This window comes from Pinus tabuliformis, chromosome 1_2 (genome assembly GCF_031772625.1).
Source record: "Pinus tabuliformis cultivar Carrire ecotype Pingquan chromosome 1_2, CPIR1, whole genome shotgun sequence".
Lineage (NCBI taxonomy): Eukaryota > Viridiplantae > Streptophyta > Pinopsida > Pinales > Pinaceae > Pinus > Pinus tabuliformis.
Window position 1 is genome coordinate 165,231,302 of NC_142298.1, and position 144,179 is coordinate 165,375,480.

The 144,179-nt window shown below is 36.9% G+C and overlaps 2 long non-coding RNA genes across 2 annotated transcripts; both read left to right on the top strand.

Annotated features, from left to right (window-relative positions):
• Positions 1–58,421: 58,421 nt before the first annotated feature.
• LOC149205006 (uncharacterized) lies at positions 58,422–59,317 on the top strand. The gene is made up of 2 exons (XR_016251820.1): positions 58,422–58,823; positions 58,921–59,317. It is a non-coding gene; the product is annotated as an uncharacterized LOC149205006 (long non-coding RNA).
• Positions 59,318–63,125: 3,808 nt separating this feature from the next.
• LOC149205007 (uncharacterized) lies at positions 63,126–98,144 on the top strand. The gene is made up of 3 exons (XR_016251819.1): positions 63,126–63,677; positions 63,775–63,864; positions 97,819–98,144. It is a non-coding gene; the product is annotated as an uncharacterized LOC149205007 (long non-coding RNA).
• The last annotated feature ends 46,035 nt before the right edge of the window (positions 98,145–144,179 follow it).

A 144,179-nucleotide genomic window follows, 5' to 3' on the forward strand; every position in this document is an offset into this window, starting at 1 on the left:
CGATTTGGGTTGAACGCGGGTCGGTAAAAGACACGACGGCTTCATAAGCAATTTCATATGGACTCAAAGGCATAGCATTATCGAAAGAGTCTATTTCAGATTCAGATGGGACAATCCAAGGATCGTCGTAAATAATGGTGTCTGATGTAATCATATGAATTGATGCAAATGAAGGGTCTTCATTGATTGGAGGAAAAGGAAAAGTTCCCAGTAAACCGGAATCTTTAACTAAACCTACGCCAATGTCCCTATAAGGGATTGTCGTTTTACCGACATGCTGGATACTCTCTGAAGAGGCTGGGTCGGATGAAAAGTATGTCAGCTGATCAATTGTCACGATCTTACCATTGTGTGGAAACTTTATTACTCTGAAGACCGATGAAACGACCGCTGTCATAGCATATGACCAACTTCGACCCAAAAGAAGGTTGTAGTCTAGAGGGGCATCAACCACCTCCACATCCAGACTAACGGTTTTACCTTCGACCCCTATAGGCAATTCCTGTAGAATACCAAACGGACGGAACCCACGGCCATCAAAGGCCTTAAGGATGGTCGGGGATTGGTTCAGCGAAGGAGAACCAAGCGATCTCCAACACTGAATCGACATAATACACGTGGAAGCTCCCTCATCAATTACAGTCCGATGAATAGGCCTGTTTTTGACTATCACTGGGATCTGGAAAGCCATTTGATGGGGTAGGCGCGGTGTACTATTTTCTAGATCGAAGATTATCAGATTCGGGTCCTGAACATCAACAGCTCCAATAGCCGACAAAAGTAATTTTCGTTGTGCTGGGCATGATTGCAGCACTTCTAAAGCCGACATTGCTGAGGGTGAAACAGCTAAGTCCTCAACAATGTTGTAATTCTGGGCCGCTCTCGCATGTGGATTGAAAGCAGACCTTCGAAGTACACCCTTGGCGGGCGGTTTGATTACCAAGTCCGGGTTAGGTTTCTCGATCTGTAGTGGATCGGAACCAGGAGTTGAGGTTGATGGATTAGAATGAGAAGATTCTGCTTCCTTACCATCAACAGGAGCCTTACTACCGTAATCTTGCGATCGAGTCGCAATCCTCACATGAGACATCATCAAAATGGGTTCTTCACTGGCAGTCGAGGAAGAACCTATCATTTTACTCTCCTGCTTTGGAAATGGATCCTTCAAAACGGCAGGAGTGGGAGAACCTTTGACTATTTTCACAACCTCGGCCCGATGAGGGCAATCTCTTGTAAAATGATCCTCTTCACAAATAAGACAAGGATATCGAGGTTTGCGCTTTTCGTCATTGGTTTCCGACTTTTCTTTTTTCTCCTTCGGAGCCTTGTCTGCTTTATCCTTCTTCTTACCTTTCTTCTTTCCACCGTTTTTTGATTTGGCCGTAGATGACTCTACAGCGTGAATATCGGCAGAAAGTTCAGGGGAAGACTCTCCTGTCGGGGAATCAGGCAAAGTGATTATAGGAGTAGTAGAATTCTTGGAAGATTTCTTTTTGCTCTTTGTGTTCACCGTACCAATCATACCATCAGCGGCATGAGATCCCGAAGGAGCAGCAGCGATTTGATTCGATTTTGGAAGATCTGGGATCTTCTCGTGTAACGTACCCGACTGAGTGTAAACTAAGTCAAGGTACTGCGCTTGAGCAATGACTTGCTCCTCAGTAACTACTCCGGCCTTAGCTACATCTTCAGTAATCTTCGGTAATAATGATTTAACAAACCATTTAGCTAAGATTTGGTCCGGAATAAAAACTTTCACTAACCTTCTTCGACGTCTCCACTCATGAATGTGATCGGAAATATACGTGGACGTTGATTGTTTTAGTGAAGTTAATAACTCCGTGCCGTTATCGTATCTGACCGGCAACTGAAAGTGAGTTAAGAACGAGGTAGCTAACTGGCTGAAATTGTAAAAAGAGGCCCGTGGTAACTCAATGTACCACTTGGCCGCGAGACCAATGAGTGTACGCTGGAAAAGACGTAAGCGGATCGAATCATCCGAGATAGAATTTGAAGCACACCAGAGGTGGTAAGTCATCACATGATTCGACGGGTCCTCTCCAGACTTACCCTCAAACTTAGGTATATCACTGGGCAACTTATTTGGCATTGCCGGCCAAAACGGAAGATAATTGATTGGATCGTTCGTTAGGCGCGACAAGTCTGGTAAATCCAAAGTTGCGATAAACGGCAATTGCCGGTTCGGATCCCTAAAACTCTGAGTCATTACACCAGCTCCAGGAGGAGGATATCCAGGATAACTTGGAATAGGCATTGCGTTCGGGATATTGTATCCTCCTGGAAAACCAGGATTAACCGGACCGTACTGGGGTTGTTGAGGTTGTTGATAAGTGTACCCAGGATACGGTTGATACTGGTAAACCGGTTGCTGGACAGCTTGCCCATATTGGTACTGTCCCTGGTACGGTTGATAAACAAATTGAGGTTGAGCAGTGACAACCGTACTTATACCAGGCTGACCTACAGGCATCTGAACCGTAGTTTGGATCGTAGCTCCAGACAAAGGTAAAGATGTCTGAGGAGTAGTTGCAGAGACAGTAGAAACAGGAGCTGTCGATACTCCAGAAGTGAGTGCGGTAGACGAAACAGATGTTGCAGTAGTTGCAGCAGTCGTTTGAGATGGAGTGCTAGGCGCAATGGGCCCAGACTGAGTAACTACCAAAGGTACAGAAGTTTGAACATTTGACTGAACTGGTTGCTGGGGTGAACCAGAAACTAAAGGTTGTCCAGCTTGAGATGACAACTGTACATTTGGTTGCAACACCTGTTGACCTTGCGAAGGATCCCACACTACAGTCATTCCGGGGTATTGACCCATTTGACCCATAACAGGTTGAGGATATTGAGATCCATAACCAGATTGAGGATAGGATTGATAGTTGAAAGGTACATTTCCCGTACCTTGAACGTAAGATTGACCTTGGGGTGGTTGATAACCTTGACTCGAGTATTGACCTTGAGGGAGATAGCCTTGAGGTAAATACTGATACTGGGGTTGGCCTTGCACAAATTGATACTGAGGTTGACCCTGAGGTACATATTGAGGTTGGGGTTGACCTTGAGGAATGTATTGCACCATGGGTACATACTGTCCTTGAGGTTGCCCCCCAGCCACAACTTGAGTACCTTGAGGTTGCCCCCCAGGCGTTACTTGAGGCTGCCCCCCAGGCGGTAACTGACCACCTTGAGGTTGAGAACCGGGATTTGAACCTGACATCATATAAATGTCTCCTACACCCAATGGTTTATTACCATTGTTTCCAGCGAATAACCCATGTTCAACGGGTTGAGGAGATGCTCTCGCAAAAGTACCAGACAAAGACTGATACCCAGTAGGAACAGAAGGACCGCCGTGCAAGAATGATTCAGGCGATTGAGTAAACATTGACGACTGACCAGACATATTTACAGGAGTAGTAAAACCTCCGGGTGGAAAAGGAGTACGAGGTGGAGAAAAACTTAACCCTGAGTTGTCTAAATAATTAGTTAACGAAAGGTACCAAGTAGTACTTCTAGGAGGACTGTAAAATATGGATTCACGCTCCCTTAGATCAATAGTAGGTCGATCTTCAAGGTTAGAGACACCTATTTCTTCCTCTGGAGCAAGTTCTTCAATAGCAATCAAACCAGTAGGGAGATTTTCGGTGATAACTCGTTCTACTCTTGGTGAATCTGGAACACTAGAGGTAGGAGTAACAGGCTCAGATATTTCAGGTTCCTCACCTAAATCACTAGTAGATGAAAAACTACCAGCAAGCTCGGAAACTGTAACAGCTTCAGGATTATAACCTGTCTCTAGACTTTGGTAATCTGGATGGACTACCAAGGAAGACTCTCCTTCTTCAGGTGAACCTACTCTACTGCCACTAGGAGGAGTTACAAGGACCTTTAAACCTTCGTAATGACCCGGGACGTCTTCAGGAGGTTCACCCCGCAATCTACGGGATTTCCTCAACAAATCTGCCACGGTAACAATCTCAGGTGACTTGCCCCGAAGTCTACGGGACTGTCTCGGTAATTCCGCCACAGTTAAAACTTTTAACTACTACACACGAAAACAAAGAAAAATTTCAAATCAAACCACCTAAAGTCGCTAAAGAACCAATCAAATTTGAAATCACACGCCTAAAGAATCTAGGGCGTCAAACCATACACAAACAGTAGCCTTCCGGACCGAAAACACTAGTTGGAGATGAAACCCAACATCGCCGAATTCAGTACAGAAGTGGAGGGTGGAACATTTACCCCGGCAACCTGCTTAATGAATAGACCGGCACAAGTTCCTCCACTTTAACCGTCTCGAGTGAAGTGAACCCCCCGGAAAATCCAAGTGAGTATAACCGACGTCTGCTCCAGGTACAGTGGGATCTTCCCTCCACCGTCACCTTGGGTAGAATCCTAAGATTATGGCCACTAAGGTTACCAACAGCAACAAATACACCTGGGGGAACAATCTAAACTCCGACAGCACGCAAGGGCAGAGTATCAAGCTCAATCCCCTTACCGGCTCCTTGACAACAATCCAAGGTTTACCGATAAGTGACCCCTGGCTCCTCGACAATGGTTAATCCGAGGTTTACCGTTTGTAATACGTGCGTGTCTGGCGTCGTTCCCAACGAGGGAGGATTGATCCCCTCACTGGTTCGGACACGAGCTCGTGCTTCTCCTTTAAGAGGAGCTTTCCCAGAGTATAAATGCAACAATTGGATTTATCCTACCACAAGATAAGCTACTTGTTTGGTTTTACTGTCTGGGAGAGTTAATTACTCACCTACTCCAAGACACTAGCCTAAGCTATGTTGGTGCTTCAGAGCCCTAGTAAAAGAAAAGTTACTATGTTGATTTTACTTTAAGCGTTAATTTTTATGGTTTTTCTTTAAAGACAAAAGGTAGCGGAAGTGAAACCAATGGTGTGTAGACTCGACTCAAACCACTACAAAGATGCACTTAGGATGATTTACACTACTTTTCTTTTTTCAATGAAATTCTTAGCTAAGAAAGTTTAGAGAATGCAAATTTATATAAAACAACTCTCTTGGCAACGAAAATCAAAGAAATAAAACTCTTTATCTTTCCAAACACACAAACATGACCACTCATTACGTGCACGAAAAATCCTTTCTCTTTCAAAATACTTCAAAAGCTACTTGAAACAAAACTTTTCAAAGGAGATGTTTTTGTATTTTTCTATTTGATAAAGCATATAAATCTATTTTAACGAAAATCAATCTCAAAATCTATAAAATCTATGAAAAATTCACTCACAAGCAAATCAAAAGGAAATTTACTCTAAAGCAAACCTAACGAGGCAAAAGCCTACAAGGATGATTCTAGGTTGTTTTACTTGGCCACAATCAAGCCAAGGACCAGCTAATGCAGAATCAAAAAACCAGTCAAAACAAAACTCAAATCTTTTTGTTCTTTTTGTAAAATGGAATTCAACACTCAATCAACAAGCACTTCGAAATTTTACCAAAGAGACAACTCAAAAGGTAGGTTGCTCACACAGGTAGACTTTACGACAGGTCCGACTCCTAAGAAGGTTGACAAAACCAGAGAGATCTAAGGCTTGACAACTTCTACCGCCAAAGTCACTACAGGACCTACTCAAAAATCAAACCCTAGGGCTTAAACTTCTATGAAATCCACTAAAACACTTGACGCTATTGAAACAAGTTCAGGTGAAGATCTTTAACAGGTAAACAGTGGATCTGGGCAGAAAAAACTAAGAAAAAGCAAAATCTAAGAGGAAAAATGGAAAAAATGGAAATTTCTTAATTTTTAGCAGGGTACGCAGGCAACCTGTTAAGACAGGTGCGGGCCCGCTCTGTGCACACAGCAACAGTGCGTACAGGTACGCACTGTGCAATACTCAGAGGGTGCGTACTACTGGAAAAACCAAGAAAAACTAAAATCTAATCTAACTCTAAGCTAGCCCACCCAAATACAAAGTCACACAGCTAAAAACCAGAAAATAAACCAATTTTCTCAGAGCAAAGTTTCATACAAAGGAAAAGTCATTCACATCAATGGATTCCCCAGTGGAGTCGCCATTTTGTCAGGCGGAAAGAGTCGTTTGTGCGGACACAACCAACCTCCCTAGGAGCCTAAGACTCTCTAGTGACAAACAAGACAAACAAGAGCAATCCTTCTCTAAACATGCATTTACCATACAAGAAATCAAGTGTTTAGATCCTACCTGTAGTCCAACGCTGTTGTAGTAGTCCAGCCTCGCCGATCCGGATGAGCTCCTCCTTCACTTCGAAACCTGCATTCACTAACAATCAAACGATTAAATAGCACTTGATAATCTCATAAAATAAAACATATTTAACATATAGACCAAGGAGTACATGAAACAACTCATAAATAACAAGTTATTGAGAAGAATGGACTCATTTGCATTAATAGGAAACAAAAGGAACAATTACAACCTGAGCCTTGGTGTTGTGCAAGTTCCTCCCAGGGTCCATCAAGAGTTCTCCTTTACTTTGACAAAGCTCACCCACTTCCAAATGGAACAAGTAAGGATGGGAATCTCTCCTCACAAGCTTCTAAATGGGAGTCCTAATTCCAGCAGCATCTACCCTTAGAAATGTTTAGCTTTCAACCTCCCCTCCTTCTGGCCCAATGCCTGTATTTATAGTGCTCAAGAGGAAGTTAATCAGGTCCACCATCAATGGGATAATCCCCTCTTTGGATGGGATAGCTCCTCTCTTGATGGGATAAGTTCCTCTTTCATAGGGGTACATGAACCATCTGGAGGCGCTCAATACACGTCGAACAACCTTCTAGAATGCTCTAGAAATGACCACAAGTAACTTTTTAAAGATGAAACTTGCGCATTTTGACCTTTACAGGGGTACGCACCTGCCCCTTTACATACAGAGCGTAGAAGTACGCAGCTTTTGTGAACATTAGGTGCGTATCCGCAGGTAAGGCTGAGAGAACCTGCGTACCCAGAGATAAACACATTTATAAGGACTTTCTCTCATTTTGGAGTTTAACATGGAGAGCAGAGGCATAAGACTTGCCCAGGAGGATAGCATGACTGTTGATAGAGCCATACTAACTGTACATAGCCATGGTGACATTTTTTAGTGTAACAATGGCACATGGTATTGACCCATGGTATTCACCTGGAATGTAGCCTATTTAAATGGGGGAATTAAACCAGCATGTAGCCTATGCTAAGATTCACTAGGACTTTACAAAGTTTTATTATTTAGTGAAAGACTCGCCAAGATCTTACAATATTTTATAATTGAGTAAAATATTCGCCATGCCTGGTGAGAGATTCGCCAAAAAATTATATATACATATTATATTATTGATAAAATCGCCTTCCATTTTTCCTATATACCATGGAGATTCGCCCATTTATTATATTTATAAATTTAGGGGGGGTTCTTAAAATTTTCCCTGCCAAGAGATATGAAAGATAATGGATAAGATTTGAAAAACAAAGGCTGAAAATGCTGAAAATTCTAGACTCCTCACTCAAAAAAATATTCCGAACAATGTGGAGGTGTACTCTAAAACCGAGGGGCTTTTTTCCTTGCTCAAATAGATAAATCAAGTGGATCCAGGCCTAAGGGAGATTGAAAATAGAGATGAAGTACCCAAACCAGTCTGAAGACAACAATCTCGGAAAATCTGTAAAAAAAATTGAAAATTTTTCAGAAAAGGTACAAACATAGGTATTGACATGATTCTAAATAAAACACAATTTTTTGGCCACAAAGTGCGCTCTGCAGCTCACTTATGGGGCTGAAAAGTGCTCTCTGTTCCTAGGAGTTTTGGTCGGCAGATCTCCCATAGATTTTGCTGTCTCCTACTTGGTTGGTATCTGTGACCTGTGGAAAAGACCAGAAACCCAACATAAGTTGAAAATTTGACAAAATAGGGTTTAATACTATAAATAGAAATTGAGAGGCTAAAAATACTTGAAGAAAACCCTGAAATATTTTGAAACTTCAGTCACCCAAGAACATTGTTATTATAGCAGTGGAGTCACCATTTGTTGGACGACAAATGTGTAACTAAAGACCCAATGGAGTCACCATTTCTTAGTGTGAAAATTCTCGGAAAGTTTACCATAAATACCTCACTTAAGTCACTAGGTGACAAGTGACCCTAACAACAAGTTGATGGATGTTGTCATCTTAGATCTGAAACACAAATAGAAAACTTGCAGTAAAAGAAGATATAATCCAAAACAAAAAGCAACAATATAAAGTGTCCAGTATAATAACCCAATTGGAAAGACTATTTTAAATGAATAAATCTTTTATTGATAACACCTAGTGAAGGAGATCTAGAGATTGGTCTATAAGTCCCCCTTCGTGGGATGGGTCCTTTGATATCCTTGATGCTTCAGAAATTGATTCTCTCTCTCAATGTGTAAAAAACCCAAAAAAAAGTGAAGAACTCAAAATGGGAGCTCAAGAAAAATGGCGATAATGTTGACGATGGTGATGATCATCATGAAGAATGAATGAAAACCCTATTTTATATAACAAAGTATGGAGTTAATGTTGAAAATGGAGAATAATAAAATATTATTAACCAAATTGATATCTAACTACTTGGAACACTTTATTAAATGTATTGGAGAGGGAAAGATATTTAAAATAGTTAAATACCTTTATTAGAAATAGTTAACAAATAAAATGATTTATTAATTATTTCGTGAGAAACAAGAAATGCGTGAAATCAAAATAATTATTAAATACTGATTTAATAATTATTCTACTAATAGAAATAAGAAAATTTAAATAAGTAACGATTTCTTTAAATATTCCCAAGGGATTTAGTCAAATGTGATAAGGAATAATTATTTCAATAATAATTTAATAATTATTCCTAGAGAAAATTAAATAAATAATGATTTATCTAATTATTCTCACGGGGTTTTTTAATTTAAATTAGAACATAAATAAATAAAGGTGGGTTACTAAATTATTTTCCATAGTGAAAGCGATTTTACTATGGTAAAAATGAATCTACATGCTGTATTTCAATCCACCTAGTGAGAAATGGCTAGATGATCATTTTTTGGTGATAACAGTGGGATACAGAGAGTCCTCACAACTATCAAGTGTATTTACCTTCACTAAGGATGACAGTGGTGAGGAGAGATGTCAAGTTTGATGAGGAGAAAGACATGATATTCTCTCTAGAACGAGATCTAAATATCCTAATGTAGCATGAGCTTCAGGAGGTTGTGGAGTAGCCAGAAATGGAGGAGCAAGTAGGAGGCCTACTGGAGACACCAACTCAACTAGAAACATCTAGAGAAGTGAGAAAGAGAACCAAAGAAGTTGATATATTTGTGCAAGATGCTAGGGAGAATGTGGGAGCCCCTACATCTATACATAAGCATAGGAGGTCACTAGAGAGGTACATTGGTTATATGGATCTCATGACAGAGCTCATTGAGTCAGAGCCTTATTCATTTGAAGGAGAAGTTTCTCAACTAGTTTGGTTTGATGCCATGGTGGAAGAATATGAATCCATCATAAAGAATAGTGTATGGGTGGCCGTGTCGAGACAATAGGGGAAATCAGTGGTGTTTTCCATATGGATCTACAAAGTGAAGCATGAAGCTAATGGGAGCATTGAGAAGTACAAGGTCATATTTATGGCAAAGGGATTTTCTCAGATAGAGGGAGTTGACTATGAGGAAAAATTTTCCCTTGTGGAAAGGTATTCCTCCATCAGATCAATTCTTACATTAGCTGCGCAGATGGAGTGGAAGATCCACAAGATGGATGTGAAGACCACCTTTCTTAATGGTGTTGTTGAGGAGGAAATTTACATAGAGTAGCCAGAAGGATTTGAGATATATGATCGAGATTCATGTGTGTAAACTCAGGATAACATTATATGGTCTCAAATAAGCACCCTGAGCTTGGTACACTCAGATCATCACATATCTCAATGGATTGGGCTTCACCAAAAATGACACGAATACAAACCTCCATCACATTGTGGTAGATGGTAAGTTGCTTATTCTTGTTTTATATGTTGATGATTTAATTTTGACAACGTATGAGCAACTTGTCTTCTCTTTCAAAGAGGATCTTGAAAGGGAATTTGAGATGAAATACATGGGCTTGATGCATTACTTCTGTTAGCATCAGGTTTACACCTTCATTTCAAAACAATGATGTCTGTCTATCTTTTGAAAGTCATAATCATGTAAAGGGAGGTATTGTATTCATTATAAGGTTTTATAAGATTAGGGAAATGTGTCATTACAAATATTTTACCTAACCCTAAGTGTATGAAAAATTTCACCTAGTGATTTGACCTATAGTAAAAATTTCGTTGGCGCTACGAAATGTTTTTGGAGCGCTTTTCGAAAAAAATTAAGCTTGGTTTCTGACCAGTTAACCTATCTTTTCTGAGTGCTCAAGTGGTGATTTGTAAAATATTGGTCCTCCACCTACATTATATGACATTTTCCAACATCTTTGAGCCCAATTGAGCTGTTCAATATAAAACCCTATTTTACCCTTTTTTTTTGAAGTCCATTTTTCCAGTAAACCCATATTTGTAATTTCCCAGTGTAGAAATATTTCTAGTTGTCTTGAGATCATCTGTTAGGGTATTTCAAGGTCGGTAAAGGTGTTTGTAGGTCTTGGAGCATTGAAAATGGGTCATTCTATCCATGTGAAGAGGTTTGAACCTATTGAAGGCTTGAAATGTCTGCCTCAACATCGGGGAAAACCACCTGGTCGGGACCTTAGAGAATATCCTTTTCCGTTTGGATTGGTTGCTCCAACTGGGGATTATGGGACTAGTTTCCATTAATATAATCAATAATAAATGGATGGAGTATGTATGTAGGAAACTTATGATTATTGAAACTTGAGAATAAAGAAATATATAAATTAACTATTAATCTATCTATCAGAGGAAAGCTTATTCTGTATGTGATCTAAATAGAATTTCATAAACAATAAGACAATATAGATTATCAAATGATCATGAAGTTAAAACAATGAATGATAACTAAAATTTAATTAAATAATTAATTATATTTTGCTGATAAAACTTATCCCATATATATATATATATATATATATATATATATATATATATATATATATATATATATATATGATTTCGTTGTTTATACATATAGTATATGATTTCAATCATACATGAAAATAGTGAAAAATGTAAGGTATTTTTCATCCATGCATGTAGTAAACATAAATCGAATAACCACTTAACTCATAAAAGACAAGAAAAATAAATAGATAATAGTACCCGATCTATTATGACTCTGTTCATGAGAAAAGCAGTATCGATCTAGCCTTCTATTAAGATCACTCGAGTTACAATAGTGCAAACATACATTTTCTCCACAAAATTCAAACCCTTCCTCCATTCAAATCAAGGGGATTTATAATTTTCAAATAAAATACAAATATAGAAAAGTATAATAAAAGTATGGAGCGGTTTTAACAAACATCAGTTAAAATAAAACTATAAGACAATTTTCAATTTTGTTACAACAATATAGCTAAGACTTTGAAGAAGATTCTTCTCCCATACGCTCCCAAAGTTCATAGATATCTGTCATAGTCTTCAATTCGGGTGGAGACCATGGTTGAATGTGCATCTGACCAGTGAATACTGCATCCCTGAGTGCTGGAAGCATATGAGTGGTCGTGTTGCATAAAAACCTCAACATTAACCACTGACTATGAGGTTTAACTAAGAACTGCCAATGGCATTCTATGTTAACCTTTGACAATTTATCAATGCTTTCAGCCTTCTTCTTCAGTAATTCCTGCCATGTCTTCATCAATAGTCTAATATTAGGCAGAGTTCCGTCGGGGCAATCTAGAATAAGGTTGGCCTGTAATAAATTTCCACTGAGTGATTCAGTGAGGTCATTAGAAATATCCTTGGCACTGAAAATTGTTGTCTCTGCATTTTTAAGTTTGATTTCCAAATCTCGGAAGACTATCTCCTTTTGTTACTCTTCAATTGTAGGGAGATTGATTAATCTCCCTTCAACAATTTCTTACCATGTTATATAATCTGAGATTTTCTCCTCAATTTCTTCAAAGTATGTCCTAATATCGGACAACCGATTCACCAATGTATTGGTTGTTTGACATAAATCATGAATAATAGCCAATTTTTGAGAGAAAATAATATGTTGTTGATCAAGGAGAGTATTTAATTCTCCTACTTCCTTTTTCAATTCAGCTAGTTCAGGATTAAAATTCAATTGTTCAATACTGTGTTGTAACTCTTGGATTTGAGTATCCTGAATTTTCAATTCAGATTCATGTTGAAGCTTCACGGCATCAAAATTTCTTTGATGTTCTGCAAGTTGTTCTTGCCACTATTGAGCAATCATTTTCCTATCATTCTCCATACCTTGGTCCAACTACATAATTCTTTCATCCTTTTCTTTCAAAAGTTGTTGTACTTTAGTGGCCTTGTCTATGGTGGCAAAAGCATATGCTCCTGCAAACTGTGAGAGCCTCCCGAGATCCTCTACAGGGGTAGATTGAGAGTCTTTCCATACTACTTCAATTGAAGTATTTCCAGGGACTAAGGCTTGGGTTTGATCAACATTCCTTCTTTTTCTTTATCTTTTTATAACATCTTTATGTTATGGATTGTAAAATATGTCGAGAGGAGGAATCTCTTCGACCATCAAAATGACCTTGGAGGTCAGGAATGCAAGGATGATTTCTATATCATCAGTTTCCAAAGGTCTATCGGAAGTCCCAAAAGTAAGTGGGGCTTTTTCTATAATTTCAAGAGTATGTGAACCTTTCTCTTGCAATGGAGTATTCAGATCTTGAGGCCTTGTTTCTTGAATAAACTGATTAAACTATTCCCATCTTACATCAAGTTTTTGGTCTGACAGAGTTTCTTCCAGCTGAGAAGAAGAGGATCTACTTGTCTCATTTTCTTGGGATACATCAATAACCTGTGCTGAAATAGCCATGAATTTATCCTGTTTTGTGTTTTGTTGAGGGAACTTCAATAAATCCATAGGAAAGCGAGTTATTCTTTTATCTCTATACTAATTAAATTGAGTTATCTCCTTTGGAGTTAAGTGTGTTGCTTCTAGTTTCACAACCATTTAATAGGCAGAGGCTGATTCAAATAAGTCATCAAACTTATCTCTCTCATGCATATATTTCTTGATACTTGACTGTGTAGTGACCTTCTAGGCAATATCCTTAGGATGATATTGCCCATTCATAATAGTTGCGAAGTTTAAACTCTGAATCTCTTCAATCTCAAGACTAGCATGATTATAATTATCTAGAGCATACAACCCACATTTAATAGGAAAAAGTAGGCCACGTTGTATTTTTAACATGACTCAAGACTTTTGAAAGACAATGTCCTACAGTTGAGTAAGTTATTTCTCAAGCAAGAAGTTTATTAGGGACGTATAAGGGAACAACACGGGATGTGAAATACTACCAAAGATACAGACATAAGTGAACGATTCTTCTCCAAACTAGTTATGAATTTATAACAAGTCATTGTTAGCTTCACGTGAAACCCTAGGGGCCTTCTTATCAAAGACACTCTAGTGGATGGGCTACATTACTCCATGAAGATTTTTATAGAAATGAGGGTGAAATTTTGATTCCCAGAGTATTTCATGATAATTATGGATAGGATTAGGGTCTTTTATAATCTATCTCCATTCCATAGAAGTAAAATAAGAGGTGAAACAAATGGCATCAACTATATAGGCGCTCATATAAAAAGGGGGAACCATGTTTTGTGAAAAACTACGTTTGATTCTATAATTCATGAATTGAGTGGCTATATTTTCAGAAAATATGTTTCCCCAATCAATAATATATCCATTAGAGGTATCATCAATATGTGGTACCCATTGGTCAAAGAATTTCTATGTATCAGGGTAACCATAGATCCTACATAACATATCGGCTATTTGATAGTATGGAAAAACAAGGGAAGAAACAAAATACATACCGTTATCTTCCTACTTATGTTTGTTAGGATCTCTTCTCCAGTTTTTGATGGGCTCTGATTGATGCTAATTCTCCTTCATGAACTTATGTATAAAATGCTTGTCATATTTTTGCTGAGGTTGCGACAGATGATACGTTTTTCTCAAATCACTACTGGTGAATGACCCAATGACTATTTTCTTCTTAGTCATGAAATTCATTTGTGAAATGTTCATATGATCAATAACCCATTTAACCATATGTGTATAAGGAAGGATCTTTGGCCATGCTACAATCATATGCAAAAATGAATTGGAGAAATCACTGTAGGTAGTTTCAGGGACCGAGGTAGATTCATTGATCATAGTTGTTTTCTCTATTATGATGGGTCCTTCATCTTCAAAAATGTTATAAATAGCTTCCAAGAGGAGCTTTCAACATCTGGAGAATAGGTTGTATATGAGAATAATATAGGAATTTCATTAGTTTCAGGCGTAAGAGTGACCGATTGCTCTTGAACAATGGTTTCTTCCTTGCTTTAGCTGCCTTAGACACCTGTAATGAATTTTACTTCTTGGGACTGGCTTATAATGGAAAACACAAGAATAAGTGGAAATTACTTAACTAGAGAGTTCTTTGGGGAAACTAACTATTTTCCATAACGATTTATGTCTTTATGAGCCAATCCTATCGACATCAAGCTGCAATGATTAAATCGTTAAAACATCAAAAAACATAAATGTGTTGATTTTGTCCATTAAATGATAAATGTGCATTCACATGGGTTCTTTACATGTCATCATATCAATGGATTTTATCTGAGAAATCTTAGTGATAAAACTTGCAATATCCTCACCTTCTGATAGGCATTTCAAAAATATAACAGTTATGAGTTGTAAGCAAGAAGAGACATCAAAGGTTCTGTATCAAGGATGAAATATTGGAGATTTTAAAGGAGTGCCTCCCGATATAAAAGTTCTGATATGGATAGGAGGAAAATATTGGAGGATGAGGGATATTCGAATATCAAAGGATGAGGGATATCAAAATATCGGAGGATGAGGAATATCGAAATTTCGGTGTTGATTTGGGGTAGAATCAGATGTGCTCTAGCCACAAAAATTGGTGGAGAGGCTAAAGTACATGAGATCTCCAATACCTAGAAATGGTTTGGGAAGATTCTAAACAGTTTGGGAGATATTAAAATAATTAATATTTTTAATGGAGTCCCTAAGTCTAAAATTAGGGAAAAAAAAATATTAATGTGAATTAGTATAAAACTGTGTTAGAAGGGTCCAAAATTCATGGATCAAGCCAGATATAATCTTAGCCATTAATTAGGGACTTAATCTCGGTCGTTGAATTGTCAACGAGAAAAGTATAAGAGTAGGCTTGAGGGTCACTTGGAGAACCACCAAGGGATCAAGATTTCGACTTTCTGGGGCTGGTTTTGCTAAGAAAGTTGAGAGAGTGATCAAGAGTTGCAACTGAGGGGCAGCGAATACAGAAGCAGAGAGGCAGAGATAGTGCCAAGAGCATTAGCGCAACAGCTAGGAAAGCTGACGCAGAGGGCAGAAGCCGGAACTGTCGGGAACTACTGGAACAGCTGGAACTGTCGGGACCTACCATAACAGTCGGGAAATTTGATGCAGAGGGAAAAAGCCAGAATTGACGGGAACATTCGGAACTGTCGGGAACTACTAGGAACTACCGGAACAACCAGGAGAGCTGACGCAGAGGGTAGAAGCCGAAACTGTCGGGAATAGCCGGAACTGTCGGAACAGCTGGGAAAGCTAACACAGAGGGTAGATGCCAGAACTGCCAGAACTGTCAAGAACTACAAGAATAGCTGGGAAAGGTGATGCAGAGGACAGAAGCTGGAACTTCTGAAACAGCTAGGAAAGCTGACACTGAGGGCAGAAGCTGGAACTGTCTAGATTTTTCTCTGTTGTGTGAGTCGGATTTGGCGCCCAGATTGTATTCTGAAACTACTTAATAAATCAAACCCTCAGATAGCTACACTAGTTTTCCCGCATTGGCATTTTTCGGGGACATTAGTCCAAAAATAATAGTGTCATTTGTGTGCTTGTTTTTGTTTCCTTCAGTTTATGATCTGTAATGTGTTGAGCATGTACTTGTGTTTATTTTCAGTATTTACATGGTAAATAACTTGTTAATTAATCAGAACAAGTAGGAAGGAATAAATCAGAAAGTACATGGAGGTTTTCTAACGTGTCAGACTTAGAAATTCCAACATGCTATTAGAGCGTGGTTGCAAATCACATGAGAACTAAGGACATCAATAGAGCAGAGCAGCAACGACCAAAAATAGTTGTCCCGAGTGACAGAAGTTGGTCCTAGCAGCAAAGTAGCAAGGGAGTGGTGACGTAGTGGTTGCGTCATCAAGTTCAATCCAAGAAGAGGGTGCGCAGAGGCTGAGGGAGGCAAAGATAGGCTCATGCAGAGGCCAAGGGGCTGACACAGTTGGCTGAGGAAGCTAATTTATTGGTGCCAGGATTAGCAGAGCCTAGGAGATCTAACCTTCAGGTTGCTGGGGTTTATGAGGCTATGGGTAAGTTACAGAGTGGAGTTGGTGGGGTACTATAGTCAGAACAGTACCTAACAGGGCAAGGCCAAGGTAGAGGGAGTTGCTATCACAACAAATTTCTAGCCAAGGAATTCAGATCAGTGTTGTTGAACAGATGATCAGAGAGGGGAAACTTGACGTTGGCAAGAGGATTTCTAGGTGGGAAATCAGGACTTAGAGGGAGTCTAGAAGAGAACTTCCAGACAGAATGTGGAGAGACTCAACAGGAGTCAAACCGAAAACTTCCAGACGGGAAGTAAAGAGACTCATCATGAGTCAAACAGAGAGCTTCCAGATGAGAAGTAGACTCAGCAGGATTCGAACAGAGAACTTCCAAACGGGAAGTAGACTCAACACGAGTCGAACAGAGAACTTCCAGGCGGAAAGTAGAGAGACTCAGAGGAGTCAACAAGAAGAGTAGAGAGATGGCCATGAATGGGTTGAGGGATCAGGACAAGTTGGATGAGGCATCCAACTTTTTCATCTGGAAGGCCAGGATCCTTTCTGTTCTGTGTGCCATGAGTGCACACACACCACTTGAGCGAAAGTGGGGAGACATTGAGCTGTAGTTAGATGGACTATAGGTGATGAGGGGAAGGATCCTCGAGGTACCCAGCCTCTTGGATTAGACCTTGCTATGGGAGCCTCGAAGAGGAGTAGTAGCATTGGTGGATGTTAGTAGAGACGGATGCTGATGGAGCGACAGAGGGAGATACAGTGTGGGATTCCCAAGGTCGCATGAGGCAACCGTACGAGAAGCATAAGAGTGTTGGACCAGTGCAAGATGGCACAAAGAGGTGTGGAATGGTGTGAGATGCACAGAGTTGTTACAGCAGCGTAGAGGTCAAAGAGAGAGCACCTGTCAGTGACAGAGGGAGCTTCAGCATCAGGAGTGTTTCTAGCCTGACAGAGATGTTAGATTTGGGAGATCGGTTACTTACTTCTCAGTAATTAAGTTGCAGTGTAACAGTTAGCAATGGTAGTGTTATGGGTGGCATGATGCAACATGATGAGAGGGGTTGTAGTGCAGATGCAACAATGGTAGTGGTAGGGCTATGGGCAGCAGCACGGATGCAAAGGGAGTTGTCGTACAGATGCAGTAGTGGCACTGGTGTTATAGCTCCAAATCTCACTCTTATGGTTTGTGATGCTGCACTCATGGCCTAGGGCAACCCCTCCTTCCAGACCTGGTCCTAACATTTAAAAAACAATGTTTTATCCCTTATACGCGACATTTCCCTGAGTTAAACGCGTGTATACGTAGGTAGGCATATACCCAACCCGTGTATATGTATTAAAACACTTAAAAAATATAAAACTCCTTATTTTCGGGCGGAGATCGCGGGTTTTACCTCTTGATTACTTGTTAGTGCCCATGGCCCAACTGTTCCCAACCAACTCCCAACTAAAAAAAACTACTTTGGGAGAGGTATAAAAAGACCTCAAAGGGAAGGCCTAAGGGAGAAGAGAAGAGAGAGAAAGGTTATTATGCTGAGATTTTTCCCCTGACTAGGTCTGAAGTCCCTTGTGCCTTCTGCACTTCCCCCATTTGTACAGGAAACTCTTGTTTCCTTGTGTGTTGATGTTCATCCATTACTTGTCACATCATGGAGAGAGTCATGGAAGGAGTTTGTTAAAGGCTTGAGGCTGGAATGGATCCAGAAGGAAGCTTTGCTTGGAGCCTGCTGAAGGTGACTCAGGTGAAATCATTCCTTTTTATGTACTTTATTTGTCTATAATAAAAGAAACACATGTCTTGGTTCCCGAAATGAATCCTCTTTATGTTAATGATATTCATGTTTAGAATTCATATGTAGATGGTTGTTTGGATTTCATAACTAACTACCTTTATTTATAACATGAAGATGGTTTCTTTATAAGTTTTTGTCCATATACTACTGTGTTCTTTGGAATTGGTTGTTTTGCAGGACAAAAGAGAAGAAGAGAACTCCATGAAGGGTTTGGACCCTAAGGGCCTTCTCGAACATAGGACCTAAGGTACGTACCCTTTACAATAGAATTTGCTTATAATAGCATAATGGCTGTGTGAATGTGTGCTTCTTTGAATAGACAACTTTCAGTCTGCTAGGGTTTCAACCCAAAAAGCCCTAGGGGAACATTTCCCTCCAACAGAATTGGCGACTCCATTGGGGACAACACTCTTGTTGTTCCTAGTTTGGGTGTTTTTCAAGCCAATCAGGGCTCAGCTGCCTGTTTGTTTGCTGTTGCTGTCTGGTCTGTTTTTGAACTTTAAGTTTTGCCAGTTTCTTCAGTTTGTTTTTTATTTTTCTTGAAACCTTTTATATACGCTGTTTTTCTTAGTTACAGAGGCATATGTACGCATGTTTCTTTAAGTGAACCCGCGTATACGCAGGTTTCCTTAGTTACAGTAGCGTATACATGCATTCTGTACATAAGTACAGTCGCGTATATCTTGCAATTTTCAAGATTTGTAAATCTTTTTGTCTCTGAAGGTTTGTCTAGTGGTTTGACTTGGTCTGAAATAGTCATTTTCCAGTATCAGTTATTTGTTTTACAGTGAGCATCTTGTTCCGAATTCTCTCTGATTATAAGGAGTATTCGTCTTGTTTTTTGTTGATTGCAAGCATCATCGTTTTGTGCTAAAGCATGCAAGATTTCTTGCTAGGAATATTGGCTGCTCTGATTCATCAGCATAGGAAGATTGATCTCAATCTTTGTGTTAACCTTGCTTTTGGTGACTTTTTGTTTGCTTGACAAAAACCGCTTTTTGTGACCATCCACTTCTTTGTTTCATGAAAGTTGTTGATTGACACTTTCTTGGAATTTGTCTTTTTGATCTGTTTGGTTTTCATTGCCAGAGCTTTCATTGTTGCTTTTGATTGTTAAGAACGCTTTTAAACACATTTATTTTTGTTGAGTTTTCATCCGTTGTGTGGTGTCAACTTGCAAAAGTGTTTGATTGCCTATTCTTCAATCACAAGTTTCAGTGTTGTTGAGAGCATTTTTGAAAAGAATCTTTTGTTGTTACTTTTGAAGAAAATCTTTTTGAAAAACTTAGTTTTGCTTTCTTGAACTTGGTTTTCATTTGGTTTCCTTTTAGTGAATGAAAGTGCTTTATGTTTGTCTTAGAACTTGTTTTTAGTGTTTAGACGAAATGAATGGTAGCATCTCATATTCCATCTAGACATTTTAAGTGGCAAGATAAAGATTGATAAGCAAGCAACTTTCATTTTGTTAGAGTAGTTTCGAATCTTGCATCGGCATATATTTGTTGCATTAGGATAGATTTGCATACCTTTTTAGGCGTACATAGCTTTGTTAACTTTTGTGAGTGTGAAGCGTGAATTAACGAAAAGAAAAGAAAAATTTGTTTTATTAGAAGTTCCTCTGAGCCCTATAGAAATTGCTTTTCATCGAAAAACGAAAACAAGTGCATGTGCGTGTAGTTAAGTTTTTATTAATTTCTTTTGCGTCAAAAAACACCACTAGTTTCACTTCCGTTACCTTGTGACTTAAAGAACAGCCTATTTTAAAATCAAGTGCTAACTAAAATTCACTAGAACTTTTTGTTTAAGTCAGTTACACCAAAAAGTTTAGGATTTTAGGGCCTTGGATTAGGCGAGTGGAGAGTTAACTCTCCAAGGCCATTTAAACGTCAAAATTAGGAGTCTGAATAACGAGAGAAAATCCAATAACGTTAGGAAGACCAGGAAAGCTCTGGATCTGGGAGTTAAGCACGAGGGTCTATGAAGACAGGGAAGAGAGATACCCCCTCTCCTACTTGTCCGAAATTACCTCACGACTGTTCCGCCTGGCTTCTACGACGAGTTGGTATCCATAGTTGCTACTCCTAGGGATCTACACAGGTGGCTGCGGAGGGGAATCCCGTGGCACCTGAGGTCGACGTTGCATCACTCTCAACAGTACTACTGGAGGGCACCCTTGCGAAGCTTGGGGGCTTGCACCGGCGCAGGCTATTGTTAGGAGGTCAGCATAACATCCTCTGTTACCTTCGCTGATAGGACTAGGCCGTCATTATCCTAGACTATCTTCGAAAGGCCCCTTACTCCACTTTCTTGTATTTTGGTGTCCGGTCCTCATCACCCGGAGCGGAAATACTTGGAAGTTGTTTGACTGGCTGATATCTTTAGGGACTTTATAGTGTGTGCTCTTTGTTCCTTGTATCTAGTTGGCTTTAGGTATTTTTGTCTAGTCACATTTGGACTTTGTGTTCTGAGTGACTGGCTTACCACTCTACCGATCTTGAAAGGCTTTTGGTCGTTCTTTCAGAAGTTGTGGAGTTGCCTCCTCAAGGGCAAAGGTTTTGATTGCTTATCCATATTCCTTGAAAAGTTATTTCTATATTCCCATAGGGGAAGGGTCTTTGGATCAGTTAGATATGGCCAATATTCCTGTGGAAACCAACCAAGGTGCCCTTCCAAAAGGAGATCCTTGTGCTTTTCCTTTCTTTGGAAATGTTGGTACTCCCTTGATGGCCACTTTGAATATTCCTCGGTTGAATGTTGGACTACCCGTTTGGCTGTGGTCCACTCCGAATATTCAAAATGCTCTTGAAGCTTCTCAGTTGAATGCTTTATTTCAAGGGCATCACATGGGTGCTAATTGTTCATCTTCTTTCAAAGAGCAATATGGGATTCCTTCTTCTCCTCCTTCTTGTAACAAGAAGTCTAAAAAAAGGAGAAAGAGGAAGTCAAAGAAGAAGAATAATTCTATCCCTTCATCCTCAACCTCTGCCAGTCATGTTGGAGATGAGCCTTCAGCCGCTACAAGTCATGCTGGGGGCACAAGTCTAGTCACTGCAAGTCACACTAGCACTTCATCCTCAACCTCTGCAAGTCATGTTGAGGATGAGTCTTCAGCCGCTGCAACTCATGCTGGGGGCACAAGCCTAGTCACTTCGAGTCATACTAGCAAAGAGTCACCGACCTCTACAAGTCTTGTTCAGGACTCTCCGCAAACCACTACTAGTCATGTTGACGGAATGGAGGTTGATAAGAAACCTGGACGTAGAAGTTTTAAACCTAAGTTCCCTTGTAAGATATGCAAGGGAGACCATCTTACTCATTTATGCCCTGGTATTCCAGAGGTTCAAAGGATATGGTCCGAGTCTGAAAGTACTTCTACTCCTAAATCTGATATGGTTTCTCATCAATCCCATCAACCATTGGCTGATAATGTGGTAGAGCCAGTGCAATCACTGGCCGATTACACTCATCTTTTGGGGGGTGAAGTGCCTAACAAAAGAGTCTGTTTGATCTCTAGCACAGAGTCTTCTGGTATAGGGGGCATTCCGGTCTCTTCGAATGCTCCCCCTCCAAGTTCTAGGAGTGTTTCCTTTGATTGGGATAGTCTTGTTGAGCCTCGTCTTCCTTCTGCTGCACCTTTCCAAATAAAGGTCAGAGTTAATTCCACAAATGTCTATCGATGTATGGTGGATGAAGGATCCTCTGCAAGTATTATATCCTCTTTGACTTGGAAAGCTTTGGGTTCCCCAAAGTTGTTGACAGCTCAGAGTCAGTTGTTAGCTATGATAGAAGACCTGGTGAATCTATGGGTGTTCTTCCTCAATTGCCTATCACTTTAGGTGGGAAGACTGTCTTAATCGATATGATGGTGGTTGATAGCCCTTTAAATTTTAATATGCTACTTGGGCGTGATTATGTCTATGCCATGAAAGTTGTGGTGTCTTCACTCTTTCGAGTAATGTGCTTTCCTCATAATGGGAATATTGTCACTATTGATCAGCTTGCATCTGATAATTACCACCCTAATTCGACTTTACTGCAAAATGCCCCTTGGTTTTTTCCAAGTGTTCAAGTAGACTCTACCCCGCCACGGGTCAATTATGTGGCATTGAATCCTCAATGTTCAATCGCTTCTGAGAAGGACCCTTTGACTTATTATTCTCCTTCTTGGGACTTGGTCCCGGCAGTTGACCAAGAGATTCATCCTATAGGGACATGGGACCCTTTAATTCCCTCTTTTGAGCCTTGTAGTTCTCATGATTTCTCAGATCTTGCTTTGCCTTCACAGGAGGAACTCTTTGAAGCCATGAGTTATGACTACCAAAGGAGCCCTTGGTCCGATCCCTGCAAGGGGTTTGTCCAGAAGAGCTATTATACGTAAGCCGAAAGGTTGCGTGGTTCCCTGTACCATATTGTATATATAAGGTACGCATTTTCAAGTTTTGTATTCTATAACACAAGATCTTATATGAAGTTTATATGTGGGATGTATTAACTTCGTGTCTAGTGTTCCTATTTATGTTTACAGAACTTGGAAGATTTCTCCTTTGGAAGTTTATGGTTGGTCCGTTCTGACAGGTATTGGTTCTCGAAACTCGCATATAGGATAGGTCTTTCCACCTGCATTGTGCACTTATCAGTTTCCTTTCCCATTTTGCCTTAGGATTGACCCCACCAAGTTATGATGCAGAACCTTCTCATTGCTTAGAAGTGTCATGACTTGTGTGGTAGAGCCTACCTTATCATGGGTGCCCTAGTTAGTACCTTGTTGTCGCTTGGCACTCATGCTGATTTTTCATCCCTAGGCTCGGGAGTCCTCTGTAGTCCCGCCATGACTTATGCGATAAAACCTCATTCCTCGTTGCTTCTTCACTTCGTTCTGGCCTTATACCCTAGAGGCTCCTTTGTGTTGAGTTGTACTACTGCATTGCATGTTGACCACTTGCACCTTTTGGCCTAGAGTCGGCCTCACTTGGACTCATGTTTAAGCCAACTTTTGACCATGACGTCTGCAAAATCAACCTTGCATACCTTTGACTTTTGCAGCTTGACACACCTTGACTCGTGGAAGGAACATACTTTTGAGTTTCACTGACCAGTTTTCACCTCCCTGCATTGAGCATAGGAACATTCCATTCCCAGGAACTAGATCATCTGTTTCACCGACACTCGTTCTTTCCACTGTACCATAGCATTCTTTTATTCTTTTTCCGGCTTAACAGAAAAAGACAAAAAAAATTAAATATTCCAAAAAGAGCGGGAATGGGACAGTATTTCCATTTATTGTTGGCAGCTAGAGTCAGTCGTGTCGCCCTTGAACAAAGCACTCAAAACAAAGTCTCCTCCGCTTGTGTGGGAATTAGTTTGACTTAGGTATGCCTTAACCTTGTTATTAAGTCAGTTCTCCCCCGATTGGTTATCTCTTCCAATCATATGGAGGGTTCGTTCGTGCCTCCTTCATGGCGAACTTATACAGAGTCATCATATGCTGCCACATAGTCACATTGAGTCGTGCTTTTGTTCAAGGGAAGTTAGCCTGAGTCGGCCTCTCTGTGGTGTCTCTTGACTCATTTTTCAGTCGGCCATCCCTGGTTGTCAGTGTCATGTCTATAATCGCATCAGCTATATTGGTCCTTTACTCGTGCCGGTTTGAGAAGGTCTCCATTGACTTCTTGCTGGCGGGTCTTGTCCTTATCGACGACGACATCTTGCTCTGAGGACAGGCCTAGAGCTGCACCCTGGCACTATTTTCATTATTGATAGGTCACCTTGTGCTCAGCATCGATCAGTATCAGGGGTCTTTGACTGAGTGGTTTCCCTTGTGTTTGACATCAGCTTACATTATCACACATTGGGATTCATGCAGTACCTTGGTTTCCATTTGACCCTATTGGTGGATACCTTGCCTCAGTGTCAGCTTTCATTATTGGTTGGTTCAGAGGGTTTCTGTCGTGTGCTAGCCACATCTTGTGTACGCCGGAAACGTACTTCGGTTCGGTTACTGCATCTCTTTCGTCCGATTCCTTCCACATTATTGGCCTATGGGTTACACTCGTGCTAGATTGATGAAGGATGCCTTAATGCCTTCCTTCTAGCGGATCTTTCCCTATCGACTCCGACTCATTGCTCTGGGGCAAAGATGTAGAGTCCATTTGGTAGTACCTTGGGGTTTACAGTCATTAGTGGCAGATCCTTCGCTATCGACAGTGGGAAACCATCATTGTCTCCTGATCGATAGATTCTTACAGGTGTTCGACTCCAGCTCATCTATTCACACTTGTTAGATTGTACTGGGTACCTTGACGCTCATTATCATTATCGGTGAGTAGTCTCGCGTTTGTTAACGGTATACATCAATGACCGGTAATAAAACGATTTCTCACATGGTCGACTTCAGATCATTTATTCACATGGTGTAGAAATGTACCACAGCGGTCAGTGAAGACCTCAATTTGTATCAGCATTCATTGGTTCACTTGACAGTTGCTCCTGTTGCTGCTAGTTGATACCACTCCACTTTATATGTTGCAGTTAGTCATGGCGACATTCTATATGCTGGCACCTGAGTTTGCAGTGTAGTACCATCCTATTCCATCATGTTCAGTTGGTACCTTTTGGGATCAGTCTTTGATGTCAGTGATCCGTTGCATCTTTCAGCATCATTGACAGTCTTATATGTGATATTTAGACATGTACTTGTTCATTATGATCAGATGATCCATTATGTATCTTTCAGTCATTTATACTTGTATACTTAGTGGATCTGCTTGTACTTGATATGCGGACATGCTTTACTTTTTCTGAGCATGGGTATTCCCGCCTCAGACAGTGTTTCTTTCTGATCTCCTTTGGTGGCTTGGCAGGCTGAATTCTGGTGAAGTCCTCCTCGGTTTTTGACAGACTTCCTTTCCATGTACTTGCATAATATATTTCGGCCATCATGTACCCCTTCTGACCTCATATATTAGGGGGCATCTGTTATAGCTCCAAATCTCACTCTTATGGTTTGTGATGCTGCACTCATGGCCTAGGGCAACCCCTCCTTCCAGACCTGGTCCTAACATTTAAAAAATAGTGTTTTATCCCTTATACGCGACATTGCCCTGAGTTAAACGCGTGTATACGCGGGTAGGCATATACCCAACCCGCGTATATGTATTAAAACACTTAAAAAAATATAAAACTCCTTACTTTCGGGCGGAGATCGCGGGTTTTACCTGTTGATTACCTGTTAGTGCCCGTGGCCCAACTGTTCCCAACCAACTCGCAACTAAAAAAAACTACTTTGGGAGAGGTATAAAAAGACCTCAAAGGGAAGGCCTAAGGGAGGAGAGAAGAGAGAGAAAGGCTATTATGCTGAGATTTTTCCCCTGACCAGGTCTGAAGTCCCTTGTGCCTTCTGCACTTCCCCCATTTGTACAGGAAACTCTTGTTTCCTTGTGTGTTGATGTTCATCCATTACTTTTGACATCATGGAGAGAGTCATGGAAGGAGTTTGTTAAAGGCTTGAGGCTGGAATGGATCCGGAAGGAAGCTTTGCTTGGAGCCTGCTGAAGGTGACTGAGGTGAAATCATTCCTTTTTATGTACTTTATTTGTCTATAATAAAAGAAACACATGTCTTGGTTCCCGAAATGAATCCTCTTTATGTTAATGATATTCATGTTTAGAATTCATATGTAGATGGTTGTTTGGATTTCATAACTAACTACCTTTATTTATAACATGAAGATGGTTTCTTTATAAGGTTTTGTCCATATACTACTGTGTTCTTTGGAATTGGTTGTTTTGCAGGAAAAAAGAGAAGAAGGGAACTCCAAGAAGGGTTTGGACCCTAAGGGCCTTCTCGAATGTAGGACCTAAGATACGTACCCTTTACAATAGAATTTGCTTATAATAGCATAATGGCTGTGTGAATGTGTGCTTCTTTGAATAGACAACTTTCAGTCTGCTAGGGTTTCAACCCAAAAATCCCTAAGGGAACATTTCCCTCCAACATTTATGTGCTTGTGTAATTTTGGTCCATTTCCTACAAGACATAAACTAGATTGTAAACATTTTCAAGAAAACTTTGAATTTTTTATTTCAAATCAATTTGGCATCAGAGCATGGTTTTTTTTTAAGGTTCGACTATTTTTATAAGTGTTTTTAATGATTACAAGGTTTAAATTGAGGAGAGGAGAATGAGTGCTTGAAGAACCAAACCCTCAAACTGGTTCAAGCGGGTCACAAAATCCAAGAACTACACCAGTCGTAGCACATGAAGAAGTACATGAGACAATGTATAAGGACGAGAGACATTTCAAAAAGACTTTTTATGATACATCAAAGATGGTAAAATTGTTTTACAATGAAAGGACATCAATGTTACAAAGGGAGAGTTCAAACCATCCAAAAGGTAATGGTGGTGATGGGAAAAATCCTCTATTCCCTCCACCACCTCCTCGTTCACCTCCATCTTCACTTTCATCTTCATCTCCTTCTTCACCTTCTTCAACACCTAGACATACTCCTCCTATATCTCAACAAGTACATGCTAAGTCTCCTTTGCTAAAGCTTGATGTCAATATTGAATTTCCTATGTAAAATGGGGAGGTAAATGCTCAAAAGTTTGATAATTGGGTTTGAAGTCTATTACAGGATTCAAAGGATTAAGGATGATGTCACAAATATCCAACTTGATTCTCTTCATTTTGAAAATGCAGTCCTCATCTGGTTGGAGGCCAAAAGTCAATATTTAAACAAAAGTGGTAAAATTATCTCTTCTTGAAATGATTTTGTAGCTGCATTAAGAAGGAAATTTTATCCAATAAATTATATGAAAAAAATTATGGATTGACAAAATTATAGACAAATTAAAGGTCAGAGTGTTCAAAGTTACACACCATAATTTAGAAGAAGAGATTTAATCTTCGGTGTTGATTTTTCTTCACAAGACGCTCTCCCTAAATACATAGGTGGATTACATATTTATTTGAGACATACCATACTTATGTTTATTCCCACCAATCTAGATGAAGTATGTGTTCAGGAAACTCATTTAGAAGTTAAAGGCAAGAATGTTCCTCAGGAGACTAGCAATAAACCATCCAAATTTGGAGACAAAGGGAAGGGGAAGTTTAAAGGCAAAGGAAAAATGATTGCTAGAGTCAAGAAAGAAGGAGAGAAACTTGCCTGTAAGAATTGTTCAAAACAAGGCCATGATGAAGACCATTGTTTGAAATTACATCCAGAAATGAGACAAAAGAACTTCAAGAACAAGGGGAAACAAATTTTATTGCAACAAGTGAACACGGTCTAAGATTTGATTCAAGCGATGAAACCAAAATCATAGGAATGGGAATGAAAGGTAGAGCTTCTATTGCAAGTACTAGTTCTTCTAGCAACCTTATCGAGTCTGAAAATGATAAAGAAAGAATTGAGATTTTCTATATGAGGGTCATTTAAAAACATACAAAAGTTGATAGATTGTTTTATAGTGGATCCCAAGACAAACTTAGTTTTAAAGTTATTATCAAGAAACTAAATCTAGAAACTACACCTCATAATAAACCTTACCCTTTGGGCTGGGTATGTGATGATGCCAAATTGCAAGAGACAAGAAAATGTAAACTCAATTTCTCCATCATTTCAAACTTTACAAATGAGGTAGAGCTTGACGTAGTACCACTTGACATATGTGGAACTGTTTTAGGGATTCCATACGTGTATGACCAAAAAGCCATATTTTATCATCATGAGAACAAATATCATCCTTTTAAAGATGGAGTTGAGTATATTGTTAGAGCACATCACAAGAAGATTAACTTATCTTTTGTAAGTTTTGTTTTAATGAAAAGGCCTGTAAATTCTAGTAAAAACTTTGTGTTGTTCATGATCAAAGCTAAAGATATTGTTGAATATGAAGCTTTTACAAGTTGTGATTCTAGAATAAAGCATGATTTGCTTGAAGTTGTTAACACTTATGACAAGATGTTTCAGGAACCTGAAGGGTTGCCTCCTAAAAGAGGAATCGAACACGAGATTCACTTGTAGCAGCATGCACGAGTTCTGAACATTGACATGTATAGAATATCAGTTTTCAAGGATACAAAAATTAAGAAGCAAATTCAAGAGTTTATGGACAAACGAGTCATCAGGCCTATCACATCTGCTTGTGGGTATCTTATTGTCTTGGTTCCAAATAAGGATGGTAAATGGCACATGTGTTTAGATCTTTGAACAAAATCACAGTAAAGAATAGCTATCCTCTTCCTTGCATTGGTTATTTGCTAGATAAATTAAAGGATGTTTTTTAATTCACAATGTTAGATTTGAGAAGCGGTTATCATCAAATAAGGATTGTGGAAGATGATATTTGGAAAACTTCTTTGAAGACAAAACAAGGTTTGTTTGAATGGTTAGTTATGTCATTTGGGATTTGCAATGCACCTACAACATTCATGAGAGTTATGAGTGATGTGTTGAGGCTATTACTTGATGATTTTTTCTTAATGTACTTAGATGATATTCTGAATTTTAGTAAGACTAGAAAAGATAAATTCAATTATGTGAAACAAGTTTTAGATGTCTTGAAAAGAGAGAAATTGTATTTGAATATGTCTAAGTGTGAATTCGAGAAAACCTCTTTGGTTTATTTGGGTCATATTGTAGGAGGGGGTGAATTGAAGATTGATCCCTCAAAAGTTGAATTCATTGTGAATTGGCCTAAACCAAATAACGTAATATAAGTTAGGATATTTTTGGGAGAAACCCAATATTGGAGAAAATTTATAGCTAACTTCTTACTCATTGCAACACTAATACATTCTTTGACAAGTGTGAAACAGATCTTTCAGTGGCGAGGAAAGCAAAAGAAATCCTTCGACACATTGAAAGAGAAAATTAGTACAAGACTAGTTATAACACTTCAAGATCTTAAGCAAACCTTTGAGATTCAAACCGATGAATGTGATTATGTCGTGGGACCAATTTTGATGAAGCATGGTAAGCCTATTTGTTATCATTCTGAAACCTTTACCAATGCAGTAATTAAATATCCAACTTATGATAAAGAGATGTATCCTTTGGTACAAAATGTGAAGAAATGGAAGCATTATTTCATGGTTAAAGAAAGGATTATTTATTTAAAACAAGCTAGACATTTTGGCTGGATGGGATTTCTACAACAATTTCATTTGGTAATTAGGTAAAGAAAGGCATATACAATAAAGTTTCTAATATGTTATTAAGGCCTATTTTTAATGCATCTGTCATTCTTAAGCATAACTCAATCATGCATGAAAGTTATAATGAAAAGTATGCTCAAGATGAAGATTTTAAAGATGTTTATGCAACTTTAATTCTATGGAATCATGTTGAAGAGTTGTATTATCATGTTCATAACAATTTTTTGTATCATATTGGCAAGTTATGTGTTCCACAGGGTGAAAGAGTTGATTTCATACGGGAAGCGCACACTTCTCTCATTATTGGTCACTTTGGTGTAGGAAAAACAGTTGCCTAAATTCAGAGATATTTTTATTGGCCTTGCATGAATGAAAGTGTTTCAAGATATGTAAGAGGATGTTCCATGTGTGCTACTAGCAAGCCTAGCAATAGGAAATTTGGTTTGTAAACTCCACTTCCTATTCCTTCTCGTCGTTGGGAAAGTATTTCTATGAATTCTGTAAGGGGGCTACTAATGTCTAAGAAAGGCAATGATTATCTATATGTTGTTGTGGGTTTTGTTAGAGTTAGTATTTGTATACTACCATCAGTGATCAAAAATCCTCTTTTCATATTCATATTAGGGTCTCGCTCAAAAATTTGTGTCATTCCACCTAGGTCCTCATTCAAAAATTTACTCACTGATGGTAGCCCTAGTAAAAAAACCTCACTCACCTACACTCCATCTACCTCCCTTAACCTTCTCCCATGCACTCCTAGTTATGTTACCCTCCATTCCATAAATTCCATGTCACCTCCTGCATCCACGTCATTCATCTGTCCCATGATCAGTTGAAACTATGCTTTTTCATATACGCCATATTGATTTCAAACATAGTTTCCAAACCAATGAGGATGAATTTTCATAAACTGAATGAATTTTTGTCTGAAAACATTCTTATGTACAAAAACCTCTCTCATTTTTCTAACAGTTATTATGGTTTGGGATATATAGATGAAGCTTTGCAACATATTTTCTAAAATTTTCCTATTTAGCCATACTTTTGCAAAACATATTGTGGCCAATCAGAGATGAATATTGAGAAACTGGAGGAGGTTTGTGTTCCTAATATTCCAAAGTAAAATAACTGACTTCAAAAGTTACACATCCATTATGAAAGGAGATATACATGTACATCTTTACAACCTATTTTTCGGACTGTGTAAAGTCCTGTTTCAGTCACCTTTTTGCAGAGAATATTGGGAACAACTAGAGCTGAATTTTGGGAACCCGAGAGAGGATTATTTCATGAATGTAGTTATATACAATAACCTCTCTCATGTTTTACATATCTATCTTGGATTGAGATATCCAAAGTGATGCCTGGACCCTATTTTGCAGGATTTTGGGAGGAAAATGTTCAAAGACGGTTAGCCACCTCAGTTGCAATCAAATTCGAATTCCTCTTCCTTGTCAACAAAAATCCATAATGATAATGCCAAGTAGATACATTAGTTTTTATGTCCTACATTTCATTTCTATTTGTGCAAAACAGCTTAGGATATTTGTAAAAAGATCCTGAGACTTTTATCAATATATTTTAGTTTAGAATTTGTATAAATACTTCATCATTTAAGGTAAGAAAAGGTTGGACTCTCTTGGATGTTGTAATAGCTTTCAGAGTTTGGAATGGAATATATTGGATGAAGTTGCAGCTATTTTGGTGGGATTCCTGTGGTATGGTATTTTGATATTGTTTCTTCTTCAATTTCTTATGTGTAAATGTTTTGTTCCTTTCATGATCCATTTCACTCTAATTATGTTTGATTTTCAATGTTATGAAACCAGCTCAAGAAAAGATAGAAAAGATAGATCAACGCCTTAGAATTCAGCCTCTTCGAGGGGGCAACCTCCTTTACATTACATAAATGAACAATTCTTGGATGATAGAAATGAAAAAACCTCCTTTCTATATATAGGAGTCTAAGGAGTCACAATATAACCCAGCCTACCTAACAATAATACTATAAAGCCACAAAAATAACAATAGAGGATTTCTATGGGGCACAATAATAACAATATGGGGGCAATAGGGGCACAACAATATTAATAAGGGATACAACTACAATAGTAATGGGGTAATCACTAGTATTATAGGGATCTAACATGCCCCTCTCCTTAAAAATGTGTTGTCCTCAACGCTTAAGTAGTTCTGGATGCTTCTGTATAAAATTCTCATCCTCCCATGTGGAATCTTCAACGGATAAGTTCTTCCACTTGATGAGATACTCTGAAATTGATCGATTTCATAGTTGTCTAGTTCTTATCTCTGTGACTGCTTCTGGTTCCAATATAATTTTTCCTTCCTCGTCAAGTTCTGGTAATATTTATTGAACTGGGAGCTTGTCGCCTATAACCTTCTTTAAACATGAAACATGGAAAACTGGGTGCACTCGAGAAGCTGCAGGAAGCTCCAATTTGTATGCCATACTACCAATATTTTGCAACACCTTGTACGGACCATAATACTTTGGTGATAATTTATTATCCTTCTTAGCTTGCTTCAGGGACATTTGTTTATATGGTTGTAGCCGTAGGAATACCCAATCACCTACATCAAAATTTATTTTGCTGCGATGTTGATCTGCCTGTCATTTCATTCTATTCTGTGCCAACACGAGGTTATCCTTTAAGAGTTGGAGGACTTGTTGTTGATGTTTGATGTGATGTTCCACTGCTTGAACCTTAGAATTTTCTCTTAAATATGATGTGATGGATGGTGGCTGATATCCATAAAGTGCCATAAATGGGGTCATTTTTGTTGCTGTATGGAAGGATGTGTTATACCACCATTCAGCTAGAGGCAACCATTTGACCCAATGTATCTGTTTATCAGAGACAAAGCAACGAAGATATCCTTCCAGACATTTGTTTACTATCTCAGTTGCCCATCAGATTGAGGATGATAAGATGAGCTATGAGCTAACTGAGTACCAAGATAAGAAAATAATTCTGTCTAAAAATTTCCAGTAAAGATGGGATCTCTGTCACTTACAATAATCTTTGGATTTCCATGTAACTTTTGAATTGTTTCCATAAATGCAGTAGAAACTGTACTGGATTTAAATGGATGTGATAATGCACAAAAGTGTGCATACTTGGTAAGTCTGTCAACTACCACCATGATGACATTATTTCCCTCAGACTTGGGTAAACCTGTGATAAAATCCATTGAAACCTCCTCCCAACATTGGCTTGGAATGGATAAAGGTTGTAATAGACCCAGGTTCTTAATTGTTTCAACTTTATTTTGTTGGCAAACCAAACATTCCGCCACAAACTTTTGAATATCTGATTTAAGGCCATCCCAAAAAAATTACTTCTTAACCCTGTGGTAAGTTTTTAAAAATCCTGAGTGCCCTCCTAAGGGAGAAGTGTGCAATTCCATAAGAATCTTTTTTTTGAGTTGGGAATTCTTATAGAGGTATAAGCGATCTTTGTACCATAACGAATCATTTTTCCAGCTAAATGTATCAGATGTACTGGAATCTTGTTGTAACTTTCGAATAAGTGCCCACACTTCTTCATCATTCTTCCATTCCTCCCTTGCTTCGTTTATCCAATTGGGTTGGATAATAGAAATGGTGCACAACAATGCTTCCAAATCCTCATCCTTTCTTGAGAGTGCATCTGCCACCACATTTTGCTTCCCTCTTTTGTAGATGATTTCAAAGTCATAACCCAACATCTTTGTGACCCACTTTTGTTGCTCTTCAGAGGATAATCTTTGTTCTAAAAAGTATTTAAGGCTATCATGATCCATTTTTACCATGAAGTGTCTTCCCATTAGGTAGGGTCACCATTTCTTAAGTGCATGTAGTATTGCCAACATTTCCTTCTCATAAATAGCTTTGTGTAAAAACTTTCCCTTGATTGGACGACTTTCAAAAGCAATGGGTCTTTCATCTTGCATTAAAACAGCACCAATTCCATTTCCTGAAGCATCACATTCCACAATAAAGGTTTTTGTGAAGTCCGGTGTAGCTAAGACCGATTCTTGGCACATTGCCTCTTTAAGATGTTCGAAGGCCTTTGTTGCTTCTGGAGTCCATGAAAATGCATCTTTCTTCAATAATGTTGTTAGAGGTGCTGCTATTCTCCCATAATTCTTAACAAACTTGCGATAATACCCTGTCAACCCGAGAAATCCTCGCAGATGCTTTATGGATGTGGGGATTTTCCATTCCTTAATGGCTTTAATTTTGCTAGGGTCTACCTTAACTCCTTCATGAGATACAATATGACCCAGATATTCCACCTCTTGTACTCCCAAGAAACATTTGGATCTTTTTGCATATAATTGTTTCTCTTCCAATAGTTGTGGCACCCTATCAACATGTTCAACATGATCCTTCCAAGACTTGCTGTAGATTAGTATATCATCAAAAAATACTAACACAAATTTTCTAAGGAAGGATTTGAAAATGGAATTCATCAAACCTTGAAATGTAGAAGGTGCATTGGTAAGGCCAAAAGGCATGACCAAAAATTCATAATGACCCTCATGAGTTCTAAATGCTGTTTTCGAAATGTCTTCAGTCTTCATTCTGATTTGATGATATCCTGAACGAAGATCCAACTTGGTGAAGTAAATTGATCCATGCAATTCATCCAGTAATTCATCAATGACAGGAATGGGAAACTTGTCTTTAATAGTGAGCTTGTTGAGCTCCCTATTATCCGGACACATGCGCCATGATCCATCCTTCTTGTGTACCAATACTACTGGAGCAGAGAAAGAACTTTGACTAGGTTGAATTATACCAGCCTCTAGCATTTCTGCAACCATACGTTCAATTTCGATCTTTTGGGCATAGGGATATCTGTACGGCCTGATGTTTGGAGGAACACTTCTTGGAATCAGATGAATAGCATGATCATGATCACGAATAGGTGGGAGACCTTTGGGAGTCTCAAATACCTTGGAATGATTGTCTAAGACTTTTTTGAGATCTGGAGAAATATATGATTCTGATGTGGAAACATCTAGCGAACATAATTGTGCAATTACACCTCTTTGTTCCTTTTTTAGAAGCTTTGTCATACTGTTAGAGCTGATTATCTTTCTCGGTTTCCCTGCAATACCCCTTAATTCAACTTCCTTTCCTTCTGCATAAAATTTCATGAAAAGTTCTTGAAAATTAAAAGAGATTGTACCCAAGGATTGTAGCCATTGGACTCCTAATACAACATCAGCATCTCCCATTGGAATGGAAAGCATTGGGCTAATCAATACATATTCTCCCATGGATAGCTTGATATTATGGCACTTTCCAGAGCAATTTATTGTTCCTCCATTTGAAACCATCACTTGACACTCTGGTGTTGGATATAAGAAGCAATTCAATTCTTTTGCTACCATAAATGAATAAAATTGTGGGTACTTCCTGAATCAATCAACACTATTACCTTTTTCTTCTTGATTTGTCCTTCTATCTTAATGGTTTGAGGAGTGGTAATTCCCGCCAATGCATTACAAGATATGGACGGATTCATTTCTTCTTTATCTAGGCTTTGTTCCTAGAGTATATCCTCCTCTTTTGACCTTTCTTGCTCCTTTTCTTCTTCCTCTTCACAATCTATGTAGAATAATTTCTTCTCAGCACACTTATGACCTTTAGTGTATTTGCTATCACAACTGTAACAAAGCCCTTTTGCTCTTTTTTCTTCCAATTGTTGTGGTGTCAACCTTATAGGTTTTGGAAGACTAGGGGCAACAACACTTCCATCTTTATAGTTGTGAGTGGTATTCTTCCTGGTTGCCATAATTTTTCTTTCCATTTTTCTTGCTAACCTGAATGCCTTCTCTAATGAATCAGGTTCCCAAAGGCAAACATCATGTTTATCCTTTAAAGTCCCTATGAACACATCAATCCTATGCTCCTCTGGAATATTTTTTACCCTTATGTTCAATTTTTGGAACTCCTCAATGTGCTCCATTATTGAACCCTTTTGTTTGAGACTTATCAATTGGCTAAAAAAAGTGTTGCTTTTTGTATCCTCATAATGTGTTGTCAATTCTTCTGTAAAAATTGCCCAAGTGATAATTTGTTTACGAGAGCAAAGCCATTGATACCATACAAATTGATTTGGTTCCAAATATAAAGTTGCAATACGTACCTTTTGTGTGTTTTGCACATTATTGAAATCGAAAAATTGCTCCATCTGTAATATCCATGTTGCGGGATCCTTGCCATCAAAATTCCTCATATCGATTTTTGGAATATGGTGGGTCTTCGATCCAGCATTAGAGTCTATGAAATCATGATTAACATTTCTTTTTTTCTCATCATGAGTTTCCTTTACTACCCTTTCACCATTAGTAAGCATTTCTTGTAGAAACTTTGTCAAATCTGTCTTCAAATCTGTCTTGAAATCTTCCATGCCTGTCTTCAAATGTTCCATGCTTGTCTTTAAACAATCCATCTTAGATTCTACGCCTTTCTTTAAACCATCCATCTTAGCTTCTACATCTTTCTTTAAACCATCCATCTTAGATTCTGTTGCTTTTTGTGCAAGTTACACTTGTTGCACTTGGTCTCGTAATTTTGATATATCATGTTGCATTTCTTCCTCTTCTTCATGAGTCATGCTAGAGCTTTTAGGTTGCCTACTAGGTGTTTGCATTTTCTTCCCTCGGGTCATTAATTATCGATAATAATGATTTACTATGCCCTTTGAATTCCTTCAAACTAATTTTTCAAACCAAGCTTATGAAATTTTTTTAAAAAACTACACACCTTTTTTCACTGTGTAGGAGCTTTATATTGAATCTCATGTATCTCTGTAATTTTGAGTTATCTAGTTTTGAAATTGCAACCTACGATAGCCCTCTGTGTCCTCTTTCCAATGCCACCAGTCTGATCCAAATTTGATTCTCCACGGAAGAGTTATGCCAAATCTCCCACAGTGACCTGATTATAGATTAGTTCAGTAGAGCGAACTTGTATGACGTGCCACGAGTCACTGTTTTGACCTTTGGCTCTAAAGAATATATAAAAGAAAACTACAGTCCATTTTCTTTCTGTACCTTCTTACGAAATTTCAATTCGATGCTCAGAGAGAAAGTTATGACGATTTTCCCTAGGTCACCTGTTTGGAATGTAACTTAGGAGTCTGCAAAAAGACCAACTTCCTCAGATCATATATCCGCAAATATAGAGCGAAAAGCTCTGAAATTAGGACCCGAGATTCAGCGCGATGTCTTCTCAAATGGGTTTTTTTTAGCTTCTGAAACGTCACAGAAAAAAGTTATAGCGAAAATTCAACGATGACCTGTTTGGAGCAGCGAAACCCTAGAATCCAAAGCTCTGATACCAAATGTTATGAAACCAGTTCAAGAAAAGATAGAAAAGATAGATCAATGCCTTAGAATTCAGCCTCTTTGAGGGGGCAACCTCCTTTACATTACATAAATGAACAATTCTTGGATGATACAAATGACAAAACCTCCTTTCTATATATAGGAGTCTAAGGAGTCACAATATAACCCAGCTGACCTAACAATAATACTATAAAGCCACAAAAATAACAATAGAGGGTTTCTATGGGGCACAATAATGACAATATGGGGGCAATAGGGGCACAACAATAATAATAAGGGATACAACTACAATAGTAATGGGGTAATCACTAGTATTATAGGGATTTAACATTCAAGGTGTGATAAGCATAATTCATCTTTGTATTCTTTGTTTTGGGAAAATCATCATAGATTGTTTCATTTCTTCAGTTTAAAAAGAATTCATGACCCTCATGCTCTTTTTAGCATCTCACTAGTCTAAACCATCTCATCACTATACTACTGAGTTTAAAGTACCTTTTCTACCTTGCCCATCAAGTGTCTGGAATTCAGATTCATTTTTCCTTGACCTGATTCATTCTCTGACCTAATTCACTCATCCTTTTGACTACCAAACCAAAATCAAATCAAACAACCCTCTGCACTTTACATCTCACCTAAAACCCTAAACTATCCATCCCTCCTAGCTGTGATCCTTTGGAGAGAGCCCTCTCTAGCTTGGTAGGGTTAGCTACCAAGTCAAAATATTGGTGTGTGGTTACCTCAGTTGGACTCTTTCTCAGCCTTGGAGATCTGGAGGAGTGATAACTAATTGTTTCAACAAAATATTTTGTGTTGATGCCATGTAAGAAAAAGGTCACAGTTGAATGAACCGCAAAGATGTTCTTCCAAAATGTGTAGGTTCACTTTAGGTTACCCACTTCTATTATTTTTGATCAAGATTATTGATTTGTCGGGGAGTTTTTTTCAAGTTTAAGGGAACTCATGGACACAAAGTTGAATAAGAGCACCACATTTCATCCACAAATCGATGGCGTGGTAGAAGTAGTGAATAGAAAAATATTTTATTTGCTTCGTGGGTATTGTGGTAAGCTTCCTAAACTTTAGGATGTGCATTCACATTACATCCAACATGCATAGACTCGTGCCAAGCACTCATCTACACAAGTATCTCCATTTGAATTTTTTTTGGGTTATTCTCGAAAGTCTCATTTGGATTTCATCTTTGGTAAAGATATTTCAGTAGATAGACATAGTGATGTGGACAAAGCCAAACATTTCATTGAACAAATTTAGCTAGTGCATTAAAGAGCACAAGAGAAGCTTGAGAAAAGAAAAGCAAAGTACAAAGAAAGGAATGGAAAGCATCGAGTTGATCATGATTTCCAAGTGGGAGATCAATTTTGGTTGTATATCAGCAAGGAAAGACATCAAGGTGAACGTAAAAAGCTCAAGAAAATTAGATATGGCCCTTTTAAAATCTTGAAGAAGATTGGTAACAATGCTTTTGGTTTAGATTTTCCACCTTACATGCAAAATTTATTATGTTGTGAATGTGGAAAACTTGAGAGTGTATGAGCATCCAATGATTAATGATCACGAAGATAATTCTGAGATTCCATCTATTGAAGATTTTGCTCCTGAATACGTAGATGAGTTACAGGAAGACTGGACTTCACGTAGATAAAATGTGGAGTATCCCTGTGTGGGTCCCAAAGGGACCAATCCAAGTAAATCAAGGTGGAATGATATTAGGAAAGTGAGGTATTTGTACCCTCACTTACTTGATGAGAAAAAACATAATTTTGGTGGTCCAAAATATTTCGATGGGGAAGAATTATCCAGTCAATAAAAAATATCCTTAAAAATGAAAATGCTCAAAAATTTCTTGAAACTAGTGTCGAATCATGGATTCCATGGTTATGATTCCAACTAAGCTTGAATCACATCAATCTGAGACCATATGTGAAATTTACCAAGTTTTAAAGTTTTTTGGCAACTAGCTAAATACTCAACTTGTAGGGTTGACTGGGTAGGTCGTATAATGACATGGAACTAAAATTAACACACTGAATGAGAAGGTACAATAGTCAAATGATCTAATCTTGTGGTGACTCGTGGCAGGTCGTACAGGTTAATTTGGCGGATTGTGATTAGTTGGTGAATTTTGGTTCGTCCAATCAGGAGGCACCACGTGGCCCATGCGAGGGCGCCACATGGACGTCGAGTTCTGTGGAAAAAAAATTGGGTGTCGATCAACCTGGCGGGGTTTGACTCCATGACCTTTGGCACAATAACCACATGTCTTAACATTGGATCACATATGTTACTTGTTATTTATAATATATATGGTGGAATTATATTTGAAACATAGTGGGTTTGGCGTTGGCGGGAGGAAAGGCACATGGCCCTAGCCCCAGTCATATCACATACAACTTTCCCATGGTGTAAGGTTGAGGGTATGGGTGGTTACCCTGATTGCCAATTCCATTCATCTCACAAGACCGATGGTGAGGATAGCGGCAAAGGGGCCGACATGTGGTACCTAGCCCGCGATGATATGGCCCATAACGTGACTAGGTGTGATGGAGTAGGCAGGCACGTGGCATCTGGTCCACAACCCTAGCCATATTGTGTACCACATGACTATAAAAGGGGGGAGTTTGGGCATAGATGCCCAGTTAACGGTCCTAAATTTTGCACCAATTTCGACATAATTATTCTCGTGCCCACACAATATTATCGTCTGGCAGATATGCCAAAGGAGGAAATGTTGCTAGTTTTGCTAGTTTTGTTGATTTTGCAGGATAGGTAGTAGAGAAATGGAAGAGGCCTAACTTGGCGATTTTGCAGCCTTTTTGAGCCCAAAAAGAGCCTATAGAAGGTTTTAGGGTGTTGTGGACATAATGACAACGCTATTTTTGTGCTTTGAGCATTGTATGGTGATGTAATCTACATTTTGAGCATATAATATAAAGGGCCAACATTCGAAGTTGGACCCAGAGACGTAGTCGAGGAGGGATGAACTCTGACATTAAATTGTTGTTTTTTGATGCTGCATGTTGTCTATTTTTCTTTGATTATATTTTCAAAACTTAACTAAAAATATTGAGTTTATGTGATTTTACAATTTCAAATCATTGCCCACAAGACATAAGCTAGCTTATAAACCTTTTCATGAAAACTTCAGTTTTTTAATTTCAGATCACTATACCTCGATGTTTACCTTTTTCATAACAAAAATGTCAATTCCATTGGTAGTGATGTGCATTTACAATGGAGTTTCTTAATATAAAAGGGAATGATATCTTCAATAAATGGACTTCAAGGATACATGGGGAGGTTCACTTTCACTACCATGTAGTCTGCAAGGTGGAAGACAAAGTTTGAAAACCAGTAGGGGAAATGTAAGAGAACAAGCAATCCTACAAGGTGGTTGAGTACAAGCAATTTAATGTTATGGCAAGGAAAATAGGGCCTTCTCCAAACACTTGAAATAAAATAATGCAAAGTGGTGGAGTCTATCGTAGCCCTCTTGGACATGAATTTTCAAATTATCAATTATGTGACTTACCATGTCATGGAAAGATTTATGCTTGGCTCCCTGTGTGTAGCCAAGCCAATGGAAAAACAAAACATCAAAATCTAAGTGGTTAGTAGCTAATGTTTCCTTTAGGTTGTTTTTTTTAAACAATTTTACATATTTTATCATTTTCAATTTTTAATTAGACAATATGCTAGACAATGTCCCTACCAATTATAAGGTAAAATCTCATTTCTTATTTTTATCACACATTGAATATAGTGAAGTTTCTCCTTTTCCCAAAGAAAAATCTCTATTTTTATAAGCCATTGCGATCCTTTCCTAAGTTGTTGTTGTGAAAACACAAAAATGTTATAAATATAAATACAACATATTTAAAGAACCACTTTTAGGAATTTTTTTTTTCATATAATTGAACCCCATATAAATATATTCCACTTCATTTTCCCCTTCTTAATTTTTTTTTCCATTTTTCCAGTAGACGTGATTTTATTTTTAAAATTGTTTTATATATTTAACATCTACAATAATACTCATGTTTTAATTTTAAAACATTTTTTGGATTTTACTTGTTGAAATTCCAGCAAAAATGTGTTGGATGATTAAAAATCTAAATATGTTTAATTTATTTATTTTTTATTCAATTGTAAAGGTGTAAGACAATGTGCTGCTATTACTACTATTATCGCTATAAACTCTAGGCATAATCATTCCACATGTAGGGAAAAATGAATTTAAACAAAGAACATCATAACTCACATAACTCCATTTTAGGAACCCATGTACAATGAATGAAAGGGGAAAGAAGGAAAACCCAATGGGAACAACACCCCTCACCCAAAATATAATGCAAAATTGAGTGCAAACACTAAAACTAACTAAAGCTGAGTAAAATGAGTATGTACATCACATGCAAGCACTAATGTTAACTAAAGCAAAGTGTGCAAAAACAACAAAACCTTCATTTTTTTAAAATCCATTTCAATATTTTTTAATTTTCAAAAGGATTAGACATATCTCTCTATCTACAATTTCAATAATATATATATATATATATATATATATAAAAGTTATTTATTTATGTTAAAACTTTCAACTCATACACTAACATTAACATTTGAACTTGTAATTCCAAAACCATGTCATTTTTAACTTTAGAATTTCTCTCACCTAATAAAAGTCGTGACAGATTTAATGATACTCTAAAATTTAGTTCGCATATTTTTATTTCACATTCATATATTTTCATTTGATATTTGATACACTACAAGAAAAAAAAACGTTAGTGAGGGTCGAAAATTGTTACCATAAGTTTATTGCTGACAGTCAAAAGAGTCTCCGTCACCAAAAGTATAGGGGTTGTAGTGACATTCAAGATCCGTTACCAATAATGACTTATAATGACGGATAGTGATCGCCAATGACTTTAGCACCAAAAAAGTTTTGTGGTTTCGTTCTGATACTCGAGAAAGTAAAGTAAAAGAGACACTTGTTTAAATCTCGAAACCGCTACTTATCAAGTTGATTCTCCTATTCCACCCGTCGCCACTTATCGAATTGATTCTCCTATATTTGTCCCTGGGAGGAGGTCGCTTTAGCAAGCCATAACAATGATCTGTATATTGTGGCCATTAAATCTCTCCTGGCCATTCCTGATAATTGATTACCTTGATTTCCTGATAACATGATTTACTTAAGCTACTTGTTTTCCAAACCTTGATATCAAAAATTGAAACTACGTTATGCGGCTTCTCTTAGTTACCGTTCTTCTAAGTCTGCAAACAGTGTATATATATATCCCATAGGCAACGATATCAAGAAAATAAAAAACTTATTATTTAAATAAAGAAAATAAATTAGTCTTTTGGATATTGTTTTCAGGGCCAAAGTTGAAGCAATGACATGTGGCACTTCGTAAAAGTTCGCTTTACGGAACGAGTCTATAATCAGGTCATCGTGGGAGATTGGGCATAACTCTTTCTTGAAGAATCCAATCTCAATCATACCTATGGGGTTGGAATAATGACTTAGAGAGCTACCCCAAGACTAAATTTCAGACCTTAGAGATATGAAAGTACATAGATACAACAGGTCCAATATCGAGGTCCTAGAAGACAAGAAAAAATATGAATTCAAGGATCACTGCAATAAGGACCACACATCAACAGTCAAGGGTAAGTCTGCTACAACAGGGTATGTATGATTAGTGTTTTCGTTTGAATTTTGAGTATCATCTCTGACATATTTTTTTGCAGGACAACGTAAGTATATTGTTTTGTACTTGATTAGGCCTTGATTGTTAATGCATGTGCAGGAAGGATGACACTTTAGAACAACTCAGACACATACTAGAAGGACATGCAATGCCAGAGTACCATTACTTGAAGAAAGCACAAAAGTATCTCAGAACCTGCAAGTGATCCAAGAAGCAATGTCGAGTCAAGTGCTAGGTCTTGTCAAAAAGTTAGTGCTATAAAAGAGTCATCATTGTAAATTTGTAAAAGAGTCATTATTGTAAATTTGTAAAAGAGTCATCATTGAAAGAGTCATTATTGTAAAAGATTCAATTTGCCTAGAGTCGAAGAGGCATTGTAGGTAGGTACAAGAGTCATTGTTGGGATGATGTCATGGTTGGGTTGCACGTCATAATGTGATTGGGTGTTCAGGCAAGTACAAGAAAATCATTGTATCATGGATCATTGTCCCTGGTACGAGAATCCAAACTCTTCTCTCACTTCTGATCATTATAGCGTGGCAAGGAGGTGCTAGGCTTGTGCATGAAGTCAAGAAAAGACCTAATTTAATTTTGGACCCTTAATTAAATTAGGATAAATTTGAATTATAATTTCAAGGAATTATTTGGAGGAATTCAAATGATTGATATCAGACTTACCCTTCAGTTAAATCAGTTAATTCAAGTAGGAGACACTTGAATTTAGTTCCACATGATTGATTTCTAATTTGTAGCAATCACGATCAGTTAATTTGAGTTATTATCAGTGTAACTAGATCTCATTGTTAGTAGAACGAGTTGCGGCATAGCCAAGGGTGTGTAACTAATTTCACACTGAGTGATTATAAAGTTAAACTGATCAATCAACCTAAATTAACTCATCCATGCAGATAATTGGAGTTACCCAGTTGAGATTGGAGTTCAAGGGCAATGTACTATTAGTTGTAGCATAATCAATGTTTACAGTTGGTGCATGCAGTGAAAGGAAGGCCTATTGGGAATTGCACAATTCTAATTGGGAATTTCCCTAATTAATAGGGGGATAATTCCTTGAGGAACAACGCAAGGAAATAGGGACTTGGGAAAGCCAGGATTTGTTTAAGTATTGACAGGAGGCAGCTTGTTGAGTAGTGAGATAGATTGTACTAGTGAAAATGTTGCTCAGGCTTGAGCAAACATTGTAAATCTTTTCTATTTTCTGACTTATGCAATATAGAGATAGGAGGGGTTTTGAGCAGTTGTTTTCCCCTAGAAAATCATTGTGTAATGTGTGATTTAATTTTGTCTCATATATGCTTTGGGATTTCTCGACCGTTTAATTGTTTCCGCATTTGATAGAGTATATTCAAGTATTTTGATTTAGATACATTTCATAAGCAGTTTAAATCTACAAGTAATTTCTACAAAGGATTATTGACCATGTTTAGAGAAGAACTATGTCTCTAGATCTTAAATAAATCTTATAGCATTAAAAAGTATCTTTTGTAAAAAATAGAGAAGTAATTGGATGGTAAAAATAGTGGTGTGCGCTCTTAGAATTTAGAAGTTATCTGCTAGCCTAAAATCCTTCACCCTTATATTTATTGATTTGGTTTCTTTGGATTTGCTCTTAGAAACCGAAATTAGTTTATTAGGTTTTACATAGAAAAGGGATTACTTGAAATCCCTTAAAATTTTATTTTTACTTTAAAAAACATTAAAAAAAGTATTTCAATGTTACTATAGTTTTGTTGAGTTAAAATGTTAAAAAGGTTGGCATTATGATAAGTTTTTTGAATTTGAGATCTAATTTAAGTAGGAATTAGATATTTTAAGAGAAATTGTTTTTCATCATCAACACTTTTGGCGTGACAAAAGTTATACAATATATTAGGGTCATCATCTCCTTATAGTTGTAAAAAGAAATACACGAGATGCACCAGAGTTTGGTTGCGGAAAGGGGGTTGACACGAGAGCTAGAGTGCAAAACATGAATGATGCCAACGGTGTCCTCACTTTATTGAATCATCCTGTGTACGCAACTCTATTACGAGTTATAATAGATTACTAGAACTCTATAATGCTGTTATATGCGTGCCATTACAATTTGTGGTATTACAATTTAATTTGATTATAATAAAAAAAAGAAAGAAAAAGAAACAATTTGTGGCATTGCAATTTAATAATAATAAAATAAAAAGAAACAAACGTTATATGCCATCCAACACCGGTGCCATCCGTGGAAATGGATTCATATGACTGTGTACAATTTTTTTCAGAGAACACTAAACCAGGTTATAAATATAAATATGAATATGGGTGGGAAATGCAAAGACTGAGACTTATTATTATAACTCAAATAAAAAATCCGTTTCAGTATGTAAATCAAATAAAATCCGTGGAATACAATGAGCTTTTACAAATAAAATCCGTGGAATACAATGAGCTAAAGGGTTGAGCATTTGATTCCATGCATCATCTAATTAATAGCTTTACTTTGCTGAATAAACAAAGGTATGAGAAAATCATGGCATTTGCTTGACTCCACACAAGAAACATCCAGTATTATCTTGTTGCCATCCTTTCCATATTGGCCCTGCGCCAAGCCAAACCAAGCCAAACCAGAAATTATTAAAAGGAATTAAACCCAGAATATGAAAAGGAATCAAAACCTGAATGCTGCCAAGCAGGTGCTTTACCTTCGTGCTTTCAAGATTGGGACAGATGATGGAGCCATCCGTGAGGGTGATAGTGATGCTCACCGTCCAAACCTCGGTGTTGTGGAGGTGAAATCGCCCAAACGCTTGCGACAGTACGCCCAGACGGCCGTCCAAGGGAAATCCATCTGCGTCAAGGAAGTCAATCTTTATATTCGCGCCTTCAAAGTCACGGGTCTCATGGAAAGCAATGGGAACCACAGCGGCCCACCACTGGAAGGCGGGACTGGGATCATGAGAGGCAGGCCGTCTCGAGCGTCTTCCCTCCCACGTCTGGGGACCCGCGCGCAGAACTTCCAACGTCATGTCTCTGTCTAAAACTCCCCTCCTCTCACACAAATACTGCTGCAAACGCCCAACAAATTTCTTTGGCTGTTAGTTAATAATTGCCTTGAAACAGAGGGACCTTCAAACAAACAGTTAATAATTGCAGAGGGACCTTCAAAGTTGAAACAATAGAGCAGAGCCGAGTGGAACATGCCCATCATCATCAAATTGGTTCGAGTTTCATGTTTTTGGTCTAGCGAATTTACCACTAGTACTAGTTTTTTCTGGGATATGATTATATATCAACAACAACATACATGTAACGCACAATAACCAAGACTAAGAAACAACACACTACTAATATGATGAAGTCCAAGAAACAGAGTACTAGTATTTGGGTATTCAAATACAATTTTACAACGTAAGGGAATTTAAAGAAGCAAATTAACAGAAAATGGTTTTATAGTTTTTGTTTCTGGACAGATGATACGCCTGCCTTAAGTTTAGATGGAACAATTCTACCTGTTAAATTTATCACATTAACTGACTAGGCATGCATTCTTTTTACAAAATAGAATGGACTTACCCTGTTTGCTGGTGGTTTTTTGTTTATAGCTTGACATCCCCGTCTGAACTCCTCACTGTAAGTGGTATCCAAGATCGCTGGCAATCCTTAACAGGGAACCCTCCGATACTTAAATTTCCTTCCTTCACATCTACTTCTTCATAATGAGGATGAAATATCTCCCGCAATTGTTGTACTGTGTCGCGCATATATATAAACTAGCAAAAGAATTTCTGAATGTCTGGAACCTGAGCTTCACCAGGCACATACCAAGCATGAATTAAATGAATAGAAAAGAATTTTATTGTTTTTGGGCAGCTGTATCACTAATGACGTAAACCAATTTATGATAGCTCTGAATATCATCAACAACAACAAAAACCCTCCCTCAAGAGAGGGAACTTCCTATACCCAAATCGCAAAGGTAAATAATAAAACTGAAACAAACCTTAAAGATGATTCAAGAAGAGGTTTGCGAGTTCATAAAGAAATGATGAAAAGCGTTTCTCCCTCTGCTCTGCTACAGTTCCAGAAAATATAGAAAGACGCGGTAGCATCTCCATCCATCCCCAATGACTTTAGCACCAAAAAGGTTCTGATACCCCAGAAAATAAAGTATACAGAGCACTTGTTTAAATCTCCAAAACGCCGCTTATCAAATTGATTCTCCTGTTCCACCCGCCGCCACTGATCAAATTGATTCTCCTATATTTGTCCCTGGGAGGAGGTCGCTCTGGCCAACAAAACGGCCATCACAATGGCAAGCCATAACAACGCTCTGTATATTGTGGCCATTAAATCTCTCCTGCCCATTCTTAATAATTGATTGCCTTGATTGCCTGATAACAATAATTTGTTTAAGCTACTTGTTGTCCAAACCTTGATATCAAAAATTGAAATTACGTTACGCGGCTTCTCTTAGTTACGCTTCTTCTAACTCTGCGAACAGTGTATATATTTATAGATATATCCCATAGGCTTCTCCGGCTTCTCTTAGTTACGGTTCTTCTAACTCTGCGAACAGTGTATATATATATAGATATATCCCATAGGCTTCTCTTAGTTACCGTTCTTCTAAGTCTGCAAACAGTGTATATATATATCCCATAGGCAACGATATCAAGAAAATAAAAAACTTATTATTTAAATAAAGAAAATAAATTATATCCAAATGAAACTAAGTAATAAAATGGTAATATAAAATTTCATCTATAACGGTCACATTTAATCCGTCAAAGGAAAATTTTCAATTTCCCCAATTGACATTCACGTTACCATGTCTTTCTTCTTGTATTTTTTATTTTCGTTATTAATTCTTTTACATTTTAAAATACAAATTATTTATCTTGTATTTTTATTTTCGTTATTAAATTTTTTATATTTTTAAATATTAATTTAACACCAATTCTTGCCGAAACCGAAAATCCCTCACTTAAAATTGCATTTTCTTTCCAAACTCAACCGGAAATATTGCATTTCTTTTTTTGAAATCTTTCTTTATGTTTTTTAATTTTTCTACACGCCAACCCATCACAAAAAAATTCCCATTAACATTGCAATCTCATCTCTGACATTTCTTCTATTTTTATCTTCGTTATGGTTTTCTTTACTTTTCTTTTATTAATAAAACTTGTATTTCTTGAGGATTTGAAATATTATATATACATTTATACATGCTATAATAATGGACATTTATATTAGAGATGATTGTGATTTGTTCATTTATATTTAATATTAGTTTTTATAATATTTAATAAGAGCATATTTTTTTTTAATAAGTTTTTGAGAAATACATATATTCTAAATTAAGTTTAGATTTAGATAAAAATAATAGGGTCAGGATTTATGGTAAACGTTTGGATGGTGGAGATGCGCGGAAGAGCATTAGAGGGTAATTGCCTCTCACTCGCCGGTAATTGAAACCCTCACTCTCATCCTCTACCGTCGTCGAACGCTGCTCTGCAAGTTCTCTAGGCTTTGGCAGTTTCTCCTCACGATTTCACTGCCATCCCACTCCAATTTACCCCTACGACTTGAATCTTCAAGGATAAATCCAATGGTGCCCATAATAACTCACTGAAAACCCTTATCCATCAGTAAGCCTCATTTGTTTTTGTCATTTTCGCCTTCATGCATAGTTTGGAACATTTGCTCTCTCTGAGGCGTAACACCATGGATTCTGCTTGATAAAGCAGGGAGAAAGGTTGGTGTTCCCTTGGTAGAAAGCTTCTGTGCATTCATGTGACCCATCTTTTGCCCACAGCGGTTTGTACAGGTGGGTTTTTGGTTATAGCAACGCTGCCATTTTCTTTTATGCATTCAATGTTTCTTTGTTTAACTAGCTCGTTTATTCTCCATGAAGGTGAAGCTTTCCTAATGGTAACAATCCACTGCGATGGGCACAAACCAGTTAATACCCTAGCACTCTGCCCATCTCTTCGTAGACACCAAGGTGTGGTCATTCTTGAGACTGCCTAATGAGGGTTTTCAATTCGGGGTTTTTACTTAATTTTGTAAACTTTTGTCAGGTTAAATGGGCTTCATAGATTAAACTAATGTATGTAAAATGATATCTCATTTAATGGAAGTCCGATAGGCTTATTAGAAAACAACCTTATAAGGCCTGCTCTTGTCTACAATAATTTTGTGAATTTATTTCCTAAGTCTTGGACTCTTTAGAGGAGCTATTATCAGTCTTTTGCTTTGTATTTTCATCTACTTTAAGAAACAGTGTTGGCCTTGACCATAGTCTCTTTTTAAGTCGTTTAATTTCAATTTCATTGATATATCTCTCCTTTTGATTAGATGGTTTATACTCAGAAATGTTGTTATCCTTAAAGGAGCGTTGTAATTCCTTGACCACTTTTTGTTTATTCTTTTGGCTTAATTACTCTTGGACCACATATGTTACTTGTTCTCGGTCTCTCTCTCTCTCTCTATACACACACAAGCACACACACACACACACACAGATATATCATATATATATATATATATATATATATATATATATATATATATATATATATATATATATACACACACACTGTGAAATTATATTTAAAATGGAGTGGGTTTAGCATTGGCGAGGGCCGGGCACATGGCCCCAATCCTGTTCATATCGCATACGACATGCCCACGGTGTAAGGCGGAGGGGTTAAGTAGTTAGATTGGCCACTGATTCCATTCATCCCACATGACTCACTTTAGGGCTAGTGACAGAGGGGTCAGCATGTGGCACCTAGCCCATGGCCATATGGCCCATAACATGAGTAGGTGTGATTGAGTCGATAGGCCCGTGGCCTCTGGCCCATGCCCCTGGCCATATTGTGTGCCACATGGTCATGCAAAAGAGCATCTTTTGGGTGTCAGTTCCGAGTTAATTCTCCTACATTTTGCACCAATTTCAATGAAATTTCTCTTCATGCCCATGCGAAATTATCATCTGGGAGATAGGCCAAAGGAGGAAAATGTTGCCATTTTTTCTAGGTTTGGTGATTTTGCAGGACAAATAATAGAGAAATGGAAAAGGAGGCCTAACATGGCCGTTTTTCAGGATTTCTGAGCTCAAAAACTGCCCATATATGGGTTTTTGGGTGTTCTGGACACAATGTCAGTATTATTTTTGTGATTTGAGCATTATATTTGATGTAATTTAGATTTTGAGCATATAATATAAAGGGTCAACATTGGAAGCTCGACCTTGAGATGTAGCCTAGGAAGGGTGAACTCCATCATCAAATTTTTGTTTTGTGATGTTGCATTGTTGTCTATTTTTCTCTCGTGATATTTGCAAAACTTAACTAAAAATACAAATTTTATGTGCTTCTGTAATTTCGATCCATTTCCTACAAGACATAAACTAGCTTGTAAACATTTTCAAGAAACCTTTGAATTTTTAATTTGAAATCAATTTGGTATCAGAGAATGGTTTTTTTGAAGGTTCGACTATTTTTATATGTGTTTTTTAATGATTACAAGGTTTAAATTGAGGAGAGGAGGAGTGCTTGAAGAACCAAACCCTCGAATTTGTTCAAGTGGGTGACAAAATCCAAGAACTACACTAGTCATGGTACATGAAGAAGTACATGAGACGATGTCCAAGGATGAGAGAGATTTCAGAAAGACTTTCTATGATCTTGGGATCCTAGAAAGGTCAATGATCAGGATCTATGTTAAACATTTAGGAGGTGGAGATGCACGGAAGAGCATTGGAGGGTAATTTCCTCCCACTCGCGGGTCACTAAAACCCTCATTCTCATCCTTTACTGTCGTCGAGCACTCCTCTGCATGTTCTCTAGGGTTTGATAGCTTCTCCTCATGATTTCAATCCCATCCTACTCCAATTTACCTCTACTTCTTGAATCTTCAGAGATAAATCCAATGGTTCCCATAATAACTCACTGGTAACCCTTATTCATCAGTAAGCTTCATTGATATTTTACCTTTTCACCTTCATGCATAGTTTGGAACATTTTCTCTCTCTGAAGTGTAAAAGCCTCGACTTTGTTCAATAAAGCAGGGATAAAGGCTAGTGTTCCCTTGATAGCAATCTTCTGTGTCACATGACCCATCTTTTGCCCACGACAGTTTGTAGAGGTGGGTTTTTGGTTATAGCAACACTGGCATTCTCTTTTATACATTCAAGGTTTCTTTGTTTAACTAAATCGTTGCTTCTCCATGCAGGTGATGCTTTCCTACTGTTAACAATTAAGTGAGACGGGCATGAACTAGTTACTATCCTATCACTCTTCCTATCTCTTCACAGACTCCCAAGTGTGGTCACTCTCGACACTACCTAATGAGGGTTTTTGATTAAGGGATTTTACTTAATTTTGTAAACTTTTGTTAGGTTAAATGGGCTTCATAGAAGAAACCAGCATATGTAAAATGATATCTCATTTAATGGAAATCCGACAGACTTATTTTCCATATTTCTGAGTCACAAAACAACCTTATAAGGCATGCTTTCATCTACAAGAATTTTGTAAATTTATTTCCTAAGTCTCAGACACTTTAGAGGAACTTTTATCAATGTTTTTCTTTGTATTTTCATCCACTGTAAGAAACAGTGTCCGCCCTGACCGTAGTCTCTCTTTAAGTCGTTTAATTTCAATTTCATTGCTATATCTCTCCTCTTGATTATATGGTTTATACTCAAAAATGTTGTTATTCTTAAAGGAGCATTGTAATTCCTTGACCACTTTTTGTTTATTCTGTGGGCTTAATTACGTTTTCTTTATGCTGAATGTATACTTACATTATCATTGTTACAGAAGGTACTTGAACCCCTTGGTTTTTCGACTAATACACCCACACATAGTTTTTGGATTATATATGTTGCTATAAAAGTTAGATTGCCTTATGATATGCCTCTTGGAATAGGGACTGTTCCCCGGATGTTGTTCAACAACCAGCCTGAAACTAAACTAAACTTTGACAAGGTATACCAAAACTTCTATTGCTAACTTGTTTAATATATATACTATGTGACACAACTAGTATTCCACATTCTGTGACACTTCATGCATAATTTACTTTACCTAGTTTTAGCACAACCATACACTTTTTTTCATTAATAATATCCTGATATTAGTTCCTTCAGTAAGCAACACAATTATATATTTTATCCACCATGTCCCACTTCCAGAAAATAACATTGTCATGTATTTTGTCCATAATTTTATGCTTCTATTTTAGACAGAAAAATAACACAGTCATGTATTTTTTCCATAATATTCTACTGCTAATTTCTATAGAAAAATAACATAGTGATGTATTTTGTGCACAGTATTCTGTTGCTAATTTCTACAGAAAAATAACATAGTCATGTCAATTCCTACAGGAAATTAACATAGGGCTTCCTTTTTCTTATATAATTCTAATGTTCTTAAACTTAATAGAAAATGTACCAAATTATAAGCACTTATCTATTCTTGAAGTGGTCCACCACAATATTACAGAAAAGAGAATTCTTCTCCCAACCTACGAGAACCAGATTCACACCTATTACTTACCTCGAGCCAATTTTGTGCTCAAAACAGTGAGACTAACTTGTCTCCTTACCACCTGGTCCCAACCAACTTTAGTCTCTGATGATTTACTAATTTCCATTGGCTACCCATCTTGAGAACTCAAATCTGGTTTGCTTCTTCATGTCCTGTCAGACTTGGAAAAACCAAAATAACAATGTCCTCTTGTTTCCTTCTCCACGCCTCGGGTTCCCAATACCCTCTTGGCCTCCTAGGATTTTCCTTTTCCTAGAGAGAGGAATCATGCAACTAACTTCCAACCCTTAACTGTCTTTATTTTTTACACATGAGAATCTTGTCTCACATCCATCCACTTTGTAATATTGTAGGAAACCCTTTCTAAACATTTCTCAAAAATACATTTGTTCATTTATACACATAACATTCATAATTTCCAATGAGTCTTTAACTACATTAAAAAAAATAATACTACGAATTATCCTCGTAACTGAGGGATATCACATGTCCTCTCTTATCTGATAAGGGATAAAAGAATCTTCTCAAAATTGAAAGTGCTCAAAATATCTCAAAACGAGTGTCAAATAGTATATATCATTGTTCTTATTCAAACAACGCTTGAATCACCCTAATCCGACATGATATGTAAAAGTTATCATGTTATGAAGTTTTTGGCAAATAACTAAAAAGTCAATTTGCAGGGTTGACTAGGTTGCTAACTCAGAAGATGGCACAATGGCATGGCGCTGATGTTAGTAGGCTAACTCGACAACTACAATGGTCAAACACACTGATCTTGTCCTGACTTGTGACAACTCATACAGGTTGAATTAGCAGATTATGATTGGCTGGTGAATTTTGGTTCATCCAATTAGGAGGTGCTACGTGGCCCTCGATTTTCATGAAGAAATTTTTTTGGGGGGCTAATACACCTATCAGTGTTCGATCGCGTATCCTCTAACACAATAGCCACATGTCTTACAATGGACCACATATGTTAGTTGTTATCTCTCTCTCTCTCTCTCTCATGTGCGTGGCCTATGGACTGCACCCCTGGCCATATTGTATACCACATGACCATGTAAAAGAGGAGAGTTTAGGTGTGGGTGCTCAGTTAAGAGTCCTACATTTTGCACAAATTTCGGCCGAAATTTTGTCGTGCCCACGTGAAATTGTCATCTTGGGGATATGCCAAAGGAGGAAAACGTTTTCTTTGTTTGCTAGTTTTGGTGATTTTACAAGACAGATAACAGAGAATTTAAGAAGGATAGGTACTTTGGCCATTTTTCAACATTTTTGAGCCCAAAAAGAGCCTATACAAAAGTTTTTGGGTGTTCTGGATACAACAGAAACATTGTTTTTTGGGATTTGAGCATTGTATTTGATGTAATTTACATTTTGATCATAGAATATAAAGGGTCAACATTGGAAGCTCGACCTCGAGATGTGTCCCAGGAGGGGTGAACTCCATCATCAAATTGTTTTTTTTTTATGTTGCATGTTGTCTATTTTTCTCTGGTTATATTTGCAAAACTTAACTAAAAATACTAAGTTTATATGGTTCTACAATTTCGATCCATTGCCCACAAGAAATAAACTAGCTTTTAAACGTTTTCAATAAACCTACAAATTTTTAATTACAAATCAGTTTGGTATCAGATCATGATTGTTTTGAAGGTTTGACTATTTTTACAAGTGTTTTTTAATGATTACAAGGTCTAAATTGAAGAGAGGAGAAGGAGTGCTTGAAGAACCAAACCCTCAAATTGGTTGAAGGAGGTCACATAATCCAAGAACTACACTAGTCGTGGCACATGAACAAGGACATGAGATGATGTCTGAGGAGAGAGATGTTTCAGAAAGGCTATTTATGATATGCCAGAGATGGTAAAATTGTTGTACAATGAAAGGACATCAAGGTTGCAATGAGAGAGTTAAAACCATCCAAAAGTTAATGGTGGTGATGGGATAAATCTTCTATTTCCTCCACCACCTCCTCTTTCACCTCCATCTTCACCTTCATCCTCATCTCCTTCTTCACCTCTTTCAACACCTAGACATACTCCTCCGATATCTCCAAAAGGACATGCTAAGTCTCATTTTCTAAAGCTTGATGTCAAGTTTTAATTGCCTACGTACAATGGGAAAGTAAATGTTGAAAAGATGGATAATTGGGTTTGTCTAATTGAAGTCTATTGTAGGATTAAAAGGATTAAGGATGATGTCACAAAGATCCACCTTACTTCTCTTTATTTTGAAAGTCTAGCCCTCATCTGGTGGGAGGCCAAATGTTAAGAAGATTTGAACAAAAGTCGTAAAATTAAATCTTCTTGGAATTATTTTGTAGCTACATTAAGAAGGAAATTTTATCCATTAGCTTATATACAAAACAATTATAGATTGCCAAAATTTAAGACAAATTATAGGTCAGAGTGTTCAAAGTTACACACAATAATTTAGAAGAAGATATTTAATCTTGGGTGTTGATTTGTCTTCACAAGACACTCTCCTTAAATGCATAGGTGGATTACATATTTATTTGAGACATACTATACTTATGTTTAATCACACCAATCTATATGAAGTACATGTTTAGGAAACTCACTTAGAATCTAGAGGCAAGAATGTTCCTCAATAGACTAGCAAGAAACCATCCAAATCTGGAGACAAAGGGAAGGGGAAGTTTAAAGGCAAAGGAAAAGAGAATGCTACAATCAAGAAAGAGGGAGAGAAACTTTCCTATAATAATTGTTCAGAACAAGCCCATGATGAAGACCATTATTGGAAATTACATCCAAAAATGAGACCAAAGAAGTTCAATAACAAGGGGAAACAAAAGACTATTGCAACTAGTGAACATGATATAGGATTTTATTCAAGTGACTAAACCAAAATCATAGCCATGGGAATGAAATGTAGAGATTCTATTGCAAGTACTAGGTCTTCTAGTAATATTATTGTGTCTGAAAATAATAAAGAAAGAATTGAGATTTTCTATATCAAGGTCATTAAAAAACATACACAAGTTGATACATTGTTTGATAGTGGATCCCAAGACAATCTTCATTTTAAAGTGATTATCAAGAAACTAAATCTAGAAACTACACCTCATAATAAACCTCACTCTTTGGGTTGGGTATGTGATGATGCCAAATTGCAAGAGACAAGAAAATGTAAACTCAAATTTGCCACCATTGCAAACTTTATAGATGAGGTAGAACTTGATGTAGTACCACTTGAGATATGTGGAATTGTTTTAGGGAGTCCATACTTGTATGACCAAAAAGACATAATTTATCATCATGAGAAAAAATATCATCCTTTTAAATATGGAGTTGAGTATATTGTTAGACCACATCACAGGAACATGATCTTATCTCTTGTAAGTGTTGTTCAAATGACAAGGCTTGCAAATTCTAGTAAGAATTTTGTGTTGTTCATGATCAAAGCTAAAGATATTTTTGAATATGAAGCTTTTACAAGATGTGATTCTAAAATAAAGCATGATTTGGTTGAAGTTGTTAACACTTATGACAAGATGTTTTAAGACCCTGAACGGTTGCCTACTAAAAGAGGAATCAAACATGAGATTCACTTGCAGCATCATGCACCTGTTTGAAACATTGACATGTATAGAATGTCAATTTTCGAGAATACAAAAATTAAGAAGAAAATTCAAGAGTTGATGGACAAATGGGTCATCAAGCCTAGCACATATCCTTGTGGGTATCTTATTAACAATTCTATCTTGTCTATGTGAGTATCTATATATTCTAATCACAAATTCATCCAGCACAAAGGGAGATCAAATTTCTCCAACTATGAACCTCTTTAGTGTTTTGCACCTTTAGATTCCTCTTAGGATTGGCTAAATTCCTCTTTCATGTTTTTCACTCTTTGATTCCTCTTGGGGTCGGCTATATTCATGGTTAACATAGATTTACACTAATATATATGTACCGTGTATCATCTCCATTAATTCCTATCAGGGTTTGCTTGATTCATGGATAACATAGATTTACACTAATATATATGTACCATGTATCATCTCCATTAATTCCTATCAAGGTTTGCTAGATTCATGGTTAACATAGATTTACACTAATATATATGTACCATGTATCATCTCCATTAATTCGTATTGGGGTTTGCTAGATTCATGGTTAACATCGATTTACACTAATATATATGTACCATGTCTCATCTCCATTGCTCACCCCAATAAAAAATTGCACATCTCCTTCCGTCAATCTCAACAACACACTAATAAAATAATTCCACCAAAAAATCCTTCATTATCAACAACACACTAATAAAATATTTACAACAAACAATTCTTAGTGAAATTGCATTTTTTCATTATCCAAATTACATAATTGAACCTTGAAAGGATTGTGTAAACTAATCAATATTTTTTGTTATTAATATATTTCTTAATAAACATCTCTCTCATGTTGGGAAATAACTATTTCGTGCCTCACTCTTTCTCTAATATTGAAATATATTACTTAGTCATGAGCGTTCTCTAATATTGAAATGTATTACTTAATCATGAGTATCAAACTATTTTATTTATAGTTCATATTGAAATTTTTCTTGTTATTAATATTTTTCAAATAAACTTTATATTTTCTAAGAATTTAATGAATTACTTATCTCTTTCATTAAGAGGTAATAGAAAACTCTCTCTCTCTCTCTCTCTCTCTCTCTCTCTCTCTCTCTCTCTCACACACAATTTATGTTGGACATTGAAATATTTTACTAACTCAGATCGAGCTTAAGCATGGAACTATAATTAAATATTTTAATTCAATTTGGCCATTGAAATATTTTACTAATATATATCCAAACATATATCTAGGGGTCAAATACTTTGAGGTGCAAACCTCTTTTAAAATACAAAACATGAAATAATATTTGAGCCCCTAGAGATTTGATCCCTTAAGTCTACATTTAGATATTGCTTAACTCTGCATATTGTAATATTTTATTTATGATCTACATTTCATTTTTAATTATTATTGATAGTTTTAAAATTCCACATTAATTTTATATTAAAAATGAATTAAGTACACATCTCCCTCTTATTAGGAAGTACTTGGATTTTGTTTCTTTCAAAAAAAAATTCTCTTTAAGCATTAAAATATTTTATTGTGGTCAACACTAAAATTCTTATTTTTATTTCAATTTATAAATATACATGATTTTTGATATTGAAATAAATTACTTAGTATGGATACTCAAATAGTGTTTTTAAGTGTTCTATTTAAATATTGTTAAAAATTATAAGAATTATATATCTTCATCACACTTAAAAGAAAAAATATAGCGTTCTTCACTTTTGATTGCTATACTTTTATATAAAGTTAATTGCGGTGAGAGGCCTTCTCCAACCCAGTATGGTAGGGATGTTATAATCTCCTCTAAACATTCTGACTCAATCAAAATAAAATAAAAATGACTCTATGATCAATAAAAACAACTTCAAATTAGTCCATGAAAATTTGAATTGACACTGAAGTGATACTATATTAGGGCACTCTAGGGGTGATACTAGGAAAATGTGAGATCATCATTCAATACATGAAACGACTAAAAAAACCACAATTATATCCCATGACCATTGATCTCCTTTAGTTAAGTACCACTATGTTGGATATAGGTGATTCAAAATGGATATGTTCTAAGGTGATGTTCCATCACCCTTCATGAACCCTTGACAAACATGCTTCTTTCTATTGTTAAAGCATCAAGCATCACCTCCTCTCTCATGTGTCTCCCTCTCTATTTTTGCCATTCCCCCAATCTTCTTCCTCATTCCCTGCCAAACCCTTGAGATCCCCTCCCATGTTGTACTCTTCTCCCTTGTCACCCTCTATGCTAATTTTTCACCTTCCCTAGTCCTGTGATGCCCCTACATAAAAATAAATAAAAATAATTTACCTAATTAATCCTTACTAATAAATAAATAATTAAATATGGCGCTTTATACATGTACATTATATGACATGGTATATCTATATATCTATATATATATATAGTTTTTCGTTTGGACTACATTGTAATATTTATCCAAGGTAGGCGATGCTCATAAAGTTAGTATAAGGTCTGCTTCACAAACTCTAATCACATGACTCAACAATGGACTATGGTGCAGGCCGTGATATTAACCCAGGTCTTACGAACCCTCCATAAATTTCTTTCTACTCATCTTCATCCACGCTGGAGCACGACTTTGGGATTGTTGTCGAGTCAATGGTTAGGATCTATGTTAAACGTTTGGAAGGTGGATCTGCATGGAAGAGAATTAGAGGGTAATTTCCTCCCACTCGCGGGTCACTAAAACCCTCATTCTCATCCTTTACCATCGTCGAATGTTGCTCTACATGTTCTCTAGGGTTTGGTAGTTTCTCCTCTTTATTTCATTCCCATCCCACTGCAATTTACCTCTACGTCTTGAATCTTCAGAGATAAATCCAATGGTGCCCATAATAACTCACTGCTAACCCTTATCTGTCAGTAAGCTTCATTTATCTTTTTCCTTTTCGCCTTCATTCATAGTTTGGAACATTTGCTCTCTCTGAGGTGTAACACCATGGATTTTGTTTGATAAGGAAGGGAGAAAGGCTAGTGTTCCCTTGGTAGCAATCTTCTGTGTCACGCAACCCATCTTTTGCTCACGAAGGTTTGTACAAGTGGGTTTTTGGTTATAGCAACACTACCATTTTATTTTATACATTCAAGGTTTCTTTGTTTAACTAGCTTGTTGCTTCTCCATGCAGGTGAAGCTTTCCAACTGGTAACAATCCACTAAGACGGGCATGAACCAGTTACTACCCTAGCACTCTGCCCATCTCTTTGCAGACTCCCAGGTGTGGTCATTCTCGAGACTTCCTAATGACGATTTTTGATTTAGGATTTTACTGAATTTTGTAACCTTATGTAAGGTTAAATGGGCTTCATAGAAGAAAGCGGCATATGTAAAATGATATATCGTTTAAAGGAAATCTGACAGACTTATTTTCCATATTTCTGAGTCACAAAACAACCTTATAAGGCCTGCTTTCATTTACAAGAATTTTGTAAATTTATTTCTTAAGTCTCGCACTCTTTAGAGGAACTTTTATCAGTCTTTTTCTTTGTATTTTCATCTAATGTAAGAAATAGTGTTAGCCTCGGTCGTAGTCTCTTTCAAAGTCATTTAATTTCATTTTCATTGCTATATCTCTCCTTTTAATTAGATGGTTTATACTCAGAAATGTTGTTATTCTTAAAGGAGCATTGTAATTCCTTGACCACCTTTTCTTTATTATGTGGGCTTAATTACATTTTCTTTATGATGAATGCAAAATTATAGTATCATTCTGACCGAAGGTACTTGAACCCCTAAGTTTTTCGATTACTGCACCCACACACAGTTTCTGGATTATATATGTTCCTGTAAAAATCAGATTCCCTTACTATATGCCTCTGAGAATAGGTATTGTTCCCTAGATGTTGTTCAACAACTAGCATGGAACTAAACCAAACTCTAACAAGGTATAATAGAACTTCCGATATTAACTTGTTTAATATATATACTATGTTACACGACTAGTATTCCACATTCTTTGACACTTCTTGCATAATTTAGTTTACCAAGTTTTAACACAACCATACACTTTTTTTCATTAATAATATCTTGTTATTAGTTCCTTCAGTAAGCAACACAGTTATATATTTTATCCACCATGTCCTGCTTTCAGAAAATAACACTGCAATGTATTTTTTCCATAATATTTTGCTATTCTTTTCTATAGAAAAATAACACAGTGATGCATTTTTCCCATAATATTCTGCTGCTAATTTCTACAGAAAAATAACACAGTCATGTATTTTTTCCATAGCATTATCTCTCTAAAATTTCCCTAGAGTTGTTATCCTATGTCAAAAGAAATATTAGAGGTAACCACAAATGTACTTTTGAGATCAGGATCTAGCCTTCCTAATCTTAGAGAGAGCTCTCTCTTTATGATTTAAATTTGTTGAGTTAATTGATTTTAGTGTAGTTATTTAAGCTTTGATTGGGGTATGATTTTGATTTTCTGGTGGAATTATTGAATTGGATGTATAGAGGGATGTCCTTTACCATTGGGCTATGGGGTCAAGTGTTAAGAAAACAGGATTGAGTCAGGTTCTTAAGATAGTGTTCACAGGGCAAGGTAGCTGAGTAAATTGAGATCTTTTAGGTTGGATGGTGAAGTTGTTTTCAATCGGTGTCAAGGAGAAGTTAAGAATTCCCCAAACCAGATAATGAGGGAAATGATAGAAGTCAATCTAAACTAGGGAGCAATGAAGGATTCCCTACTCTGGATATTAGAAGAAAACATGTAAATGAATAACTGTTCAAGACAGAGTGTACTTAAACAAATTCTGTAATAATATTCCAGTTATTCCTTTCAATTTAGATAACATGCAAGTATGTGAAACACTTAAGAAGATAACCATTTGACAAACAGAAATACTTCATTGAAGTGGCCCAACAAGTGAATCTTGTAATTAATGCCTTTAATACTCAATCCTGACTTGAAAAATGATACAGTGAACACTTATGTTTCAGACCAATACAACTATAGAAAATGTTTAACAATGCACCATTTATACTTCGAATTATGAAGTATTTATACAAAAACTTATTACAAAATATCCCAAATTGTTTTGGGAATTATTCAAGGAAAAAGAAAAATCTTCGTGTAAGAATATAGAGACAGATTTGTAACTACTGCAAGCTATCCCTATTTATTTGGCTCTGTTGTCATATCTTTTGTTACTTTTTCTCTTTTGATGTTGCTTTACTCTGGCTATCGTTTTACTTTGGCTTTTGACTGATACTCTTTCATCTGATACTCTTTGACTTAGTTGATTTACTGCTTTTATTTCACTACTCTGTATCCACTCTTTACCTTGCATTTTCATAGTAAATCATTTAATTTTTCCCAAGTCTATGTATCTAGTAATTTAATATTTACCATTCTTCTGTAGACTTCATCAGCTTCTCATCTCCATTGCTCACCCCAATAAAAAATTGGACATCTCCTTCCGTCAATCTCAACAACACACTAATAAAATAATTCCACCAAAAAATCCTTCATTATCAACAACACACTAATAAAATATTTACAACAAACAATTCTTAGTGAAATTGCATTTTTTCATTATCCAAATTACATAATTGAACCTTGAAAGGATTGTGTAAACTAATCAATATTTTTTGTTATTAATATATTTCTTAATAAACATCTCTCTCATGTTGGGAAATAACTATTTCGTGCCTCACTCTTTCTCTAATATTGAAATATATTACTTAGTCATGAGCGTTCTCTAATATTGAAATGTATTACTTAATCGTGAGTATCAAACTATTTTATTTATAGTTCATATTGAAATTTTTCTTGTTATTAATATTTTTCAAATAAACTTTATATTTTCTAAGAATTTAATGAATTACTTATCTCTTTCATTAAGAGGTAATAGAAAACTCTCTCTCTCTCTCTCTCTCTCTCTCTCTCTCTACACACACAATTTATGTTGGACATTGAAATATTTTACTAACTCAGATCGAGCTTAAGCATGGAACTATAATTAAATATTTTAATTCAATTTGGCCATTGAAATATTTTACTAATATATATCCAAACATATATGTAGGGGTCAAATACTTTGAGGTGCAAACCTCTTTTAAAATACAAAACATGAAATAATATTTGAGCCCCTAGAGATTTGATCCCTTAAGTCTACATTTAGATATTACTTAACTCTGCATATTGTAATATTTTATTTATGATCTACATTTCATTTTTAATTATTATTGATAGTTTTGAAATTCCACATTAATTTTATATTAAAAATGAATTAAGTACACATCTCCCTCTTATTAGGAAGTACTTGGATTTCGTTTCTTTCAAAAAAAAATTCTCTTTAAGCATTAAAATATTTTATTGTGGTCAACACTAAAATTCTTATTTTTATTTCAATTTATAAATATACATGATTTTTGATATTGAAATAAATTACTTAGTATGGATACTCAAATAGTGTTTTTAAGTGTTCTATTTCAATATTGTTAAAAATTATAAGAATTATATATCTTCATCACACTTAAAAGAAAAAATATAGCATTCTTCACTTTTGATTGCTATACTTTTATATAAAGTTAATTGCGGTGAGAGGCCTTCTCCAACCCAGTATGGTAGGGATGTTATAATCTCCTCTAAACATTCTGACTCAATCAAAATAAAATAAAAATGACTCTATGATCAATAAAAACAACTTCAAATTAGTCCATGAAAATTTGAATTGACACTGAAGTGATACTATATTAGGGCACTCTAGGGGTGATACTAGGAAGATGTGAGATCATCATTCAATACATGAAACGACTAAAAAAACCACAATTATATCCCATGACCATTGATCTCCTCTAGTTAAGTACCACTATGTTGGATATAGGTGATTCAAAATGGATATGTTCTAAGGTGATGCTCCATCACCCTTCATGAACCCTTGACAAACATGCTTCTTTCTATTGTTAAAGCATCAAGCATCACCTCCTCTCTCATGTGTCTCCCTCTCTATTTCTGCCATTCCCCCAATCTTCTTCCTCATTCCCTGCCAAACCCTTGAGATCCCCTCCCATGTTGTACTCTTTTCCCTTGTCACCCTCTATGCTAATTTTTCACCTTCCCTAGTCCTGTGATGCCCCTACATAAAAATAAATAAAAATAAGTTACCTAATTAATCCTTACTTATAAATAAATAATTAAATATGGCGCTTTATACATGCACATTATATGACATGGTATATCTATATATCTATATATATAGTTTTTCGTTTGGACTACATTGTAATATTTATCCAAGGTAGGCGATGCTCATAAAGTTAGTATAAGGTCTGCTTCACAAACTCTAATCACATGACTCAACAATGGACTATGGTGCAGGCCGTGATATTAACCCAGGTCTTACGAACCCTCCATAAATTTCTCCACTTCACACCACATAGAAATTACTCATCTTGGGATCTTGGAAAGATCCACGCTGGAGCAAGACTTTGGGATTGTTGTCGAGTCAATGGTTAGGATCTATGTTAAACGTTTGGAAGGTGGATATGCATGGAAGAGAATTAGAGGGTAATTTCCTCCCACTCGCGGGTCACTAAAACCCTCATTCTCATCCTTTACCATCGTCGAATGTTGCTCTACATGTTCTCTAGGGTTTGGTAGTTTCTCCTCACTATTTCATTCCCATCCCACTGCAATTTACCTCTACGTCTTGAATCTTCAGAGATAAATCCAATGGTGCCCATAATAACTCACTGCTAACCCTTATCTGTCAGTAAGCTTCATTTATCTTTTTCCTTTTCGCCTTCATTCATAGTTTGGAACATTTGCTCTCTCTGAGGTGTAACACCATGGATTTTGTTTGATAAGGAAGGGAGAAAGGCTAGTGTTCCCTTGGTAGCAATCTTCTGTGTCACGCAACCCATCTTTTGCTCACGAAGGTTTGTACAAGTGGGTTTTTGGTAATAGCAACACTACCATTTTATTTTATACATTCAAGGTTTCTTTGTTTAACTAGCTTGTTGCTTCTCCATGCAGGTGAAGCTTTCCAACTGGTAACAATCCACTAAGACGGGCATGAACCAGTTACTACCCTAGCACTCTGCCCATGTCTTTGCAGACTCCCAGGTGTGGTCATTCTCGAGACTTCCTAATGACGATTTTTGATTTAGGATTTTACTGAATTTTGTAACCTTATGTAAGGTTAAATGGGATTCATAGAAGAAAGCGGCATATGTAAAATGATATATCGTTTAAAGGAAATCTGACAGACTTATTTTCCATATTTCTGAGTCACAAAACAACCTTATAAGGCCTACTTTCATTTACAAGAATTTTGTAAACTTATTTCTCAAGTCTCGCACTCTTTAGAGGAACTTTTATCAGTCTTTTTCTTTGTATTTTCATCTAATGTAAGAAATAGTGTTAGCCTCGGCCGTAGTCTCTTTCAAAGTCATTTAATTTCAATTTCATTGCTATATCTCTCCTTTTAATTAGATGGTTTATACTCAGAAATGTTGTTATTCTGAAAGGAGCATTGTAATTCCTTGACCACCTTTTCTTTATTATGTGGGCTTAATTACATTTTCTTTATGATGAATGGAAAATTATAGTATCATTCTGACCGAAGGTACTTGAACCCCTTAGTTTTTCGATTACTACACCCACACACAGTTTCTGGATTATATATGTTCCTGTAAAAATCAGATTCCCTTACTATATGCCTCTGAGAATAGGTACTGTTCCCTAGATGTTGTTCAACAACTAGCATGGAACTAAACCAAACTCTAACAAGGTATAATAGAACTTCCGATATTAACTTGTTTAATATATATACTATGTTACACGACTAGTATTCCACATTCTTTGACACTTCTTGCATAATTTAGTTTACCAAGTTTTAACACAACCATACACTTTTTTTCATTAATAATATCTTGTTATTAGTTCCTTCAGTAAGCAACACAGTTATATATTTTATCCACCATGTCCTGCTTTCAGAAAATAACACTGCCATGTATTTTTTCCATAATATTTTGCTATTCTTTTCTATAGAAAAATAACACAGTGATGCATTTTTCCCATAATATTCTGCTGCTAATTTCTACAGAAAAATAACACAGTCATGTATTTTGTCCATAGCATTATCTCTCTAAAATTTCCCTAGAGTTGTTATCCTATGTCAAAAGAAATATTAGAGGTAACCACAAATGTACTTTTGAGATCAGGATGTAGCCTTCCTAATCTTAGAGAGAGCTCTCTCTTTATGATTTAAATTTGTTGAGTTAATTGATTTTAGTGTAGTTATTTAAGCTTTGATTGGGGTATGATTTTGATTTGCTGGTGGAATTATTGAATTGGATGTATAGAGGGATGTCCTTTACCATTGGGCTATGGGGTCAAGTGTTAAGAAAACAGGATTGAGTCAGGTTCTTAAGATAGTGTTCACAGGGCAAGGTAGCTGAGTAAATTGAGATCTTTTAGGTTGGATGGTGAAGTTGTTTTCAATCGGTGTCAATGAGAAGTTAAGAATTCCCCAAACCAGATAATGAGGGAAATGATAGAAGTCAATCTAAACTAGGGAGCAATGAAGGATTCCCTACTCTCGATATTAGAAGAAAACATGTAAATGAATAACTGTTCAAGACAGAGTGTACTTAAACAAATTCTGTAATAATATTCCAATTATTCCTTTCAATTTAGATAACATGCAAGTATGTGAAACACTTAAGAAGATAACCATTTGACAAACAAAAATACTTCATTGAAGTGGCCCAACACGCGAATCCTGTAATTAATGCCTTTAATACTCAGTCCTGACTTGAAAAATGATACAGTGAACACTTATGTTTCAGACCAATACAACTATAGAAAATGTTTAGCAATGCACCATTTATACTTCGAATTATGAAGTATTTATACAAAAACTTATTACAAAATATCCCAAACTGTTTTGGGAATTATTCAAGGAAAAAGAAAAATCTTCGTGTAAGAATATAGAGACAGATATGTAACTACTGCAAGCTGTCCCTATTTATTTGGCTCTGTTGTCATATCTTTTGTTACTTTTTCTCTTTTGTTGTTGCTTTACTCTAGTTGTCGTTTTACTTTGCCTTTTGACTGATACTCTTTCATCTGGTACTCTTTGACTTAGTTGATTTACTGCTTTTATTTCACTACTCTGTATCCACTGTTTACCTTGCATTTTCATAGTAAATCATTTAATTTTTCCCAAGTCTATGTATCTAGTAATTTAATATTTACCATTCTTCTGTAGACTTCATCAGCTTCTCTGTATTTTGTAAAGGTGGGCTTGTTTACAAAAAGATGTTTTACCTCATGCTAGAGGTAAAAGAGGTTCTCAAAAGTCTGGTAAAGAACGTTTCCCATAGGCATCCCTTTCATAGAGGAATTATTGGCTTGCTCCCTTGCCACTTCTATGATTTTCTTGTTATAGCCTTCATGTGGCATTAACCTATCATTTATTACCAATGGATTTGGTAGACCTTTCTGCCTCAAAACATCAAATTTGACCATGAACCTGCCTATATCTAGCTCCATGGTTTTTCATTTGTCCTCAAGCTGCATCATCAAGTTCCTCTTGGTGATTACTTTATTCACCTCTAGTATGGTGCCAGTCCTGTCAACTATGCCAAGTTCCTGCAATTCATATTTATTCTTTGAGTTAAGGAATTAGATTATTCTTGAGGCTTATTCTGGCATATTTCCAAGTCTGGCCTTAACTCTTTGAATTGCTTCACTAGTCTCTTTGACTAAATCATTTTGTTCCAAGATAACTTGTGGACCAACCAATGCACTGGTGGCTGCATTGGAAATATCATTTCATGTGAGGAGGCCCATGCATTGTTTAGGATAGGAGTAGGATTAGTGTTTTCTTTTTGTTTTGTTTTCATTCTTTCTTTGTTTTTCTTTGCATTCTTGTTTTATTTTTGCTTTACTTCTACCCTTTTCTTTCTTTTTTGTTTTCTTGTTTTCACCCACAGGTTAGCTTCACATGAAACTACGTTTGGCCCTTGAGACAAGATGGGAAAATATAAGAGGACTTGTACATCTGTCAACATTTGGTTATCTTTCTATTCCCTCTCCTTATGAAGAGCTTGTTGTCTTGAGTCAATGATACCCTGATGGGAAATAAGTTATGTTCAAAGTGAGTCTTGGTGAAAACACAACACTTTCAGTTTTAACTAGCACCGCCTACTCTAATCGTTTTTTTTTTGGGTTAACCCATGTCATCTTAGTCAAGTAGAGTAAGGTGAGGGGGAAAACCTTAACAAGTATGTTAGAGGTATATATACCATACTTATCTGAAGGGACAACCCTTTTTGCTCTCAATAAGTGGGGATCCCTCTTCAGCCTCTGAAATAAATAAGTGCCTATGCAAAGTTCTTTGAAAAATAAAAAAAAATAAAATTAAAAATAAACAAGGTGAAAGAAGAGAAAGGCCTCCAAAGCAGAGAGGTGATGTAAGTAACTCTTCCAGGGTATTGACTAGGCTCGCTGGCAGCGGAGCGATGCTTGTGTTCATGCGTTACTCCACCAGGGTGCTGTCCAGGCCTGCTAGCACCAGAGCGACACCAAAGATGAATCTAAAACTCTCACAATCATATTACTTGTGCATCAATATACCCCTCATCCCCAATCGAAACAACTCAGTTGAATTATCTTGGTAAGTGTGCTAACTAATCAAGAGCATGGTAGGGACTACATATTTCACTAAAGCTAGTGAAGAAGCCATGATGATCAAAGAATCGAACAATACTTCTGGAAGAGTTAGACTCGCTTTCATTAGACAAGTTCCATATAGATAGCTAGAGTTCTACCAGTGTGTCACCAATGTTGTAGTGGCTATAACCACCCTCCAAAATTTTGGCTTGCATGCACATTTTGGAGCCTACCATGGATCTTGTGATCAATTGTTCCTTGGTGACTTATTGGTAAGATGATGATCTCAATTCCCCTCCTTGATCTCAAGAGTTGTTCACATTCTCATATGTATGCAACATGTGTCATATTTGGGCATGGGGCTTATCATTTTTCATCAGAAGGGAAATTTATTCTGCTTCAAGGAGGAATATTTGTGCATATGAGTTGTTCTCATTACATAGACATGTTTCACACTCACTTCACACACTCTTGTCAAAAATGTTGTTGCATCAAGTAGAGTATGTTTTACATCTTTTGGATGGTATATGTTGTATCACTAAGTGTTCAAGTGTGTGATCACAGTCAAAGTTATATCACTATTCACATCAGTTCCACTAATCGCACACTTAGCGAAATTATGGAGTTTCATGAGCAACCTAGCCTCATCCAGGTTTCTGGAATTGCACAGTTTTCTTCTACAACCCTCAAGATTTTTCCCTTGCTCATTTGAACTACACAATGCACAGAGACCCTAGCCTCCCTTGGCATCCAAAATTGCACAATGGTTTCCTATAGTGTCCTTCCCTTAGCTAAAATCGATTGTCTCTAGAAACTGTGTAGTATTTTCCCTCAACTGCCCAGTTTGCCTTGCATCCAGAAACTACGCAGAAGTGTCTTCTAAGGACCCCATCCCGCAGCAGTGCCTTGCATCCAAAAACTACGTAGTGTTGTCTCCAACTCGCCAGTCTATCTTGCAACCCGAAACTGTGCAAAGGTGTCCTATCAGGACCCCATCCTGTAGCAGTGTCTTGCAATCAGAAATAGTGCGGTGTTCCTTAGCTGTCCAATTTTCCTTTCTTTCATAAACTATGTAGATGTGCCTCCCAGGGCTTCATCCTGGCATCAGTCACTTCTCGTTGACAATACACAGGTCTATCTCTCAATGACCACAAGGAAATATGACATGGTAGATGACTCTCAAGGAGTTGAGGAGAAAGGTCAAGGAACGGAGTTATGATAAAATATCATGACTGCATGCAAACTTCGTCGAATGCATAACCCTCTAGAGGGTAAGTATGGTAAGTAAATCTCATATTTTCAAATGCATCCCTTAGTGTAGCTTGAAGTATGGATATCATTATGTCTTCAATGACATGCATGAAAGTCATTCCATGTGTTTCCTCTATGTGTCTTGCTCCCTGTCGCTTGTTGGACCAGTGGTCGTCTTTTAACATATTGATTGATTTTTCATGCTTGCAATCTTGTTCTGGAAATATTGAGGGTTTTTCTTTGTGTGCATGAGTTTTCTTCGCTTTGTTAACATTGGTCATACTCACACACAAATTTGTAAAAACAGTCACTCAAGTGTCATCGCGGTCATTTGAAGGTTTATCTCAACTGTCACACTTGTCTCTCTTAGCTACTTTAAGGCAGTCTCACTGAGCACATGTTTTGTCTGGTTGGTCTATGTTATCTCATCGTTGAAATATGATAAGTGTATAATCACATTGTCAGACCACAAAAAATCAATTTCTTTGGACACTTAGTGATTTTCCTGAAAACATGCTCGACCAAACAAACTCCTTCAGACAGACCTTGATTGAGTTTCACTACACAATCTCAACCCTCAGTGACCCTGCTTTGTTGTCTAGAACTGCGTAGTTCTTGTGGTTGTCCTCTGGGTTAGTTGCACTATGCAATCCTAGAAGTGAGGAGCCGGTCTGCCTCCCAAAACTGTGCATAAGTTTCCTCCAAGCATGATCCAAACTACGCTTCCTGCAATATTAGTTGTTAATCCTCCCTATGGACTATCGAAAACATGTACTACACTGAGATTTAGGGCTGCACTACTCTCCAAAACTACATAGACAGTCCCATCTAATCCCCTTGTTGCCTGCCCCGCACTACCTTCAAAAGCTATGTAGAAATGATCAGCAAGGCCTCTGTTGCCTTGCTTTCAACTGTCACTAGAAATTACGTAGTCCTGTTCGGTAAGTCCTTTGTTGGCTTCCTCTGCACTGCCTCAAAAAATTGAACAAAATTCCTAGCTAGTCTCCCTATGGTCTGCCTTGTCTTCCTCTTGAAAACTGTGCAGCAGTTCCCATGCACTCTGCCTTGTCTTCCTCCGAGGAACTGCGCATAAATGACTAGTGGTCCCTTTGCAGGGTTTTTATGTCTTCCCTAAATAAATTGCATAGAAATTCACAGTAGCCTTGTTCTGTCTGCCCCATGGAAATTGTGTATAATTTCCCAATAGTCCCTCTACAACCCCCCTCTATCCTTCCTTTGGGAACTACGCAAAAGTTGTCCCTTTCAAGATCTCTTGCAGTTGACACTAGTGATTATCATTGCCCGATTCCTCCACCTAGTGATCACTGCACAAATTTTCCCAATTGTATAGATCGATCTTCAAAATCCCTCATCCCAGCCTGAGCTTTTCTCTGCACAATTTCAATGTCCCATCCTCCCTCCCAGTCACCTAGACCTAAACATAAAAAATAATGCATCATGTTAGACTAGGAGATTTTTGGATTTGAATTCGTCCCATCATGAGTGAATTGTAGGAATAGGTACATTGATGGAACATGGCAAGATGATGAATGGGATGAAGAAGGAGTGCATGCTAGAGGACTCACTTACAGTTGTACAGATGCAAAAAGCACATCGAGTATGTTAGAAGACTTACTTGCAGTTGTAGGGGTGCACAAAGAACATCGAGTAGCAAGTGAAAGGAGTACATGCATGGAACCATCTTGCAAAGATGAAGACCATTGAGGACCCCATAACACCAAGCTATGCGAAAGTGAAGACGAAGGACACCCAAGAACACATCTATCACTTAGCTGCGTAACAACTTGACATGGACACGCAGTTAGCGAGTACATGTCAGTAGTGTCATGTCGAGTTGTGTAATGATTTGTCTTACCCACATCACTACTATGGGCCATACTCATTGTAATAAAATGTAATGTAAAGTTAAATTTGAAGTGTCATTAGTGGAATACAAATGGTCATTATGTAATGTAAGGAGTTATGTAATGAATATGAAGAGTCATGAGGGTAGCCGAAGTGTCACAAAGTGGAATGTTAAGGGTCAACCCACCCTTTACTATATATAGAACCTCATAACTCATAGAACAAGATTTTGGGAGCCAAGATTTTGCTAGGCATTGCTTAGAGAGGGCTTGGAGAGTATTATGATGAGCCTTGGTTCCACCATAATGCAGAGCGAGTGCATCTCTTTGTAGGAGCAGGGGGTGTTGACTATAATGTTCCACCATTATGGCTAGAGGTTGTCATGGTTGTATGTATGGATGGAACTTTCACTTTATATAATATAACAAAGCTAACATGTTTTCATGCATATGTTTTTATTGTAGTTGGACTATTCTGGTTGCTTTAGCAACGTATGTTGTTTAACTTATGCATTCATGTATGAACTACTTTGTATATGATTGTATGAACCTTGTTGGAATCATATTATTGGTTTAACCTGTGACCCTAGATTATGGACTATTCCACTTCCAAGTCATGATGTCATTCTACTCATGTGTTCCTTTTAGGCTGTGTACTCTTACATGCTTCTAAGGGGCACACTTACTTTTCTCCTTTGTGTGTTAGAACATCCCCATTCATCTCTCTTGACCCACCGCAAGGTCACACACTTTCTTCCGACAAATATATCTTTCTTACCTCTGGGAATTACCGTATTAAAGGAACTATTGTACTACCCACGGTTGGGACTCCTACTCCAAACGATCTGAGGTCTAGTTGGGACTTCTTATCTGGTAGATCCCTTGACATGTTGGTGGGTCCAACACTATCAACAACTACATACATAATCCTACAACTTGTGAAAAAAAGGGCTATTTTCCATGTTGTTTTGGGGAATCTAGGGGCGAGGAGAAGGGTTGATATAGGATACACAAACCTACCAAACATGGGAGTCAAAATTGTGAAGGAAATTAGCCCACATTATAAAAACATACTACATAGTATTTAGCCATGCAATGCATAGATAACCTTTGTCCAGGTTTGAATGTAGAACAACTTGGTGAATATTTTTATTTCAGAATTAGAACCAAATGGGCACTATTTTCGATATTGGTTGTTCAAATGTCCTCAAAACCATCCCAATAGATCTCCCAAAACTCCCTATTTTTGGAAAGAACCATCTAGAGGATTTGGGATAAGTCCTTAAAACCATCATAAAATGTCTGAGCCCAAACATCCCATTTTCTAGCAAGAAACATTTCGACAAAGTGGGAGAGAATCACACATCCTTAGAGATGTCTCGTTCAAAATAGGGACTTTCCCCTTGCAATCCCCAAGGAGGGGAAATCCATAGGAGCCATCCCAGAAGTAGGGACAAGTACCACTATGCAACATTTTCCTCAATGCATAATGCACATGATACACTATAAAGTGATCTAAGAGAGTGACACACTAACATATGAACTCTATATATCCACAACTAGAATGTATGTAAGGAAATTATGAAATCATTCCACGCATGCATGGAAGATAACGTCTATCATATCTAATTGAATTTTAGTACTAACATCCATACAATTGGAGGGCCAAAATTAAGGAAACAATGGAAAATAAAACTTATAACTGTATATATCTATTGTACTTCCTACAAAATGCAAGTAGATTTTGGATTACAAATTTACAACCATGATTACATAAGAAGTACTTACAGTTTTCAGGGTACCCATACCCATGGGCTTCAGAGCAGTAATGAAATGTTTTGAAATTCCCACTAATGGATTTGAGAGCATCTAAAACATTCCATTTCTCCATTCTCATATTCACACCACTATTTTCTATGCTTCTTTCACACTACCAACCTTAGGGATATTTCGGACACTTCTTACTTGCATATTCCTACATATGACACCATTGTTGGGCATTTAAATGCTACCTACAAGCTGTCACTAAACCATGTAAGTAAACTTATTAATTTCCTACTAATAATCACAAAATTAGGTCAATGGGACTGAATAAGAGTGAAGTCAACATGAATACAATGTAGGATTGCAAGTGCATATCTTAGAAAAAATGCTAAAAGTAACATATAGAGAGAAAGAAATTAGTGGTAATGTCATTGCAACACGTATATAAGAGACCATGGTATAATACAAAATACTAATGGCCTGCTAAAAAGGGACGAGTGAGCGAGATGGTAAGGTCTTACAATGGAGCTAGATATGGGGCTCCTCACTCTAATGACTGATGACAAGGAAGGTGAATTGGTTACAGGTGCACTATCAAAGTCCCTTGGGGCCAGCAATGGATCCAACCGTATGATCCTAGGGGGGTGTATGAGCAAGGGATACTCCTCAAATCTGTTGTTAAAAGGAAGAAACTCTGAATAGGTCATTGGACACTCCTATGGGATTGGGATGTAGCCAGATATGTTAGGAGCACCTTGCTCTAGAACTATATGGAGTTGGTCCCTCTGGTGCTCTAAGAACCTACGAAAATGATTTATGGTTCAACATTATTAAAATAGTCTCAATGGTATTTTTTGATCTCCCCAATGGGAAGGTTGAGAAGATACCCAAGTTCTCAACCCTTTAATGTCTAGATAATTTTGAACCTCTTATTGTTGTATGTACCTTAAACATTATAATCTTGCTTCACATCACACATCCACCTCTCCTACCCAAAGAGGTGCCTTCTGATTCCACAAATGTACATTGTTTTTTAACTTTTTTGGACATCTCAAATCATATTTTTTTTAATTATTCATTTTAATTTTAAGTTTTATTTTTATCATGGTGCCTTGTAATACTATGCATTTTTATTAATGTTTTAGCTCTAGGCAACATTCTACTATCTGTTTTCCCATTTCCTAGTCTGATTTCAGAAATATTTTTCTTGTTGTTGACACTGATGTCTGCATGGAAAAAATACTTTCCGCTAAATAAGTAATCCAGTTCCTGGTTCATGGAATATTTTGTTAGGAATATTTCTCACTAAAAAATCATATTGATTATTTGTAGATTCATTTGCAAGGTACTGTACACATTTTTCTTATGAACGAAACCTACTGCACTAGACCTGTTCACTGCTTAGAAGTATTATGGATTCATGAAGTCATATAGTATCACCTGATGCCATCATATAAATGAGTTAAATCATCGTTGTTGAGGTAATCATGCCACTCTTATTTATGGAATATCAATAATTTAATGGTACTTCTATTTGCATTTTGTATTGCTTGATACAACATGTGGCCTTCCTTTGTTGTTGACAAATTTAGCCACCAAATATGTTATTGTTGTTGGATATGCCATATGAAGGATAAGGTTTTTCCCTTCTTAAAACTAGTGAAATCTAACTCTAGTTTCAATCTTAGAAACCTTCACAATTTACCTTCATTTTTCTTCAACTTCTATTGTTAACATCAAATAATTTGTAACTGCCACTTGCCTTGGACTTCTCTTTACTTGGTTCTTCTAACCCTTCATCATTAATAACTTATCCACAAATATTAATACTCTAATACTTGGTGTATCTCCGAGGGGTAATGCATGGCGAATCTCCCTTTGACATTTTGTTTTGGAGATTTTGGTATCTACGGAGAAATACTAATTCCCTAGATAAGTAGTTGTATCTAGAACAACAGTTTAAAGTGTTTTAGACTTTTCCTATAAGTAATAGTTAATATGTGAATATAAGAAGACCTACTTGTAGTTTTTCTTTCCTCTCGTCTCCCTTGTATCGATCATCTCACTCCTTTCCATATTTAATACACTTGAGATGTACCTTGTAAACACAACAAAAAAGAAAGATCTGATCAAAGCACGTGATCTATTGAATATAAGTGAAAGGAATTAGATACAATTCACACATATAAGCATTATGAAACAATACAAACATATGGGAAAAAGGTTCAAACACTTTATTAGATAGAAGAAGGAATTACAACCATTGGTGTTTGATTCAAAGCCATTCCTCCAGCTCGGATCCCATCCACATCACATAAAAAGAATGACAAACTTATAATATTACAATACTTGTTTTAAAGCCAAATATCATAGTAGCATTATCTCCTTACAATTCAACATTATCCAGCCCTTGATCACTTAGATGAGTGGTCAATTTATAGGAAGATGAAGGAGGTTTTGTCATAAATGGTGGCATTGAATGGCCTTCCATACTTAGAATTAGTTCCATCGAGGAAGGGATGAGAGGATAGGATGCACCTTAACTCATTCCTCATCCATTTTTGAGCTCATAGGAGTTGATAAGTGAGGGAACCTTCTAGATGACTCCAAAAGATAAGAATATTCCCCAAACCCTATGTGAATTTCGCTCATTCTTGCCCAGCGTAGGTGAAAGGAAGCCTAAGTTCTTTGTAGAGCACCCTGGAAGTGGACTCAGCTACTCTGTAGCACACCTTTACAAGGGCTTACCTGTGCTAGTCCCTCTAGAGTTTGTTTCTGGATGTCTTTAATTAATGAAACTGTCTAGGAAGGAGGAATTCAAAGGGTTGACCTGTGTAAGGCATGAAAAAATTGAAATTAGGGTTTGATGAGCCCTAAAACACTGATCAGGATGTTGGGATTTGATGTGCCCAAATGGATCTGTAATAGCTGCCCCCTAAAGCATGAAGTCGGAAAAATGCCAATGTCGAATGAAATTCTTTACGATGTGATGAGGAGGTATCAAAGTGGAAGGTGGCCTACATCAATTACAATACATATATCATGATATTTGATTTTACATGAATTGCTAAGGGAAGGCATACCCATGCTTAGCTTATAAACTTTCATTACATGTGCATAAGTAGTCGTCTACAGATATAGACCCATGATCGGAATGACCATCAATGTAAAGCCATTGTATATATGATTTAGTACTCCCGAAATCGCAGCCCGGATGGATGAAACTAGATCCAGGGTCTTCTATCTCATTCAATCGTTTGCTCAAGTAAGATTCTAACCATGTGAATATGTAATCTGAAGTCAAACATGGGAAGACACCATCTGAGTACCAGCCAATGATGTAAGCTGTTAACAGATGCGATAGAAATCACCGATAATGATAATGATCCTCAAGGTACTGCAGTACATTCTTCATGGTGTGAATGGATGATTTGATGTTGAACACCATACAAAGTCTTATGGTCGAAGGCCATTGATGTATGCCTATCATCGTAAGTGAGAAACCTGCCATTGATGCACGCAAGCCTCAAGGTACTGGAAGGGTGTTTCTAAGTCTTCTTCTTGGATAATGTGCTAATGTCGACAAGAAGCAACTCGTCGCAGGAGGGCCTTGATGTATCCCACATCAATGACACGAAATGAGTGTAGTGATTTTTAGAGATGAATTTTGATTGACGACACAAGGTTTAGGAATGGAGGTCATAAAAATGAAGGTTTATGGTATTGCAAAGGATGAATTTTAACTGAATGACTTCTCTTGAACATGTCGGCGACACTGACATGAATTGGTAGCATTGACCAAAAAAAAAGTGATGGATGGTATGATAGACCAATGGTGTGATAACCATCAAGCTAATAACCCAACCTTGATAGTCACAGTGATGGAGTGAAAGTGTCATGTTCAAGAGCGACTTGCTACCATAAAGTGGTTTTTCTATTTTTCCCATTTTCCCCAGTCATTACTAACTAGTACGTCTTTATTTTTATCAATCTTAAGGAGGATAACATATGCTTGTTGTATAATTTCACCCTTTGGGCGAATCCATCACTATTTGATGTTTTAATGAGTCTAGAGAAGGTGAAACTTGGTCTTGTCTAGATGGACAAGTTTGTCACTATTTAATGTTTTAACGAGTTTAACGACAAAGATAACTCGATCCTTTTCATGTTTAGAGAGTTTGAAAAAGGGAAAAAAAAGAAAAAATCACAAGTTCTTTTTTCGTAAATTAATATCTCATGCCCGAAAAAGCATAAAACAATACAAGAGAGATATTGTTTCCAATCCATTAACGAGCTGGAAAGGACAAGTGCTCGACAATCTTTTCATGTTTAGAGAGTTTGAAAAGAGCTTAAGGGGACTCCACTTTGAGGAATGAGTGGTGTCTATGATAGCAACTGGTTCCAGTGATGTTGGAACTTCTCAATACATGTTGATTTATGTGGAGAGGTTGGCTAATAAGAACACACATTGCAACTATTCCTCAAAAAGGGTAAAACAACCAAGTGAAAGTGTATGATCGGCCAAAGAGACGGTGGCGATGGGATGAAAACAACCAAGGCTCATCTAACGAAAGAGGCTGATAGAATGGGAATCACGAGGGTTAAAAATGGAAATGGTTTCATTTTTACAAAAGCTTGAACCAACTTTTAGACAAGCTTGAAACGAAAAACCATGCTTGGATTCAGTTTCATTTTTATAGAAGCTTGAATCATGAAAAACCATGCTTGAGATTGGTTTACATGCCCCCAGCATGAAGAAAGGGAGAGTCTCCTATAACCAAATGGAATTCATTGCGGTGAAGCAGGACGGTTATCCAACACCTTTTTGGTTTCGTCCAAATATGGACAAAGGTGAATGGGTTGATTCCCTTCACAAAACCTACAGGGAAACTTAACTTTACCATTTTAAGTCTGAAAAGAGCTTAAAGAGGACTCCACTTTGAGGAGCGAGTGGTGTCTAGGATAGCAAGTGGTTCCAATGATGTTGGAACTTCTCAAAACATGTTGATTTATGTGGAGAGGCTAGCTAATAAGACCACTCATTGCAAGTGTTCCTTAAAAAGGGTAAAACAACCAAGTGAAAGTGTATGATTGGCCAAAGGGATGGTGGCGATGGGATGAAAACAACCAAGTTTCATATGATGAAAGAGGCTTATAGAATGGAAATCACGAGGGTTAAAAATGGAAATGGGTTCATTTTTACACAAGATTTAACCATAGGGAACTATGCTTGGGTTCAGTTTCATGTTTACACAAGATTGAAACGAAAAATTATGCTTGGATTCAGTTTCATTTTTACAGAAGCTTGAATCATGAAAAACTATGCTTGAGATTGGTTTACATGCCTCTAGCATGAAGAAAGGGAGAGTCTCTTGTAACCAGATGGAAGTCGCTGCGGTGAAGCAGGATGGTTATCCAACACCATTTTGGCTTCGTCTATATAGGGAAAATGGTGAATGGGTTAATTCCCTTCACATAACCTACAAGGAAACTTAACTTTACCATTTTAAGTCTGAAAAGAGCTTAAAGAGGACTCCACTTTTAGGAACGAGTGGTGTCTAGGATAGCAACTGGTTCTGGTGATGTTGGAACTTCTCAAAACATGTTGATTTATGTGGAGAGGTTGGCTAATAAGACCGCTCATTGCAATTGTTCCTCAAAAAAGGCGAAACAACCAAATCAAAGCGTATGATCGACCAAAGGGATGGTGGCAATGGGATGAAAACAACCAAGGCTCATCTAATGAAAGAGGCCGATAGAATGGTAATCACAAGGGTTGAAAATGGAAATGGGTTGATTTTTACGTAAGCTTGAACCATTGGAAACTACGCTTGGATTTAGTTTCATGTTTACACAAGCCTGAAATGAAAAACTATGCTTGGATTTAGTTTAGATTCATTTTTACACAAGTTTGAATCATGAAAAAATATGCTTGAGATGTGTTTACATGCCCCTAGAATGAAGAAATGGAGAGTCTCTTGTAACCAGATGGAAGTCGCTGCGGTGAAGCAGGACGATTATCCAACACTTTTTTGGCTTTGTCCAGATAGGGACAAAGGTGAATGGGTTGATTCCCTTCTCATAACCTACAGGAAAACTTAACTTTACCATGAGGTGCATGCCCCCAAAGCTTCATTACATTCACCTAAGTAGACTACTTGTGGCTATCAGGTGGATGGAATGAAGCTTCTTTTACGAGATCAAGTGAAAGACTCGTCTTAGAACTTGGGACCTTGTTTCACTTTTTAATGAGTCTGACACAAGACAAGGAACTCTGCTCAGATTCCTTGTTCCATTTTTTAATGAGGTTGCCACAAGACCAAGAACTATCCTCATACCCTTTGTTTCATTTTTTAACGAGGTTGACACAAGACAAGGAACTATCCTCATGGGAGCTATTTCATTTTTTAATGAGGTTGACACAATAAAAGAACTATCCTCATACCCTTTGTTTCATTTTTAATGAGGTTGACACAAGACAACGAACTATCCTCGTATTCCTTGTTTCATTTTTAAACGAGGTTGACACAAGACCAGGAAATATCCTCATCTACCTATTTCATTTTTTAACGAGATTGACACAGTAAAAGAACTATCCTCGTATTCCTTGTTTCATTTTTAAACGATGTTGACACAAGACCATGAACTATCCTCATCTACCTATTTCATTTTTTAACGAGGTTGACACAGTAAAATAACTATCCTCATATCCTTGTTTCATTTTTAAACGAGGTTGACACAAGACTAGGAACTATCCTCGTACCCTTGGTTTCATTTTTTAACGAGGTTGACACAAGACAATGAACTATTCTCATCCCTGGTTTCATTTTTTAATGAGTTTGACACAAGACAACGAACTGTCCTCATATCCTTGGTTTCACTTTTTAACGAGGTTGACACAAGACCAGGAACTATCCTCATTTTCCTTTGATGACAACCCATAAGAGGTCATGACTTCCAAGAGGTTCTCATCTGATGGGATAACAATGCTCTGGAAGGAGAGATCTGGTTCCAATGCCCGTAGTACATAATGTACAACATCACTGAATTGATCATCAGTTTATGTAGGTATGGAATGGGTTGCCACATAATTAACCCATGGCGAGGATGATACCATTGGTGCAAAAGGACCATTTAGGGAATATGGTTGATTAGAAGCCATATTTGGACCGGGAAATGAAAGCTGGTCAACTGTGACAATTCTGCCTTCATGCAAGAAAAAAATCACTCGAAAGAGTGTTGAAACAATATCACCCATGTCATAAACATAGTAACGCCCTAGAAGCAAGTTATAATCTAAAGGGCTTGGGACTACCATCACATTCAGATAAACAATTTTTCCTCCCAAAGTAATAGGCAACTGAGGAATTATCCCTAATGGTTGACTAGTTCCTCTGTTAAAAGCCAATATATTCTGGGTAACTGGCACAAGTGGCGGTGAACTGAGCACTTGCCAAGCAGTAGAGGAAAGGATACTCGCAGATGCACCTTCATCTATAATAGTGCCAGATACAATCATATTACAAACATGTACTATGATCTGGAAAGGCACACCAGAAGGAAGATGAAATCCTTACAGTCGATTCCAATCAAAGGAAGTGACTAGACTACTTGGAGGGGGTACCATAAGAATGAAATAATTATCCCCTTGAGTTACTATAAAGGGAGGATTTTCCTCCTGTCTTGATCGAATAGGAGGGTTGCCTCCAAGCTCATTCAAATCTGAAGAAACAAAAAGAACTTGAGTGGTATCATATTCACTCTCTATGGGAAAGGTACGATTAACTGAAGGTGAAATTGGGTCAACTATTTCCTTGACCTGTTGATTTGGGTCAGGTATAGACTCATAGGAGGCACTTTCAGAGAGAGTAGGTTCGACCGACAATTGATTTTGGTTAGTCGATTTATCAACTAGTGAAGGATTAAGGGAGAGTCTCCTGTAACCAGATGGAAGTCACTGTGGAGAAGTAGGACAGTTATCCAACACCTTTTTGGCTTCATCCAGATAGGGACAAAGGTGAATAGGGTGATTCCCTTCACATAACATACAGGGAAACTTAACTTTACCCTTGTTTCCATGAACTTTACTACCACTAGTCGAAGGTGTGTCACCAGCATGATCTCTAGAAGTTGATGACACATGATGATGTGAACGGGAAGACCATTCTTCTAAGATCTGAGGAATATCACGACAATTTCGAAGAAGATGGTCTCCCACACAAAGTTTGCATGGATATCGAACTTTGTGAGGCTTGATGGATGGTTTATCATCAGATGTTCATTCAAAGCAATGGTTTCTTTGTTTCCCCTCTGCTAAATTTGCTTCTTCTTCTTCTTCTTCCCTTTCTTCTTCTTCTTAGCCACCTGGTTACTAGTACCAATACTTTCACCAGGAAAAGAGGAAGAAGGGGAGGAAGAAACAACCGAGGAAGAAGGCAAAGGGTCAATTGGAGGTTGATTTTGTCTAGTTGGAGGAGTACTCGATTGGGGAGAAATCACGACATTTTGAACCAAGGAGGTTGAAAACAACCATACTAGCAAGCCAATGGTAAATCCCAGAAGGGACAGTGTAGCCATATAAGGAGCACTAACATTTCTGAAAGGAGGAAAAGGACTAGGATTCCCATCAAAAGGAATTCCTTGATCGATGGACTCTGGATTTGTCACCATACGTCTCAACCTAATATCAACTAAGGAGAGAGCGTGGAGGATGTTATCCACGGTCAATTAATTTTATTTAAATCAAAATAACTTAACAAAACAAAAGAGGGATGATCTAGGCAAAATGATTACAAAGTAACTGTGAACTGCAGAATACCTCCTGCCGAACCAAGAAGTACGGGTAGGCAATCTCCTTGAATGTTGTGTTTGTTGTATCATAGTGTACAAGGCAGCTGACTCAGTTACTTAAGGAATGATAGAAACCTAGAGTTGTCCTCTCATATATACCTGATGGTGCGTGGAGGCCCAGTCCGTATAAGCGTTGTCTAATGCCAAATCTCACAGTGAGAGCATTCCCATATACTTTGTGTATTGTAACATCACCCTATATACCTGAAGGTACGTGGACGAGCTACAATATACTTGCATACGTGGAATGGGGTATCACACTCGGGATGTATTGTAGACAAGTTAGTGACAACTGCTTTGTTTTACGATGATGGAACACGTCTCTAGCCTAGACCTCTAAATGTTTTTCGTTAGGTGACAATGCTCCATTAGGTAAATTCAGATAAATTTTAAGTTGATATTCTTTAGAATTTTCCTTTCAAGGTTCACCACGTGATGTATGTTTTCAATTCCTAAAATGAAACCAATATGATAAGCATTATTCTCATTCAATTAAGCAATCAAAACCTTAGCTAGTAGGGATAGAGCAATCAGATCTTTAACAAAGAGCAAAGAGCACAACTAATGCAATTTACCTAGCTATTCCTTTCAAGCATTCACAAACTACAATATGAACGATGCAAGTTTTTCTATTTTCGATTTCCTTAATGTGAATATGAACAGAAGGAAATATTCACATACAATCAATCAATATTTCATAAGAATGAAGACTTTTACGACAATTCTAATTCAAAGGAAGAGAAGACTTTACGACACTTTCTTTCGAACGAAGATTAATCAACTATATTCTAACTTTGACTATAGACTGATAACGACAAAGAAAACATTAACGAAACATTAATCAATCAAATCAAAGTAGGGCTGGAAAAGGAGATAAAAACTTATTTTCTGAGACATAACATTCATAGATCAATCAGCAAACAAACAAACAGAGAAAAGATGGCAAAAACACTTTCCAAAGGTGGGAAACTGATCCTAGGAGGATCAGCGCAGCCCAGAGTGGGAGACAATGCACTTCAGAGCATTGTCCCTAAGCCAGCAGTGCTCTGTAGCACACTATGTCCCTCATAAGCCTAAGCTGGTGACAGTAAGCCATTTCAAGAGGCAACTTGACATAGTTTTGACCAAATTTTCAATGTAAAGAGCTAAATTACAGTCTATGAACACAAGTAGGGTCTGCAAGGATGTCCTAGGAGGTGGATACGCTACTAGGAAAGGTGATATTTCCTCAACGGAGTCACCAATTTGTTTTGGATAATTTGGTATCTACAGATAAATACTAATTCCCTGGATAAGTAGTTGTATCTAGAACAACAGTTTAAAGTGTTTTAGACTTTTCCTATAAGAAATAGATAAGATGAGAAGATGAGAAGACCTACTTGCAGTTTCGCTTTCCTCTCGTCTCACTTGTATCGATCCTCTCACTCCTTCCCATACTTAATTCACTTGAGAAGTACCATGTAAACACAACAGAGAACAAAGAACCGATCAAAACACATGATCTATTGAATATAAGTGAAAGGAATCATATACATTTCACACATATAAGCATTATGAAACAATACAAACATATGGGAAAAAGGTTCAAACACTTTATTAGATAGAAGAAGTAATTACAACCATTGGTGTTTGATTCAAAGCCATTCCTCCAGCTTGGATCCCATCCACATCACATCAAAAGCATGATAAACTTGTAGCATTACAATACTTGCTTTAAATCCAAATATCATAGCAGCATTATCTCCTTACAAATCAACATAATCCAGCCCTTGATAACTTAGATGAGTTGTCAATTTATAAGAAGATGAAGGAGGTTTTGTCATAAATGGTGGCATTGAATGGCCTTCCATACTTAGAATTAGTTCCATGGAGGAAGGGATGAGAGGATAGGATGCACCTTAACTCATTCCTCATCCATTTTCAAGCTCATAGGAGTTGATAAGTGAGGGAACCTTCTAGATGACTCCAAAAGATAAGAATATTCCCCAAATCGTATGAGAATTTCACTCATTCTCGCCCAGCACAGGTGAAGGAAGCATAAGTGCTCTGTAGAGCACCCTAGAAGTGGACTCAGCTGCTCTTCAATGCACCTTTACAAGGGCTTACCTATGCTGGTCTCTAGAAGTTGTTTCTGGATGTCTTCAAGTCTTGAAATTGTTTGGGAAGGAGGCATTCAAAGGGGTGACTTGTTTAGTACATGAAGCAACTGAAATTAGGGTTGGATGAGCCCTAAAACACTGATATGGATGTTGGGATTGATGTGCCCAAATGGATCTGTAACACTTTCCCAATTAATTCACATACATTTGTCTTTAGCAATTCCATAGTAGTGTGTCAACTCTATAGAAATGTGTGAATTATGCGGCAATGCATGGATCCATAGAAGTTTTGTAGTAGTGGCAACTTATTACTCTTACTAAGAAAATTAACTAAACAACAAGTGAAGATCGAAACATAATATATTGATACTAATTGCATGAGCCCAAGGATGTTAACTTTCTATGGGATCAACACCTCCAACAAGGATTCTCAGATTCTCTTATTCATCTTCTGGCTCATCTTTTTGTAATTGGGCTTTAGTTACCATTCATATTCACATTTATTCACATGCATCATTTTAACTCCAACATTCCTAACGCTTCTCCTTTCCCCTCTTGTTGTTTTTGGGGTTGCTCTAATATCCAAACTGATGTAGTTTTTCTGGCTGTACATTACACAAATATGGAACTGACTCCAAATGGGTGTGGATCCTCTGGCTACTGTAGGAACATATCTGTAAAGTTGATGAAGACTCCTCTAGTTTGCACATGTGTATATTTACACACCCTGTTCTAGCCCACAATTAAGTGCAATAATACTTCTCAAGATCTGACAAAGTGTTATTATAAACTAAGAAAAACATTCTACCACACAATATTATAGTTGGAGGAATCAAGAGAGATTTAACACCTAATTCTAGCAGATTAGAAATGAACATTAATACACAACCTGTGGCATCATAAACACAATCTCTTTATTTATTAGCTCCTCCTCTAATCTTTAATACAATACACAGGTCAAAACCATGATTTCTAGCCAATGATTAATGCCACATGCATACTAAGGCTCCTACGAGCATATTATCTCTCTGTCTCTGTTACATAGAGACATGCTTGTCCCCTTATAGATTATAATCATTATAACCTAAATTTCTTGAAAGAAATATATCTAAACCCCCCAACACCAATGTTGCAACATTTTTTGGGTGTTAGAGCCCCACTACACAATGCATACTAACTAAAAACAATAATTTTTTACTCTTTTAGGACATTTCCATGTGTAACACGTCACATATAAAACCATTAATATGGATGATAGAAACAAGGCTGATGCCAATCCTAAGCATTTTGATATTGGGTTATTAGGGAGGTTGTGTTGTGGGGAGACAATCGCAGATAGTCTATTTCTCGTACAAGAATCAAGTCATTCTATCAACGTTAAGAAAGAAAGTGACATGCTATTGAAAATGGACCTGGCCAAGGCATATGACATAGAAGTGGGATTTTCTATGGTAGAATTTTATAAAAATTTGATCTCTATTCAAAGTGCGTGAACTGGTTCCTTGAGTACTTATTGATGCAGGAGCATCCAAGCACTCATCATCGAAGGAGGAATCCGAAGCGAAAAAGGAGGAAGACGTGGACCAGGGAGCAAAACAGGGAAAAATTTGTTTTAAAACAGATTTAAAATAGATTTAAAGATGGAAGCGATAAGTCTCTCAAATACTTGATCTAAACGTTATCTGCCACATATGTATGCATATAGAGAGCTTTCAGGGCTTTTGTTAGAGGATATGATCAGATCCTTCACAGTGATCCAATCCAATGTTCCTTATATATATATGTGATTGAACCTGCGTGTTAAAAGTAGTAGATAGAGGAGAGACAGAGAATTAGATAGGGTTGCGAGAATAAAGTGTTTACAATGTAGTCGAGAGAGACTCTGTGCTAAGGCTGGAATGCCTTAGAAATTGTAACTGTGTTGTGTTAATATAATATATGTGTGTTTATGTTGAAACTGTGCATTTATGTGTTTGTCATGTGGATAGCTTGAATGTTTCTGCGTGCAGGTTTGTTCCACCATTGATTCTTTTAGGATCGATGACAACCCTATGATATCAAATTCCCATTGTATATATGCATGTCACGTGTGAACGCAGATGGGCAGAGAAATGTGTCTAAAGTGCATATATTCCATCAAAATGGTGAGAATACACATGAACCGTTGGATCTAAATGATCAACAGTCGAGATCCTTTATCACATTAGCAATAGAACCTTTATTGCATCAGCATAACTCTTTATGAGTTATCGGAACTGGTAGTTGGAACATTGCGATTGCAATAGCCGATTAAGTGGAAATTGTTAGATCAGCTTCGAGATCGACAGTCACGATCTAGGCACTGATCACAAATTGGGGAGTTCAGGAGACAGTAGAGGTGCAATGGAACCGCCGATGGTCGATGAGTGATATGGCGATATTGCCGACATGTGATGATCGGCAATCGGAAGGATCGAAGATTGGAGGTTGGAGTGGCTCTGTAGAATGGCACAAAGGAGTAGACCCACCGATATTTATAGAGGTGGCTTATAGTATTTGAGATCTAGCTGAAGGTTCCGGTGGGGTTTTTCCTTGTAATTCCTTCATTCCCATGTATTTCCAATGGTTGTATGGCTGCGGGGTTAGGGCTTGAATGCTGATATGTTAAGCTTCCGATAGTGTGGTGGCTCTAATATATGTGTGGTCCATGATTTCTGAAGGCTTGTAGCCTAAAGTAGCACTTCCGATAGGCTTAGTGGGCCATAACCCACAAGCCTCAAGATCGATTTTTTTAGGGAAAGAGATTTTGGCTTAACCCCAAAAATCTCTTTTTCATCATTTGGTATCAGAGAAGATGAAGATTCTGCATTCAAAGGAAGATTAAAGAAATTCCTAAGAGAAGAGGAAGGATTCCAGAGAAGAAGAGCAGGAGGTACAGTTGTCAAATATTGGAGAGTTTATGGTCTTATTGTCGTAAAGATAGCGGCAGCAGAAGGTGAGAATACTTGTAGCAAACCTAGAGCAAGGAGTGCTCAATTGGTTCCACAGTGGAGAGAACTAGAAGGATTCCAAAAGACTAAGATCAGGAGAGAAGCTTGGTGAGGTATCATGCAGCAGAGAAGATTGTTACTGCAAAGGTTTTGTTGCAGCTCACAGAAGATCATGAAGGCAGTTCCACTGAGAAGTGGGTATAATTGCTATGGGACTAAGGAGAAACATATGACTAGGAGGTCATAATTTTTTGTGCCTCAGGAGTCTGATGTAGGAGCATCCAAGCACTCATTATTGAAGGAGGAATCTAAAGTGAAAAAGGAGGAAGATGTGGACTAGGGAGAAAAACAGGGAAAAATCTATTCTAAAACAGATTTAAAATAGATTTAAAGATGGAAGTGATAAGTCTCTCAAAGACTTGATCAAAATGTTATTTGCCACATATGTATGCATGTAGAGAGATTTTGGGGCTTTTTTTAGAGGATATGATCGGATCCTTCACAGTGATCCAATCCAATGTTCCTTATATATATATATGTGATTGAACTTGCACGTTAAAAGTAGTAGATAGAGGAGAGAGAACGAATTAGATAGGACTATGAGAATAGAGTGTTTACAATGTAGTCGAGAAAGACTTTGTGCTAAGGATGAAATGCCTTAGAAATTGTAACTATGCTGTGTTAATATAATATATGTGTGTTTATGTTGAAACTATGTGTTTATGTGTTTGTCATGTGGATAGCTTGAATGTTTCCGTGTGCAGGTTTGTATTCCTGTAGGATCGATGGCGACCCTATGATATCAAATTCCGATTGTATATATGCATGTCACATGTGAACACAGGTGGGTAGAGAATTGTGTTTAAAGCGTAGAGATTCCATAAAAATGGTGAGAATACACAAGAACCGTTGGATCTGAATGATCAATGGTCAATATCCTTTATCACGTCAGCGGCAGAACCTTTATCGCATCGGCAGAACTCTTTATGAGTTATCAGAACTGGCAGTTGGAACATTGCAATTGTAATATCCGATTAAGTGGCAATCGTCGGATCAGCTTCAAGATCGAAGATCGTGATCTAGTCGCTGATCACAAATCAGGGAGGTCAGGAGACAGCGAAGGTGCAATGGAACCACCGGTGGCCGATGAGCAATATGGCAATATCACCGACATGCGATGATCGGCGATCGGAAGGATTGGAGATCGGAGGTTGGAGCAGCTATGTGGAATGATGGGAAGGAGCGGATCCACTGATATTTATAGAGGTGGCTTATAGTATTTGAGATCTGGCCCAAGGTTCCGGTGGGGTTTTTCCTTGTAATTCCTTCGTTCTCGTGTATTTCCGATGGTTGTATGGCCGCGGGGTTAATGCTCAAACACCGATATGTTAAGCTTCTGATAGTGTGGTGGCTCTGATATATGTATGGTCCATGATTTCTAAAGGCTTATAGCCTAAAGTAGCGCTTCCGATAGGCTTAGTGGGCCATAACCCACAGGCCTCAAGATCGTTTTTTTTAGGGAAAGAGATTTTGGCTTAACCCCCAAAATCTCATTTCAATCACTTATCAACTGCATTTTTTAATGTTCTCATAAATGGAGGACCTTCCAAATATTTGAAATAATAAATAAGTCTAAACCATGATTTTCCATTATCCTTCTTTGTTTATAATATTGATAGAAGCCCTGGGAAAGGTCTTATCAAAAAATAAAGAGAACCAGGGAGAGCTAAGTCTTTAAGGTTTCCTCCAATATAAAGCCCACGACTCATGCTCAATTCATGGATATACCCTTCTAACAAGAGAAGATAATTTTTTGGGAGGCAAGAAACATACTAAGAATTTTGTAGACTTTCAAAGATGCATCTAGTCAAAAGATAAATTCTTAGAAAATCAAATGTTTCTAGGATCATATCCAACCAAAGAATTCAGATAAATATTGACGAAATTATGGGTTTCCAAAAAAATGATTTACCAACAATGTCTCTTGGTTTTCCCCTGTTTCACGAATTGTAGAACGTGGGAGTGAGCACAATTTTTTGATAAGCTTAGACTCATGTTGGATCCATAGGTAAAAAAAAGTCTATGTATGGAAAATATATTGATTCTTATCCTATTGGTATTTCCAATTATTCCAGTCTTTTAAAGATCAATTTTAAATTAACACTTCCAAGCTCTAAGGGAGGTCCCAAACTTTCCCATAAAAATTCAACATGTTTTCTAACTCTTGTTAAAAAGATTTATTTGGTGGCCTTGTTGTTAAGATTCTAACTTGGAATATCTATCACATAGGAAATGAATTGAAAAGAATCAATAGGGGAAAGGTTCATTTAGAAAATCCCAATATTGTAGTTATTCATGAAATAAATCTACTAGAACTTAGAATGGATATTGTGAAAAGTTATGTCTGTAGATAGGCAACATGAACATACAAAAAATGGATAGGAACTAGAGTGGAATATCAATATGGATGAGTCGTAGGTGTAAAATAGAGGTTATTTCCAAGGAAGGTTTTGGATCACACCACCTCAGCTTTCTCTAGAGTGTGGAATCTTAGTGTCTACATGAAAAATGTGTATGGGCCTAATTTGGTGGTTCTAGAAGCCAAGTGATAGAATATTCTTGCAGTGGAAAGGGAAAATATCCCAAACCTACCATGGACCTTGGAATGAACTTTATTAGGGGTGCTCATCAAAAAATGAGGGTTGACAAGAAAAATTAACCCCTTATTAGTAGATTCCATTATATAGGAATTCCTTGATAGATGTGAAACCAAAGAATGCTAATTATACCAGGAATAACCGAAGAAAATGGTAAGGTTTTGTGTTGGAAATATTGAATAGATTACATATAAGTGAATATTGGCATGATTATGGATTTGAAGTGGAATCTTTTAATCTAAAGGAAGCATTATCATCTTAGGTCAAACCAAAAAATATCCCTTTCAAGTTTGTGAATATGTAGTTCACCCAACCTAATTTGGAAAATAAAAATGTGGGAATGGTGGAACGAGGAAATAGTAATATTGTTCATTGGATAAAAAATTATTTTCTGCATAAAATCCATGAGAATGTTAAAAGAAGGGAATATGCATACTTTCAGAAAGATCTACAACAAAAAAGCAGAACGTGAGGTTGAGGTGAATAAACTCCATGACGAAATAAAAGTTTGCTAGATTAAAAAAATGTTCTAAAGTAAAATTAAACAATATATATCAAAGGGAGGAAGATTTCTGGAGGCAGACATCAATAATTCTATGTCTCAAGGAAGGGGAGAGAAATGCGAAGTTCTTCACAAACCCACCCAGAGTAGAAGAACCCATAATAGAATCTCCCAAATTATCAGGGAAAATAATAGTGTGATTAAAGGACAAATATGTAAGGACACAAGTTTTTTAAGAATTTTTTAATGGAACCTAGTGACATAACCCCCATAAATGAGATATGTGAAAATGTATCCCAAATCTTATAAGCATTGAGGTCAACAAAAATCTTAGGGCACTCATCACCGAAGAAGACTACAAGAAGTGATGTTTTCATTACAAAATAACAAGGGTGCAAGCCTTAATCGATTTTCAGATAAATCTTATAAAATATTTGCCACATTATAAAATCAGTTTAGGCGCGGTGGAAGAATTAACAAAATTTTGGTGACTCATCAAAGATTTAAGCTCTACTTTTGTTACACTTATATGTGGCAAAGAATTCATACGAATCTTGCTTCATGGACTTGCTGTAATTTCTCTTATTTCCATTTGGTTCCAAAACCCACTCCTATCTCCTCGTCATTAACAGACCCAACAACTCCCATAAATGGGTCAATAATTTGGATGTGTGTCATGCTCTATTTCCCATACATCAAGCACAAATCTATATAGAACTTGAAAGAAAAAAAAATTACATTTAAAATTATCTAGAATAAATAATACTTTCAAAGATAAAAGTTCAACATAGGTGATGAGGATTCTAGTGTGCATTTGTCTCCTTATGGTTAGGTAACTACAACAATTGATGGAAAAGTACAAATTTTCCATTTTTGTTTCCCTTTCTATACAAAATATCAGTATCTCCAAGGAAGGAAAAGAATCTTTGGAGTTCCATCAATTCTGTTGGGTGGGATTTCCAATATGTCGTTGAATTTGACTTACATTTGGCAGATTATAGAAGAATGCACCTCAAGTAATTCTGGGAATTTATACACAAAGTAGGTTTCTTTTTGTTTATGCAGCAAATTGGATGTGTATTTGTCAGTTAGGATTCTCAAATCAATATTATATGTTGACCTAAAAAATCTTAGAAAAGTATTCCAGAGGCCCTCCTAAGTTTTGACATATATTAGGTCATAATATGGAAGTTATATTAAATTAGTGTTCCATCTCTAGCCGCTGAAGCATATAAGGGTTCCACTATGAGGTTTTCCAATGTCAATTCACATCTATCAGGAACACCAAATATGTCCTATCTATTATATGTGGTTTCCAGCTTAGTTTTGAAAAAATATACTACAAATATGACATAAAAATGGATCCAAAACAATACACATACCTATAATGCTTGGTATATGCATAGTCTACTCCTTATATAATCTTCTGCCCTGTAGTGACCTACTACAAGACGATAAGTATCTCCCTTTCTATAAAGGACCACCATATTTGTCTAAGGCAGCTACAAGAAGTACAGTGGTTTTAAAACTTGATAGAAAAAAAAAAAAACTACATTTAAAATTATCCATAATAAAATATACTTTCCAAGATAAATGTTCAACATAGGGGATGAGGATTATAGCGTGCATGTGTCTCCTTATGGTTGGGTAGCTATAAAAATTGAAAAAAAACTAAAAAAAGGCCATATTTGTTTCCCTTTCTATTCAAAATCTGAGTATCTCTGGGGAAGGAAAACGACCTTTGGAGTTCCATCAATTTTGTTGGGTTGGATTTCAAATATGTTGTTGAATTTGACTTATATTTGAAGGATTATATAAGAATGCCCCTCAATTAATTCTAGGAATTTGTATACAAAGTAGGTTTCTTTTTGTTTCTGTAGAAAAAAAGATGTTTACTAGTCAGTCAAGATTCTCAAATCCAGACTATATGTTGACCTGAAAAATCTTGGAAAGGTATTCCAGAGGACCTTCCAAGTTTTATCATATATTAGGTCATTATATGGAAGTTAGATTTAGTGTTCCATCTCTTTCAACTGAAGCATATAATGGTTCCATTATGAGGTTTTCCAATGTCAATTCACATCAAGCAGGAACCCCAAATATGTTCTACCTATTATATATGGTTACTAGCTTAAATTTGAAAAAATATACTATGAATATCACATAAAAATGGATCCAAAAAAATACACATACTTTTAATTCTTGGTCTATGCACAATCTACTCCTCAGATAATCTTCTGTCCTATAGTGACCTACTACAAGAAGATAAATATATCCCTTTTCTACAAAGGACCACCATATTTGTCTAAGGCAGCTGCAAGCAGTACAATAGTTTTAGAACTTGACAAAAAAAAAATACATTTAAAATTATCCAAAATAAAAAATACTCTCAAAGATAAATGTTCAACATAGGATATGAGGATTCTAGTGTGCATATCTCTCATTATGGTTGGGTAACTATAAAAATTGATATAAAAGTACAAAAATTCCATATTTGTTTCCCTTTCTATTCAAAATCTCAGTGTCTATGGGGAAGGAAAACGATCTTTCGAGTTCCATCAATTCACTTGGGTTGTATTTTCTTCTATTTATATACTTGGTCCTTGGTTAATCCATCATATTGTAAATATAGGGACCCATTTCTAATATGTCGTTGGATTGTGGTGATTTCATGGATAGTTTGGCCTCTTTGCTCAATTTATGGAACTAATGATTCCATAAGTTAGATGCAATTCCAAAACTACATACTGCAATTTATTCTTACTATTCAGTGGATTAGGAATGGAGATTTCGATATGGTGGAATGGGATAAAGATGTCACAAAACAAGACACTACGGTCCTTCAATATTTATTAGCTTAATATCATGGAATGCGAGGGATACTTCTAGAGAAGGAAGGTAATATTTGATATGGCATGCCACCAATTCTATTATGCTGGAAATTCTTCTATTATGCAGGAGTTCAAGACAATTGAGTTAGACATATTCCTAGATCAAAAGTTAAGATGGATGTACACTCCCTAATGAAGCAACACATATTGAAGGTCAAATTAGGGAAAACCTCTTTTTTAAAGAGATAAATTCTTAACAATCCCTTTATTGGCTCTGCACTTGGGCCAAAACTTACACATGATTTAGTTGAAAGAATAATGCAGTGCCTTGAAACTTTTTCTCTAGGTACAATTATTATTGTGGGTAAGACAAAAGGTCTCCCAATGGGTCAAGATGGATTTCTAGATTGACTTCATATGATGGGTCGCTAGTTGATTAGTGGAGATGGATGATATGTAGATTTCAAAGTGAAATCCAGAAAATATCCAGTAGAGATCTTCCACTAACTGGAACCTTAGCATAATTAATAGAATCCTGAAAATAGAATATTTAATTATATTTTTCTTGCCTTTACCCCATCCATGGATGGCTAAATATAACCAGATGATTTTTGGGGAGTTTCCATCAGAAAAACCTAACATGAATGAAATCGGTTCTTGATTATAAACTTGTAACTGATATATGAGTTATGTAATAGTCCATGTAGTTGAACAAATATAAGATCCATTGGACGGGTTGGACCATGAAAAATTATTATTTCATGCCATATTAGAAATGTTGATCATGTGTGCAATATCAAAGGGCTTTTTAAGACCAACAATGAAGTAAGAGGAGCTAGAGATTTCAAGTTCATAGGTTTAGTTATTCTCAAAAGAATTTGGCAAGCATGAGTAAATTATCCAAGTCACATTGGGAATTCAATAGGGAGATAAATGACTTATATTTGGTAGGAATATTCATCTATACATTTCCCTTTACAAGCAAGCATACTATTATTTGTGGGACAAGATGGCCTTTGCTTGGAGCAGAGAGTAGTGAATAAATCATAACAATTGTTGTAGAAAAGAACAAGCATTTTTTCATTTATGTAAGATTCTATCTCTATCTATTTTATTCAAAATTTATCTAAACACTCAAGGATGAATTTGGAATGATTGGAAATGGTTTTAAAATAAACCATGTCTGAAACTCTCAAGTTTGTCACTTGACACTTGCTGAGGGAAACCGTTCTTGTGGGAATGGTTGTTATTGTTTCAGTTAGACCTCTACACTAGAAGTTCATTTCTCAACTGAGATAAGAATATTTACCAAATATAGAAGTTCTCTAGAGATTGGGTAGAAGGTTGGCATGCCACCACTCTTGGAATATATGTAGAGGGGATTCTTGTCTAGACACTGCTTGTAGTATTTATTTATACTCTTATGTATCACTTGATGTATCTATCTATGTAGTAATGTAATATATAATGGAAGCCTTCAGAAGGAAAAATAAAATAAAAACGGGAACTGCATGCTTTCATAGAGATTTAGAGAATCAAAAGGTTTTAACTAGATCTAGACTAGAAACATAAAAATGCTTCCAGAAAGTTGACTTCAAGAAAAGTAGGTTGATGCAAAAACATTATTAAGTGAAAAGTGGAGCAACAATTTCCAACTTTGCATCCTAGATAACTTTAAGCTAAGAACAATCACCTGCCTTCCAACATTGTTATCCCTCTTTTGAAGATTTGCAGGATGTTGTGAATATACTAATACCCATGATAACCTCATTATGTTTTGAGTGTTACATGCACCTTTTGAGAGATTGTCTCCTTCTCCAATAACTTCATGCTCACAGTTCTGAAAATTCACAAAACACGTTAGGATAAAAACAACATACTAGAAAACCAATGGCTGAAAATTCACAAAACACGCTAGGAACAAAACAACTTACTAGAAAAACTAATGACAACAATTATTTACCATTTTCAGTTATTAAATCATAGCTGAATAAAAATCCCATATAGACATATCGTTTAAGTAAATAAAATCTAGAAGAGACCATAAAATATTGACATGTGGTGGCTCAAAGATGGACCCACTATTAATTAAGAGAAATGAGAAGGCCAAATACAACTGTCACAATAACTATAGGGAGAAAGGGGGAAGAATTTGTAGGTTTCTCGCTAGATCAAGAGTTAAGATGGATGTACACTCCCTAATGAAACAACAAATGTTCAAGGTCAAATTAGGGCAATCCTCTTGCCTAAAGAGTTGAATTCTTAATATTAGATTATGCACTTAGGCCAAAACTTACACAGGATTTAGTTGAAAGAAAAATGCAATGCCTTGACCCTTTTTCTCAAGAAACAAGTATTGTTATGGGCAACACATAAGTTCTCACAATTGGTTAATATGGATTTTCATATTGACTTCATATGATGTGTCACTAGTTGATTAATGGAGATGGATGCTATGTAGATTTCAAAGTAAAATCTAGAAAATGTCTCGTAGAGATCTTCCACTAACTAGAACCTCGACATAGTTAATAGAATTCTGAAAATAAAAAAAAAAGGAAAAAAATAACAGGGAACTACCAAATTTCATAGATATTTAGAGAATTGCAAGGTTTTCTCTAAATATAGCCACAAACATACAAATTCTTCAAGCAAGTTGACTTCAAGAAAAGTATATTGATGCAAAACATTATTAAGTGAAATGTTCAACAACAATTTGTAACTTTGCATCCTAGGGAACTTTAAGCTAAGAACAAACACCTACCTTCCAACATTTCTATCCCTATTTTGAACATCTGTAGGACGTCGTGAATGTACCAGCACCCATGATAACCTCATTATGATGCAAGTGATTATGCTTCCTTAATGTTCACTTGTAGGCCACTTGCCAAAGTGTATGCCTTATATTTTAGGGAGAAATGGTTCAAATTTTATTGGACAGGAATGATTCAAATCTACCAATTGTTATTGTGGATGAACCAGGTATTTTTTGTATATTTCATAGGCATTCCTGAGAGGCAAAACTTAGAATGTGAGTTATATTTACACAATTATGTCTTGCGTAAGCTCACAAGATGGACTCCTCATCCTTTTATTGAGAATGGTATTTTAAGACATTTATCTCTACTATGTAGAATGAAATTCAAAGGTTTGAAGAATTTCGGGCCTATAACGATTAAAAATTCAAGGTTGAGCTTCTTGTGTGAGCAGAGATCATGCCCCATCAAAGGTTATCTATGAGAATAACTTAAATGCTTCACATTCTCAAATCCAATGGGTAATGGAATAACAAAAATTATTAGAGAATTTCAAATCCTTTGTTGGTACTTGAAGTGACCATGCTATGAATTCCCAAATGAGAAGGAATGAACTTACATTCAAAATCTCAAACCAGCTATATTCAGGGCTCACCTTTACACTAGACTTGCAATGCATCTTGAAATACATTGGATAGGACTTGGATTCAAATTTTCCTTGCTATGCTATCCAATTTTGAACTAGAAGAGAACTGGTCCAATAAAAGAAGAAAGTGAACAACAATTGGAGTAAATTGAATCAGTCATGGCATATCATTAAAAAAATGCACAAAACCATTTGAAATTTATGATTTCAGGGAAATTAGATAAGAATGACATGGACAACTTTATTACACAAGGGTATAAAATTCCTCAGTTTGGGGGTGATAATGCAAATCATATATGTATTGGTTTTCTCGTCTTCCACTCACATTTTCATGAGTATAAAAAACCTAACACATATAAATTTCTAGAGTGCTTAACAACCTTATTATAGAAATTTGGCTTTAAATAAGTAATTCATTGCAAATAAATGTGTTTGACAGTCTCTATGAATATTTTGAATGAAATGTCTTAGTTCTCGCCAATTATGATATGTTGAAGGCTACAAATGTTCGTCAACATTTTGTGTAGAATTAACACCTACCATAGAATTCCTTACAAAGAATGATTAAAGATGGTTGCAGAATCTCTAGAATCACTTCCGTAGGGCAGCAACAGAATTATTCTTAATTCTATAGTATGCGAATTCTAGGTTGGAATTCCCAAACAATAGCGAGGTTGACACATGGCACCCAAGTTATACGGTAACATAGTCCCCACAATATCAACTCACTAACTAAAAGTATAATCTGTTAATTCCAGCAGTTGTTACTTTTCATTTCCAAGAAGTTGTTAGGTTATTCTTGAGAATTTGGTTTTAGGAAGTTTCTAGGTTATACTTGGGAATTCCATTCAGGAAGTTATTAGTTTATACTTGGGAATTCAGTTTAGGACATTTTCAGTGTATTTTTGGATTCTGTTGGAATTTCAAAGAACCCAACAACCTTACCTCATAAGTAGTTCCCGTTTTAACACATTTATGGTTCAAGTTAGAGATAACAAAGATATAGACAATTAAGGTGTACTTTGTAATTTCTAGATGATGCATTCAAAGCCTAGATACTTTATTCCATTATGGTTCCATGAGTAACATTTATGTGTGATGGATTCAACACCTTGACCTTCATAACAAAGATCCACTCAGGATGTGAAATTGGTAACATTTTCCACTTGCATGGTTTGAGTTATGTCTCGTATGGTTTCATTTATTTCCATAGCCATAGCCGATGTGTGTATTTCCATTTTCTATAGCAGCAATCATTCGATTAAGATTCTGTGACATTGTTTCTTGAATGATTCACTTTATTTAATTTTTGCATTCAGAGTACAACTCCCAGTTGTTATAAAATTTCAATTCATTAGTTGATAGTTAGTTAAGTTATTTTGTGTTCAAGTTAAATAAGATTTTCATAAACCAATGTGAGGCACTTACAGAATAAGATTTAAAGCCAAAGGTAAGATTTTTTTCTTTTATGGACTGGATAATTGTGTTTGAACACGTTCCATTGTAGTTACAGGAATTCCAACCTGAAATTAGAAATGCATAGCAAGCTTTCAAATTTATAGAGATTTTTTCTCTGCATTCTCCACCATCCATTGGGATTTACCCGCACCATATTGTTATCCTCCCTTGCAATAGCTATGTAAGTTGGGTATTACTATGTGAAATCAGGAAATAGTTGTTGAATTATTCGTGCTTCTTCAAATTTCACACATCTTTGATATATCATCAATTAACTCTTGTTTCACCTGAAGGTAATATAGTGGTGCATCTGTGCATGGTCTCTCTACATATCACTTGGGATAAAATGACTGAAAATCCATCTAGTTCAAGTCATTCTCTACAAATGTTGCATGGTTTACTTTCCATGATCCACTTCAAGGAGGTATCAAGATCCTCTAATATTATTTTAGTTAGATGTGGTATCCAACAACATATTTCACCTCAATCAAGGGTTATAACGTATATTGCATAAAGACTAAAGCATTCAATTACTATTTTTCCAACTGGATTTTCTTTTTTGTTTATAAGTACTTAAGCATTATAAGTGTTCTCACACCCAAAAGAACTCACGAACACTTAATGAAAAGAGTGTGAAGAATGTGGGGGAATAGGGGGTTAGGTGGGGATATATAATTAGAGCTATGTTAGTGTTGAAAAAGTGTTTATAACTAATAAGGCATGTGATTCAAGAGATATTTGATTTTTTGAACAGTTGAAAACCAAACGGGGCGCTGGAGCGATGATGAAAAACCCTGATCAAGAGGATTTCAGATGGAAGGAGGACGTACTGCAGGGAGGACTATACGCTCGGTGATAGGTGGTAGCAATAAAAAAACACATGGACCGTGTTTTTCCTTAAGAAACCAATTTCCTGGTTGTGGGGAAATTGTACTTAAGACATTAATAAATATTATTTACTGTCACTTATTGTTTGTTGTGTTCTCAAATGAAGGACCTAGAAAACTTGGTCTTTAACTCTTAATACATGTATGACTAGAACATCTCAAAATGCCATTTGTTGCTAGATATAAATGATGAAGGAAGAAAGTTTGAAGGGGAAAGTTAAAGATAATATCCTGATATTTCACAGAAAATACTATCTGTAACTTAGAGGAATTATGATAACAAGAACTAAATCATATACAATATCCAGATCTTTCACAGAAACTATTATCTATAATTTAGAGAGGAAGTGAGGACTTCAAGTATAGGAGCGCTCTTTTAAAGGATTTTAAATTTATCTACATAAGCAAGTAAATACCTGCAGCTTCATTACTATACTTGAAAAGAAGAAAACATAGCATGAAACATGACAGAGAAGCTTACAAAATTATATGCAACAACTGATGGAAACTTCTGATTCTTTCATTAATAAACGATGATATCAAGAATACAGTGGCCTAGTCTCCGGGTTCTCAAAAATTCCAACCCTTTCAGGGTAAATTTTCCTCTTTTTATACATCGTGGAATAGTTATTGATTTCAGAAACTGCCCAAATTATCTAACTGCTTTTCTAACTATATGAAGTAAAAACTATTGCAGAATTTTATAGAGGGTAAAAGACACCTCAAACAACATTAAATAACAAGAACATAACTAAATTCATACTCTGTTGATCTGCTACCAAATTCCTCTGTAAATTCCCTAATGATGCTTAATTCGTTTTAGCCATAATGAAATGTGTTTAGTTTGTATAATCCTAGGCTTACATGGGCATTTTGATTGGCCAAAATACAAAGAAACATACCGGATTGTCTTCCTCTTCAACTTCAGATCTAACCCTGATTTTCCACTTTACACAGTGAAATTAACGTGAAACTCTGATTAATATGGAACTCAAAATAATTAATTCTACTTTATAAATATGTCAAATCTGCCCGTACAACGCTCTGTTAACTTTCGCCGCAAATCGCAATCAGCCCTTTCAAATTATATATCACTACAAAACTTAACTTTACACACCTTTTAAACCTCATATGCATAAATCCTTCATATTTGCACTATTTCTATTATATACCTGTTATAATAGAAATATGCCAATAAACATGCTTTTCCACTTTTAATACGGGCTCCACACAATTATCGAGGCATACCTTTCCCTTTATAGAACTCCACCGTAGATCTGTGCTTAGTAGATCAAATGGTCTACAAAGATTTCGGGTGGAACATAAGCCCAGAGAATACCTGCCCAAAATGGGTGGTTTCCTCTCTCCACCCGGCTACTACGTGTTGAATGCTGGGTGGGATCAGGGGAGCTCCAATAAAACCATTTGCTGTTTTTTGCTCTGCCCGAAAACCTGCCTTATAACTTTAAATCCACCTTTTCTTTGGATTCGGCTTTAACACTAATTTTTCCGTTTACACAGAAAAATCGACACAAAACACGTAAAGTGGAACTGAAAAGGAATTAACACAATTTAATAAATCTATCGGGTCCATAACCCAATTGCAAATCACAATCGACGTTGTGAACATATACATAGGATGCCTTACAGACCCACCGGAGTTATTAAACACATTATATATCATTTCAGGTCCAGCCCACCCATATCGCAATCGGCATAGCCACACACACACACACACATATATATATATATATATATATATATATATATATATATATATATATATATATATATATATATATATATATATATATATATATATATATATATGAGAGTTATGCGATATCGCGGATCCTCTGTAATTATAAAACATAATATATATACTTTCGGGTCCAGCCCGCAATCGCAAATCGCAATTGGCATAAGTCATAAAGGTTATGCGATGATCGTGGACCCGACAGGCTTATTAAATGCAACATATAATATTTCAGGTTCGGTTCGCCATCGCTCATCGCAATCAGTGGAACCAATGTACATAAACCCTGCAATAAGCAGACCCGACGAACTTTATAAAGCATAATATATATATTTCAGGTCCGGGACTTTAATTTTAACACTTGTTCCTTTGTAAATCCGGTACATTTATGCTTTGCGGTATATATATATTCAAATGTGTTTTCATATATTTTCAATATGTAATTACCACAAGAAAAATACTTCTACTTTTAGACTTTGCGAGGTAAAGAATATGAAGGGTTTCATTGAGGTTGAACCCCCTTAATGATTTTAGGTCACACATTGTGATAAAAATGAATAATAAGCTTAAACCCAATATAAGCTACAACATCTGGCTCTAACTGGGGATATTGTTTTTTCCACAGAAGCACTAAGAACCACATATCAATGCCTTATCCATTGGGCATGGAGTCATATATTGCTTCACCAAACTTAACTATGTGAAAATTTTGTACAGTGAAGCCACGCCAATATCTGCAGTGATAAGATGCTTGCGCTTTGATAACAAAATATTGCGAATCATAGCTCAGTAGCCTTAGTTGGGCAGGGAGTCCAAAACTGTGAAAACCCTAAAATCTGACAACTGAAACCTGACAATCTTGAAGTTTGACACCTCTGCAAACCTATTTCCAACTGGTAAAGTCACCCTTATTCATCAACTAATGATTAAACTGAAGAACTACAACTAGAAACCAAATGCTCAACAGCTGAGCTTATTTATGTAAAAGTTCATACATATGTACATGACTGACCTCAATCAGGTGAAGTCAATCTTCCAATGATACCAGATTAGCATTTGAGTGCATAATCTTAAACCATTCTGCCAGCGAATTTTTAAAATACAGTTCATCCTGAATGAAAAATAAACTATGCATAAAAGCAGCTCACAATAGAAACTAGAAGTATATCTTGCAAAATGATATGTGTAGACTGTTGATAAAGTCTTCCATGTAATCTACCACAAGATCTTCAAAAGTATAAGAAAAAATTTGTTCTTGATCAGCTCAAAAAAATAAATTCCCCATGTTTGAACGCTTCTATTCGATTAAACCTTTTATTGGGATAATATTTTCAACAAATCAATCAACAACATCTTTAAGAAAATGATCTATGTCACTTTCATGTCTCCACTTTTCATCTTTAAGCTTTAATTGAAAATAATTTGTAATTCTAACTGCAGGGAGAAAGAAATTTTTTTTATCATTACTCTATGACATATGATCAACTTAAAATAGATTATTTACCTCTGATCCATGGGCATCATTGCGTTCTTCAATACAATGGTATACAACCTCTTTATCAGCGTCCTTTTTACATGAGATAGCCTCTTTTTCTATGATAGATGGCTCAATATATTGTTGTCCAACATATCCCTCTTGCTGGTGTCTTCCTGTATGTTCAACACCCAACTAATGCACTTGAAGAGCTTCATCATATTCCCCATTTAAAACATTTTTGTTTTATATAAGAGGATCATCAAATTTAACAAAATAGGAACTCTGGGGATTTATTTGTAACTCAATCATTTCTTCCTCTTCTTGACTACTGAGTAGAGACTCTTGATGCATGCTTGAACTTTCCTCTATTTGAATACTCTCTTGATCTGCTTGGAACAGAGTCAACCCATTCTCTTCTTAGGAGATTATTGAAGAAATTTTTTTTATAATCCTTTCTGCATCATTTTGAGAACATGATAGTTCCTCGCTTTTAGAAACTTGTTCATAACTTTGAATGCTTGATATATTCTCAACAAAATCATTAGTTTCATCAACAAGATTATCTTGAGCCTTTTTAGCATCATAATATTCACAACAACCTTCAAAAATAAAATTGTGTGGATAATAAGTTCTGCAAGAAGAATTGAATACTGAATGGAAATCTTTCAAAGATGAAATGCTTGAAAGAGGCAGAGACATGAACCAAGCCCTAGCTTCTAGGTCTAAAGAAAAAAAAAACAACTTCATCTTCACATCTTCATGAATGATGCCCTACTGCTCCATCCATTCATGAAACTCTTGGAGATGCTGAGCTGGATCTTCATATTCCTTTCTACTGAATTTTGGAAGATATTCATTCCACATAGAAAATGCAGGCATATCATGAGGATAGGCAGTGATCCCAATAAAATCAAATGTATCAAATATATGGACTAAGAATGCAGGGAGAGGCATTAAATCCTATAAAAGAAAACCTCAAAGTCCAGTGGAGTCGCCAATCAATGTGGTTAGTTAAAATCACAAGAGTGAATGTACAACCAACTGCTGAAACTTGTCACTCTCAAAAATCAGCTTCAAACTTAATGAATCTAAGAGAAAGTGTTCTTATTCTATTGCTTTGCAGACTATGGTATTTGTTACAATTGAGTCACCTTTTATTGATTTTATTCAAAACAACCAAGTATTTCCTCCTCACTGAACAACCAGAGGAAAACATGAAAAACCTAGGGAAACGTGTTCTTGTCTTCTCTCCCCGGAAATGGCACCAATTAATGTTGTTCCTTAAGAAAAAAATTTCCTGGCTATGGGGAGATTGTGCTTAAGACATTAATAAATATTATTTACTGTCACTTATTGTTTGTTGTGTTCTCAAATGAAGGACCTAGAAAACTTGGTCTTTAACTCTTAATACATGTATGACCAGAACATCTCAGAATGGCATTTGTTGCTAGATATAAATGATGAATGAAGAAAGTCTAAAGGGGAAGTTAAAGATAATATGATGATGTTTCACAGAAACTACTATCTGTAACTTAGAGGAATTATGATTATGAGAGCTAAATCATAGACAATATGCTAATCTTTCACAGAAACTATTATCTATAATTTAGAAAGGAAGTGAGGACTTCAAGTATAGGAGCTCTCTTTTAAGGGATTTTAACTTTATCGACATCAGCAGATAAAGACCTATAGCTTCATTACTATACTTGAAAATAAGAAAACATAGCATGACACATGATAGAGAAGCTTACAAAATTATATGCAACAACTGATGGAAACTTCTAATTCTTTCATTAATCAATGATGATATTAGGAATACAGTGGCCTAGTCTCTGGGTTCTCAAAAAATCCAACCCTTTCTTAGTAAATTTTCCTCTTTTTATACATTGTGGAACAATTATTGATTTTTGAAACTACCCAAATTATCTAACTTCTTTTCTAACTATATGAAGTAAAAACTATTACAGAATTTTACAGAGGGTAAAAGACACCTCAAAGAACATGAAATAACAAGAACATAACTGAATTCAGAAGGGGATGATAACTGTTGGCTTGCTCTGTTGATCTGCTGCCGAATTCATCTATAAATTCACTAATAATGATTAATTCGTTTTAGCCGTAATGAAACATGTTCAGTTTATATAATCCTAGGCTTACATGGGCATTCTGATTGGCCAAAATGCAAAGAAACATACTGGATTGTCTTCCTCTTCAACTTCAGCTCTAACCCTGATTTTCCACTTTACACAGCGAAATTAACGTGAAACTCTGATTAATGCAAAACTCAAAAGAATTGATTGTGCTTTATAAATATGTCAAATCCGCTCGTACAACGCTCTGTTGACTTCCGCCGCAAATCACAATCAGCCCTTTCAAATGATATATCACTACAAAACTTAAATCTACGCACCTCTTAAGCCTCATATGCATAAATCCTTCATATTTGTGCTATTTCTATTATATAACTTTTATAATAAAAATATGCCAATAAACATTCTTTTCCGCTTTTAATACGGGCTCTGCACAATTATCGAGGCATAACTTTCCCACGATAGATCTCCACCGTATATCTACGCTTAGCAGATCAGATGCTCTACAAATATTTTGGGAGGAACATAAGCCCAGAGAATACTTGCTCCAAATGGGCAGTTTCCTCTCTCCACCCGGCTGCTACGTGTTGAATGGTGAGTGGGATTGGGTGAGCTCCAATAAAACCATTTACCATTTTTTGATGCGCCCGAAAACCTGACTTATAACTTTAAATCTGCCTTTTCTTTGGATTCGACTTTAACACTAATTCTTCCATTTACACGGCAAAATCGACGCAAAACACGTAAAGCGGAACTGAAAAGGAATTAACCCAATTTAATAAATCTATCAGGTCCAGAACCCAATCGCGAATTGCAATCGGTGCTGTGAACATATACATAAGATGCCTTACGGACCCGCCACAATTATAAAACATAATATATATACTTTCTGGTCCGTCCCGTAATCGCAAATCACAATCGACATAAGTCATAAATGCTATGTGATGATCGCAGACTCGACGGGCCTATAAAATGCAACATATAATATTTCGGGTCTGGTTCGCCATCACTCATCGCAATCGGTGGAACCAATGTACATAAACCCTGCGATAAGCAGACCCGACGAACTTTATAAAGCATAATATATATATTTCAGGTCCTGGCCTTAACTTTAACACTTGTTTCCTTTGTAAATCCGATACATTTATGCTTTGCGGTATATATATATTCAAATGTGTTTTCATATATTTTTGATATGTAATTACCACAAGCAAAATACTTTTACTTTTAGACTTTGCGGGGTAGAGAATATAAATGGTTTCACTGATGTTAAACCCCCTTAATGATTTTAGGCCACACATTGTGATAAAAAAGAATAATAAGCTTAAACCCAATATAAGCTACAACAGACCGTACCTGTCACCATAGAAGGTTGCCTTGGGAATGATGAATACATGGAATGGTGTTATAGGGTAGGAGTTTTTTTAGGGAGAGGTTTACTATTATGAGTATTACTCTTATTTTCCTCCCTCAGTTGAGCGTCCCTGACAAAGGAATTTAATAACTATTGTGTTGACTTGGAACTTAAACTGCAGGATATCCTATCACTTTGGGGATTGGATATCGCTCAACATAATTTAGAGAAGGGCATCCCTCTATGTAGGCTTCTAGCAGGGAAGAGGATAGGCTCCATAGTTGATTGGAGATAAGATGTAGGATTATGGTTTCTAGAGGATGGTGTGCTATGTGATTCAAAGATGGAGTTCTCGGGTCCTACCAAGGAACTTCATGAGAGGTAGGAGCCAACAATTTTCTTGGTGGGATGTGTAGTAGATGAGATGGTTGGAAGCCAAGTTTAGAAAACCCTGGTTATTTTCATGCATCAGGTCTGTTTTTTGGAGGGATAGAAGATATTTTCATCAGTAGTAGCATTAAGGGTAATGAAAATCATGTTTGATAGCGGACTTGGGACATTTAGAATCTGTAAGGGGTAAACAACTTGATTGTGCCCTTGCATGCAAGAGCCGACTGAACCAGAAGACTAGAGAGTCCCTAATCTATCGTGGAAACCCTATTTCATACAAGTTGAAAAAAGGAGCCATGCTTTAGGGGTTCATGGCAAATTTCGAAGATTTAGCCAAAGTATCAGTAGATCTCAGGGGTCAAAATAGTGGAGGCAGTCTCTTTCCTAGCTTGGTGGTGATTGAAGGGGAAGGTACCCAGGTCTTACCACCCCAGGAAGCGGGGAACAATACATTTTTTCTTGGAGAGGCGGGGCAACCCTTGATAGTTACGACCAACATCAATCAGAGTCGTATAGTAGAGAGGTGGTTATGGCCACTCTCAAAAGAAGGAATCAATAAGAGGGTGGACCGACCAGAGTCAAGGGAAGTGGGGAAGAACATGAATATAGGGGTGAAGAGGAAGAAAGTGAAGTTAATCAAGAAAAAGGCAGTATGTCTGAATTTGGTTCCTAGAGTCGACATTAAGATCGATAGGGTCATGGAAGCCATAGAAGTAACTCTGGTAGGGAGAGAGAAAGTAAAAAAGTACTCTAGAAATTACATCTTAGAGTGGATATCTAAAGCATGGAAGGAGGCTCCCAAACAACAAGTCGAAGTGACCAACTTAGACATCGGTTGATTTATGATTAACTTCAGTAAGGGAGAAACACTAGAATGGGTAATGAGGTGAAACTAGCGCTTTGGTAGAGTGCCAATTTTGTTCAAAAGGTGGAATCCTCTATTCGATGCTCAGAGAGAAAAGGTGGCAGAGAGTCTGGTATGGGTTCACCTTCCGGGACTCCCTCTTCATTTTTGGACAGAGGAGGTGTTTAACACTATTGGAAATACCTTGGGTCTTTTCCTAGTGGCAGACATGTTATTTCTTGAAACTAGGGACAAGAGTATTTCTCGTATCTTGGTAAGATTGGATCCAAGGGAGGGACTCACTGAGGAAATACATATAAAATACAAATAAATCATCTATACCCAAATCATAGATTATGAACAGCTCCCTTTCCACTGTCACAGGTGCCATAAATATGGTCATTTAGCACGAGACTACCCTATCGGGTTCATAAGGAGAAGAAGACACAAAGGAGAGGTAGGAAATGCAGAACTCCCACTAGGGAAATAGGAGGAATTGGCACAAGCAGAAGAAATGGGGATCAGACAAGAAGGAGAACAAGAGCTGATGGAAATTCAGGAATTCCAGGAAGTGTAGATGGAGGAAGTGGTCATGCAGGAGCAGGAACAACCTCAGGAGATTACTCTAGAAGAGCTGTAGGAGATAGACCTGTGCCACTATCCCTGTGCCGCAGTTGGAGGGTATTATCTCTTCTTCATTTCCTTCTATTAAAAAATACTTTATATCTCTTCTCAATTCGATCCAGAGGCCTGGCCCTTCTATGCCTTTTTCTTTTGAAAATATACATGTTGAACTTGTATCTGATGCCTTGGATAGTATCATCACTTCTATTCCAGATATTCACTTGAACCATCCCTTGTCTTTGAGCCATATATCTATATCCCCTTATGAGAAATTTTTTGATAAATCCCCTTATAACCTTTGTCGTCGAGGAAAGAAGGAAATCCCCCAAGGAGTTTTGGGTGGTTTGGGAGCCCCATAGACTATAGTTGGACCTAGAAAGACTAGAGGAAAGAAATCTAACCTCTCAAAGGCTCAATGAAGAGAAAAAAATTGACATTGCAGATGGGAAACAATTATCATTACAAGGGGTGCTTAGAGGAGCACATGCCTCATCCAGAGTGACTAAATGGTTGTGTTGTCTTTTAATTGTCGAGGTTTTGGTAGTGCCTCTAAAAAACTAGCACTTAAGACTCTTTTCCATTTTTGTTGTCCCGATTTTATAATGCTCCAAGAAACTCTTGGAGTAGGAGAGGAGATTAAACTATCTCTTAACAAAATGCTTCTGGGATGGACTTTCATGACTATATATGCCAAAGGAAGACCTAGGGGTTTGGCTCTAGGAGTAAAATATTGTAGTGTGAGTTATTAAATTCTCGAGGATCAGATCTGGTATTGGGGGTTGAGGTCTATTCCTAGGATCTCTATTCATAATTATTACTTTTAAATATTTATGTGTCGTGTGAGGTGTTATCACTTAGAACTAAAAATTTGATGCATATAATTTTCTATTCTAGCCCGATGACAAAGGTCTGTGTTAGTTTAATTTCGTTTTAATTTTCTTCCCTTAGGATTTGGAGTTTTAAAGAGTTTTTTAACTCAAGTCATTCTCAACTCCCATTGGTTCTCCTCCACCCATCATTGTTCTATAGCCACATCTTGTCTTATCTGAGTCACCGTGTCTTTTAGTAATTTCGCAGCATAATTCCAATTCGCCAGTTTTGCAGCGCAATCATGATTAAGCGGTTTCGCAGCGCATCATGATTAGGCAGTTTCGCAGCGCATCATTAAAATTTAAAACTAACAGCGCTGCGAAATCATGGATTCGTGCATTCCGCAGCAAATCTTTCCCGAAATGTCAAGTCCGTTAGGTGAGTCATCAGCCATGTCTTCTCATGTCAGCTCAACTACCTCTCTTATCACGTTTTAACACTCATTGCCACTATCATCACCATTAGATCTGTTGATACACACGAATTATCACTCCCAAGAAATTTTACCGTGCATAAACTTTAATGATGGCCGTAAGTCTTGCATGAATGACAAATCTGCAAGATTATATATTGAAAGGTTTTAAACGGAAAATTTTAAAGTTCAAGCGAGGCTGATAATCAAGCGAGCCTGAATTCAAATAGAAGCCGAAGCAAAATTCTAACCGGAGCTGGTAGTCATTGTTCGTGAAAATCTGGAAGAAAGAATGGAGAAAAAAGAGCACAGATCCGGTAAATGTCTAAGGACTGAACCTGAGGGCCTGGATATAACGCTGAGAGATGAAGAGGTGAAGAAAGCGTTTAAAAAGGCCGGGTGCTGGAACTTTTGCAAAAAGTTACAAGGAGGACATGCACAGGTAACTAAAGAATTTGCACTAAACTTCACTGGTTTGAATTCAAAGGTGGCCATGTTAGAAGTGCAGGTTTCTCCAGAAGTGATATCTGTTGTGACAGAGATCCCAAGAGGACAAGAGGAATGGTTCAAAAATTTCAAATTTGACATGAATCCGTGTAAGGAGTTTTTGAAGGATGCATATGTAAATGAAGATTTAACTAAGGCAGTGCCCAGGAATTGTGTCAAGGAACATTATGCTCATTTACTCACCTGCATACAGAAATATTTGACTTGTGAAGGAAGGTATAACAAGGTTTATTCTTACCATTTCAAATTACTTTTGCATTTCACCGGGAAAGTCTCCATAGATTTACCTTTTTATCTGTTCCGTAGTTTGAGTAAGATGTGTGATAAGGTGCAGCTGAGGAAAGAGGACTGTGAAACCTCTTTGTTTCATCATGGTTTGATCAAACTGCTAGTTTTAGATGGGCTCCAAAAGATAGACAGAGACTGGAATTCTTTTATTTTTATGGCTGGCTTCAAAAGCCAAACTGGCCTCACTCCTCAACCGACCAGAGATCTTACAATAGCTGAGCTCCAAAAAGAAACAAGAGCTAAAAGGGTTCCAAAGTCACAACTAAGAAAGCCAGTGAAGCCACTCATCATCCGAGATCAACCTCAGCAATCAATTAAGGAAAAAGTTCATGGTAAAAAGACTGTACCTGAAACAAGCACATCTGAAGTAGTCTCAAGGGTAAGAACAAGAAGCCAGATAAATAAGGAGAAGGGTAAAGCTATAGCAGTCGAAGAAAGTCTAGTGTCCAAGGCAAGTCTGAATGATTTATTACAGGCTATTGATTTCGAGCAGTCTCTACCAGTCCAAATTGAATTGATGCAATCAGAGCAAGAAGGTACCAAGAAATCCAAGGCTTCAAAAAGGCTTAAATTTGATGAGCGAGCTGAAGAATTCATTTTTAAACCTAGAAGAACTATGACAAGGAGATTCCAGCAAGTACAGGAAGCACTGCCAAGAACAGAGGAAACATGGGAAGAGACACAAAAAGACACAGGCAGAACCTTCATTACAGTCAAAGAAAACAATATAGCAGCCCTGAAGAGCCAATTAGAATCAGCCAAGTATGAGATTGCTAAATTGAAGAAAGTCGCTAGAAAACATGCAGCCATACATGCAAAATATTATAAAACCATATGGGAAGGGAATGCAGCTGTAGAAGCCCAGCTAAATTCAGTGGTTGATGGCCATTCACAATTTCACACCTGGACAGTACCAGCTATCAAAGAAGCCAAGTACATCAGAAGGATTAATATGCAACTAAGAGCTGGGAATAAGGCCATGAAGAAACAAATTGAAGACCTGAAGGCACAGCTAAGCCAACTACCTGCTAAATGAGTTTTCGTTTCAAGTAAGGTTTTGTTTCAAATTTTTGACAAATTTACTTAATCTTATCTTTCTGAGGAAATATAAATCCCTGTTCAACATGAGGAAAGTCGAAGGGAGTTTTTGGAAATCAAATACTTGGTTAATAAAGATCTCAGGTCAAAGGCAAACTGTTTTAAATAAGTCAGCAGTTTCGTAGCGCGCTACGAAACTGCTGAAGGTGATGATTTTAACGCAAATCAAACAGTTTGAATTATGAGCGGGAATTTTGAAAGGGAAACGCCTAAAGGGAATGCAAGACATCATCTGGAGCTGTCAACAGTCAATCAGGTCAAGACAGGTGGATGCTTAAAAAGGTTGAATATTCAAATTCAATTTTAAATTTTTATTGTAAAGTCCCTTTATCACCGTTCAAGATGTATCAAACAGTTTGCCTGCAAGAAACTTTTGCCTGCACACATTTTCATGGACAAAGCTTACAACGCATCAAAAACGTGGCATTCTTCCACATTTTGGGTAATTAAAGGCTAAAAGACATGTTTCTGTGCATTCAAATATTTTGGGGAAAACTAAAGCCGAGAAGCAAGGGAAATCTCCTAATACTTCTGAGCAGTTAAAAGATTCAGCATTCAAGGTCAACATGGAGCATTAAACATCCAGCTCAGCCAAACCGAAAGAGGACCAGATGTCAAAGAACGAGGAGAAGCCATCATGAATGTAATATGGAGTTAGAGTCATAGTTGATTTATAACTCTAAAAAACTCCAGTCAGCACTTTGTTGTATTTATTAGTTAGTTAAATGGTTGATAGGTGTCATTAGAAGTAGTTTTCGAGTTCCCCTCATGCTGGAGGAGGAAGCTCGATCAGTTAGAATAAGGACTCTATATATAGCTGAAACAGCAATGTAATGGGGGTTGGAAAACTTTATGACAGAGCATTGTATTTGGCTTATGTAAAGACAGAGTTTCAATAATACAATTTGGCTTTACTTCTCAGGATTCATGAAGGATTTCTACGTTCAGAATGTGTGATCTTGTCCTTTCCTTAATTTTTTACAGTTGTATAGATGTATAATCACTCAGAATTCACTGATTGTGCTCTGATTTCCTGTATGCATTTATAAACTGTGGTTCCATATGAGTTATGTTCTGAATATTCAAATGTTGAATGCACTGACTTCTATGTAAAGTCAAGATCATTGTTTATTGAGGTGTTGTTGACTCCATAGGCCCAATGGAAACTTGTTTAATGTTTTTCCAGCATCCATATTTGTCACAGTTATTTCACAAAGAGTTAGCCATCTTATCTTAATCAAATTCATTAACCCATCTAGAGAGAGCCCTCTCGGGTTGAGGAGGCTAAGCCTTAGCCTAAAGTAGGTTTGAAATAGTTACTTAGAGTCAACCTGACCAGCAGCCTATCAGGGTCTGATTTTGAGATAACATGAGGACAGGGTGTTATTATAGAATGATATTTTCTCTAAAAACTTTATGAATAATCTACATTTGGTGGTGGGGGGAGGATCTGAAATTCTCCCTGGGTTTGTCAGAAACCTATGCCCTTGTAGCACAAGTTGATCCCCTAGCTGATTTCCTTTTTAACAAGAATCACCCTGGCAAGCTTATTGATATAAATCTAATGAGATCCAAACCCACTTGGAGGAACATGAGAGTGGGGAAGGCCAAGGTAATTAAGAGATTGGACTTTTTTATACTAAAAGAGGATATGGCATCTAAGATTCCTTATTTCAGAAACTGGGTGGGAGGAGGAAACTCAGACCACCTCCCTATCCTATTGAAAATGAAATGACCTAATAAAAAAGCAGGGTCTCCATTCAAATTCAACCTGGCTTGGCTCAAAGAAATCTCATACAACAATCTAGATAAAGCTACTTGGAGGCCTTTGGCTGGAGAACAGGGGTTGTATTTAGCTCAATACTCTATGGAGAACTTAAAGCGAATGAATAAGGAAACCATAGAATTGGCAAAAGCTAAGAATATTAGTGATGAATCTAAATTAAGAAGGATTGCGGAGGAACTAGATCTATTGGAGAGTCTAGAAATGGATGGATACGAGACAGTGGAGAAGACATAAATGATTAAACAATTGAAGACAAAAAGAAGGAAAATTCTAAATGATAGGAAAGAAGAGTGGAGGCTAAAAATCAGAGCAATTTTTCTTGCAGCAAGGCATGAAAACTCAAAAAAAAATCAGAATTATGCTAAAGGGAGGAAAAACACCAATACGATATGGGGGCTAAAAATGGAGGAAGGAGAAGCTACACTTTTTTTCGATCTAGCCTCAATGGGAAGGGATCATTTTAAAAACCTATTCAAAACCGTAGATGCGGTCTCAATAGCAAAGGTGATCTAGGTTGCCCAAATCTTTCCTTGGTACATTGAGGAGGAGGAAAATGATCTACTTATGGCTCCTGTGTCAAAAGGTGAGGGAGAAGGGGTCTAAAACTATATGTAGAGAGATAAGAGCCCAGGTCTAGATGGTTGGATAGTGGAATTATTCCAACACTTTTTTGAGCTTATAGGGGATGAACTTACTGGGGCGGTGCAAGAATCCTCGGATAAAGGATTGGTTTATGAACCCTTCAACTCTAGCTTCTTGGCCTTAATCCCAAAATCAGAGGATACCTCATCTTTTGATGAACTTAGGCCTATATCTCTTTACAATTGTATCTATAAAATTATAGCAAAAGTTATTGCATCCTGTTTGAAGCCTGTTCTCTCAAGCAACATATCTAAGGAATTATTTGGATTGCTAGATGGAAGACAGATCCATGAAGCAATCAGGGTAGCTTAGGAGACACTGCATAGTATCAAGTGGAGCAAGAAAAAAGGTGTGATTGTAAAAATTTATCTTTCTAAAGCCTATGAAAAAATCAACTGGTTATGTATTTGTATTCTGGTGACCCATCTGGGGTTTAGCATTGGCTTTATAAACTGGGTAATGGGATGTATTTCAAATGTCGACTTTGTTATCCTGATCAATGGGGAACCCTCCTCTTTCTTCCACAATCAAGGAGGCCTCCGACAGGGATGCCCATTGTCCCCCATACTTTTCTCACTAGCGACAGAAGGACTTATTCATTTGATACTAGAGGCAAAGAGAAGAGGAGATCTAAAAGGCATTAAAGTCGCTATAAACCTGCATATCACTCATTTTTTATTTTTTGATGATATACTTTTATTCAGTGATGGAAGGAAGTGATATTCATTGCGTAAAAACAACCCTCGCTCTTTTCCTAGTAGTAACATGTATGTGTATTAATGCTGAAAAATCATCTTTGATTCTTAAAGGTCTCTCAATGACTGAAATCATGAGGATTACATTGTCTCTCCCATTTGAAGCTAATTCGATGAAGGAAAACTTTAAGTACTTGGGATTTCATCTTAAACTGAACTCTTATAGGTAAAAAGATTGGTACTGGATTTTGGCTAAAATTGAAAACTAGATAAAACATTAGAGTTATAAATAGTTGTCGAGAGTGGGAATGTTGGTTTTGATTAAATTGGTTCTTGTTTCCATCCTTGTTTACTGGATTGCATTTACATGGGTCCCAAAAGGAATACTTCAATGAATAAGGAAAGTGTGCAGTCGGTTCCTATGGGCCGGAAAAAACGAGGATTCAATGTTTCCATGGGTGGTCTAGGAAAAAATAGTTAGACCAAAGGAATGTGTTGGATGGGGCATAAAATATTTAACATCCTTTTCTTCTTCACTAGCAGCAAAATTGGGGTGGAGGATAATATCAATGGTGAATCTATGGACGATAGTCATCAAAAGGAAATACATAGACCTAACTCCCATGGATGAATGGCTGAGGAACCTCGATAAGAAGTCTCCTCATGCTTCAGTAGTATGGAAGGCGATAATGGAATCCTTTAGGATCATAGAAGAATAATTTTCTAGGCACATTAGCAATGGAGAGAATCTTAGAATAGGTATAGACCCGTGGGTAGGATGAAATGAGGGGTATGCCCTGTTAAGAGAGGTAATGCCATGTTTACATACATAAGGCTTATCCTTCTTATATCAGATTGCAATGGAAGATCAGTCGAAGATATGGAAAAAGGGATGGAAATCAATAGAGGAATTGCAAATGGAACAACAATGGAAAGAGGAATGGAAGAATTATATTAAAGAACTCCAGAGAACAAACGCTTGTTTAAGGGATCTCCCGTATGTGATGAGATGGGTCCATGCTCCTACAAGAAAATACTCTCCAAAGTTTGCTTATGACTTCCTTATGGTAAGAAGGGCATGGGGAGCACCAGAATGGTGGTTTAAACCTCTCTAGAAATTAAAAAGTACTGCAAAATCAAGAATTTTTTTCTTGTGTATCTTAAGAAACAAAATCCCTACATGGGATAACCTCTAGAAAAGAAACAAGATGGGTCTAGGGTGGTGCACTCTATGCAAAAGAAAGGAGGAATTAGTCAAACACTTTTTTTAAAATTTTCCTTCCAGCATTAAGACTTGGGAAGAAACCTTGAGACTTCTGGGGAAGACTCAATCTTGGAGTGGGGAAAATATTTGTGATGCCCGACAAAGATGGCGGAATGAGGCTCAGGAGGAAAATATGAAAAACCTCCCTTTAATAATCTCAAGGGGCATTTCATTGGCTCGGAACAGGAGCATCTTTAAGAATTTGGTCTCCGCTCATGTTCCTATTGTTGTAGAAAGTGCCTCAATTTATGCTCTTATCCCCTTACCAAATCCCGTTAATATTTCTAGGTCAACAAGAGAAGAACAAATCAGGGGTGATATCCCATGGGCCTATTTTGATGGTGCGTCTAATCCAGAGGACATCTGTGGTGCATGCCTTGTCATTCATATCAACAACCAAAAAAGTTTAAAAGCTTCGGTGGGCCTTGTCCTAGGATAAAATAATTTTGTTGAGCATCAATCCTTTAAACTCTTACTTTGTTGTCTTGCTCACATGAGGATGGGATCGGTTATGATTTTTAGAGACTCACATAATGTTGTTAAATTGTTCAATGGAGAAAAAATATGTCTAAATTATATTTTGATTCCATTACTAGAAGAAATCTTACATCTAAAACATCATTTTAACTTTATAACTGTCTGTCACAATTACAGGGAGCGAAATTCAGAAGAAAACCTCCTTTCTAAGGAGGGTCTGCAACAAGCTATGGGTAACTAGCACATAACAGAAGTAGATAAGGATAGGATCCATGTCTCGGATCAATAACCTTTCTTTTCTTTATCGAAAGGGGAATCCCATTACAAAATGTTTTTTCTCTGCACAAGATATGTTTTTTTTAATTCTTTCTTGATATTGTTTGGTTTATAGGTGACATAAACATCATCAATACTTGTAACATCACTTTTGTAAATTTGAGCAATTTCTATGTTCTTCTTTGGGTCATTTTCCTCACTAATGGGGAGGCCCAAGAACTAGATCTACCACTTTTCATTTTTTTTGGGTTTGAGTAGTACACAATTCTATGAAAAACCCAGAGATGGCTTTCACTATGTTTAAATTATGGGCATATAGTATTTTGAATGCTTAAATGCATCTACTAATGTAACTTTTTATTTCCTTAATAGAAAGTTTGATTTCTGCCTTTGAAAACAAAGGGTCTAGATCCTTCATTTGTGGTGTTTTTTTTTAGGGTCATGTACATGCATGGTTGGGGTCATATAGTGGATTTTCTTGTAATTGAATTGGTCCAAAACTAATTTGGATGGCTAATCTAGACAAAAATTATTTCAATTTGGTTCAAACAGGTTCATTTCGAGCTGGACCAGCTGACGATAACTATGATTATATTGAAAAATATGTATTGTTTTAAGGAGGGTTTTAAACAAATTAACAAGTTTTAAAGAGGGGGATTATGGGTGAGATGAAGACATGCTTTTTATTGTCCTTGAGAATTTTAGAGTATCCCTCACAATCCCTAGTCACAGACTCATAGTACATAAACTTACCACTTGACTATAACCAATTTTTTTGTCATGAATTGTAAATTTCTTGTCTAAATTCCTAATAGTATTTGCATGACTTATTTTCTCTCCCTTGGGTATATGTTTAGTTTTGGCTTCAGCAAATACAAAACCACCCTCCTGGAGTATTGAAATTGTATCAAGCACTACAAAACTAACATTATTGTTTACATGTTTTTGACATGCTTCAGCTTCATCTTTTCCAGTTTGGCATGCTCCTCTTTCCCAGTTTGGCATGCTGCAGAAGCCTTGTTTTGTGCAACAAAATCTAGTAACAATAAGACATTTTTTATAAACACCCTATTTTTAATTCTATAAAGTTAAATAAAGAACCCACTCCAACCTAGTCTAAACATTGAACTCATAATGAATAAGGCATGAGAAGTTAAATAATCAATTTTTTTTTAAAAATGAAAGAAATCTCACTTCAATCACCACAACATATTCAATCATTCCAAATGACATTGTAATGAACATAAGATTCAATTGTAAAACTTGTTCTACATGAAGAATTCCATTATATTAACATAATAAAAACAAACTTCACATCATTAATGGAAGTAAGCTTGAATCAATTCGCTTGGTTGGCTAGTTTGAAAGGGTTTCCAACATCCAACATTTTTATCTATCTCACCAGACTGGGTGAAATTGACTAAGAAATAAATACCCTCTCTAGTGGGGACATCCTTTTTTATAATCTCAAATGTGAAAGTATCACTAATTTGAGACATTGACTTGGCTTCTAAATCTCTAGATTCAGTCCCAACATTCTCCACTTTATCATCCCCCTCATTGGAAATAGAAGATGATTTTACATATTGAACAATATCACTATTTTTAATAGAACGCCCATCAACCTTTGGAATGAGAAAACAACCGTGCAAATGATTATCATCTTTATCCATTGCAAGAGACTTATTACCAAGTTCTAATGAGATCCCAACTTCTAAACTAACCTCCATTTCTTCGATCTTGCCTTTGTCTTTTCCAAGCTCTTTGGTCTCTTTCACAGACACTTCCATAGTCGCATTAAGGACCTCTTGCCCAAGTTTTGTGCTTCCCAAATAACATTCTCATCAGGAATATCTAATTGTCAAACTTCCACCATATTTTGGTTAGTTCCATGAACCGCAAAACAAAAGAAAGGGTTATATTCATATATATGTCATCATTGGATAACCTTGGGCATAATTTATCAGAACAACATGAAATGACCCGAAACAAAGATTTCCACTACAAACAAAATAATAACACTAGAATTGAAATATAATAAATGAAGCCAGAATTTGGGATGATAAGCTTTACCTTGGGGTTTGTTAGGATAGAGTCTGATGGCTATTTTTTCTCAAATGCAATAGCGACAATCGAAACATACATTGAAATCGACAGTCAAAACATACATTGAAACTTTGGGATGTTGAAGTACTTGATTCTATAATTGGAAAGTAAGGCTTGCTAGAATGACAACTCAATCCAATAAATTCCTCATTGTTTTTGAATCTCAGAGATGTATAGAACACCACCTCTTCATTCATTTCACATCCCATAGTTGTATAGAACTACACCCGCTAAGTTCGGTCTAGGAGGAGCTTGAAGAATGCTCATGTGATCTATTGTTTATTGACCGAGCAATGATCATTGATGAAGAAGATAATACTCGCAGAGTAGGAGGGGCAAGGAACCAAAGTTTCATCCATTGGTCAGGAGCTTATCATCCTACGACTTAGGACTAGACGCTAACATGCATCCCATTTCATGCTTGTGCTTGTGCGGGCTTCTTTGACCTCTATGATTTGTACATTTAAATCAAGTCTCAAGGACAGATTTTCCTAGAAAAGGAAATACCATATGACTAATGATACTAAGGAAAGGTAACTGAATTCCTTCCATTACTCAGAGTCCATGAATGAATATCCAAAATCAATGTAGGATCCATAAAGACTAGGGTACCTAGGAAGAACCACCACTCAAGATGTGTAGAGGGAAATTTAAATTTAAAAATAAATGTAAATGTGCAGAGCGAAATTTAAAATTAAAAATAACTGTAAATGTGTAGAGAGAAATTTAGGATAAAAAATAGATGTAAATGTGTAAAGTGAAATTTAAAATAAAAAATAAAACAAACTTGTAATCACTAAAAAATAAAAATATGGAGGGAAGGAAATAAAGACGGTTTTGTTATACATTGGTGGGACTAATTGTAAATAAAACAAACTTGTGATCACTGAAAAAAAGAGGGCTTTGTTATACCAAATAAAACAAATTTTTGATCGTTGAAAAAATGGAGGGAAGGGAAGGAAAAAAAGAGGGCTTTGTGATAGCTTGACCAACACCATATGTTAATATTAAAAAAATACCAATTTCCCATGTTCAAGTGTTTATTCCACATTAATACACACATTTTCTCATTTTATCTATATTTATAGATTGGATTATTAAAAATTAAATTAGAGTGAAAATGTGGTGGTCATGATAGTCATTGAGAAGAACCTCATTCATATATATAATCTATATTTATATATGGAATTACTAAAAATTAAATTAGAGTGAAAATGTAGTGGTCATGATAGTCATTGAGAAGATATATATATATATATATATATATATATATATATATATATATATGAGACAAGGATATTGAGTATGTTAATATGTGTTGTGGTTAATCATTTTAATAGCAACTTCTATGTTGGTTTAGTAGTGACTCTATAAGAGAGTTATAATTGTAACATTATAGATGGATTCATACACCCATTTAAAGGGATTGTTGAGTATATCTACCTAAATTTTAACCTTGCAAATGAGGATCTCAAAATTTAAAATTAGAAATGGATTCAAAAAAGGGGGTATTTGAATCCATCTGTAGTGTTAAACTTTAGAGAGAAAAGGGTATTCAAAATTTTAACACTGTATATGGATTCAGACACTCCTTTGTCTTTAAATTTTAACACTGCATATGGATTCAGACACCCCTTTGTCTTTAAATTTTAACACTGCATATGGATTCAGAGACCCATGTAGTGAAATGTAACACTTCAGTATCAAAATTGTGATTTTCCATTTCTAGAGTGACACAATTAAAAATTACTAACATAAATGACTAATTCATATACTTGTTGTACTTGTTATTTGGTCATATTTTTATATTTGGACTATAATAGTCATTTACGTTAATCGTTATTAATGTTATTGTTATAGACATTTTTGTGCCTTACAACATTGAGCATGAAATGTCCATAATCCAAGGGATCCAAAGTCCCTAAATGAGTTGTTCCTACCCCTAAAGGAACAAGGTCAACCAATGACAGCTTCTCCCAGAAGTTCTCCACCAAAAACCACTCAGAAACAGTCAATTCAGGATCAATTCAAGAGCTCCACTAGCTGTCTGCGCTGAAATGCAAAGCTTACACTGGCTGCCTGCACTGCAACGCAGGTAGAAGCACTACCAGGGTGCGCTGAGCGAGAAATGCCAAATGGAAATGTCATTCAACAAGGTGTCCAAGCACTGGAAGCTTCCAGAATCTTCCTCAATGACACTTGCCTCAATGAATTCGACTAGTGATGAGTAAGAGGTTCTCAACCTCCAAGTGGAAGCAAGAACTGACACAGAGAAGCCACAAGTCAAAACATGATGAGTCCATGAGCTGACTCATCCTCTCTGCTCACATCTATATATGGATCTCTCACCCAGAGGTTCAAGAGGCTGGAATTTTGTACTTTGCAGAGAATTGTTGTTGGTTTGAGATTAAAACTATTGGGTGATTTGATTTGAAGGAGGTGAAGAAGGGATTCCTTTTGCTGGGAAGGTGATGCTGGATCGGGCCTCACTTGGTTGTATCTCTTCCTGAACTTTGTTACTTCATCAATAAAACCATTTGAGTTTCTCCTATATGCTTGTATACCAATGATGCTTTGTTATATTTGCATATTTAGTTTATATCTGATCCTAAACTAGTTATGAATGTGAATCTATATCTTTTGTGTAGTTTTCCTCTCTTGTGATCTTGCAGGAACTTGGTGTAGCTGGGCCAGTGAAGGAGCAAGCAGCGGGAAGCAAACAAAGGAGAGTGAGATTGGATCGACAAACTAGCGGAAGACATCGGTTAGTTACATCCTTCTCCTCTATTTACATTTCGTAAAGAAGAATACTCAGATAGTTTTGTCTTGTTTGTTGCTAAGGCACTATCACTCCTTAGAGTGGGATAGGGGCATTCCGTGTTGGATACTTTTCCCAACAACAAATTGGCGACTCCACTGGGGAGAGTATCTTGTTGGTTTATTTGTGTTTTTGCTATTCATTTCATAAACTCAAAGAGTGTTGAATCGAACTGCATTTGCCATTTACAAATGCAAAGTAGAGATCTGCTACTCTAGTCCATTTGCTGGGCCTGTTTATGATCTGAAAATCTGATCCACAAGTGCTCTGACAGCCCTTAGTGATAGATCTTAATCCTCCTTTGAATCATCCCTTTGATTGTACCTGGTTGATAGCTTTTATTTGGCCAAAAACTGTGAATTTAACTGCAAACCGTAACCCAGAACCCAGAAACAACTCTCGTTTCTGCTTCAGCGCAGACTCTGTGAAGAGGTTCTGCATTTCAACGCAGGTCCCGTGAAGTCTACCTGTGCTGAATGTCAAAACCTCTGTGCTGAGGGTGCGCTGATCAGTCTTTGCCTTGTGCAGCTGTGGTTCCCTGCTTCCTTTTGCTCAGTTTTATCCCTGTTTTTTGCAGCCTGTTATCAGTCAGTGTACCTATCTGAAACCACTTTTCTTTGCCTCAATTCCGCCTCAGTTGTATAAAGAAACTGTATTTGTTCTTTGTGTATTTGTTACATCATTTGTAGTTTCCCATTACGAAAGTAAACTGGTCATACTATCGCCCTTAGATCTAGACCTGTCATAAGTGTCGTTTTGATCTTAGGAGTGAGTTTGTTTGCTGTTCACAGTTGATTTAGCTTTTACTTTTGTCGTTTGGTTTGAATTTATGCATTTCTAGTGTCGAAACAAGTAAATCATAAGGTGTCGTAATCGTCTTTTGATTTTGAAAAAGGAACTTGTTTATGTTTTCACTTGAAATCGAATTCAAAGTTATACAACAACTTTCTTTATATAAGCATCAATATTAAGAAAGAGAAAACAAATACATGCATTTGTGCATTTGCATTTTGACAGCTTGTATGTTGATTTAGGAAAAGTGCATTACTGTGTGCTCTACGCTCTTTGAGAAAAGATGATGTCTTTCTTTTCCCCTTGTAGCTAGGATTTTCATCTGTTGAAAAGATATAAAAAGCTTGCTTATCATCTTTAGACTGCATTTAGGAGTTGTATCATACATCTCGTGGTGATCCAAAAAGGCAAACTTCTAAAAAAGATCAACCTAAAATAAATTGAATGAACTTAACAACGCTTTGTAACATAACGCACAACATAGAGGTCTAGGCTAGAGACGTGTTCTGGCGTCGTAAAGCCTGATATCTTACCGTCGAGTGGTTGGGTGATTCCTCCATGGTGAAGCGATAAGTATCAGTACGGATTGTGCTCCCACGTACCGTCGCGTATATATTGGGAGACCCCTATAGGAATAAAGCCTTTATCCATAGGAAGCCGTGTCGGCCGCCCTACTGATCGCAATGCACTGAACACAGCATTCAGGAAGATCGACCGCCCGTACCTTAAAAAGTATTCTGCGGTTTTGCGAAAATTTTGGCACACCCTCTACCTAGAACTCCAGAGCAGTTCCTTTTGGCCTTTTTCAGACTCTATAACGGAAAAAGTCCATCCGAGCATTTGTCACTTCGGGCTCGTTAAAACATCGAAGGAGACTAGAGTCATCTTTAGCTTTTTCTCGACTCTTTAAAATTGAAAAAGCAAGTTGTGTCTAAAGCATCGTTAAAATTTATTTTAAACGGAACAAATCACCCCTTTTTCCTGCGTTGATCTTTCGGTTGAGAAAATGGAACCCACCAACCAAGGAATTCCCCTTGGTGGAAATCCTAGTCCCTTCTCCTCTTGGGGAGATGTTGGTGCGCCCCATATGGCCACATTGTCGCTTCCAGGACTGACAATTGGCTTGCCGGTCTGGCTCTTCTCAACCAATGTAGTCCAGAACACCACTATTCCTGAACAGTCGAATCGACAGCTAGACGAGTCTAAAGTTGCCCACCAACCTTCTACCTCTTCCAACTCCTCCTCTCCTCCTTCCTCTTCGCTTGAGGGAACTGGTAAAGCTAAAAGCCAAGTTCCTAAGGAGAAGAAGGAGAAGAAGAAGAAAGAGAAGAAGAAGAAGGAGCCAAAGGCGCCTGGGGGCAAACAGGAGTCGTCTAGAAAAAATCCACACACAGCACTGACCGGGCCTAAATCGCCATGTGTCATATGTAGAGGAGACCACTTCCATAGAGATTGTCCCTGTATTCCCCGGATACTAAGGGACTGGTCTCCTCGTTTGCACAATCCGGTGGCATCAACCTCTGATAGCCATGTTGAATGCATACCGTCAACTAGCGAAAGTGAAGTCCCAGGACAAAGAGGGAGAGCTAAATCTCCCTGCAGACTGTGTGAAGGCGATCACGCCATCCACCGTTGTCCCTTCTTAGACGAGGCGAAAAGAGTTTTGGAAGATCGTCCGGTTTCACCGTTACGACTTCCTCCTGGATATAAAAAACTCGTGCCAAGTCCTTCGTTAGTTGAGAATCCAGCTGGCCCGCTCAAGTGGTCGGCTGAAGCGTCGGTCATTGAAGATGAACCTACTGAATCAATACCTGACGAAAGTCAAAAGGTCAAGGCGGCAGTTGACCCGGTCTTGCCTTCAGAGGATTCATCTTCGAATGATACAGTCACTGAAGAGGATAAGGATGACACCATCCATATTCTTTTCATCAACACAGACTCCGATGAACACGGGAGTAACCCTCCCATTCCTTTATCGCAGGAAGGAAGTTCGTCAGAGCGATATCCGGCCGTCTACTCGGTCCCACCACCAAGAAACCTAGTTGTATCCTTCGACTGGAACCAACTAGGCAGACCCCGTTTGCCAGCAAGCATACCATTTCGAATTATCGTCCAAATATACAGAATGGTCATGATTGGCACCATCATTGATGAGGGGGCATCTGTGAGTATCCTTTCCTCTGTTGCTTGGAAAGCGCTTGGTTCGCCAGCGCTTTTGCCTGAAATGAGAAATCTGACAGGCTTCGATAAAGGAACCAGTCGACCTTTAGGGATCCTCCCCAATGTGCCCATAACATTGAGAGGGAAGACCGTTCAAATGAACGTGATGGTCGTTCAAGGACCCTTGGATTATAACCTACTCCTTGGACGAGACTATATATATTGCATGGGAGCCATCGTCTCCTCACTCTTTAGAGTAATGTGTTTTCCACACGAAGGAAGAGTGGTCAAGCTCGTGGACCAACTTTCATTTCCGGGATCACGCATCGCAAATAGTCATATACCATCCCTAAATGGTCTCTTCACGCAAGAAATGTCTCCCCCCTAGTCCTTCTTCCCGATGAGCGTGAGTGATTCGGAAGGATGTAACTGGAACCCAGGGGGCATGCATCCTGGTCTGCTTCGGGAAGAAAGAACTTTGGGTATAGAGTAGGTTTCCGCGGGAGAATATGACTAGTCTGTACCCCGTCCATCTTGGAAGAGGGGTTATTCTAGAATAAGATTCTTTTGTCAAAGTTATGTGTTTGGCGCTCGTTGTCACTCACCTTTGTCTATCTCGGTAGGCATCGCCGAAGATGTGTTTTGTTCGCTGCATTGATAAAACTATCTTTGGGTAACCTGAAAGAGGTAGGCCTTTCCTGGTAAAACAAATGTTTTATCTGCAAATTGAGGGGTAACCTTGAAATCGTACTTTATACCTGGGGGCATGCAAACCTTTTGGAGTGCAAGCAAGGGGCGGCTATTTATTTTTTAAATTTTTAGGACCTCTAACCCTTTAAACTCGTAGGATTAGTCGTTTCCAAACTTGCATAACGAAAGGATTCGGGGCATAGCTTCGTGAGATGTAAGCTCCATAAAAAATAGCATCTTACATGAGACATTCTTATCATATGACTGGATAATCGAGCAGTTTTAGCACATAGTTCATGCTCGTTAAAAAATAAACATAAGAATCGAGCAGTTTTAGCACATAGTTCATGCTCGTTAAGAAATAAACATAAGATCGAGCAAATGTTTCAGCCTGCATTTAAGCTCGTTAAAAAATGAACTACCCGGTAAATAACCACTGCGAACGTAGATTTATCAGCCATTAAAGCCTTGGTCGTGTTTGCACCGTCACCTCCACTTTTCCATTGGCCGATCATTCACCTCCATTTGATTGTTTACCCATTTTGAGGAACAGCTGCGAAGAGTGATTTCACTAGCCATCCTTGTGACACTGCCGTGATTGGAACATTCCAAGCCTTACCTGGAATCAGCTGCTACCCTGTTCATCACTCGTTCCTCAAAAGACGAGTCTTCTTTAAGCTCTTTTCATCTGACTCGTAAAATATGAAAAGATTGCCGAGTTTTGGCCTTCCAGCTCGTTAAAGCGACCGGAAGAGCTATCCCTCCTCTAGATTTTAATCTTTTTGGACCTGAGGGATTATTGCACAAAAAGATCGAGCGCTTGTTTAGTTCGGCTCGTTAAAACTATCGAAAATTCATCCCTTCTGTATTTTTTATACTTTTTCGGACTTAAGGGATTAGATGACGAAAAAGGACCTTTGGAGTTATCTTTACGTACCTTTTCAGACTCTCTAAAATTGAAAAGGACCGAGTTATCTTTGTCGTTAGACTCGTTAAAAGCATTAAATAGCGACAAACTTGTCTTTAGACGAGAACGAGTTTCACTATCGTTAGGCTCGTTAAAACGTAGCGATGGGTTTACCCGAAGGGTAAATTATAGAACAAGCATATGTTATCCTCCTCAAGCTTGACAAAAATAAAGAGGTACTGGTCAGAAATGACTGGGGAAAATTGGGAAGAAACTCAAATAACTTTATTGGTAGCAAGTCGCTCTTGAACATGACACTTCCACTCCGTGCCTGAGTCGGGTTGGGTTGTTTCATTCACCGGTCACATCGCCATGGTCTCGCCATACCATCCACCTTTGGGGTAAATGCTACCAATCCATCACACAAGTGTCGCCGATATGTTCAAGAGAAGTCATCCAGAGAAGTCAACCGGGTCCCATCCACTACCATACATTATCCTTCATCCTTTCATGACCGCCACCCTGAATCATATATCATCAGATCGTTTTCACCTCCATCAAAATCATTTGCTCCGTTCCGTGTCACTGATGTGGGATACATTAAGGCCCTCCTCTGGCAGATCGCTTCTTGTCGACATCAGCTCATTATCCAAGAAGTTGATCTAGGAACAACCCCCTTCAGTACTTTGAAGCTTGCATGCCTCAATGGCAAGTTTCTCACTTCCGGCGACAGGTATACATCAATGACCTTCGACCGAAAGATTTTGCGTGGTGTTCGACGCCAAGTCCTTTATTCACACCACGTGAATTGTACTGCAGTACCTTGAGGGTCATTAACATTATCGGTGATTCCTCTCGCGCTTGTTAACAGTTTACATCATTGACTGGTAATCAAGCGATGTCTTTCCATGTTCGACTTCAGAAAAATTCTCACATGGATCGACTTGTACTTAGAGTGAAGATCGGACGAGATTGAAGACCCCGGATCTAGTTTCATCCATCTGGGCTGCGATATATATTCAGGAAAAATAAAGACATTGACATGTACAGCATTGCAGCAGACAATCATCCTACCAAAAGGATGATGATTTCATCAAAATCATCAGTCTACCATCAGACGATTGTCTGTTCTATGTACAGAAAAATGAATTTATAAAGCTGAGCATGGGAATGCCCGCCTCAGCTAGATCATGAAAGCAGTATGAAAAATAATGTATTGTATTGTATCTTATTACAGGTCCCCTCCCAGCATTGGAAGAACTTCGGATCCTCCTAATAAAGCATTTCACTCGATAAACGGCCTCATACTTTAGGGGGCAACTGTTATAGACATTTTTGTGCCTTACAGCATTGAGCATGAAATGTCCATAATCCAAGGGATCCAAAGTCCCTAAATGAGTTGTTCCTACCCCTAAAGGAACAAGGTCAACCAATGACAGCTTCTCCCAGAAGTTCTCCACCAAAAACCACTCAGAAACAGTCAATTCAGGATCAATTCAAGAGCTCCACTAGCTGTCTGCGCTGAAATGCAAAGCTTACACTGGCTGCCTGCACTGCAACGCAGGTAGAAGCACTACCAGGGTGTGCTGAGCGAGAAATGCCAAATGGCAATGTCATTCAACAAGGTGTCCAAGCACTGGAAGCTTCCAGAATCTTCCTCAATGACACTTGCCTCAATGAATTCGACTAGTGATGAGTAAGAGGTTCTCAACCTCCAAGTGGAAGCAAGAACTGACACAGAGAAGCCACAAGTCAAAACATGATGAGTCCATGAGCTGACTCATCCTCTCTGCTCACATCTATATATGGATCTCTCACCCAGAGGTTCAAGAGGCTGGAATTTTGTACTTTGCAGAGAATTGCTGTTGGTTTGAGATTAGAACTATTGGGTGATTTGCTTTGAAGGAGGTGAAGAAGGGATTCCTTTTGCTGGGAAGGTGATGCTGGATCGGGCCTCACTTGGTTGTATCTCTTCCTGAACTTTGTTACTTCATCAATAAAACCATTTGAGTTTCTCCTATATGCTTGTATACCAATGATGCTTTGTTATATTTGCATATTTAGTTTATATCTGATCCTAAACTAGTTATGAATGTGAATCTATATCTTTTGTGTAGTTTTCCTCTCTTGTGATCTTGCAGGAACTTGGTGTAGCTGGGCCAGTGAAGGAGCAAGCAGCGGGAAGCAAACAAAGGAGAGTGAGATTGGATCGAAAAACTAGCGGAAGACATCGGTTAGTTACATCCTTCTCCTCTATTTACATTTCGTAAAGAAGAATACTCAGATAGTTTTGTCTTGTTTGTTGCTAAGGCACTATCACTCCTTAGAGTGGGATAGGGGCATTCCGTGTTGGATACTTTTCCCAACAACAGTTATCACTTATTATCTAGTCATATATTTTAATCCTAAACTAAAGTAGTTATTTAAGTTAGCCACTTTTAGTTCAGACACTTATTATTTAGTTCTATATTTTATCTCTAGACTAAATTAGTCATTTAAGTTAGTAATTTTTAGTTCAGTCACTTAAAATTTCTCAACTTTAGTAGTAATTCACTTGAAATAATGGCGGTGCCTAATTTTTTAGTCAGTTAGTCACTAATTTAATCATTTTCTACTAGTGTCTACTTCTTAGTCCAAAAGACTAATTGAATGGAATTCAGTGACAACCTTATTTCACTCAATCCCTTCGGAAATTAGAAAGGACATTCGACACCTTGAATCTTGTGAATTTGATGATAAAGCCTATTTCTCTAATTATGAGTTGGGTAATCATGATTTTGAATGGATTCCCAACCCTGGAAAATTTAGAAGAAGAAGGTTTCACCTCTTATATTATGTTGTAGGTCACAAAAATATCAACACCTTATTTCATCTCGTTACAAGATGGAAATCAAAGATGCAGTGGAGAGGAAGTCTCCTCAAATTTCAAAATTATGAATAAGGTATCTACTTGAATTCTGGACCCTGGTCACACTAGAGAACGAAAGAATAAGTATTTGAACTCAGTGGCATTACAATGGTAGATGAAATCTCTGTCGGTGCCAGTTTTGAAGTAGAAAACACTAGAGAGGTATAATTTATTTACCACTCTCGGAGACAATAAAAGAATATTGAGGAACTAACAGTTCACACTCGATAGGATAGAAGCAAGACATTCCCATTTGGAGGGACACTTATAATGTGACACTGACACTGTTGCACCTCTAGATTGAGAGCAAGAGATCCAACTCCCATTTCATCTTTTGATTCTAAATGATTCTCTAGTCTCAAATATTTTTAGTTCTATATTATGTATAGCTTGGATAGCCCATTAATAAAGGATTTTGTAATATCTTTTGTAATTTGGATCTAGTTGCATTACCTATTTTTGGACCAAGGTTGGGAACCTTGGTAGCCCAAGGAATACACAAATAAATCATGTGCTTGATAGATGCTACAACGATGTATATATAAGCATTTTTTAGTAATATAATGTATTAATTAAAAAAATAAAAATAAAAACACAACAACATTAAAATATTTTTTAATTAGTTAAAAATTAAAATAAAAACCATCAATAATGAGTCAAGAAATTGAAATTAAATTTAAGAAAATTGTTTCATATTTTAAAATAAATTATAAGTGAATCATAATTTCGCAATAATAATAACATCGTTGAATTCAGAAATATCCTAAGAGAAAAAAAAAATATAGAATCAATAAGAATTTTAAATGAAATAGATGTGAATGTAAAATAAAAATATTTGAAATAAAATTTAGAATTTTATTAGGTCTGTCACACTTTTTCTTATTTTAAAATTGTGTGTGTGTGTAATTTAATTTAATTAATAATGGATTTTTTTAATCAGTCTTAAAATAAAATTAAAATTAAAAATATTGAAAGGGATTAAAAAACAAAAATTGAAGGTTTTGTTGTTTTTTAATTCTAGACAACCAAGATGGTTAAGCCAAATCTAAATCCAAATCAACCAAATCAACAAACATGTGGGTAAAATATTTTAAAGTAGCAAAGAAATTCTGAATTCTTAAAACATACAAACACTAGTTTTAAAACATTCCATTTAAAAAAATGCAAACCCACTTCTTCTCATCCTTTTACAAAACATAATTTTTAACAACATAAAGTATCTTTAAGGTTTAAATACCTACTTCTTCCTCAAACATGGTCAATTCTCCCTATCCCATCCTTTTGTACAAACTTACTAATGGTATTCGTATTCCAATATATATATATATTTGTCTGTGTGTGTTACAACTTGATGCCTCATCCATGACCCTTGAGCCTTATCATCTTCCTTTAGAACCTAACTCCCTTAATTTTCCCTCCCAACCATGGTCAAGAACTTGCGAATCATTCATTGTGCAAAAATATTCCTAACGATGTCAATATCCTATCTGGAGGTCAAAAATCCAATAGAGATGGTTAATGTCATGGTTTAAGGCCTCAAATATGGTGCCTAAGTTCTAGGATTTTATTTAGGGTCTAAATATTGATTGCATATGAATTCATATAATATAGGTGTAGTGGAAGGTAAATGTAGCACATGAATTCATGCATTATGGGTGCTCATTTTAGATAGGATCTATTTTTATTTTGTTAATATATAAAACATTTTGTATTGAATTTTTTCATTAATATATCCCACAGTTTGATCCTAATGTATCCACTATACTTATATTATTGATGCAGCCCCTACATGACTACCCAACAATTCAAGGTGAAGTGATTGAAGTAATCTATGTCAAATCCATTAGTAAAGAGACAATCATACCCCATATTTTACGCATAGTATAAACTTTGCACATGCCACTAGAAATTGATGATTTTACTATGCAAAGATACTTGGTTATATTAAGAAGCTTATTATATAAGTATAAATTTTAAGAATTTAGGTTCATTTTTAAAGCTACACAATTATTTGGTACTTTAAATACATTGAAATATATTAGTGTAATGCATGTGTAAGTTGTCGACAGTTGGGAGTTGTTGTCATTGATTTCAAGTTCCATTGTGGATATCAAGTTCAAGGGAAGTTTGTTGGTTTCATATCCCTCTTCCATGACTTTAGAATGGTATACGGAACTTAGTCTAACTCCCCACGAACAAAGAAAAACTTGAGTTTGAATTGATGGAGCCCAAACATAGTTTCAAATGATCAAGGGTCGAGGGTATCTAGCCATCTACGCATTTTGGCCGATCAAGGTGCACCAAGGAATATAGGCATTTAGGCCTCTAAGAGAGAAATAGGGAAATGCATACAAAATAACCAAATCCCATATTTCACACCGCTAAACCAAAGGTGTACCTCCATATGACATGGAAACCCATGTCGAGATAGGTGGCAGTGAAAAGTGGTTGACATGGAAAACAAGTGACATATTGATGGCACATCACCTTGAGGTGAGGACTAGTGACATATGGATTTACCTCCTTTGGTTGGTCAAAGTGACACATGGTAGTATAGGTGGCATTGATATTGTAGTATCTCGAACATAGGCATATAGTATCTTTATTTTCAAGTGACATGTGGTAGTGATGTGGTAGTGTCATGGTTGACAAGTGGGTAAGCAATAATGTCATGATGATGTGGCATGAAAATTTGTAGAGAAACGATGTGGAAAGTGTTGTGGTAATGACATGGAAGATGATGTGGCATGCCTCAATATTCGCACCAAGAAGTGGTTTTGTAAACTTCCTAGTGTTAAATAATTTGATGTTTTTAAACAAATTTAGATTCTAGAGGTAAAAGGAAATCTCAACATTCAAGGGTTGGGTTATGCTAGTTTTGGGTCATTGAAGTGGGAACCAAATATTGAATCCCTAGATCCATTCAGTAGCAAGGCATCGAGTGTCAAGGGATGTGGGGACCAAATCTTAGATACCTAGATCTAAGCCTTAATACCACTATCAAGGTGAAGGTGGGATCCATCATAAGTTTATAGGCTTTTTAGGCCATGAGGCATCCATTGGTGCAATGTTTTTGTGAAGGGAAGTGGGGATTAGATAGCAAATCACTATATTCATATAATTGTGAGGATATTTGGGCTTGAGCTACATTTGGGTATCCTCTGCCTTGAAAATTGGTCATTCTTGGAAACATCTAGATGCTATTTTTAGTAGGGAAAATATATATAATGTAAAATGCCATATTGCATATGTCTAGGGCTAAGCTCCTACTATGCTTAAGCCATTGTTGTCATTTCCCAGTTATATGCTTCAGGTACCTTAAAAATCAAGGTTTGAGATTGTAAATTCGGTGTTTTAGGGATACCCAAAATGAAAATCAACAAACGATGTGAGAAGTCAAATGTCTCATATTATCATGATTATGAAGGAAAAATATTGTCGTAGAAAATCAATATTTTTACAATTCGTGAGAGGTAGAAAAGTTTCATAAAACTTGTATAAATTGAGTTTACGCTTGGAGGGGGGGAGAGAGAGAGAGAAGAAGAGGCTATACGTGGAGATTGAATGAGATCTGAAGTTGATGTGTACAAGAAAATTGTTGAATATTTATTTATTTTAAAGGAGTTGTGTCCTTATATAGAGTTATAAAGGAGTTTCTCTTATGCGATTTAAATCAACTTGAATAAAATAATCAAAGAAATAGAGGGTGTTGCAAAGAAAAAATTAATGAAGCTAGGCATAAATAATATTAAGGTTTTCTACAAGGGATTGGATTATTCCTTAGGTAGGTTCTTGTATATATCACGGGGTTCGTGTGTAGGTAAATTTGGTTCCTACAAACAATGGGAACTAGTGCTTCCAACAAGTGGGTGCGTGAAAATAAAAGGGGGGTGGAGCCTCTTGTAGGTTGATTCCTACATAATCTAATTTAAATTTAATTTTTTGCTTTCATTTACATTAAAATTAGAATAATATTTATGGTTTTATCCCGTATGGGTTTCCACAAAAACATTCAATATCCAATTCTTTATGTGATTGATGAAATATTGTATTATTAAATTTGTTTAACTAGCTAAATAGTTTTTAAAATTTTACATAATACTAATTCACCTCCCCTCTCATGACCATAGAGTGATAATATATCATTCATGCCATGTCACTACCACCTGGCTAAAGCATGTACTACAATTTGGATGACACCTATAATGTTGAGAGGGGGGATGAAAACCATGTGCTAGCAACCACCAAAAACAAATGCAAAAAACTACCCACTTTTTTTCTTGGAGGCACTACCCATAAACTACCATGAAAGTGGGCTTCTACCTAAACCCCTCAACTAGAGTAGGATTCATGCCCTTGCAACCCCCCAAACATGGGGGATACACCCCCCTGCGACCACTCCAGTATAGTTGGTGCAACATACAATATGTCGAGGTAGCCCTACAAATAATATAGCATTTACTTGGCAACATAAACATTCGTTGTAGTAAAGGAAGCAATGTGCTATACTCTAATATTAATAATTCCATAATTTAATAAGAACTTTCACTTGGAATGTGTTCTCTCAAGAAGATGTTTAACTTGCAGTATTGATATAGGAAGGATTCTCATTGACATTCACGAGTAAGAAATTATGTAACCACAATTTCGGAAAATCCACATATGAGAAGAAAATGATGGTTACCATTCATGAATGAGGAATTAGTGACCATATTTCATAGGGAAGTGTTTTTACATCTTTCATAACCATCACATTCTAAATATATTCCTCGAAAAATTATTGTCTTCACTGAAGAAAACTAAATGGGTCACCAAGATGTTGGCATATGATTTTGAGATCATATATATGAAGGGAAAAGAGAATTTTGTGGTTGATGCCTTATCCAAAAAAAATTGAAGAGGATGTATGACTCCTTGATTTATCATTTCTAAGTCCAAGATAGATTAAGGAAGCTCGTAATGAATGGATAGAAAAAAATACCTTAGGCAAAATCATCCAACAACTTCAAAAATATCTAAATCATTGTAAAAAGTATACATGGCAATAAGATGCATTTCCACATTTTTGCATGAAATGCACATATTTTGGCATATGATTCAATCCTAAAACAAAAAGTGTTTTAGGAGCTACATGTTTATGAATAATCTTGTCCACTTACACCCTAATACTAATCCTTGGCTAGCAATGCAAAGAACTTGTGTACTATACCTAGTTTATAGCATGACTAAACTATGGTACAACTTCCATGAGATAATAGAAAGAAAAATAAATAAAAAATAATAGTATGTACACACTTAAAACAAAAACTATATACATGAATGCAATGCTAAACATGGAAATAAACAAAATAATTGGATTTTTATATCCAAACTCACAAACATGACTATATTCAATTTTTGGATTAATATATATTAATTCCTTTGCTTAAAATAGCATTCCGTCAAGAACAAAATTAGAGTATAGAATGTATGGGTAGCCACAATCAAGAAAAGGAAAAAGATAAATAGTAGAAACAATACACAAGATGGTAGAAGCAATAAAAGATCATTCATTAATCTCTTTAAATAATACATTTAAGATATGATGATAAAAATGTGGCAGATCAAAGTCTACACAAGGGAATTCTTAACAAATTACCCCTTTTAATAAATGATATTGGTCAAATTCCAACAACCACAAACGAAAACTAAATCATACTTTTTGCAGCAAACTCAAAAGGCGTGTTCAGATATTGGTATGCTACTACAAGTAGAGCCAATATCAATATCGAAAAAATTACAACAGTTACAAACCATTAGTGACTCAAATGTATGATACCTTTGACAACAAGATATTCTATTGAAATTTGTCTATGTTTCTATTTAAAATAATCCTAAATAATCCTTGTAGATCAACTTTTATAAGTGACAAATATCTAAACATAGTAACACATACCCAAATAAAGAATAAACTATGTCATACCAATTTGTGTTGCAATTGAGAGATCTTGTCTTCCTTTAGCGAGCCTGCATTTTTATCATAATCTTTGAATATAGTTTCATAAATTATTTTTCAACTAAATTAATTAAACTTGTTTATTAATTAAGGATCAATTAATTTTTAAAAGGTAAGACAAATATGGTTAGGCTCTTAAAAATAGGGAGTGACTCAGAAGGGTGAGAACCCACATCCATCAACATTTGAACTCATAATCATTTAAATACCAAATTCAGGACAATCACGATATATTCATAATATATTCATGCATCACATAAAGCATGTCAAGAATGAAATTGACCATTCAAATATCTACAAGCACACATGTAATTAATTCCCAAAAATGACTATCTATGTGTCCATCATAAAACTAGAATTATGCAATCATAAACTATGTTTCAAAAAATGCACATAAAGGAAAATATCAATGTACAAAATACCTGCAACCATGTCAAAATTTATATGCAAAGCTAATTGGATTTTGTCAAGAATCCTTTGATCAAAATGTTAGGTCACTATACTTCCATTTGTAAATTCTCTCTTGTAGGATTTGAGGCAATGATCACGGAGTTAAACACTACCTCTGGACTTTTGCTCTAATGAGGAGTCTTTGTAGGGAAATTTTTATTATAACTAGTAGACATGGACTCAAATTAGATGGAATTAACCATTTAGGTATTAAAAAGGTTATCAACCAGAGGACTATTAGAGTGAACATGTTCATTTGAAATAGAAAACATAGCAATTTTTAAGTGCAGATTAGGATCGGGTTCTTTAGAGGGCGAGGAAGATGCATCAGTAGGAAAGAGAAACAACAATTTGGAATATCCTGGGTAAATTTAGGATCAACTCCCCAACCCCTATCATTTGGATCAAGTGTGTTTAAGATAGGATTCCAACCATTATTGACATTTTTAACATTGTTATTATGTTCAAGTCCAGGGATTTGTTGTATGCTTGGATGACGCCTCAAAGAAGGAGTTGAACTATTTTGACACATAGGAGGAATGCATGAAACATTGGAAGGCCAAAGAATAAGATGACTTGTGGTTACTAACTGATGAATTTCATGTGAACCTACATTAAAGTGGATAGAAAATGGAACTTTTTATTTCAACATGAATCTCGCTAACTAGGAGGCCTATTCCTTCTTCCTCGGTCAATTCCTATCCTCGAGTACCTAATTCATGTATGAAAATAATTCAATTAAACAATAATTCATTGAAAACTGGTGAATCTAATCATCAACTAATTTCTCCTTCAAACTACTACATTCCAAATTTATTAATCAAAGACAGACAAATCCTCATGTGGTAGGATGAAGCTGCAAGAGACGAACTTGAATGGTGGATTAGGTAAGGGTAAAAGATGATGTGTAAGTTCAAGTAATGAACCATTGAAACCCTTAAATTCAAGTAATTCATTAAATTCTTAGAAAATCTAAAATCTATTAAAAAAATATTAATAACAAAAAAAATTAAAGATTTATATACATATACTAGTATAAATCAATGTTAGCCATGGATCTATATATATTTAAAATTGTTAAAACAACCATCCAATTATGATGTTAATTTAATATTATTTAAAAACTGGTTAAGCTTGGATGTCTGGCTTAATTTACTCCTTTTTTCTTCGAAATATAACTTCACCATTTGAACTTTAAACCTTGATATAAACTAATCTTTACATGTAAAAGTATTATGTACTAAATATATCTCTATATTATTTCTTTACTGAAAACAAATAAAAACATATGCTTTACATGAAAACCCATACTTTATAGATTTAAGTGTTACCTAGTAAAAAAATCTCTATATTATTTCTTTATTGAAAATAAAGAAAAATATATTTAATAGATATGGAACAAGTATGATAAATTGATTTTTCCTTAATCTATACAATTAAAATAAACATATCTATCTTTTCAAAACTTTTTAGAAATTTAAATTTGTTTATGTATTTACAAATTTATTTTAAACAATAAAAAATAATTTCATTAAAAATTACATAACAAAATTAAATTAAATTAAAATCGATAAACAAATAAAACCTTATATTTATTAAAAATAATTCCATCTCATTCTAACCACATTTCATATTATTAAAATAAGAAGTGGTAGTAGGCGCACTTATTAAAATTAAATGTTTTCTTGTATTACTGTATCCATTTTCATTTAGAATAAAAAATGCAGTGAATGGTCAAAAATTCTTTTTAAACATATAAAAGATTGAATATATTTAATTAAGATTTATATTTTAATATATTATTTTGGATTACAAAGAAATGTTATTATGTCATAAAAATTATATAAATTAGAAAAAAAATTGAAAGCTTATTATATTTTCAATAAATTTAGGAAAATTATAAACTTACAAAATTTATAATAAAATACAAATTTTCATTCTTAATGATATTGAATATATAAATTAGCATACCATATGAAAATAAAAAACAAGGTAAATGGAAAAATTAAAATATAAAACTAACAAAAGGGGGAAATTATAATAGAGAGATGAACTGTAAAATTTATATAATTATTTAAAAAAATGAAATTAGGTTGTTTAAATGGAGGGGTATGTTATAAAAAATATTGTTATAGTTTTATGTGGGTCAAATTTTGACGTAGATATTATTTGGTTCATTGGTTGTCCTAAAAATTGTGAGATGTATTAGCAATAAGAAGAAAGGGCAATATTTGCAATGTAGCATAGTCCATGCCTTTGCCTTAAACGTTGTGTAGAGAGCAAAGAAAACTCTAAACAATGAATGCTATCCACCCAAAGATCCCCACCCACTGAGTTAATATAACTCATATTTATGTGAGAGTTCTGTAATTCACCTTTGCACTCCGCACATGAGCTCCTCCGCCCACATTAGCTCCTCTGCACCCCACAGACATAATTTTGCGACCTATGGTCTTGGAAAAACTAGTCCACATGTTTTTGTTAGGGGCCTTCAAGCATAATTCCTTCAGTTCTTCACTTCCTTGCTAACCTAAGGCCTTCAAGCGTAATTCCTTCAATTCTTCACTTCCTCGCTAACCTAATATTCAAATGCGATAGGCAAACATATTCTGCAAAATGACAAGCATTAATTGGCACATTGTAGCCTAATATTGCCTCAAACACTATCTCTAAATCTCAAATTTCACTCAGTACAAAACAATAGTGTAATAAAGAATTCTTGAACATCATTGTCAATTCAGTCATATTTGTCTAGGTATTCTTAAATTTGGAAAAATGTACATTATGAAATTGAAGATCATGTTGACATTATGATCCATATTCATTTATGCAGAGCAAGTTCGATATATTAAAATGAATTGTCATATTAATGCATGTTATTGAAACAAAATTTACAATACTTCAACAAAATTGATATATTAGTCCATCTTATCTGATATGGCTATCCATCGGTCAATGGTGCCAATGGATTTTGATGGGTCCAACCAGTACAACCTTTGGATTAATGATAAATATGTTGATTGAATTTTTTAATTAAATGGTGGTTGGTTGACTTTAATGCGGTGGTACTGTTTGTTGATGGAGACGAGGACATGTGTCCTGGTCTCTCGCTTTGTTCCTTCCCACTCCTTGTATGCCCCGAAACCCTGACTGTTCATTTCATTTGCATTGTTCATTTTGATGTGCTACTATGCTGTTGGTGAGGTCTCTGGTCCTGTTATACGAGGGTTTGCTCTGTCACCTGTTTGAGATTTTGCTTCTGTTGTGCATGGTTTACAATGTGGTGTGGGTTTGCACCTATGGATGATGCCTCAGCCTGTTTTGTGCCCGGCTTCGGGACCTAGGTGTGAAGCCCTCGGTATCAGTCTCTGTTGTCAACTTCTACTCGGCTCTGTTTGTATTCTTAGTTGCAGCTCTTGTTTATTTGTTTCTTTTCCATGCATCGGCTTCACAAGTTAATGATTTGTTTGGTTTTGTCTCAGGTTGCAGCTATGGAGTCGCTTGGCTTTCGGCTTCCACTCGGTTGTCTCCCGAAGGTAAACCCTCCTTATATGCTAGTCATTTTTACTTCGTTTTTATGAGGCACTGACAGCCTCTGCTCCTTGTGGTAGCAAGCAACTCTATGGCTGCGACCTCGGCTCCATGGCTTCTATGGCAACTTACACAGGCTCGGTTCTTCCCTGGTAAGTTTTCACGACTCAGCCCTATGTTCTAGTTGCAGTTTATTTACGTAGAGGTGGTTTTCTGGTTCTTTGTTGCTGATGGCCTTGTTATTGGCCAACGCAGGTGAGTGATGGTTTGCTTGCGGTCCTTACGCTCGGTCACCTACACTTGAACTAGGTAGGGTTGCTCCTTAGTGTCTTTCTGTTGTTTGATCGAGGGTTTACTATTCATAGGGTTTTATGAGTCGTAGTTGTAGTCTCGCTTGGCTTTGCGGTTTCTTGGCACTATGCCTATGGCTCCATTGTTTCTTTGTGACTCTGTTGTTTATAAATTATGTATGTATTTAAATGGACTTGTAATGGTCTCACGAGGGTTTTGTAGTGCGGTCGACTCGGTTTTATTTGTTGGTCGTTTAATCAATGTGTTGTAACATTCGACTTCTTGAAAAATATATATATCTATATTTATGTTGTGAATTTGATTGTTGAAATTTTGCAAATGAAAATGGGAATGTGGTCCTTTTCGGTACCTGAAACTTGTCTCTGAGTGGCTTGCTCGGTTCCTTTGTATTTTTCGTTATGTTTGTATTATAGCTTATCTGATAGCTCTCCTCGCCTTTGTTCTTGCGGTTCACCTGTGTGTATTGACTTTGCTTATGGAAAAGAAAATAATTTAACAACATTTAGTAGGAATAATTTTAGGACTGTAACATGAATGGATTCAGATGTTTGTCTTCAGAGAATATTTTTTTGTTTTCTCCTCATTTAATTCTATGATGTCCAAAAAAGATTACATTAGCTGTTTTCTCTTTTCGTTTTGTAGAGAACACTGGACAACTAGCAAAATTTCCAGTAGTTACATAATGTAGTTACATTAAAATAGTTTCTGAATAACTGTCTTTTCTTGCTTTGTAAATTAAAACAAATTTTAAATAAAACTAAAAAAAGTAAAAAGAAAAATACGTAAGCAAACATTGTCATTGTTTGAGACAACCATTCCTAGAAAATGAAAAACTACTGCAACTCAAATTGTTTTGAAAGGGACAAACTCCCGCCATGTCCATCCCTGAGCTAGATGCTCTTACATCAAGCTCCCGGCGTAGGTGAAAATTCATGGCTCCAGTCCATGAGCTCCTCGATAGAATACCCTGCACATTGTATCTGTCTTGCATCAAGCCACGAATTGTCCTCAATAGGGCAGTTCTTCCACTTGACGAGGTACTGTAGGTACTCCTTCCTTCGAGTTCGTCTGGCCACTTGTGTGTCAAGGATTCCTTCAATTTCAAGTGGCTGAGCCGTAGGCATTTGTCTCATCCACGAACTACTCTCTTCCTGGGTGTCCCGCTTTGGCTATGCCGAACTGTCCTCTTCCAAACTGGTAGTGTATGGGAATAAATCTTCCACATTAAAAATGGGCGATATTCTTATACCTGGAGGCAATTGCAGTTCATAGGCATTTGCAGAAAACTTACGTAGAATTTTACAAGGTCGATTTTTTTTTAATTTCAGCTTATTTTATTCGCTCTTAGGAAATCCTTCCTTGTGCAGATGCACTAGAACCTGATCCCCTACATTAAATTGTACCTCACATCATTTCAGATCTACTTTTTGTTTGTACCTCTGACTGTTGTCCTGTAATTTCATCTTCACCTGCTCATGTAGGTCATTAATTGCTCTTGCAAAGTCTTCCTTGTCAGCACTTCTTTTCTCCAACTGTCCCAAAACCCACAGCTCATGCACTCCTCAGGGATGCATTTCATACAAGATCTGAAAAGGACTACTTCCTGTGATTTGATTCAGTGAATTGTTATAAGCGAATTATGGTTGAGCAAGTACACGATCCCACATTCGTGAATTTTCTCCAACTAGACTCTATAGCAGGTTTTCTAAACTTCTATTCACCACCTCCGTTTGCCCATCAGTCTGTAGGTGACAAGTGGAGCTGAAATTTAACTTTATGTCCAGCTTTTTCCACAAGGTGCGCCAGAAATTCCATGTGAATTTCACGTCCCTGTCGGAAATTATGGACTTAGGTAAGCCATGTAGTTTGACGACTTCGGTGAAAAACAAGTGTGCTACATGGGTAGTGTCACTGATTTTTCTACAAGGGATAAAGTGTGCCATCTTTGAGAATCGGTCCACCATTGCCATGATGGAATCAAAACCTCGTTGTGTCTTAGGCAGACCCAGGACAAAGTCTAGACTGACTGAATCCCACAATCTGTTTGGAATAGGAAACAGTGTGTACAACCCCGTGTTCTAACTGTGCCCTTTCGCCAACTGACATATCTTACACCTAGTCACATACTGCTGTACATCTCTTCGCATCTTCAGCCAGTAATAGAAATGACTAATTTGATCCAAGGTCTTATCAATGCCAAAATGTCCAGCTATACCTCCACTATGTTTTTCCCAGATGATGTTCTCCCTCATCGAAAATTCTGGGACACATAGTTGTCCTCCCTTGAATAACAGCTACTCCTGCAAGTTATAGTCCAGCCACAGACTATTGTTCCTTAAAAATGGATTATGGCAAGTTTCGTAAGCCTCCTTGAAATCTGCATCTGTTTGATACAAATCCTTCAAGTGCTCAAATCCTAACACTTGTATCGTGCTCTCCTGCAAGAGTAGAATTATTCTGCTTAGTGCATCTGCTACCTTGTTCGCTTGACCACTGATATGCTTCAATACGAACGTGAAGCTCTGTAAGTACTCCACCCATTTTACATGTTTTTGATTAAGCTTATGTTGCTACATAACATAATGTAATGCAGAATTATCAGAAAACAAAACAAACTCATTACCCAACAGATAATGTCTCCAATGCTTTAAAGCTTCGACAATGGCATAAAACTCCTTGTCATAAGACGTATACTTTTGTCTACTTTCATTTAATTTTTCGCTGAAATAGGCTACTGTTTTGTCTTCCTGGTCGAGTACAGCTCCAGTGGCTATACCAATAGCATCACACCGAACTTGAAAATTTTGTTGAAGTCAAGTAGCCTCAAAATTGGCCTCTCAGTGATCTTCTTCTTCAATATCTGGAATATCTTCTCTGCAGCTTCAGTCCACTGAAAAGGTTGACTTGCATTCTTGGTTGTATACAACATAGGTACACAAATTCCACTAAAATATTTTATAAAATTGTGATAGAAACTTGCCAACCCATGAAAACTTCGAACTTCGAACAAACTCTTAGGGAATGGCTAGTTAAGTATAGCAGTAACATTTTTTGGGTCCATTTTCAGCTCATTTTCTGCAATCACGAAACCCAAATAGACTAACTCCTTCTGCAAGAAAGTACATTTCTTCAGATTTATCAGCAACTTGTTTTGCTGCAGCTTCTCTAGAACATATCGAACATGTCGAAAATGTTCCTCCTTGGTCTTGCTAAAAATCAGTATATCGTCTAGATATATAATCACAAATTTCCCAATGAACTCCTTCAACATCTTATTCATCAGGTGCATAAAGGTACTAGGGGAGTTACTCAACCCAAATGGCATCACCAGCCACTCATACAACCCTTGATTAGTTTTGAAAGTTGTTTTCCATTCGTCCCCTTCTCGAATTCTAATCTGGTGGTATCCACTCTTCAGATCTATCTTCAAAAAATATGCTGCCCTGCTCAAACAGTCCATCATGTCATCCATTCGTGGCAATGGGAGCCTATACCTGATCGTAATTTTGTTTATTGCTCGTGAATCTGTACACATCCACCACTCGCCTCCTTTCTTGGGAGCAAGAACTGTCGAAACTGCACACGAGCTTAAGCTTTCTCAAATAAATCCCTTATCCATCAATTCATGTACCTGCTTCCTAATCTCCTCATTATCCTTGGGGCTCATCTGTTAAGCAGCTTTATTCAGTAAACTAGCTCCAGGGATGAAATCTATGTGATGACTAATACTCCGCTTTGGTGACAATTTATCTGGTAGATCATCCTCCACAATGTCGCTGAATTCCTGCGACATTTCATGGATTGCTTTAGGTAAATTAGAAATTTCAGTGTGCAACAACACTATATTTGTTCTCCCTACAACAACATACTTCACCTCGTCATCTTCAATCTATTTCAGAAATTCTCTTCCACCCACCAGTAATATTTTTGTTCCACTAGTCTCTGTTGTCTCTTCCTCCTTGATGGGTACTAGCGTATGCTTAATCCCTTCCTTAACAAAATTGTAACAGTTTGTTTTCCCATCATGAACAACTTTTCAGTCATACTACCACGGTCTACCTAGCAGAATATGACACACGTCCATGGGCATGACATCACAAATCACTTTGTCCCTATACTTGCCAATATGGAATTCTACCTGACAGTGCTCATCAACTGGCAGTTGGTGACCCTTCTATAACCACGACACCTTATAAGGAGTTGGGTGCTTAAATAATTTTAAACTCAATTTCTCCACCATCTCTATTGCAACCAGATTATTAGTTCTTCCATTGTCTATAATCAATTTGCAGCATTTGCCATGTGACTTGCACACAATCCGGAACAACACCTTTCTTTGGGTTTGTTCAGCTGTTTCTTTTGCCGATTTCAGCAGTACCTTGTTTAAGACTAAGGCCTCTTCTCTCTCTGGTACATTCTCTACCTCTTGAGGCGGTGCCTCTACTTCTTCTGTCTGAGAAACATATGCTTCTCTTTGACCAACCTATTCTCCTTCAGGACACTCAAAGGATTTGTGCCCCCACTTGTGGAACTTGTAGGACTGGTAGGCAGCTCCTCTGCCTCTGCCATTTCCCCTTCCTCTCTGGTATGGCCTTCCTCCTCTAGTGCTACCTTCCTTTTCTATTGTCCCTGAGGTCTTTGAATTGCTGCCCTCTTCACTGTTGTTGGCAGTTCTTCCTCTCCCAAAGGATTGTCCTGTCCCTTTGCCAATTCCTCATCCTCTCCTCGCATTCTGCTTTCTTGTGATCTTGTCCTCTACCTTTATGGCACTCTGGTATGCTTCCTCTATGGTTTTCAGAGAAATCATACTTATCTCATCTAATATCTCCAGCCTTAGGCCATTTAAAAACCTTGTTGTCTTTTATGGGGTGTCTTCAGTATAACCAGCTCTCAAATTCACCCGATAGAATTCTTCGGTATATTCTTTCACCGTCATTCCTCTTTGCTTCAAATTTTGTACCTGTCGATGCAGAGCAATTTGGTAATCTTTGGGAAAAAACCTGCTCTTCATCTTGGTGACCATTCTGGTCCACTTTTTAATTAGTAACTTATTCAATCTTCTCCTCTCTACTTCGACAGTATCCCACCATAAGGCCACGTGTCCTTTCATCTCGGTGGAAGAAAATTTAACTCTCCTATCTTCGCTGACCTCCTCACATTCAAATTATATGTCCAGCTCACTAATCCAGTCCAACAGCACTTTTGTGGACAAAATGCCATCATAATTCAGAATTTTAGGCTTTGGCTTACTGCTAGCCAACAAGACTCACCTTAACAATTTGATTTCAGGTCCTTCTTCATCTGATCCATCTGTTGTAACTACAGCTTCTTCTTCAGTGTCATACCCTACTTCTGTATCCCTTCTCCTTCGTGCTTCTACTGCCGTCGAATAGGCATTCAGGATCCTAATCTCTTCCCTCAATCGCTCATCTACTACTCTTCGAATAGCTCTACCATGACCTCTTCTTCTAGCTTCCATTTTATAAGAAAATCAGTTAACTGTTCGTGCTCTGATACTAAAATTTGATGGGTCCAGCACTTACGACCATCGGATTAATGATAAATATGTTGATTGGATTTTTTAATTAAATGGTGGTTGGTTGACTTTAATGCGGTGGTACTGTTGGTTGATGGAGACAAGGACATGTGTCCAGGTCTTGGGCTTTGTTCCTTCCCGCTCCTTCTATGCCCTAAAACCCTGACAGTTCATTTCATTTGCATTGTTCATTTTGTTGTGCCACTATGCTGCTAATGAGGTCTCTGGTCCTACTATACGAGGGTTTGCTCCGTCACCTGTTTGAGATTTCACTTCTACTGTGCCTGGTTTGCAATGTGGTGTGGGTTTTCACCTGTGGACGATGCCTTGGCCTGTTCTTTGCTCTGCTTTGAGACCTAGGTGTGAAACCCTCGATATCGGCCTCTGCTGTCAACTTTTTCTCAGCTCTGTTTGTATTCTCAGTTGCACCTATTGTTTATTTGTTTCTTCTCCATGTGTTGGCTTCATAGGTTAATGATTTGTTTGGTTTTGTCTCAGTTTGCGGTTATGGAGTCGCATGGTTTTCAGCTTCCACTCGGCAGTCTCCCGAAGGTAAACCATCCTTCTATGCTAGTCGTTTTTACTTCGTTTTTATCAGGCATTGACAACCTCTGCTCCTTGTGGCAGCAAGCAACTTTGTGGTTGCGACCTCAGCACTGTGGCTTCTCTGGAAGCTTACACAGGCTCGACTCTTCCCTGGTAAGTTTTCACGACTCTTCCCTCTATTCTAGTTGCAGTCTATTTACGTAGCTGTGGTTTTTTGGTGCTTCGTTACTAATGGCCTGGTTATTGGCCAACGTAGGTGAGCGATGGTGTGCTCGTGCTCCTCACACCGGGTCTCCTACACCTGAACTGGGTAGGGTCGCTCCTTGGTGTCTTTCTGTTGTTTGAGCAAGGGTTTACTATTCAAAGGGTTTTATGAGTCGTAGTTGTAGTCTCGCTTGGCTCTGCGGTTTCTTGGCACTGTGCCTATGGCTCCACTGTGTGTTTGTGACTCTAATGTTTATAAATTATGTATGTATTTAAATGGCCCTATCATGGCCTCGCGAGGGTTTTGTAGTGCAGTTGACTCAGTTCTATTTATTGGTCATTTAATCAATGTGTTGTAACGTTCAACTTCTTGACAAAATATATATTTATATTTATGCTGTGAATTTGATTGTTCAAATTTTG